At 49.2% G+C, this 113,391-nt stretch overlaps 2 protein-coding genes and 2 pseudogenes across 7 annotated transcripts; 2 read left to right on the top strand and 2 right to left on the bottom strand.

Moving 5' to 3' along the window:
• Window positions 1-1,734: 1,734 nt before the first annotated feature.
• LOC102507027 lies at window positions 1,735-2,700 on the bottom strand (annotated as a pseudogene).
• A 6,640-nt stretch (window positions 2,701-9,340) lies between these two features.
• On the bottom strand, window positions 9,341-10,308 carry LOC102507279 (annotated as a pseudogene).
• Window positions 10,309-29,317: 19,009 nt separating this feature from the next.
• Window positions 29,318-78,269, top strand: SLCO2B1 (solute carrier organic anion transporter family member 2B1). Of its 6 annotated transcripts, none has more exons than XM_014556581.2 (14): window positions 29,318-29,642; window positions 41,987-42,117; window positions 43,241-43,378; window positions 44,692-44,854; window positions 47,361-47,594; window positions 47,846-47,944; window positions 50,270-50,460; window positions 63,719-63,818; window positions 65,947-66,304; window positions 68,536-68,698; window positions 73,023-73,186; window positions 74,586-74,650; window positions 74,994-75,114; window positions 76,199-78,269. In XM_014556581.2, exons 1-14 carry the CDS (start codon window positions 29,627-29,629, stop codon window positions 76,377-76,379), a joined length of 2,124 nt encoding a protein of 707 aa, XP_014412067.1. In that variant the 5' UTR covers window positions 29,318-29,626; the 3' UTR covers window positions 76,380-78,269. The 6 variants fall into 6 exon arrangements, with proteins under 6 accessions (XP_014412067.1, XP_014412074.1, XP_032345270.1 ...); XM_032489379.1 differs by lacking the exon at window positions 29,318-29,642 and adding an exon at window positions 37,291-37,552; XM_032489380.1 differs by lacking the exon at window positions 29,318-29,642 and adding an exon at window positions 37,291-37,543.
• Window positions 78,270-105,458: 27,189 nt separating this feature from the next.
• On the top strand, window positions 105,459-109,796 carry TPBGL (trophoblast glycoprotein like). The gene has a single exon (XM_032489382.1). The coding sequence runs from the start codon at window positions 106,578-106,580 to the stop codon at window positions 108,243-108,245; it is 1,668 nt and encodes a 555-aa protein (XP_032345273.1). The 5' UTR covers window positions 105,459-106,577; the 3' UTR covers window positions 108,246-109,796.
• The last annotated feature ends 3,595 nt before the right edge of the window (window positions 109,797-113,391 follow it).

Genomic DNA, 113,391 nt, shown 5'->3' on the forward strand with positions numbered 1-113,391 from the left:
TCCCAAGTGCTCAGTAAAGACTTAAATGAATGAACAAATGGAGAAAATTATATTCAGCAGCTTGATGCTTACTGTGGATGTGAAAACCACCACAATCCATTGTACCTGTGGGAAGACTTGGACCAAACATTGAGAACTAGTATTGCATCTTCTGCCCAATGGAATGATGCTTTACTAGAGTTTATTATGAAATACAAAACTCATATAGAGCAAAACTGTATAAAGCCTAAAATACACAGTTTATTTGTAAAGAGAGCACCATGTCACCATTATTCAGGGGAGAATGAAACATTGACAACACCTCATAAGCCCCTTGGTAGCCCTCTCTGATAATAAACCTCTCTCTCTCCTGCGGAATAATCATGATTCTGATTTTTATAATAAATATGCCTTCTCTTTTCTTCATAGCTAGTGATATCTGTATGCATTCATAAAAAAAAACGTGGTTTAGGGTTGCCTGTCTTTAAATTTTATACAGCTGGAATCATATCACATGTATCCTCTTGAGTTGTGATTCTTTCCCTCCATATTATGTGGGATTCCTCTATGTCGTTGCATATATATATAATTCCTTCATAGGTTATTGGCATAGAGCGTTATATTTTACGAACATTTCACAAATTGGAGAAATGCTGTTGTGCTAGATTATAGAGTATGTGTGTCTTCAACATTATAAGACAGTGAGTGATAGTGTTTTCCAAAGTAGCTGTACCAATTAACATTCCCACTTTCAATGCATGAGGGCTCCATCAACCCACATCCTTGCCAGCCTGGGTTATCATCAGACTTTGACATTTTAGCCAGTCTGGTTGTCTTCTAGTGGTGACTATCTGCTATTGTAATTTGTACTTCTATTACTGAAGAAGTTGTGCACATTTTCTAATATTTATTGGACATTTGTTTATTTCCTCTTGTGAAGTATTTTGCGCATTTTTCCAATGGTTTGACTACCTTTTTTAAAATTAATTTGGAGTGATTCTCTATATATCCTGGCTATGAATCCTGAGTCTTTTAGTTGGTTATATGCATTGCAAATAACTTCTTTTGTCCTATAGCTTGGCTTTTCACTTTCTTTTTAGTGTCTTTTGATGAACAGCAGTTTTTAAGGCAGTCAAATTTATACTTCTTTTCTCTAGGTTTAGACCTTTCAAAAAATCTTATTTAAGAAAATATTTCCCCATCCCAAGACCAGGACTGTAGTCTCCTATACAGTTTTATAGTTTTGCCCTTCATATTAAGATTAAGATTGATTTTTGTGTTTGAGGTGAGATACAAATTTCATTTTTTGACATATGGATATCTGAAAGTACTAATATCCTTTACTATATGTCCATCTTTGACACTGATCTGCAGTGTCATTTATATATCCATTACCCGTATATTCAAGGGTATGCTTCTAGGCACTCAATTCTGTTTCATTGATCTATATGTCTATCTATGTCGTAATGACTAACCTCTTTGCATTCCCATCTTTATTACTATCTTAGCCTTATTATATTAAAAATCTATTTGATATTCTTAAGAAGATACTTTTTGTATTTTATCTGATATTTTTATTTCTTTCCACAGAAGGATTGAGTTCATTACCTAGCTTATCATTAATGGAAAGGAAAGTCCCAATGATATATTTCTGGCCCTGATATAAGTCATTCTTTCCTTCAAAAAATTTTTTGATGACATTCTCTCTTCTTAGCACACTGGTATCCTGGGAGCAGAATTAACTACATCTAAGGATTAAGGGTCTCCAGAATGCCCTGGGTCCTGGGGACATGCCATTTTGGTGATGGCTGCTTTCACATCCTTGTTCCTCAGTGTGTAGATGAGGGGGTTGAGGACTGGTGTGAGAATGGCAAACACCACGTTGCCCATGACGTGGAAGTCAAGGGGCAGGTCTGCCCTATAGGCCACATAGGCTATGGCAATGGAGGAGTAGTAGGTGCCAACCACCAGCCGGTGGGAGCTGCACGTGGAGAAGGCTTTTGAGCGTCCTTCTCAGGAGCTGATGCAAAGCACCGAGGCCAGGATGTGGGCATAGGAGAGAAGCACCAGGAGAAGGGGCAGGAAGGACACCACCATGGCGATGCAGAAGCCCATGAAGGCCTGGGGTGTGGTGTCAGAACAGGAGGCCTGGACCACAGCCAGGTGGTCACAGAAGCAACAGTAGATGTGAGCAGTGCTGTCAAAAGCCATGTGGGAGGTCTGCACCACTGCTGGGATGGGCAGGAGGAGGGCAGTGAGCCAGGCACTGGCTGCCAGTGCAGCATTGATCTGTGGGGTCATGAGGACAGGGTAGTGCAGTGGGCGGCAGATAGCCACATAGCGGTCATAGGCCATGACCACCAGGATGAAGGCTTCAGAGCAGGAGAAGCTGTGGAAGAGGTACATCTGCAGGAAGCAGGCAGGGAAGCTGAGGCAGCAGCCCCCAAGTAAGAGTAGGGACAGCATCTTGGAGACAGTGGATGTGGTGAAAAGAATGTCCAGGGCAGAGAGGTTGATCAGGAAGAAGTACATGGGCTTGTGGAGTCTGGGGTCTATCACCACGGCCACCAGGATCAGGGTGTTACCAATCAGGATGAGCAAGTAGAAGAAAAGGAAGATGAAGAAGGCAGGGAGGAAAAGGAACTCCTGTAGAGAGGGGATGCCCACCAACTAGAAGACAGGTAAAGAGTCTTCTGATCCATTACAGGCTGTGGCATCCATGGTGGGACAGAGCTACATGTCAGGGTGACAGGCAGCAGGAACATCTGGAAACTGAATGACACAGGAGTTTGGAATAAGAATTCTACACATTTCTCTCTGTTATTATTGCAATCCAAATCATTTATGACCAGGTTTAGAGGACTGGTGGTACAATCCAATATTAATTCTTTCATCTTAACCCACAATTTACTCCTTCCTTCTTCCATTAAGTCTTTAGTAAGTAACTACAATGTTACAAAGCTGTGAGCAGGTAAACAAGGCACACAAGGCCCCTGCCTTCACAGGACTTAAATTCTACTAGAAGAATATATTTAAAAGCCAATCACACAGTTAATTATCTAGTGACAACTGAAAATGCATTGAAATAGCTTCTGTCCCTTTTCTACTCCATGTCCCACACTATATTTTGGGTATCAGATTGTTACCCAACCAAACTTGGGTCCTCTGCCCTGCATGCAATAAAGCCAATCTACTGACACTGGGTTGTGGTGAAGGAAAGTACAGGGTTTACTGCATGGTGGCAAGCAAGGAATCCAGGAAGCTAGTGCTTAAGAGACCTGAAGTCTCTGACGGCTTCCAGGGAAAGGTTTTTAAAGACAGGATGAAGGAAGGGGGTTGTGGGGTACGTGATCAGCTCATGGACATTCTTCTGATCAGTTGGTAGTAAGGTAATCAGGAGTCAAAATCATCAATCTTCTGGTTCCAACCAGTTGGGGTCTATGTGCTTGTGGGCAGCATATAGTTAACTTCTACCTGGTAGGGGTTTCAGTATCTTCAAAACAGCTCAAAGGACATGATTCAGAATATTATCTATAGCCCTTGAGGAGGAAATAAACGTCCTTGACTTTGTTTAATGGCTAAACTATTATTATTTTGTCTTGGTTGACTGTTTCCCTTTGTTTCTGCATTTTCTCACTTCTCTGATTAAATTTATTCTTTGAACTGCAGGGAAGGCTTAGGAGGCTACAGTTTTTCTACAGGAGGAAAGGCCCTATAGGGTCCTGCTCAGTTATAGGATCTTAGATGAGCTCTTAGATTCCTTCATTATGGTGTCTCCTTTTGCTCTCATATAAAGTTCTATTAAGTAATGTCACTATCACCCCATCATTAGGAAGGGCTAATTTTTCCAAGGTTCTCAGGCTGCCTGCTCAGTCCATTCATTACCAAGGGAGTGGCTTTCCTCTCATTTTCCAGGTGCAGCAGCTCTGCCTGCCTCTCTCCCCGCTGAGTTCTCTGGGAGCTCTCCCACTCACATTTCAGTGACAGGAAGGACAAATGACTGCGGAAGGACAGCTCTCTTCCTGATGGAGCCCAAGCTGATGGTGACCACTCAGGGCATGTCCTGGATTTATCATATTCCTTCCTCCTGGCTGCCACAGCACAGCAGCAGGTGTTGTGTTTGGTTATTTGATGTCCACTGTGCTGGGTATTGGCTCCTCCAATACCAACTCAGAAGAAGCCACAATGAGCTGTCATGAGAGCCATTGTTGCTAGAAAGGACAGAGAAATGAAAGCTGCCCAAAGACAAAAAGCCCTATATCAGAGATTGTTCACTAAATGTGTGCTTGGGTCAAAGGGGTAGTGGGGGGTGGGGTGGGGACTGCTGAGTTTGAGCTGAAGCAATTTTGGTTTTGATGAGCGATCCAGGCAGCTTCATGTTTAAATCTGCATCACTGCTGTTTGAACCCTAGTGATTTCACAGTTTCCTTTTGAATTCCTAGGAATGACAGCTACTTTCTTTCTTTCCGAAAACAAATGCAAAACAAACTAGCTAAAAACACCTCTCATGTCCTAGAATCATAGAATGTCAGACTAGAAAAAAAGGTTTTTTTAATCTCCAGTTCCAATCCAACTCCCCTTCCCCCACACTTCCTCACCACCTTTTAAAAATTTACTAGTTTGCTCTGTGATTGATTTAGATCGTGCAGCCTGGCTTCTAGATTTGGAAGTGGTAACCGTCAAATGCTTTGTCTAAAATGAGCATGGGAGAGACAACCATCCTGTGTGTGCGATCCTTGAAGGAGAACCTCAGAGGTCACCCACAGGATCCGGCAGGAGAGTGACCTAATTGTCTCCATTTTAAAGAGTTAACCCTCAGTTAACCAGAACCCCATTCCAAAAAGTATGGTCACCAGGTTTTTCTTATATCTGAAGGAATGCAAACTGCGCTGCCCTGGACATTCTGCTCTCAGATAGGCAGTTGTGGCTGCCAGTCACGAGTGAGGCAGAGCAGGGTATTTCAGAGGCAGAAACACAGAGGGCCAAGGCCAGAGGGCCCCTAAGGGAGCCATCAAGTCAGCTGCCCCTCTCCTCCCTCCCGTGTCCCACTGCTTTGCAGATGAAGGTAGGGATGCTGAGACTTTGATAGAGAGATGGCACATGGCTTTTCACTGCCAGGCAGTGCTGGCCCAGACAACAGGTAGACCAGGCGTGTGCTGGGTCACCAGCCAAGCAGGAGCACCAAAAATACTTTCTGAAAGAGTTTAACATTTGATCTTCCAAAGCACCATTCAACCAGCCCATGACAGGAAATATCCTGGATATTGACTGATCTTTCTTACACTTATTTTACAGGTTAGGGTTCTTGTTTTGCTTTCACACTATATCTGAGTGATGAACCCCATGCTTAGGACCTAAAGGGTCCTGTTTCCCAGGGTGCAGAACTTTCCTCAGTAGGTTCTCCCTGTCAGAATTGTCTGTGAGCTAATTACAGTGCAGGTAGGGACCAGGAAGTACAGAAAAACCAATCACCAGCTGTCCGACCCGATGCTGCATTCTACATACATCATCTCCTCCCATCACCCAATCCTGCCAGAGAGTGGTTATGCTTGTTAAACAAATGAGAAACTGAGGGTTAGAGGACAGACCCTTGTTCAAGGCCAAGACTGGTGAAGAGTGAGAACAGAAGTCACTCTGGAGCCAGCCTGCTGTAAAGGAACCCCGCCTGGCAACCAAAAGTCCTGGCTTCTGGACCAGTTCTGCCATTCACTTTCTGTGCTTTTGGTGTATGGTTGTTGGCATAACTGATACCATCTTGCACCCTTTCAGTGTCTCCTGTCCTCCTGCTGACCCTAGCCAGGCTTTTACTGTGCAGTAAACCACTTCTCTGTCATCAAGGGCTTTGTAGTTAATAGATATTGTCCAGTAATCATTAGAACCCTGTGGCCTGTGTTAGTCCCCAGACAATGCTGACTTCACTGATATATATTTGGCGCCCACAAGACTAGTCACTCATTTATAAATCTTGACTTAGGAATGCACGTTCTGTCTCCAAGCACCTACCCCCAAATCTTAGGTTAGCTGTAAAACTGTCCAAGTGGCCCCTCAGTGGGGCCTAGCACAGTTGTGAATGCTTCTGGATCTTTGTCCACCCGATCCCGATCCTACCCTGCAAATAAGTTACCCTATAATAAACTGATTCATTGATTATATGGAGCTGCCTGCCTCATTTTTGGGTCTCAAGATGCCCCCTCAATTTGGTGGGTACTTTTTGTTCTCTCTGTCTTCCAACACTTGGTTTTCTCATTTGTGCAGTGAGGGGTTTGGAGGAAAAGACCTCTGAGGAGTTTCCAATTCAATGAGCCCTTTTCTGAGTGTCCCCTCTATGTCCAGCAGAGTGGATATCACAGGGTCCATGCCCCAAAGGAGAGGGCGAGGGCTCTTCCACATAGTGAGCTCCTGCTGCCAGCCAAGTGCTTTACCTTCATCCTGTCCTGTGGGTCTTGGTGGTCAAGGATGTGCACTTGTGAGTCATAAAGGACTGGATTCCAGTCCCAGCTCCTACCTGCAGCTGTGTCACCTTGGGCAAGTCACATTCCCCTCTCTGAGCTTGTTTCCCTCAGCTGTGACCCTCTGGGGTTGTTGTGAGTCCTCATGGAGAGAATCCTTAGGCAATGCTACATAAGAGCCTGGAACAGGTAAGCACTCAAAGTTCACGAGGGTTTCCAGTGGTTACTGCTGTGATCAGCCTGGATTCCTGTGGGAAAGCCGTGGCCAAAATGATTTAAATCCCACCTCTGAGCACATGGACCTGCCAGGATATGTGGTCCAAGATTTCACAGTCCACATATGCAGAACCAACCTGGATCCTGGGCGCCTGCCTCTTATGCACATCCAATCAGTCTTCCTGATCCCTAGCCCTGGTTCTACATTCCCCTCACTCAGGTCTTTGCTGAGCTTTGATACTTCATTCCCCGCCCACTCACCTGCCAAGCCCTGCCTACCTTGGTGTCTCTCGTAGTGTCCCCTTTGTATCTTCCAACCTTGCTTGGCAGGGAAGAGCCAGGTATGTGCTAAGCTGTGGCTTATTAAACCCCCTAACCCCTCCTTTCAGCCAGGCCTGCTGAGGTCCTCTCCCTCAAGATGGGACTCCTTTGGGGCATTGTGCCTTTTCCACCAGTCACCCAGAATCAACTTCTTGGTGCCTCCTAGAGCGTGTGTTGGGAGGGGACTTGCTTCTGGGATTTGCTGGTAATGAGAACAACATTGTTAACAGCCCTCACGGGTTTCAGAGCTTTACAAACAATGGGGCAGCTTTTATTAACATTATTCCATCTAGTCCTCAGGACAGCCAGAGGAGACAGGCAGCCCAAGAGGAGGAAACTGAGGTCCAGAGAAGTGAAATGACTTTCCAGTGCTTACACTGATGTTTAGCATCAGAGCTGCCAGGCAGACCCAGGACTTCATTCCCAGGCCTGTGCTCTGCATGTTCCATTGTGAGTAAGGGCATCAGGTCTAAAATGAGAAGTCCTGTGTTTGAATACCAGTTCTAATATATTTTAGCTATGTCACCTTAGGCAATAACTTAACCTCTCTGAGTCTGAGTTACTCCATCTGTAAAATGGTACATAACAGTATTACCTATCTCGTAGTTTTTGAGAGGATTCAATGAGGTAAGGGACACAGGGTGCTTGGAGTGAAACATGATTATTTGAAAATTACTCCAAAAGGTTTGTTTGTGGTACCTGGCAATAGCCAGGGCAGAGGCTGCCTGCATAGTTTCCCAGAAGACTGGTCATGTTCATCTCCTGCAGAAGAAACTGCAACTTTCATGGGCTCTTAGGGTCTCTAGATGCCAAACAGCTGGCTTTACCAGGTACTGCAGTCTACAGCTGGCACCTAAGCTTAGACTGCTTAGCATCCAGTAGTCAGTTTGTTCTGCTTGTAAAGCTCCTCTCTTGCTCCCTTTCCCCCCAAAAAGAAAAGCAATAAGGGTCAGGGCCATTATGCCTCTATCTTAGGATGTACATGTACGAGCTGTTAGCAGCCAACACTCATCTGCTAGAGGGCAGGCCACCAACTGTATCTACTATAGTATATCCCTTGAAACTCTCAGATTCATTCACTTATCACAAGTGGTTCACTCCACTTGGACATAGGGTTTCCAGCATTCTGATTAGTCACAATTTGGGGGGAAATTTCTAAGAGAAAGATTAACTACTGTTCCTGCTGCTGAAGTCAGTCTCAGCATTGCAAGTGATATTTATAATCTCTCTCCTCTGCCACCCATTCTAGAGTCCCTTCTCCTTTACCTTCACATTCAGTCACTTCATTTGATCTAAATGTATTCCCTTCTAGCATGGCTCCTCCCTGACAGTTCTGAGCCCCTGGTTACTATACCTCATCAAACTATGGTTGCTTTCATTGCCCATTTACATTAAAGTGGTAAGAAACAAGAAAAGCTCCCTCCCCTGGGTGCCAACCTCCCAGCCCCCATTCATGTAAGAGCAGTCTTACTTCCTCCTGAAGATCAGAGTCGATTGCCCTTCTAAGTATGGTAATTCCTTTTTTTGAGTCCTGGTCTACTTGCCCAGTGGGCTTAAAATGACCAGTCAGAAGTTGTGGCTTTAAATTTAATGAGATTTACTGTGTCTCCTCTGGAATCAGGACTGCTTAATCCACAGAGGTGAAAATCATCAGGACCAGAAGGACAAATTCCCCCAAAATGGGTCACTGAGGGTAATGGTGAGTGGAACCATTCTAACTTCCACTTACTGGTTCTTGGCAGGAAGCATCAATTTTTAATGGGCATCCAAGCTGAAAATGGTTCCTTTCCACTGGACAGGAACATGGACCCTATTACCACTCCCTGATAGAAGCAGCTAGTGGTTTTCTAATGCAATTATTTCAAGCCTCCCACTCACCCCTGACTATATTGCTGATACATGAGGACTTGCTAACAAACAAGTGATACCAATGCCCAAAATACAAGAACTTACAGGAGAAAATGTTAACATTGAATTAAATGCTAACTTTTTGGCTCCCACAGCATCTCTCTGTCCTATCACCTGATATTATTTCTCTGGGTCTGACTTCCCAACTAGACTATGGATACCCTGAGGACAGCAACTATGTCTGGTTCATTTCTGCCTCTAGCACCTAGTAAATGAATAATTTCTATGAATAATTAGATGATCAAATTTTATTCATCACATTAGTGACTGATGAAAATTGTGAAAACTATAATTACTCTATAGTACTATTGGGAACCCTTCTTAATCTGTATTTGAGGACCAGGTTTTGGCTGTCTGTTCAACTGAATGAAGTCAACTTGGGCTGCTACAATTCATTTAAAAATATTTATTGTGTTATTGTGTGTTGGGCACTGTCATTGGTGTCCAGGGAGTTGAATTAGTTGCATCTAAGGATCAAGGGCTCCAGAATGCCCTGGGTCCTGGGGACATGCCATTTTGGTGATAGCTGCTTTCACATCCTTATTTCTCAGAGTGTAGATGAGGGGGTTGAGGACTGGTGTGAGAATGGCAAACACCACGTTGCCCATGACGTGGAAGTCAAGGGGCAGGTCTGCCCTATAGACCACGTAGGCTATGGCATTGGAGGAGTAGTAGGTGCCAACCACCAGCAGGTGGGAGCTGCACGTGGAGAAGGCTTTTGAGCGTCCTTCTCAGGAGCTGATGCAAAGCACCGAGGCCAGGATGTGGGCATAGGAGAGAAGCACCAGGAGAAGGGGCAGGAAGGACACCACCATGGCGATGCAGAAGCCCATGAAGGCCTGGGGTGTGGTGTCAGAACAGGAGGCCTGGACCACAGCCAGGTGGTCACAGAAGCAACAGTAGATGTGAGCAGTGCTGTCAAAAGCCATGTGGGAGGTCTGCACCACTGCTGGGATGGGCAGGAGGAGGGCAGTGAGCCAGGCACTGGCTGCCAGTGCAGCATTGATCTGTGGGGTCATGAGGACAGGGTAGTGCAGTGGGCGGCAGATAGCCACATAGCGGTCATAAGCCATGACCACCAATTGAAGGCTTCAGAGCAGGAGAAGCTATGGAAGAGGTACATTTGCAGGAAACAGGCAGAGAAGCTGAGGTAGCGGTCCCCAAGTACAAGTAGGGACAGCATCTTGGGGATGGTGGTTGTGGTGGAGAGGATGTCCAGGGCTGAGAGGTTGATCAGGAAGAAGTACATGGGTTTGTGGAGGCTGGGCTCTGCCAGCACAGCCACCAGGATCAGGGCGTTACCCATCAGGATGAGAAGGTATATTAAGAGGAAAATCAAGAAGACAGGGAAGAAGAGGGATTCAGGCAGAGAGGGAATGCCCACCAGACAGAAGATGGGTAAGGAGTCCTTTGATCTGTTACAGGTGACTTACATAGTGGGTCAGGGCTGGATGTCTGCAGATACCGGAAACATCAGCACATATCTGGAAACCGGGATAATCAGGGAAACATTAACCAGAACATGTATCTTTTTCTTTTCGACCATAGATCTCAATCTCAACCACTGCTTTGTGCAGGAATTTCGTTGCACAACTAAGATTCCCAGGATGGTGAGGTGTCTAACGACTAATGGTTGAAAAGCTGGTCCTAACTGCTGGGGAAGAGAGACGGACACAAATATCTGAAAAGCTGTCCAAGAGCAGGAATAAAGAATTGAGGCTACTATTATCAGCTCCAGGGACCCAGAGTTCAGCCCCACATATGGAATAAGTTTTTTACAGTTAAAACTATCCCATACAGCAAAAGACTGGCTTGAAAATGTATAAATTCCCTATAACTAGAGGTATGTAAAGCTGCGATCTTTTTTGCCTGAAATGCTGCAGGGGAGGTTTAATATTTGGATAGGAGCTAGATTGAAAACCTTGAAGCAATTCCTGACCCTAGATCCATTAATTCTTAAGAAAAAATAAAGTAACATAAGGGAACCACATCAATCAGATGGCGGGGTTTGAGGGGCAGATTTATTCCATCTGAGGGAAAAGGTCTTGAGAAGTATCCATTTATGTTCAAATGTCAATTAAAAAATCAAGTAGCTTCTGTATTAGTTCCACTAGTTCCTTTAAGGATATCTGATATGGTAGCTTAGTTCCTGATACCACAGGTAAAGGAACACCCTGGATATGGAACTGTTGATAAACTACTTACCAGATTTTGACTACTGTCAGCATCAGAATCATGACTACAGCCATTTGGCACAAGCCCATCCAGTCCAGATATCTCTACAAAGCAGGTCCTGAATGGGGTTCTTTTACCTGAGACCTCGTGAAGACAACAGGATCAGTGGTTGAGAGTGATGAAGCTAAACCCTGGAGTGAAAACACTATGTACTTCACTAAGGTTCCCTTGACTTATGTGCCTCTGAGCCTAGAGGCTTGTCAATGGCCTCTGATAAAGACTCCCAACTCTTGAGATCTGGTGGGAACTGGTGGGACTCCTTCCTCAGGGTTGGCTGAAAGAACCATTTCTGTACAGCTCTGGACTCAATTCCTCTTCTATGCCCTGCTCCATTCTCATCTTACTCCGCCTAGGCTGGGACATTGTGACTCTGGAATCACTGTTCTTTGTGTCTACATTTCCTTTTGCTTGAGGATTCCCTTTCTATGATATCTTATTGACAGGTAGAGCAGCTTCCCCCAAGGGCTGCTACAGAATGCCGTCTTTACCTGAGAATGGCTTCTCTTTCTGTGCTGCTGCTGCTGGGGCTCTCTGTCTGTCTCAGTCTAACCTGGGTGCCCTAGGACTTGCCTTTGTATCCTGTCTCGTGGTTGTATCCAGGGACAAACCATTCTGATTTGCCCACAACTGCCTGGTTTTAGCACTGCAAATCCCATGTCCCAGGAAATCCTAGTCCCTGGCAAGCCTTGGAGACTGGTCACCCTATGAGAGTCTTTGGTAGGAGTCATTTCCCGAATGGAATCCAGGTTGAAGATGGATTCTCCCCCTAATGGGAAAAAACAGACTCCAAGGTGCTCCCCGGGTTACTGAGCAATCTTCCCCTTCTCCACTGGTGCAGCTCACAGGTATCACTGTTTAGCCATTTCGTGCCCACTGCCCTGACCCCCAGTTCAAAGGACACCCTAGAAAGCTGAAAAGTCTCAGAACCAGTCAGGAGAGAAAACCAAGCCCTCTGCAGAGAGTAACTCCACTCCTTGGAGGCCACTGAAGAAGGTTACTGTGTATCCACGGCAGCCCAAGACCACCCCCCCCCCCCGCCAAATGACACTTTCCAACCCCCAGAACTGAGATGAGGGAAGTGTTGACTCGCCCTTCACCTTGACTAAGCGATCCAGGGTTGGGCTATGTTGACGTTCAGATTGTTGCTTCTCTGCCCCAATGACCCCTGGAATAGAACCACTTGGTTTTCCAAAACCATGTCCAGCTTCTTCTTCTAATGAAAACTGTCTTATGTCACAGAATATGTAAGTGTGGAAATGGCCCTGCAGATAGTTGAGTCCCTGATCCTTTCCTCACAAATAAAGAGTCAAGTTGGGGTGGGGATGGGGAGCAGCCCGAGGTCAACAACAGGTCAGTACCAGACTTAGTCCTTAAACCAGGCCCCTCGCTCTGACCTTGGACTCTTTCCACAAAGACGGGCCTCCTGGAGAATTTGGAAGCTCTGGTTTCCACCTGAGGAAAAGTTAGACCAAAGGTTTTATTTTCCTCTCTCTATTTCTGAGGCTGATGTCAGAGGCAGTTATGAATTTGTTTTGTTCTGAGGGCATTTTCAAACAGTTTCATATGGACTGGTTACTAAATAGAGGTTAATAAATACTAAATAAACATGCTAGAAAAGTGCTTTTTTTAAAAAATGGCTTAAGGAAGAGGTGGACTAGGCACATCTGCATGGAAAGAAGTCACAACAGCCAGGCCCCATGTCCTGGGCAGAACTGTTGTACACCCAAGTGCCTGTTAGAAGCTGGGTTATTATAAACCTTCAATAAATATTTTCTAATAAATGAATTAATGAATGAAGGGTTAACCTAAGTTAAACTGAACTTCTTCCCATTATGGACTAGTCAGGGGGGATTTTTTTTCCCTTTTATTTTAGCATCTAAATTGATACAAACCACATTTCCTTGAAAGATGCTGCAGTTCTAAGTTGTTCTCTCTACTGACTGGGCTCATGTAAGCAGGTTGTGCAAGGTTAACAGGGCAATCATGGAGCATCAGAGTCAGAAGACTCTTTAAAAGCAGGCAATGAAGTCCCATCCCCATTGCCCTCCCCCCATTTTTCAAATTAAAAAACTTAGAGAACGGAACAACTTGCTCAAGTCACACAGGGAGCTTGTGGCAGAGCAACATTGGAAGCCAGACTCCTGGCTCCCTGCCCAGGGCTCCCAAGGGTCCACCACGGGAGAGTCACTGAAGCTTCCCTGTCTGGCAGTACAGATCATTCTGGGTGTCATCATCCATGTTTCCCTCACTGACCTGGGGGTTCCATGAGCCTGGAGGTTGGCTCTGACTCTTTCCCTATAAAACCAGCATTTCAGAGGGGCCCAGTACCTGGCTTCTTGGTGTTTCCACAGGCACAGACTGGAGCACAGCTGTCCTGACCACCTCAGGGCTTTCCCTCTATCATCCCTGCAGAATCAAACACTTGATTCTGTGGGGAACTTCTGGTTCTGCTCCATTATTGTTGCTGATAGGGAGGGGAAGGCCCAGAGAGAGGCTATGCCTGGCCAAAGTCACACAATTAGTAAATCAATAACAGAGCCAGCCAGCCTGGAATGCTGTAAATTGGGGCAGAAAATTTTTAGCTCATTTCCCTTCTCTTAGAGCCCTTCTCATTGTGGGGTGAATGTCCCTAACTGCCTGTCCCCCTAAACTGTGCCCTTCCATAACCTTGTCCCTCCCTGGGCTCTGACAGGCTCTGGACACTTCCTTTGTAGCTCTTATATCTACATGAGGGTGGGTTGGCTCACCAGCAACCTGGGCCACTCCAGCTGCCCTGCTTCCAAGCCAGCACTGCCTCAGTGGGGAGAACCAGGTAGGGGCTGAGACTGGTTCCATTAAACCTCCCTAGCCTGCTAGGATCCTGCCCACTGTGGTCCCTTCTAATAGGGTCCTGTGTAGCATTTTTCTGGGGACTCCCAAGTGGCTGGTTAGCAGCTACTACTGGGCTTTGTTGATATTAGAACAACAAAATTAATGGTCCTCTCTGGGGCATAGAACTCTGTGGGCTATGGAGGCTCTCCCACTTATTGAGCAATAATTCATATCCCCATGTGACAGATGAGGAAACGGATACTCAGAGGTGAAAGAAATTGCCCAAGTCACACAGCAGGCCAAGGACAAGGCAGGACCAAAGTCTCAGGTTTGGTAACCCAGTCTAGCCTCTGAGCCAACCAGTTACACAAACAAGAAAAAGTTTGTGAAAAAAATATCTTTGTAAATGTAAAGTGCTGTTCTATTGGCCAGGGGATGGGGATACCCTTTGAGTGTTTTGAAGCTAGAGGAACAAGTATGACAGAGCAGAGAACCACTCAGTTTCCCAAATCATCTCTCTCTCTCACTCACTTGGCCTCTCTTACTCACTCTCACTCTTAGACTCCTTATAACTCTAAGCCCAATCCCCCTCCATGGAGTCTTCTGTGACTTCATCTTCTTCTAGCCCCCAGGGCTCTTGCTATCCTCTGGATTAACCAGGCTGGCTGCCTATGCCACCCATTTTAAACATTAGGAGAACTGAGGTTCATCATTCATTCCACATTGAATGAAGCTGGCTTTATGCTGTGTTCCTGATTACAGGGAATTGGCAGAGTCTAGCAGGGGCAGCCAGTGGAAAAAACTGACTGCCAATCATATCCAATGCGATCTGTGCTACGATAGAGTTGAAGGGCTCAGAGGAAGGAACAAAGCAGGTTTGCACCATGAAAGACAGCCTTCAGGTGAGTTGTGAACTGTAAGCAGATGAGGAGAGCTCTCCAGGCCAATAAGGCAGGGGCAAAGTCAGGAAGGGGTGGAAAGGTAGGAGTTAGAGGGGCAGACAGAAGTTTGTTTGGGATGCAGTATCGAGGGAAACTGGGAGTCTCAAAAGACGAGGCTAAAGAGGTCAGCAGGGCCAGAACCAGAAGGGTTTCAAATTCCAGGCCAAGGAATAAGAACTCAGCTTGAGGACATTGGAGAACCAGGGCCAGCCTTCCTGCAGGGGACTAACAGATGCATGTTTCAGAAAGATCACACCCACTGTCACATGGAGAATGGATTTAAATGGGAGAGGCTAGAGGCAGGGAGGCCAGTCAGTGAGCTAGACAGTGACAAGATAAATAGAGTGAAGGAAAAATGACAACAATGACAGAAACCACTGCCATTTACTGAGTGCTCATTTGTGCCAATGACTGTGCCCAGGTGGTCATGGTCATCGCTTAGTCCATCTGAGGAGTGGTTTTTATTATTCAACCATCTCCAAGGCCACACTTTTTAACTATCAAGAATCAGAGACTTTTACTTCAATTAAAAATAAAAATAAAATAATAATAATAAAGAATCAGAGAAATCCTCAAGAGGCAGGAGAGCCAGAATTTGATAACTGTGTATGAAAGAGTCCAAGACTCTTGGCATTCTAGCTCGGGTGACAAGGCAGATGGTGGTAATGTTGTCTGAATTTGAAGACCATGGTGGTGGGTGGTGGGTGGTGAGCAGTGTAGGTGGGAAGAACTTTTTGGAGGAAGGTGATGAGTTCCCTTTTGGACATGTTGCATTAGAGGAGCCCATGAGACATCCAAGTGGGGATGTCCAGCAGATATGGGAGGGTTTAAGTTTAGAGCTCAGGAGAGAAAGCTGAGTTGCTGACAGACTTGGGAAGGCTATGCTTTATGGAGCTAGGGAGAGAGTGTAGACTTAGAAGGAAAGAAATTTGGAGGAAACCAGCATGAGACTGAGGCAGAACAAGAAGGGCCTGCAAAAGATGCTGGGGAAAAAAATGGCTAGAGAGAGTGAAGCAAAGCCAGGGAGTATGCTATCGCAGAGGCACTCCAAATGCCATGTTTGGCCAGCAGCAGTAAAAGCTGCTGATGAGGGGAGAGTATAGTGCAGTGGTAGAATGCCTGCCTAGCGTGCATGAGGTCCTAGGTTCATTTCCCAGTATTTCCATTTATAAATAAATAAACCTAATTACCTCCCTCATTAAAAAAAAAAACAAACAAACAACAACTTAAGAGCTGCTGATGGGACTAGAAGAATGTGAAGTGAAGAGTGTGCAGGGGACCCAACAAGGAGGCGGTCACTGGTGACCTCAGGGTGAACAGGTCCACTGGAATGGTGGGAGTGGAAGTTTGGGGGTGGGGTGTGGATGTTTGAGGGTAAGTGGAAAAAGTGGATAACATTTTCAAGGTGTTTGGCTGTGTCAGGGGAGGGATAAATTAGAAGTTTGGGATTACCAGATACACACTACTATAGATAAAATAAATATTAAAGGCCTACTGAATAGCATGGGGAACTATATTCAATTTCTTGTAATAACATATAAGGGAAAAGAATCTGAAAAGAAAAAATATATATGTATGTATATATATAACTGAATCACTTTGCTATACACCTGAAACTAACACTGTAAATCAACTACACTTCAATAAAAAATTAAAAAAAAAAGATGTTTGGCTATGAAGAGACATGGATGGTTGGAGGGCAATGAGGGGTCAGGGAGGATTTTGTTATATTTTTCACTTGGAGGTGTTTGAGCACATTTCCCACCACTTGCTGGTGGAAATTAGCCAGTAGAGAAGAAGAGGAAGAAGAAATGGGAGAGGAAGGGATGGTCAGCAGAGGCAGAGAAGAAGAGCTTCTGAGCTGAGTATTTGGACTCCTGGTGAATCAGGTAGGGGAGAAGGAGGTTTTTTAAAAGAGAGAGAGACAGAGAAGGTGGGATAAACGTAAGATTACAGATTTAGTGGCACAGGTAGGGGGACAAGACTCACTGAAGATAAGAGTGGCAGGAGAATTTTGTGAAGATGCTGAGACTGCAGAGGAGAGTTTGTTCTGCATCGAATGGGTCTGGGGAGGCAGTATAGTGGATACATGCCCAGATCTTGATGCCAGACCAATTTGGATTCAAGCCCAGAGCTCTCTGAGCCTCTCTTTCCTCTTCTGGAGAATGGGGTTTGTTCAGTGTGGTGGTATGGTGCTGGTTGAGAAGAGGTGAAGGGTACCTGCAGGTGTCATAAGCATTTCCACCCAGGTAACACCAGCCCTGTCCCTCTCTCCTGGGTCCCATAACATTCTCAGCCCAGGTCTCTCCGTCCTGAGAAAGTGGGGAGGCCCAGAAATGTCCCCAGGAGGAGCCCATGTACCTCAGGAACATTTTTGAGTTCAAAACAGAGGACAGCCCGGTCCTCCGAAGTTCCTCCCAAGCAGAGGCCACCTGCCTGTGCCCTAGAAAGTCGTCAGTGACGCTCCGTCTCTCTCTGTCTCGCCCCTACAGTTCTTCACCTTCACCGGCATCAGGTTCTAACAGACGCGAGAGACTGGAAAGGGAGGGTGCTGAGGAAAGGGAAGTTATAAATATGTCCAGGGAGAGACTGGGCTGCCTCCCAGCATGGGTAGGAGGCTCCTGGAGCTCTGGGGAGGAGAGTCCAGAATCTGGGACCTCTGCTGGGGCCTCCAGCACTCTCATCACTGTGACTATCCTTCTCGCCACCAGGAGACAGTGTGGCATAAGCTTCGTGGGCCAAACATGCTTGGGTTCAAATCCTAGCTCATTCACTTGCCAGCTCTACTTGGGCAATGACTTCACTTCTCTCTGCCTCTGTCTCCTCTTTGTGAACCAGGGTAATACCACCAGCAATATTGGCTGGAGTGAAAGTTTAGTGAGGCACTCTAGGTAAGAGTTCTTTGCAAACTGTGAAGTGCTATGAAGAGTTTTCTCTGCCATCACCACCATAGCCACTGAGAGGCCACCCCCTGGATGTCTTCCTCTCTGAGGTTTTTCACCCTGGAAGGCTGGAGGCAGAGAAGCTGGCTGATGAAAGTTCTCTGAGGGTATGACCAGCCTCTTCAATGCTCACTGACTAAGGTCATGTAGAGGACAAGGATATTATCCTGACCATATCCATGTTCTTTCTGGAACCCAGTCAAAGGTGCTACCCTCAATACTCTACTCTACATTCAACCCTTGGCTTAAGAACTGACGGACAGATGATTGAGTCCTTAAACTAACCCTTTGGGACAGTTAAGTGCCATGGTGAGGGACATGAACTCTGGGGCCAGTGTACATTAAATTCTGGTCTGCCTCTTACCAATTGTGTAAGCCTGGGCAACTCTCCCAACCTCTCTGTGCTTCAGCTTTCTCCTCAAGTGAGGGGGCAAGTGGTGAGGGGACAGGTCTGAGGTATACATGCACTGCTATGACAGCCACTTCAGGTGAGGAGACTTGTAGTGAGTGGTAAGGTCTGAGGTACACGAGCACTGCTGTCTCAGCCTTCTCAGGTGACAGGACATGTTGTCAGTGGTCAGGTCTGAGGTACAAATGCACCCCTCCTCAGGTAAGGGGACATCAGTGAGTGGTCATGTGTGGACTCCAGGTGCACTGCCGTCACAGCCTCCTCAGGTGAAAAGGCGTGTGGTGTTGGTCACGTCTGAGGTCCACGTGCACTGCTGTCTCAGCCTTCTCAGGTGAGGGGACATGTGGCCAGTGGTCAGGTCTGAGGTCCACGTCCACTAGGTGATAGCTTCTTCAGGTGAGGGAGCGTTTGATATTGGTCACCTCTGAGGTACACGAGCACTGCTGTTACAGTCTTTTCAGGCGAGGGGACATGTGGTGAGCGTTCATATCTGAGGTATGTGTGTTCGGCCCTGACAGCCTCCTCAGGTGAGGGAACATTTGGCCAGTGGTCAGATCTGCAGCATAAGTGCACTGCTGTCACGGCTCCACTAGGGAGGTAACCTGTGGTCAGTGGTCACGTGTGAGGTCCACGTGCACTCCTGTTACAGCCTCCTCAGGTGAGGGAACTTGTGGTAAGTGGTCAGGTCTGAGGTACACTAGTGTTACCGGAGAGTAGGTTCTTATCACAGGAAGAATTCAGAGATGAAATAAGGAAATCAAGAAAGCTAAGCAAGGATTTATCATTAGCGGATAATATGCTCTCAAGAGGAGTGAGCAGACTCAAGTGAGTAGCTGTGCTGAGGTTCTTTGGCGAGCTGGTTATATGGGGTGTGAAAATGAGTGGGCGGAATATTCATTGTGGAGGGAGGGGCTATGGGTCATATTTCCTGATTTTCATCCCAGCTCCACCTTCCCGAGGGGAGGAGGGATTTTCGTCCTTAGTCTGGATTGGAAGTGTCACGGTGTCGGTGCATGATGGGTACTTCTTATCTGCAAGTCTAATTTTATTGTAATGAGGGCATAATGAGCAAAAAGTTATATTCAGACCCTGGAGATTCCTGCCTTATCCCACCTTTCTTTGTCTGCCTCCAGGACACTTTCCAACCCCCAATATGTGGTTACTTATCAGTCTGAAGGTTCCAGCTTTTCTTTGTCTGCCCCGCTATTCACGAGGGGTATGATTTCCTGCCATTTGGCCCGTGCCTCCCTTTCTTTGCTCATATCTAGCAAAGATGTGAGCAATTCAGAGATGCTCTAACATGAGCACTGCTGTCACAGCCTCCTCAGGTGAGGAGAACAGCCTTGGTAACCAGGACCCTGCCCCAAGCCTGCACTATTGTTTCTTGATTGTTTCTCACTTGTTTCTGCGTTCCCTCACTTCCCTGATTAGCAAATGTTTGAATCTGCCCTTTGGAGCTCACGGAAGTTCAAGGAAGCTGAATGAAGCTTATTTCCTACAAACAAGAAATAAATTTGTACCAGGGAGGAACCAATGGGGTCCTGCTCAGTATCACCCTCACCTAAGGTAATGCCCATGTACCTCAGTCCTGACTGTTCACCACAGCAGGAGGCTGTGACAGCAGTGCACTTGTACCTCAGACCTGACCACTAACGACTTGTCCCTTCGTCTGAGGAGGCTGGAATAGCAGTGCACGTGTACCTCAGACCTGACTGCTGACCACTTGTCCCCTCACGTGAGGAGGCTGTCAAGGCAGTGCATGTATTAAATGAATACAAGTTCATGTGCCCAACACACAGTGAGGCCAAACAATACCTAAATGTCAGAATTTGGAATACAGGAAAGTTTATTGCAGGACTGAGCAAGAAGTGATGGCTCATGCCCCTCAAACCCCAAACTCCTCGAAGGATTTCAGCAAAACATTTTTAAAGGCAAGGTGAGGGAGAAGCGTCTCAGGGTATGTGATCACCTTGTGCACAATTCTCTGGTTGATGCTGAGGTAATAGGGCAGTTAATGTTATCAATCCTTAGGTGCTAAGAGGTCAGGGGGCTAGGAGCTCATGATCAACAAGTAGTTAATTTCTTCGATTTGGTGGTGGTTTTCAGCATCTAAAAAACTCAGGAAATATGCATCAGATATTATTATCTAGGTACTTCAGAGAGGAGCCACAGCAGGGGTATGGAGGAAGTGACCTGTGCTAGGAAGTTCCCATAGGGTCCTGCTCGGTTACACAAATGTACCTCAGACCTGACCGCTCACCACAAGTTCCCTCACCTGAGGAGGCTGTAACAGGCTTGAACATGTACCTCAGATGTGACCACTGATCACAGGCTACCTCCCTAGTGGAGCTGTGACAGTAGTGCGCTTATACAGCAGACCTGACCACTGGCCACATGTCTCCTCACCTGAGGAAGCTGTCACAGTAGTGCACATGGACCTCAGACCTGACCACTGGCCACATGTCCCCTCACCTGAGAAGGCTGAGACAGCAGTGCACGTGTACCTCAGATGCGACCAACACCACACGCCTTCTCACCTGAGGAGGCTGTGACGGCAGTGCACCTGGAGTCCACACATGACCACTCACTGATGTCCCCTTACCTGAGGAGGGGTGCATTTGTACCTCAGACCTGACCACTGGCCAGCATGGTCCCTCACCTGAGAAGGCTGAGACAGCAGTGCACATGTACCTCAGATGCGACACACCATCAAGCGCCTTTTCACCTGAAGGAGGCTGTGACGGCAGTGCACCTGGAGTCCACACATGACCACTCACTGATGTCCCCTTACCTGAGGAGGGGTGCAATTGGGTACCTCAGACCTGACGCACTGACAAACATGTCCGTCACCTGAGAAGGCTGAGACAGCAGTGCTCATGTACCTCAGACCTTACTACTTACCACAAGTCCCCTCACCTGAAAGGGCTGTGATGGCAGAACTCATGGACTTCACACATGACTGCTCACCACACACCCCCTGACCTGAGGAGGTTGTCACAGGTGTACCTCAGACCTGACCACTTACCACAAGTCCCCTCACCTGAGGAGGCTGTGACAGCAGTGCTCATGTTAGAGCATCTCTGAATTGCTCACATCTTTGCTAGATATGAGCAAAGAAAGGGAGGCACGGGCCAAATGGCAGGAAATCATACCCCTCGTGAATAGCGGGGCAGACAAAGAAAAGCTGGAACCTTCAGACTGATAAGTAACCACATATTGGGGGTTGGAAAGTGTCCTGGAGGCAGACAAAGAAAGGTGGGATAAGGCAGGAATCTCCAGGGTCTGAATATAACTTTTTGCTCATTATGCCCTCATTACAATAAAATTAGACTTGCAGATAAGAAGTACCCATCATGCACCGACACCGTGACACTTCCAATCCAGACTAAGGACGAAAATCCCTCCTCCCCTCGGGAAGGTGGAGCTGGGATGAAAATCAGGAAATATGACCCATAGCCCCTCCCTCCACAATGAATATTCCGCCCACTCATTTTCACACCCCATATAACCAGCTCGCCAAAGAACCTCAGCACAGCTACTCACTTGAGTCTGCTCACTCCTCTTGAGAGCATATTATCCGCTAATGATAAATCCTTGCTTAGCTTTCTTGATTTCCTTATTTCATCTCTGAATTCTTCCTGTGATAAGAACCTACTCTCCGGTAACACTAGTGTACCTCAGACCTGACCACTTACCACAAGTTCCCTCACCTGAGGAGGCTGTAACAGGAGTGCACGTGGACCTCACACGTGACCACTGACCACAGGTTACCTCCCTAGTGGAGCCGTGACAGCAGTGCACTTATGCTGCAGATCTGACCACTGGCCAAATGTTCCCTCACCTGAGGAGGCTGTCAGGGCCGAACACACATACCTCAGATATGAACGCTCACCACATGTCCCCTCGCCTGAAAAGACTGTAACAGCAGTGCTCGTGTACCTCAGAGGTGACCAATATCAAACGCTCCCTCACCTGAAGAAGCTATCACCTAGTGGACGTGGACCTCAGACCTGACCACTGGCCACATGTCCCCTCACCTGAGAAGGCTGAGACAGCAGTGCACGTGGACCTCAGACGTGACCAACACCACACGCCTTTTCACCTGAGGAGGCTGTGACGGCAGTGCACCTGGAGTCCACACATGACCACTCACTGATGTCCCCTTACCTGAGGAGGGGTGCATTTGTACCTCAGACCTGACCACTGACAACATGTCCTGTCACCTGAGAAGGCTGAGACAGCAGTGCTCGTGTACCTCAGACCTTACCACTCACTACAAGTCTCCTCACCTGAGTGGTTGTCATAGCAGTGTACGTGTACACCCCTTAGTGGAGACAAGCCTGCAGCCCAGTCTATAGCCACTCACAAAGGTGCATTCTGAGGGGACACAGAATCAGAAAGGACAAGATACTGGCCCTAGGTGCTTGTCAAAGGAATGAATTCAATGAGCCCAAATGTTTGATTCCTCCTGTATATAGAAAAGCGCTAAATTCTTTATCTTGAGATCTCTGGTTTTCTTAAGTTAACAAGTAATCTTTTAATGTTCTGACTACCTGGTCTTTGTTGTAAAACTCCTATATATCCTAGCTCCTTCCCTACCTCTTCGGAGCAGTCCCTCAGAGCAATCTGAGAGGCTGTCATCCCAGGCTCGAGTTCTCAGAATTGTCCACTGAATAAAACATAGCTCTCAACTTTTAGGTTGTGCATTTACTTCAGTCGACACCTGTGACTTTACTGCATGTGTGTCAGACCTGACCCCTTATCCCACAACACTGAGCTGTACAGGGTTATATAAGATTAACATAGGTAGTTGGGAACATTAACTGAGTTAATACAAGTAAAGTACTTAGAACAGTGCTTGGCATGTAAAGAATGTCGGTCATAATTATCACATTCCTTTTATAGTTGAGGAAACTGAGCCTTAGAAAAATGAAGTAACTGTCCAATGCCACACAACGAGTTGCTTGCAGAGCTCAGGCCTAAGGGACTCCAAAGAGTGAATTGGTTTGCTTATGCTGAACTGCCTTCCTTTGTGGCTATTTCTGGAAGATGACTGATATTTTTCATTCAAGAGACGGGAGCCCCCAACAAAGGATACTTGGGGGGAGATTCTGTGGCCCTCTAGGCTCCCTTTCTGGGCCCAGCTCTGATTCAGACACCACCATAAAAACTGCTTGCTGGGGAGAGCCACCCCTGCCCTGGCCAGAGAGCAGGCCTGCTCCATTTGGGACACCTCAGGTCAGGTCTCTCCCCACAACTTCCTGGGGGAAAAAAAAAAAAGAGGAGGCAGACATTTAAATAAGGACAGCATCACTTCAATGGTGAGAGAATTTTAGACATGAGAGCCAGTAACATTTGGAACAAGTGAATGTAGGAAACGTGTGTGGAGTCAAGGGAGTGGGTGTGCTTCGGGTGGAACACGAGAAGGAGAGAACCAAGCAAAATGCAAACCGACAATGCTCTGAATAAACAGTGCTGATGAAAACAGGTTAGCCTGTTCTAGCACCACCTGAGAGAGTTAGAACAGAGGCAAGTTCAGGGTCCCACCCTGGGCCCTACTGCCAGTCAGAATCTTTCTTGCCTGTGCGGTTGTCACTGGAGTATCTGCAGAAGGCCAGCCTGGTTAGGAAGCAGCTGCCCGTGCTCACTCTGCTTCCTGCCTTCCCCATCTCCAGCTCATAACTCCATCAAGAGAGGAAGTGACTAATCTTCCTAGATGAAGCATGAGGCATGCTTCCCCAGCAGCTGTCATAAACTCCGCCTGAGTCACAGAGATGAATCCTAGGCAGTGACGGCCCTGGATTTCTGTAGCTAACCCCTGCAGTGCTACTCTGCTCCAGAGAATAAAATAGTAGTAATGTTTGCTGCGTACCTATTATCTACCTACCAGCCACTGTGCAAAGCACATCCACTTATTAGCCCCATCCTGCAGATGAGAAAACTGAGGCATAAAGAATTAAGTAACACATGGGTACTGAGTTTTGGTTTGAGAAGATTAAGAAGTTCTGGAGATGGATGGTGGTGATGGTTCCACAACAATGTAAATGTAGTTAATGCCACTGAACTCTACGCTTACAATGGTTAAAATGTTAAATTTTATGTTTTGGATATTTTACCACACATACACACCAAAAAACCCTACAAACAAGCAAAGAATTGAGTAACACAGCTATCAAGTAGAGAAGCCAGTAGTCCTGCCCCAAAGCCTTGTTCTTGACCATCCACTATTTTCTATCAGTTGCAAGTGGAGACTCTGATCTGGCAGGAGACAGAGAGGTAGGGGGCACTCCATATCAGGCTGAGAAAGATGGGTTTATCCTAAGGGTGCTGAGGGGATGGGGTGGGCGGGCAGGGTTTTAAGTACGGAAGGCCATGGTCAGATTTAAAAGCAGGAAAGTTCCCTCTGGCTCATAGGAAGATGGAGACTGGAGGTGGGGAGGAGGCTGAAACACAGCCCAGGCAGGAGCTGCTAGTGGCCAGGTCCAGAGCTGTGACAGCAGGATGGGAAGAAGTGGGCCAATTTGAGAAGCAGGTGTTAGGGGAGAGGGAGAGGCGGAGGCAGGCAGTGACTGCTCTCCCTGGCTCATTCTACCCTGTGCATATCAGCCTCCTCTGACAGTTGTCCTTCTGGCCCCCTCCTCCCGAACTGGGGTCCTGAAGGAAGATCCAGGGGCACAGATCTCCTTTCTGGCCACCAGGAGGCAATGTTACAAAGTCTGCAGGGAGTTAAGGCCCTTGCAGCCAGGGGCAGATACTTGCTCCCCTCTGTCTCCTCTCCCAGACTCTGCTGTACCCCCCTCCCCCATGTCCTCTCTCTCAGGAGCCAAATTGTTAATACCACAATCTTTCTTGTCCCACACGACACTTTACAAAAGCAGTTACATCTATTAGCTCATGTGCTCCCTCCCCAAAGACAGGGACAGAATAGAATGAGACCTACTACCACCACTTCATAATAAGGAAACTGAAGATCAAGCAGGAAATGGGACCTGACCAATGCCAGCCTCGTTGAGAAGCAGCTGCCCGTGCTCATTCTGCTTCTTGCCTTCCCCATCTGGTGGCAGAGCCAGGAGGGGCCAGGGGCCACAGGCCACCCACTGCCCAGTCTGGACACTGTGAGAGGGCACAGCCTACAGCTTCCACAGAATAGCTGTTAACAGTAGCCACCTCATCAGCCTGTGGACCCCAATTTCATCCTTGAGTGCCTTCCCACCTCAGAGGGCCTTCCCACCTCAGAGGGCCTTCCCAGTGATTGATTCCCATGGGGTTGTCAATGAGGTCAGACTGACCTGGCATGCACCTGATTTACTTCTTCCTCATCCTCTGCTTCCAGAATTACAAGAGTCATCACCATTACCTTCATCACCATTTTAATAAAGGTTTGCATCTGCTCAGCTCTCAGACTTAGCAAGCACTCATCCATCAACTCATCTAAATCTTAGGACAGCCCTGGGGAGGTATTTCATAGACAAGCACACTGAGGATCAGAGCTAGAACGTAGCCAGACTCAGGTCACTCAGCTAGGCCTCCAGGGAGTTTGCAATCTCTTGGGAAAGCTATGCCCATACAGAGTTGAAGATAGGGTGAGGTGATTGGGTTTAGTGCAGCCCTGCCAAGGGGTTTCCAGTCATCTCTACAGATGAGGAAATTGAGTCTCAGAGACTAACTGGGTCAGAATTGAATTATCTGATGCCCAAGCTCATGCTCTGTATGGGGCACAGGGCTGCGACTTTCAGGGAGGGGTGCCGAATTTCTAGCAGAGTACATATTCTCTACAGACTAGAGGGAGAGACTAGTGGGAGGTGGAGGCAGTTGGACCCAGAGGAACTGCTGTTAGGGCAGAAAGGCTTCTCCAGGAAGAAACTGCAGGAGAGCACAGCATGGGCTGTGCAAAGCTGGGTGGGCTGGAGGAGACAGTGGCTGTGCTGAACCAAGGTGGGTAGGGCTGGATGGCCAAGCTAGACACCCACCTGCCTACAGATCTATGCTTCTCCTCACACAGCTGGGGAATTTTCTGGGTTCTGAATCAGAAGCCATGCCAACAAAGACGGGAAAGTCCTGAACCCTTGGCACGACATGGTCTGTTTCTCATCTACCAGAGGGAGAAACTGAAGCCTAGGGAGAGACTGTGACTTCTCTGTGGTCAGAACACAGCAGAGCCTGCCCTTCTCCAGGCCTCAGTCTCCCAATGTGAAAAAGGGAGGGGTTGAATTACATGAGCTCCAAGTTTCTTCCCATTCTGACCTTCTGAGTACCATGTATCCATCCTTGCTGTCCTTGGCTCAGATCCCAGCCCCTGATATATCCTCCACATGTATCCCAGAGCAAGTCACATAGCCTCTCTGAGTGTCAGAGTCCTCATGGGTGAAATAAATATGACATTGTCTTCCTTGAGCAGATCTAATGAGCCATGAATGGCAGCATGTCAGCATAGCTTGAGGTCTGACTCCCAGGCAGCATCTGGGGGTGGGGAAGACTGAGACTCTGAATGAGGCTGTTACTTGTCTGCCTGGCCAAGGGCTCATTTATAGATATCCGCTCCTTGGCTGCCAGGCCAGAGGGAAGTGGGAGCAAAGGTGCTGAAGTGACAGTTTGGAGCCTTTTTCAAGAAGGAGTCTCTGGCTACTTTTTCCCTTCCCCCACCTGCCCCGCCCTCCTTCTTCTGGGCATCCTCACAACAGTCTTGAGGGTAGGCGCTTTGATGTCACCATCTCCACTGAACAGATAAGAAGACTGAGGCTCAGAGAAGAGACAGGACCCACAGCAAGGTAGTGACAGAGCTGGGACCAGAATAGAGTTCTCTCCCCTTGTACTCAGATTCAGATTGTTCTACAAAATGAAGTCTCCTATTTTGCTTGGTTTGCGAAAAGACATTTCCCTATGTGGGTTGACTTAAAGAGGGGAAGGGCTTGGGTTCTGCAAATGTTCTGGGTTTCACAAGCAGCATCAGACTCAGTGTAATGCATGGGACTATGCAAACATCACGGGGCCCTGGAAGCTGCAGGGCTCTGCAAACTGTGCCAGGCTTTGCCAACAGCAGGGGACTCTAAAAAGGCATTAAGCTTTGCAAACTGTGGGAATCCGTAGATGGTGTGATCCACACACATCATGAGGCTCTGTAAAACATCCAGGGCTCAGCAAACACTACACTGGCAAGTGGCAAAGACAGGTTGCAAACCAGATTGGCTGAACCTCAAGCCTGGGCCACCCTGAGTGGGACCTCATTGCAGGATTAGTCCAAAAGCTGTCTGAGGGCCTGTTAGCCTAACTCCCAGAAGGTCTCTGGGACTGGGCTCTTGCTCCAATTCCACAGCTGAGTTCAGGAATATTCTTGGATATTGTGATAGGTTATAAATGAAGGCCGCTCATGCCTGAGGTTGCTGTATGTTCTGTGCCCTGAGGAGTGCTGTGCATTGTTTTACTCAAAGTTTGATGAAATGAACTTAGCCAGTAAGCTGGTCCCAGCACGTAACCAGGCCATTCCATGTGCAGAATTTCTGCAGCCTCCTGGGCCAAGATGGGGGGCACATGAGCCTCCAGAAAGTCTAAAGGGACCTTATCTCTCTCAACAAAGCACCTGCAATTTGGAGTCTGTCTGGAAGGCTGCACCTCTGCTAGTCTCTGTGAAGACTTGCAGTGCCAACTTTGGTTTGAAGGATTTAGAGAGAGAGAGCCAATTTGGTTTTCCCAAGCAGGACCAGGGACCCAGCCACCTCTTGACTTTTCTCCAGGCAACAGTCCTACATTTTCATTTCTGGTTTCTCAGCGATTCGTTCACACTATGAGTATCCATTGAGGGCCTACCTACTATGTGCCAGGCCAATCTGTGATGATTTCAGATACTCCCCACATCCTTCTAGCATCCCAGAAAGCCACGAGGGCTGATGTATGTCTATCACTGCACCCCCAAAAAGCAGGACTCCAATCCCACATCCTTCTTTCATGCAAGGACTCTATTCTTGGAACTGGGTCAGGTTCACTTCTGTATCTTGGATTTGGGGAAACCCAGAAGTCTTCCTCAGAAAATGCAGCCTGGGTAGAGGAAAAGATCTGGTTCTGGCATCAGAGGTTCACGGCATGACCCCACCACCTACTAGCTTAGTGGCCTCTGGGCAGTTACTGAGACTCAATGCCTCCTCTGTAAAATGGGGGAATAGTAACAGGCCCACAAGTTCACTGCGAGGACACAACAAGGCCTCCTGTGAAAGTGCTGAGCAAGCCTAAAGAGGTAAACCAGCTCACTTTCCTTTTCACTGCCTTGTTCTGAGTCCTGCCTCTGCCACTCCCTTCTCTGGTCTCTAGACCTCAGGCTTGGCTTCTTTCTCACACACTGAAGTTGGACAGCAGCCCTTTGAGTGAGAACTATTCTCCCTTCATTATAGATGAGGCAGCTGAGGCACTAAGAGTTTCAGGGACTTGCCTAAGGCCACGTGATCAGCAAATGACAAGGCTGAAATGGGACTCAGGTAGGTCCGTCTGGCTCCAAGACCTCCATCCTCAGTCTTTAGTCCAGAAAACTCTGAGACACTCCTATTTGCCTTTCTGCTGTCCACGCTCCTCCACTGAGATGGCCTTATTTTATGGAGGTGTTACCGTGAGTCCCTGTCCCCCAACAGATGGTTGTGGCCTGTGGCCGTTGAGTCCTAGTAGGTAGGGTCCCTCCTTGCTCTGGATGCATTGAATTCAGAGAGGAGATGGGCATTCAGTGAGAGGGGATGAGAGCTTGAAGGGGACAGAGGCTCAGTGAAGGAGATCATTGGGGAAAAAGGCTTTGCATGGGGCTCATGGAGGGTGAAAAATACCTGTGACTGGGACAAGAGTTTGGTGGGGGAGGAGGCTCAGAGCAAGAATGAGGGTGCAGAAAACAGACTGGAAAATCAGGAATGAATGACTCCAGGGCTGGGAGGGGCTGGCGTGTCAACATTCCCTCTGCCCGCCCCCCCCCCCCCCACCTCTTCACTGCTGGGAAGAGAAAATATCCAAGGGAAATGCCAAACAAAGAGGCTGGGAAGGAGCAGGCTGAGGGGAGGCTAGTCAGCAGCCTCCTCCCATCAGTGGGGCTGGATCTAAACAAACCCAGCCTCCTCCACAAGTCTGGCCCTGGGCTGCCCCAGCCAGACATCAGAGGAATTCAGAGAGAGAGGAAACAAGTGACTAAGGGAGCTAGGCACTTGGAGAGTGGGATCAAGATTGAGCAGGACTTCTTAATTCATACCTGGAAGAGGTGGCTACTGTCCAGTGTGGCCCAAGAAGCATCGATCAACTCAGTGCGTGGAGTCCCCACGTTGGAGCATCCCTGCTTGGAAACCAGCTGCTGTCTCCAAGAGCCCCCAATAAGTTCTCACTCCTTCTCCCCTGCTCAACTCTAGTCCTGAGGTTGAAATAGGGGCTGAAACTCACTGCATCCCAGAAGTCATGGGACCCAGGATAGGTAAGTCACCACAAAGTCAGGAAGGGACATTGGGAGGGAGTCTGGGGGCCACATTGCCAGTGCAAAAGGTGAAGCTGCAGAGCTAACATGTGTGTGCTGGGATGGGCGGGGAATGGGGGAAATGGCTTGCAGTTTTCTACACAGAGCCAGGCATATGGCCGGACCTAGTGAGGGTGTGTGGAATGAATGAGTGAATAAGCAGAGGGTCAGGAAGGGACACTGTTTACTCAGCTGGAGGCAGAGAACCCAGCCTAACCTCCCTGGTGAAACAGAGAAACTGAAAGGGTAACGGAAAGGGGCCCCCCGACTGCTCACAGAGCCCTGTTCACCCTCTGAAGCAGGCAAAGATAGAGACAGAAAAGAAGACAAAAACAGAGATACGGAGCAGTGAAATCAGAAACAGAGCAAGTCCAGAGACACAGAGTCAGACAAAGGCTGAGACAGAAGGCCAGAGAGAGACAGCGGGAGACAAAGATCAACAGGTGTCAGCTGGAGTGTGCAGGGGCAGGGGCCACCAGCCTGGGAGAGGGCTGCAGAGGAGACCCAGAGAAACAGAGAAGTGGAGACACACACACACACACACACACAAACACAGAGAGAGAGAGAGAAAGAGAGAGAGAAAGAGAGAGAGAGAGAGAATCAGACAGAGACAGATACAGGGGAAAGACAGGCCTGCAGACAGAGAATCAGAAAGATCAACACAGAAAAGAAGTGGATTCAGAGAGATACCTGCAGAGACCTACATGTGCTTGTTGGCGGTGGGGTGGGAGGAGGCGGGAGCGGAGTTGTCTTGAAGCCTTGAGAAGCCAAGCTGGAGTGTGACCCAAGCACCATGTGGGGACGGCAGCCATTCTGGGAACAGAGCGCCCAGCTGAGCATTTCTTGGGCAGGAGGAGGGAGGTGGAGAAAACAAAGGGTCTTCAGATAGAGTGGCCCTCAAGCTGGAAGCCCTGTGGGGATCACCTCTGGCCTCCCTCCAGCTATCTGTGTGCCTCACTCCCACTCAGGCAAGGCCAGACTCGCATCTGGAGCTGCAGTGTGTGGGTTTCCTGGGCTGAGCAGGCAGACATGGCTGTGCTGCAGTCATGGCTTGAGGACCATTGTATGGAAGGAAGGGTGGGATGGATGCTTCCTCTGGGGGCCTCACAGGAGAGATGACAATGAGGTAAGATATGGGTGGGTTGGTTTGAAGATGGGCAACTGATAAACCAAACTCCCAATCAGCCTTAGTGTGCTATGGGATTGGAGGGTTGGTGATCCTACAGGAATGGGAAGAAACTAATGACTCTGGCTATACTGTGCCTGTCCCCCAGCTGTGATTCTCATCCCTGCACGGCTCAGCTCTGGAATATTCTCTAGCTGCTCCTCCACCTCCTACACATACAGCAGGAGGCTGACCCCAGCATCTGCTCAATGAGCCACCAGAAGCCACCTGTGACCTCCCTTCCTGAGCCTCAGTCTGAGCTGTGGCCAGGATTTCCCACCACACCCCATGCTCTCTTTCTGGTCTGAGGGATGTTGGGGTAAGATGAGGCAGGATATAGAGCCTGGAGCCTGGGAAAAGACCAATGCCTGAGGAAGAGGGGCCAGCTGTCCTAGCCAGGGACCCACATCAGAAAGAGAGAGGAGTCAGGGTCAGATCTAGCCTTCAGCCATGCCCCACCACCAACTCACCACATGCCTTTAAGCAACAAGCAGAGCTTCCCTGTCTGTGAGGGCGGGGCTTGAGAAAATGATCTCCCCAGGCCATTCCCATTTTGAGATTCCCAGTAGCCCTTTCCCTACCTCTGCACCTTTACTCAGCTTTATCTTCACCAAGAAGGCACCTACCCACATCCCATTCTGATGACATTTGTCCTGTTTTCTAACTCTTTCAAACACCAACTCTTCTAGGGAGCCTTTCAGACTGATTCTCCCAGCTGGAAATAACCGCTCTCATATGTTGTTGACCTTCTCTTTGTTCATCCTTCCTTGTTCCTGGTGTATCTACTGCTCACTCCAGTCCTAGGGTCAAATTTGGGCCAACCCAGGGCAGGGAGGTGGGGCAAGGGAAAGAACCAGCAGCCCTAGGTTTAAATTGCAGCACTGCATCACTAGTTTTATAAGAATGCAGTGACATGCCCTCACTCTTTAATACATGAGGAAACAGATGCTCAGAGAGGGCAAGTGACTCGTCCAAGGTCACCCAGCAATCAAGCAACAGAGTGGAGGCAAGAACCCAGGTCTGTCTGATGCCAAAGCCCTTTCCTGTCTGTGCCATTAACCTTGGGGCTTCCTCTTCCCTCTCAAACACCCCATGCCGGTGAGCCTCCACCCACTTTGGGTACTTCTCCACTGATTTCAGACAAAGTAAGTTTTTCTCCGGGAGCTAATGACTAGCGAGTGGGCAGGAGATGAGAGCTATTTCCTCCCAGGCTGGGCCTTACCCGCTGAGCCAGATCTCAGGCTGCTGGGAACCAGATGGCAAGCTTGCCTAGACTCCACAACTGGGTGCCAGATATCCAGTGCCCAGTCTGCTTCAGTCCCTTTCCAGGACTCACTTTCTCCATCTGGGCAGTAGATGGTGGGAGTCTGCTGAGGTGGTCACTTGGACCCTTCCTGTGCTGAGAAGCTCAGTTTTCTGTCTCTGGAGGGAGCAATGGAGCAGCAGTTTCTCTGTAGGGACAGGCTTGCTACCCTGGATGTGGAGAGGAGGTAAATTTGGTTTCTGTTACCTATCCTGGGCTGCAGCCCAGAGCCCTAAGCACTAATGCTTGAAGTGATGGAGAACAATGCCCGCCTTACCAGACTGGGAGCTCCCTGGGGATGGGGTCCAATCTGATCCATTCCTGAGGCCCCAGATCTTGGCAGAAGCTGGGCAGAGTCAGGATATTGGGGAAGTATCAGTACAGAAGCTGCCCTCCTTCCTCCCCCTCCCTCCCCATGACATTCCTTCCCTCCCTCCAACCTGCTTTGAAATCCTACTCTTATTGAAAACTGGAGACTCAGGATAAGGAGTGAGGTGGGATACAGTGGGGCCCTTGGGGAGTAAATGTAAGCACAGAAAGAAATAAACTGGGGCTAGTGGTTGGGGGAGGCAGTGTGGTGGGGGCCAATAGTCGTATTATCTCTGAACCTCAGGCTGTGTTTTGGGCCCGAGGAGGCTGGCTTGAATTCCCTGTGGGCTCAGGGCTCACCCTTCACCACTATTTTTAGAGTCATCTTGGGTCTAGATGGGGTAGTCAGGGCCAGAATTGGGAATAGAAAGCCCCAGTGCAGGGTCCTTGACCCAGCTTGGAAACCACCAGAGAGCAACAGCTGGAGGCCTGCAACAACTGGACCTCAAGCATGTTACTGTCCTCTCAACAGACCACCCAAGGGTTCTGCTGGGAGGAATTTCCCAAAGATGACAGCCAAGCCCAAAGCCCAAGACCTCCCCACATTCCTGCCTTTGACTCTTCCCCTTCCAGAAGCCCCACAGGGTCACACTGGGAACTGGAGCCCCCAGGGCCCTCACATGGCCCCCATCCAACCAGGACCATGCTGCAGCCTCTGCTTCTCCAGACCCCCACACTCTGGCTTTCTCTTCTCCCTCATTCAGTTTAACAGAATTCAACAATCATGTCCTTAAGCTGGGCCAGGACTTGAAAGATGAGAAGTAGTTTTCTGGGAAGATCGGACATTCCAGGCTGAGGGTACAGCGTGTGCAAAGGCTAAGAGGTGGAAAAGGACAGATGGATTTGGGGAATGGCAAGCATCTACTGGGGCCGGGGAATAATGTTCATTAGGGTGGCCTTGACCTCTTGGAGGCTGAGGTGCCTGTACCCATGTGCTGCAGATGGGGTGAGGAGGGAGGAAGGGGCTCACCGTTGTTGAGGACCGTGGTGTACCTGGCAGCGCATTTTCCTTTACTCCTACCAAAAATGCTATATGAGACTATAAGGGTCTCAGAGAAGGAAGCTGAGGCTTAGAGAGGTTAAATAAACTGCCCAAGGTCACAACCACAATGTGCCAAAACAAATATTTGAATTCAAAGTCTTCTGGCCCAGAGGGTTTCAACAGGGAACTGATGGGGGGGGGGGGGTCCATCAGGACCCAGGAGAGAACAGCCTCTGCCCGGGGAAGTCCACTGGCTAATCAGGCAGATAAGATGGGAACATACATAATGCAGGAGAGTGACCAGCCTCGCATCCCAGAGAAAGGGCTGAGGGAACTGGACCAGGAGGGGCAGGGGAGGTTTATGGAGGGGGAGACAGCTGGCGTGGGCTGCAGGAGCTAGGCAGGGGAGCCGGCAGGCTGAGGGAGCCCAGGGCAATCTAGGAGGTAGGAAGGGCTGGAGGCAGGGGTGGGTCATGACGCTGGCTGCCTCCCACCCCAACACCTCCAGAGAGAAATATCTGCCATCATTGTGACAGATGGATTGCCCAAGGTCTGCTGCTGGGAATATTTCCCTTCCTAGTTTCGGGCTGCAGGTGTGTGAGTACTGGAGGTTGGTAGGTTTTCCAGAAACATCTTGGCTCCTTTGTGACACTGCACTGCCCCCTCAACCTTGGTACCTGAACATAGTTCTAGGATGGGTTCCTTCTTTTGTTCTGTTCTCCTCAGTAAGGGCATATGGTAATGGTGTCTCACTCTCAAAAGGAAGTTTGCCCTTCTCACCACACATGCTTTCCAGACTGAAAGCCAGAGGTCTGGCTTTAGCCCATATCCTCTCCTGGGCTCTCCTGGAGTCCGTGGCCTCCTAGGTGTCTCCTTCTGGGAAACCCCCTGCCAGCCCAAACTCACCACATCCAAGACTGAGCTCACCATCACCCTATAATCCTGCCCTCAACGGTGGTCACCCAGAGCAAAAGCTGCACCTCTCCCCACTCCCTACCCACCAGGACGCCTTGGCTTCCTGTGCTCCCCACCCACCTGATTGTCCACCAAGTCCTGTCCATCCCACCTCCCCAAGTGGTGCATCAGCTCATTACATCGCCACTGCCACTACCTGGCCCAGGTCCCATTATCACTTGCTCCTCTGGACCCCACTCCTGCCTTCTCCCTGGCCCCTAAATTCTCCACTCTCCCCACACAGGCACAGAGGTCTTCCTAGGACGCCAAGTCAGATCTCATCACTGGGCTCAGGAAAAAGCCCAACCCTCCAGCTTGGCGTTCAAAGGTGGTCATAGCCTGGCTCCTCCAACCACAGCAGCCTCATCTCCCCATCTTGACTCCAGTGCTTTAGTCTTGCCAGACTATTTGTTCCCTGAGCAGTCTTCGCACTTTCATACTTCTGCCCTTTACTCTGATGTTTCTTCCTCCAGAAAGACTTCCAGAACATTCCAACGTAGACTAGGGCCTCTCTGCTATGTTTCTGTAGTCTTGGAACTCATGTCACACAGTGAACATATGTCATTGTGATTCAGTGCTAGATACACCCCCCATACACACCCCCCTTAGGAGCTCCCTGAAAGTGGAGACCTAGGCTGCTTGCTTCCGGGCCCCCAGCCACCACCTCCCAGAGCTGTTAATATGTATGGAAACAATCTTCAGTCTAACTCCTAGAACCAGCAGAAATCAGCTCTGTCCCCGCCATGGTGACCCTGGGTGAGTCATCATGGACCCTTTCTGGCCTAGTTGCCTCACCCATCAGAGGGTTAATCCAGCCCTGTCTTCCTGTCCAGCAGATTCCTCAGGCCCAGGGTTGCTGTGGGTCATAGATGGGAAAGCCCACAGGCAGGTGAGAAGTGTCCTGGAGCCAGCCAGGTGGGCCCAAAGAGGCTCCAACAGGGCAAACTGCCACATGCAGGCGCAGCATTTTGGACCAGCTGAATGTTTCCATATGGGAATGTGGGCCCAGTGTTGCCAGATCTGCTAATCCTTCAAGAAAAAAACAAAAATCAGGAGTTTTGTGTGAAATTTCCTGATTTTTGAATGCTGGCAACTAACTTAAAAACACTTGGCTAGCCAGCATTGTGCAAGCCCCTCAAAATGTCTAGGAGCCAGATGTGCCCCCAGGCAGGACTGCCATGCCCTGAACAACTCCAAAGGGCGCCATTCACCTCATGGCACACAGCTCACACAGCTGCACATGGGGCCTTTGGCCAGGGCCCCACAGTTGTAATCTCTGCCTTGTAGTCTCTCTCTGCCGGAATGCCAGGATGCCAGGATGGCCTTGGCAAAGCACATGTGAGTAGCAGGTGTAAGGGAGAGGCCTTTCCTTCTCTCACACAGGGGAATTATTAAAAAAGAACCAAAAAGTTCTTAGAATGCAGCTGGTGGGGACGGGATGGGGAGCAAGAACAAGGAGACAGCAAAGGGAAGCTTCCAGAAGGGTCTGTGCCTCTTCAGAGATCAAGAGGAGATGAGAGAGTAATGCTAGGGCTGAGTCTCCCACAGGAGGACTGGTGACCAGGCCTGGAACTAGACTCCCTGGTGAGTCTGGGACAAACTTGACAGAGGATGTTATCCCAAGTGACCCTCGTGCAGGCTTGAGAGGAGAGGCTCATTATTCCTATTTTGCAGAGGCTCAGAGAGGTCTAATTGCTGGCCCAAGGCCACATTGGGTCTAAATGATCCCAGATCTTGCTCTCTCTGCTGAGGGTCCTGGAGAGAATGTGCAATTTTCTTGTTCTTCCTTGGTCAAGCCCTCCTCCTCCAGCCTCAGGTTGTGAGAACTTGCCCAGGATCCCTGGGGATTTCTTAACACATGTCTCCTAAAAGTTCATATCTGGGCCTTGGTTATGAGTCCTGAACTTGTACCTTACTCGAGTCCCTCTCACTGGGGGCCACATGTCCTTCTCACCACGTTTCTCCATCCAGCCTTGCTCTGACAGTGTTCTCTTGAGAACCTCAAACTGACTGACTGACTTACCAGCTACAAAATCAGCTGGTAGAATGGCTGACTGTTCACATACAACCACCTTTGACAATTCACTGGAGGGAAGCCAGGCCAGAAAAAGAAATAGCTTACATGGAGATTATTTTCCACTTGTTCTGAGGCCATTTTTGGCAGCCACCATCTTGTAGTTACTGTTGGGGGCCCAGGAGTCAGGCAGATCTGAGTTCTGGTCCAAGCTCTGCCACTTAGAAGCCCCAGCACCGGGATAAGTCCCTTCCCCTCTCTGTGCTTCAGTTTCATCATCTGTGTCATGGAGTCACAGCAGTTACCTCAACAGTTTGCTAGGAGGATGGGTGAGTGTGCCCAGCTCAGTCCAGCACACAATGTTGCTCTGTCTGTCTGTCTATCCATCTGTGGTAGCCCCAGGACAAACTTCTCCATTGGGCCAGCTTTCTGACTGCCTCCCCAGATCTCCATGGTTGAACTTCTTCTAGTTCTCAGGTTCTAGATGCAGCAATGTTCCCTGCTGTCCCAAAGCAAGTGTGGAGGCAGGCAGGGTGTTTGTAGCAGGACAGACAACTGACAGAGGGACTACCTGATAGGGAAGAAAACAACGTTCACTGTACACCTAGTATGCATCGTGTCAGTGCGGGCTCCCCACACATCACTGAGACAACTTGTTGATAAGACAAAGTCTATTATTTATGGTGACAAGGGACAACACCACTTCTCAAAGCTTTGGTTATGTGTCAGAGTTGGGAGGAAAGGTCAATATTTGTTGAGCATTTGAAAGTTTGTTTTAAGGCCAGTTCGTCAGTGCAGGGAGGGAGGTGAGTGAGGGAGGCTTGACCGGGATTGGGTAAAAATCGTGATAAAACAATCCAGCGTTTGGTGGTAGAAACAGCAAGATGAGGACTTGAAGGGGAGAGATAAGAAGAATCTGAGGTGCACACTCTGTTGCCGGTTTCCCTTGAAAAGTTGCTCAGTCCTTCCAGAATTTCCTGAAATGAACAATCAAGGGATTTGCTGGGGCTAGTCTGTCTAAGAAGAGTAAGAAGGAAAATGAAGACAGCGGAGTAGCAAAGCCAAGTTTCAAGTGGTTGGTAAGGTGTGGTTTGGGGTTTTTAGTGTCCAGGCTGAATGTGGGTGAAAGGTTCTGGTTCTCAGTGAGTGCTTTGTGCAGTGGGATGTAGAGATTACCATTCCTGCAATAAGGATGAGAAAGCCAGAGGGCTGCTGATCTAAGGCCACATAGATGGATTGCAGCCGAGGGATTCAAACCTGGGCACTTACCTCTAACAGCTAGTGAGGGTACAGGGGAAGGGGTCCAGGTCCTCAGATCTGTAGATGACTGGGGCTTACATAAGACAGGGAGAAATAATCCAGAGACAGAATGATGATGTTGTCAGAGGGAGGTGTTTAACGTGGAGGAGCCAGGTGTGCATGGAAGGAAATGGATTCATTTGGACCTCGTGACCTCAGAGGTGCTTGAAGATTATCCGGAAAGGGGATGGCAGTGGCCCTCAGGGGGCCTCCTGTGTGCTAGGCCTGAACCAGGTGCTTGAGATGGCTTACTTCTTTGAGGTAAATGCTGTATCTGCACTTTACAGAGGAAACAGGCTCAGAAAGATAAAGGGGCACATCCAGGCTCACACAGGGACCAGTGAGCAGGCTGGGGTTCAGACCCAGGTCTGAGGGCTCTTAAACCTACACCCAGCCCCATATCTGCCCATATTTGCTGCTTATAGCTGGGAGGTGGCTGGAGGAGGCAGGCCTCTGAGCCTTGACAGGAAAGAACAGGCAAAGAAAAGCAGCCCTCCCTGTCAGGCTGCTCTCTGAATCTTGCCCCTTACCCTCCGCACTCAGATTCCTGGCCATGGAGGGGTTAGCTAGAGGGAGACCTGCCTTGCAGACCTCTGGAGTCTGAAATAAAGTCCCTGGCTGACAGACTTTCAGGTTACTTTTCTTTTTTTTAATTTATTTTTTATTTGTGATTTACTTATTTGAGGGGGTATAATTAGGTTTATTTATTTATTTATTTTTAGTAGAGGTACTGGGGATTGAACCCAGGACCTCATGCATGCTAAGCAAACACTGTACCACTGAGCACACACTCTCAGGGCGACTTTCTGACTGGCTTGCTGAGCAGCTGCAGGACAGGTGGCCAACTGATAGCCCAAATAGACAGCCCCCTTAAAGGACAGTGAACTAGTGGACCAGTGACTTACCAGTTGATGGACATGAGTGTGCCTGTGTGCATGACCAGCCACGTGACCCACCAACAGGCACACAGACCACCTGCCTGCCAGCTCTGGGGCTATTGGCTGCCAGCCCTTGGAACCATCTGGCTTACGTGGAACCCCAAAGCCTGGGTGTCCACCTGGGGGAGAAAGGGGCTGGAAATTTTTCCTGAGGCCTGGCTTCCAGCCTCTCCCCTCATTCCTACATGACACCCTGGCCTAGCCCAGGTTTAGTCCCACAGCTGCCCTCTCTCCTGTCAGGGCTAGCCCTTAAAAAAGCCTTCACAGGACAGGAACGGCCTCAGAGATGACACATGAAGTGGACACACAACCTTGGACTCAGGACCCTCCTTCTAGGGGGAGTTCTATCCCTTATCAGGGAGTCAGACTGCCTATTGCCAGCCCCTCTGTAGAGGCCTCTAGCCCAAGGAAGGGCTCAAAGGGGACTGACAACCTGTCTGACCAGCCCTTTTCAGTGAGCAACTGGCCACCCAACACACTGGTGGCTGCTCTCAGAACCCAGGAGGACGGGCACAGGGCTTCCCTCCTCCACCCAGAGGCTCACGCTATATACTGGTCCAAGGGAAGGCAGGAGGTTCTGAGCTAGTCCATTGACCTTTTCCCCTGGCTTAACCATCCCCCTGGTTTCTTTCAGAGCAGAGGATCCAGGTCGGTGATTTCTTTCCTCTCAGCCTCAGCTCCAGCCTCATCATCTGGTTGGCCTGGCCCCTGGTGGGGGCACTGCTGACTTCCAGGTGGCCTGGCTAGGTTTGGTTGGGCTGAGACAGAGAAGAGTGTTATGCTTCTTCCCCGCATCAAATCTGCACAAGGAGTGCAGAGTGATATTGAGGTCAACTCCTGGGCTTGAGTCCCTGCACCAGTGTGAGCCAGTGGAGCTGGTGACCTTCGAGCCTCTGTTCCTTGGCAACAGTATAGAGATCAGGAAAGCACCAAAGGCACAGTTGTGGAGAGGCGTCACCAGCAAGCAGAATGTGCATGTAAGCCTTTACATACATGAAAAGCATGTAGCACAGCTTCTGCACTATAGTAAGTGACTGGTCTCTAGTGGTGAGAGAAACTGGGGTTTCGAAATGGTTCAGTTTCCTCTGGGCGAGTTTGCTTAGAACCCTCCACCCCCTCTTCTTCAAAGTGACCTCCACAGAGCCTCACCCCCACTTCCCTTTCCTAGGCAAGCCCCTTCCTTATCAACTCCCTGTCAGGGGTCACTTTTATTTCAATATCTCCTTGTTTCCTCTTGAGTGTTCATGCCCCACAAAAGGGACTCCTCCCCAGCCACACACACTTCCATTTCTTCAGCCAAATTCCTCGAGACATTTTCCCAAAGAAGATATGGCCAATAAGCAAAGAAAAGATTCTCACCATCATTAGTCATTAGGGAAATGCAAATCAAAACCACATAAGATATAATTTCACACCCATGAGGATGTTTATAATCAAAAAGACAGACAATAATAAGTATTAGCAAGAATGTGGAGAAACTGGAACCATCATCCATTACTAGCAGGAGTGTAAAATGGCGTTGGAAAATAGTTTGACAGTTCCTCAAAAAGTTAAACATAGGGTTACTATATGACCCAGAAATTTGACTTCTGGCTACATACCAAAGAGAATTGAGAACCTATGTCTACACAGAAATTTATGTATGAATGTTCACCATACTTAAAATAACCCAAATGTCCATCAACAGGTAAATGGATAAACAAAATGTGATTGATATACACTGGAATGTTATTCAGCCATAAAAGGGAATGAAGTACTGATCCACGCTACATGGATGAACCTTGAAATGTTATGTTAAAGAGAAAGAAGTCAGTCACAAAACACCATATACTGTATGATTTAATTTATATGTATGTGTCTGAAATATTCAGAATAGGCAAATCCAGAGAGCCAGAAAATAGATTAGTGGTTGTCAGGAGTGGTGGGGGGGAGGGAGGAATGGGAGAGACTGCTAATAGTTATGGGATTTCTTACTGGGGTGATGAAAATGTTCTGGAATTAGATAGTGGTGGTCTATATAACTTTTTGAATATACTCAAACTACTGAATTGTATACTCTGAAAGGGTAGATTTTATGGTATGTGAATCAGGCTTCTAGGCACCTTGGGTAAGGAACACAAAACCCTCACTGGTGGTGGATGCAGGCCTCTAAAGCCCCTTCCCAGGGTTTGCCTCCCAGGTCTGGAGATGGAGTGAGAGTCCCCATACCCCTTCCTTGGGTCAGAGGTGTCCTCAGGGCAGTTTTCAGGCTCCAGAAGGAACTTGTTGAATGAAGGGGAAACTCCTGCCAGGTTGAGAGGCATCTGAGACAATGGAGAGGCTTCCGCAGGACGTGGGGCCCCAGGAGGGGAGGTAGGTCAATGAGGCCTTTCTTGGGCTGCTAGGAGGTGCAGGTGTTTTTCATCTAAATGGAGGAGTGGAGTTTCCCAAGGCAAGACTTCCAGGCTCCTTGCTGAGATTAAACGTTGAGACCCTGGAGATTCCTCTGAAGGGGCTCAGCTTTCCTCTCATTGCAGTGAGTGGGAGACTGACATGATTAACATGGTTGCCATAGGAGGAAAACCAGACATGCATAATGGGGCCAAGGATCCAGATTCTAACCCAGCTCTGCCTCCTGAGTCGTCGTCACACTTAGGGCCTCAGTTTGTCCGGTGTAGGTGGGCAGAGGGTTAAATGGGATGATCTCTGAGGGCCCTTTCTGCACAGACCAGCAACATGGTTCATGTATGATTTGGGCGTTGGGCTGGTTAGCTCTGTGGTTACACAAGGTGGTGCCCTGTGGAGGTGCTAGTATCTGTTCCAAACTATCCCCAGGTAAAGCCTTTATGCCTTGACTTTGGACCAAGCCTTGACCCTGCACCTGGCCCTAGGCCTCTGAACCTAAACTGAGCCAAACAGACCCAGAGCAGACTCAGCCTCCAGGAGCATCAGATGTCTCACAGCTATAGGCCCTAGGGAGGGCTCAGGCTGTGTATTTCTGCACCGGGGCCTCCACTTGAAGGTTATGTGGCAGCATCAGCAGCTTCTCCCTAGAAGGAAGCTTTATGCTGGGAATGGAATGAAGGTGTGAAATAGGTGGTCCCAGTGGGATCTGGCCGGCAAGAGCACATGGAGCACACACCCACCCTTAAGAAGAGCCCTGCCAGCACCTGGGATGCAGGAAAGCTGACAGTGCTTTGACTCAGGTTCTCACCAACCCCTGAAACACCTTGGGCTGCCTGGGTCAGGGCTGTTCTATGGGATTGCATCTCCACTCTTACCCCCTTGCTGTCTGTCCACAGGGCCAGTGGGTAAGGAGCTCCAGATGCCCAACAAACACATGAAGGCCATGGTGGACACAGAAGATGCACCTGGAGGCAAATGTAGCCCAAATCCTCAGGACTTGCGGCCAAGTGTGTTCCACAGCATCAAGGTACCTCTCAAGGACTGGCAGGAGCAGGACCATCTGAGCCCAGCAGAGCAGGCTTTGCCACCTACTGGCTGTGAAATGCCAAGCAAGTTGCTGCCTTTCTCTGAGCCTCAGTTTTCTCATCTGTAAATGGATGGCTATGAGGATTAAAGGGATGATCTATAAAAGCACTTCACTTGGCTTCAGGCACATGCTATCTCTTTCCAGAGGGGCTGCTCTGTGGGCAATGGGGGACGAGTCTTCTTGCCTCCTGTTTTTCTAGTGGGAAAGAGAAGGACCCCAGGGATCTTGAACCTCTCTGAATACTGGGAGCTCTGGCTCCACCAAGGGCAGCTCTAAATGTCCAAGCATCCACCAGCACCTACAGGGTGCCAGGAGCCATTCCCACTTGGTCTTACTTAGTTCTCACAATAACCCAGGGAGGTAGGGATGTCATCCTTGTCCCACAGATGAAGAAACTGAGACGCAGAAGAACAAACACTCTATTTTTTAAGCTCTGGCATAAACACCCTATTTTTAATTTTTTGAAACAAGTTTTTCTTCTCTTAGGCATTCTGCCAGTTTTTCAGGAGGGCTAAAGACAGGTGGGGTGTTTGAGTGAGGCTGGGTGGGGTGGGGTTGGGCAGCTTGGGGGTTTGCTGTGTGCAGGTGGTCTCCCAGGGGAGTTCCAGGGGAGGACTGGATGGGGTGGGGAGGGGTGGGGATCTGGGAAGCTTCCTGGGGAGAGGGCAGAGTGGTGGAATAGGACGGGGGTCCAGTCCAGCCTGCAGGAGCTCTGAGGGTCAGAGAGTCTCCCATCATTCTCGGCCTCATAAAGACCCTGCTCTCAGTCATGCGGCTCCTGGGTCACCCCCAGACCCCCGGGGTACCCAGGACAGCTTTTCTAGTTTTTAAGCCTGTGTAGAAAACCATGCACTACACCAATAATTCTTTCTCTCTCCTCTTGCTCCGGACTCTCCCTTACTCTTTCTCCTCCTGTGTGTCTGTCTCCTCTGGCTCTGTTTCTCTGTTTTGCTATCTTCTGCCTCGCTTTCCCTCCCTTTCTCCAACTCTGTCTCTGCCTTTCTACCTGCCAACCCCATTTGTCTTCCCACCTGTCTCCTGCCCCTCTGCCCGCTGCCCATAGTTCTTCATCCTGTGCCACAGCTTCCTGCAGCTGGCGCAGCTCATGATCTCCGGCTACCTCAAGAGCTCCATCTCCACAGTGGAGAAGCGCTTTGGCCTCTCCAGTCAGACTTCGGGGCTGCTGGCTGCCTTCAACGAGGTACTGGTCCTGGCACAGCTGCAGGGGTGGACACTGAGGGAGACTCACACCCCCATTCTCCCCACCATCTCCCTCACTACCCCAACGTAAACTGTTACCCCAAGGGCCACATGCAATCCCATCACAGCTCTCTTCTATTGATCCCACCCTTGGAGACATGAGGGATTTTAGAGACAGCCAGGGTCCCTGTATCCACCCAATCTCCCTTTGGTTCCTTGACGTTTTCAGATGCCCAGCTATTGCCTGGGAAGGAATCATAGGAAGTCACCTCAACAGTAATGGAGAGGTTTAAATTAGATCAAAGGCAGAACTTTGAGACCTTGGGGTGGTGGGGGGAGGGGATGATACCACAGCATGGAATTGCCCCAGGATCCACAGGCCTCTGCCTCTGGGCCGACAGCCAAGCAGCAAGGAGTGGACAGGCTGCTTTGTGTGGATTTGGAGATCAGAGTCCAGCTGTGTCCAGCCCCTCCCCCACCAGACATTTTCACCCTCGGAGAAGGCCACTGTCCAGAAAACACTCTTTCTCTGCCACTTCCAGGAGATTTCTGTGAAATTCTCTCCCCCTAGTGTGATGTGTCACATTTCTCTCAACCCAAGGCCTGCAGTCTACACCACATCCCCAGTGTTCCTTAGCACCCCACCTCCAGATCTCAGAGGTGGGAAGGAAACATCAGTACTAGCTCTGGGGCCTTGGGCAAGTCATTCCCAACTCTAGACCTCAGTGTCCCATCTATGTATTGGAGAGACTGTCCTTTCCAGGGTCAGTCCTCTCACTGACCCTCTGCTGATAAGGGTCTGCTGCTAAGGGGGTGAGTACCTCACCTGCGGTCACCAGCCAGTAAGCAGCAGAGTGCACACCCCAGATTCTGACAGCAGAGCCTGCCTCTTCCCTGCAAGCTCTCAAATCCCCTCCAGCACCCACATCCAAGGATTTTGATTCTAAGGCTGGAAAGTCTAAGCCTTAGTCCTCTGGCTTTAGACTTTCTTTATTTGTTTCTCATTCATGACATCCCAGAAGCTCAAACCCCTTTCCCCGAATGCCCTATCACCCCATGTTCTAACATGGGGTCCAACCCACATTCTAGAATGAAATTAAACTTCTTACCTTGTCTACTCTGCTCTTATTTCTCTCCCCTAATAGGGCAGTGGGGCCTTTCCTAGAAGGACCCAGAATCTGTGTTTTTAAGGGGGACCCAAATGATTCTTACTCAGCCAGCTAGTCCATTATACAGATGGGAACACTGAGATTGGTGATAGTGACAAGGACAGCCCTCTGCAACACTTTAATGGGTCCCCTCATCCCTTTGCAGGTGGGGAACACAGCCCTGATTGTGTTTGTGAGCTATTTTGGCAGCCGGGTACATAGGCCCCGACTGATTGGCTATGGGGCTATCCTTGTGACCCTGGCAGGCGTGCTCATGACTGTCCCGCACTTCATCTCAGAGCCGTACCGCTATGACCACACCAGCTCTGGTAAGAACAGGAGGGGCTGGGCTGGAGGTAGACATGAGCTGCCACATTATCGTGTACCAGGGTCCATTCCCAGGCCTCCATCAGTCAGGATGGGTCCAGCTTCCCGGAACACCTGCTAGTCCTCTGCACCCCACCCCACTGCCTCCCTCGGTGTCAGCCCGGGCAGATCCCTCTGGCAGTCCTGGGCAGTGGGATAGGTTGTAGTCCTGGGGCAGAAAGATGAGGCCCTCTGGGCCTCTCTTGGTGATGTCTTGTTTGTATGTCAGTGCTTTTTTTTTTTTTGAGGTGCGGGGGAATTTACAACACAGCCTACTTTAGGGCCTGGCATGTGTAGGTCCTCAGGAAATGTTTGTTGGAGTAATAACAGTATCACACACCACTTACTATGCACCACTGTTCTAAACATTCTATGTGTATTGATGCATTTAATCCTCAGAAGCCAAGACGTTGATGAAAGAATGAATGAGTGAATGAACAAATTTAAAAAAATGAGTTTTATTCTATTTTATTTTATTTTTTTAAATGTAAGAGTTTTAGACAAGAATAGTGAAATCTCTGTTCCGCCCAGTGGGGTTTTGTTGAGAGCCAGTTGGACAGATGGATGCCTGTCTCTTGCAGAATGACCCAAGCAGCCTCCCCCCTCCCATCCACTTATCCACCCATTTACCCATCCATCCACCCATCCAGATATGACCAACCCTGAGAAGCTCTAAGGGGAGCGTGGGTTAGCATGAGCACTGGCAGCTCTGCTGCAGGGTAGAGATTCCAGCACCCTGGGAGCCAGTAGAGCCCCAAATAGGGGAAGGACATGAGGCTGGGTGATGGGGAGGAGCTGCAATGTGGGAGAAGGTGGGCATTTCAGGTGGAGAGAGCCACATGGGCAATGGCTGGGAAGTGGGACAATCCAGGAAGAAAGCAGAGTGGTCATCTAGGCCTGAGTGGAGAGCTGTCAAGGGGCCTGATTGGGATACCGAAAAATTACACTTCCTCACATTTCCCTGTCCAGAATTTTCACTGCAGCAGAGATTTTCCTTTGCGGGGTCACACATGGTCTTCTTCATCCTCACTGCAACACCCTTCTGCTCCCTATGAAACCCCAAGCAAAACCCTTCTGTCTGAGCTTCAGTCTCCACATCTGTTCAATGGGTGGACCAGACTCATTGGCTTCCAAGCACCCATCCGGCTCTGACATTCAAGGCTATTACATTCACTCATTCCTCACTCAATATTAATTAAGTATTTATCATTAATATTTATGTGCCAGGCCCTCTGCTCGGCATGGAGACTCAGGGGTGGAAAAAGAAGACAGACCCCTATGATAATCCTCATATCTGATATCTAGTAAGCACTGAGCATAGGCACCACTCACCACTCTTAATGCTTACAGCCCTTGGAGGGGTGTTATCATTATCCTATTTTAAAGGGGGGAAAATGAGACTTGGAGAGGGAAGGACTTCATGGCCCATGGCTAGTGGAGCCTGCCTGGGTAGCCTACTCTCAACTACTAGATTATTCTGCATCTGAGTTCTGTATTTCTGTAGAACTTCCATTCTAGGAGGCTTATTAGAGAGATGAGGAAACCGAGGCCCAGAGGTGCTGAGGGCCTTTTGAAGTTTTACTGTCTTCAACCCAGGCAGCCTTGGTGAGGGTCCAGTTCCTCCTTGACCTAGGTTCACATTGCTTTTTTCAGCCCTAGAGAGTAGCTCTCTGGGCAAGGTTGACATGGCTCAGGGCCCTGGCTCCCAGGAAGGGCAAGGCCAGCCACAGAGACAAGGCCACTTTTACACCCACATTTGGGATAAAAATAGCATGAGAGTCTCTTTAAGTTTTCTCACTAAATATTGGTGAGCTACAAGGAAACAAATGTCTGGTACTAATTTAAGAAATTTCCCTTTACTGCACCCTGCGTCTGTGTCCCGAGCTGACACCAAGCCCTCCCCAAAATGAAGGCCAAGGCCACTAGAGCCCTCCACAATCCAGACCCAGCATCCACCCCTTGCCTGGCCCTACATTTAGCCCTGTCCTTGACCCTCACACTCTGTAAGCCAGACGTACTGAACTTCTCAAGCCCCCGGTTTTGCATGTGCTGTGGCCTCTTCCTGAACACTCCTCCCTGCCTTCTCTTCTGGAAAATCTTGTTTGTTCTTCTCCACCCAGTTCAAACTATACCTCCTTTAACCACCCCACCCCACCCCCACCCAAGAGCCACCGTTGCCATGGCACTTCCACATACCTCTCTGCTCAGAGAGGTGGCATAAGGTGGTTTAAGAGCATAGACGGGAAGCTGGACTGCTTGGGTTCCAATCCTGTCTCTACCCCTTGTTAGTTGCTGCCTGAGCATCAGTTTTCTTATCTGTGAAATGGGAGTAATGATAGCATTCCCTCCCCTGGGTTTGTTGTGGGGCTAAGATGATTTATATACACGACATTTAGAATAGTACCTTGCATCATTAAGCCCTATGTAAGTCTTAGCTATTGTCCTAATATTTTTTTTATCATCTCTCAGTGGACATGCCACAGGACTTGGAGGCTTCCCTGTGCCTGCCTGCCACCGACACCCCCACCTCAGCCCCATCCAACAGCAGCTGCTCAGGCTACACGGAGGTCCAGCATCTGACCATGGTGGGGATAATGTTCATGGCCCAGACCCTGCTTGGTGTGGGCAGTGTGCCCATTCAGCCCTTTGGCATCTCCTACATTGATGACTTTGCCCACAACAGCAACTCGCCCCTCTACCTTGGTGAGGACTCATCCCCACCTTGGGCTCTGAGGGAGGGCCAGGTTCACATAGGAGGACAAGAGGCCCAAGTCGAGCTGAGCTGAGACCCTGACCTCTGCACCATGTGATCAATAAGGTCTGGAGAAGCCCTGGAAAACTACTTGGGCCTGGCCAGGGGAGATGGTCTGCTCTTGCCCACTGGAGACTGGGCAGACAGTGACCTGTGGAGGGAAGTTGGGTCAGAGGGGCCTAACCCAGGCTTCCTATTGCAGGGATCCTGTTTGCAGTGACCACGATGGGGCCAGGCATGGCCTATGGGCTGGGCAGCCTCATGCTGCGCCTTTACGTGGACATTGACCGAATGCCAGAAGGTGAGCCTCAGAGCACACAGCTGTCTCCAGGGGCACGCAGACACAGCTGACTGACCATTGGTCTCATAGGAGATACTGAGCCAGGGTCCCAGGTTCAAACCCCAACAATCCCACTGACCTTGGACATGATGACTCTTAACCTCTCTGAGCCTCAGCTTTCTCATCTTTGAGATACTCTCTGTCCTGACCCCATCCAAAAGCTGCAGTCAGAATGCAGTGAGATGGTAGAGATAAGCTATAAGGTGTCATTGGATGGGGAGTTGTGGTTGTTGCCTCTATTGTTACGAATTTTCACCTAGTTCCACCTCTGAGCTCCCTTAGCCCCAGCTTAGATACACTGTGGGGCAGACAAAGCCACTACTCTCTTGTCCTGTAGGGCACCCCCATCTTTATAGGCAACAAGCCCCAGGTGAAACAGGGAGGACACTGGCATGCTGAACAGAACTTCAGAGTAGGACTCAGCTACCCTGGGCCCATCTCGGTTGGGAAATCTACTGGGTGACCTCTGAAGACCCGTCTAGTTCTGACCATCTCATAGCCTGGCAACCTGTGCCAAGGGCACCATTTGGGGAACAGAAATCTCTGGTCCAGGTAGTGGTGAGGGTGGGCCAAGGAGTGGGACCAAAGTTTGGTCTGAAGGCAGCCAGGAGGGAGGAGTGTTGGAGGTCCCTGAGCTCTGGCGCCTGGTGGGAGTGGGAGTGGATTCTTTTTAGACCAGGTCACTGTGGCATCTCATCTGCCCACCAAGCAGCCTGAGCCTCCAGTTCTGCCCTCTGTCTCCTGCTGCTCAGATGTCCAATCCTTCACCGGGAGATTTTCCAGCAAGCCCTAGAAGCCTCCGGTGACACATGTATGGAGAGATGGACATGCAGACAGTATTTCTTGTTCTTTGGCTTTTGCCCAAGAGTACCTCTAGTCAAGACAAGTCTAGGCAGCTCTGAACAAGAGTCACTAGGGATAGCCCTACCCTACCTCCCTTCCTTCTAGAAAGCTGGGCTCAGGAGCCAAATGTGGGCTCTGGTTGCAACTCCTGTCTCCCTTGATGGAATAGTCCTGAAGAGTCAGGGAGTCAGTTTCCCACACACACTCCAGCTCAGGAGAAAGGAGTATGCTTCTGGCTCTGTTGACATCATCCTGGCAGCTGTGGCACCTCCACAGGCAGATGTGGCATTCCTGTGGTCCAATGTGCCACCTCCAGGATCCTTCTTTCTCACTGGGGGATTTCATGGGTTGGGCAGATCATGTCCACCACAGGCACAGACTGGTATGTGAGAAGCAGAGGATTTGAGGAGACACATGGCTCCATCCTGAGGCTCCAGCCTCTCTCCAGCCTGGCACAGAAGCCAGGGGAATAATAAGTGGAGGAGGGAATCAGTTCAACAGCCAACTCCACCCCCAGCTTTACAGATACATTTGTTGAGTGCTGAGTGCGTACTCTGGCCCTTGTCCAGGAGGAGCTCAGAATTAAGCACCTGAGAACCAGCTCCATTCAGGTTGGTGTCATTACTGATTTGTATTGTTATAAAGTACTTGCAGATGCTTTGGCAATTGAAGGAGGAGGCACCCAACTCAGTCCTGGGGTCAAGAGATTTGATGGGAGATGTGGGTCCTCCAGGCAGGAGGTGGTACATATGGGATAATCTTCTCCTAATTACACCTGGAGGGGAATCAAGATCACCTAGGGAACTTGTAAAAGGTACAGATTCCTTGGCCACCTTCCCATCCCATCCTGTGGAAGTTCGAAGTTGGTGTTGAGTAAGGCCAGCTATTTTGACAAGCACCCCTAGTGATTTTAATCATTACACAGGTCTGAGAACCACAAGTGTCGTCCTAAGCATTAGTTTAATGATAATAATAACTGCAATAGTAACAGTAAACAAAAAGAAAACACTTATACAGACATTCTGTGTTCCAGCACTATTCTAAGTACTTTACATGTATTAGCTTCTATGAGTCTCACAACAACCCTATCATGTAGGTTACCGCTAATTTCAGTATTTTACAGAGGAAGAAACTGAGGCACAAAGAAGTTAAGTATCTTGCCCAAGGTTATGTTAGTAATGGAATTCAGCCCCAGGAGTGCAGTTCCAAAGTCCATGACCTTGACCATGACACACATTGTCTTAGTAGTTGAAAAAGTTGAGGCCCAGAAAGGGTCAGGGACTTGCTCAGTGTCACATACATAACTGGCAGGGCCACAACTGGAACTTAGGTCCCCTGTCTTCCAGCCCAGGTCACCTCCTGTCTCAGAGGTCAGTCCCAGGGTGGTGGCCAAGAAGTGACAGCCCATCCTGACCCTAACATCACCATGGTCTTCTCTTCCAGGTGGCATCAGCCTGACCTCAAAGGACCCCCGATGGGTGGGTGCCTGGTGGCTGGGCTTCCTCATCTCTGCTGGTGCAGTGGCCCTGGCTGCCATCCCCTACTTCTTCTTTCCCAAGGAGATGCCCAAGGAGGGGCATGAGCTTCACTTCTGGCGAAAGGGCTTGGCAGTTTCAGAAGCACCTGTCAACAAAGTAAGCCCCCTCCACACCACATCCTAGTCTAGGCTTCAGCCCTCATCCACATGTCCTCCTTTATAGCATTAAACTTCATCCCTCTGGGCACTGGACTTCACAGCTTACAAAGCCATTCCTGTCCTGGCTCCATCACATACCCCACAACGTCCTTGCACAGTGAATATTTCCTGCCCCTTTCCATGGCTGAGGAGATCAAGGGGCAGAGATGGAAGTGACCTGCCCAAGATCACAAGGCCAGCACAGACAGTGCTGGGACCAGAACCCAAGCCTGTCTGAGCCCATGCCCCTTGCTCTAATCATCACCCTCCTGTCTCATGCTTGTCACTTAAAGTGCTTGGTAGATTCTGAACGTGCTATGAAAATGTTGAGAACTGGGAGGCGGTGGAGGGTGTGCAAGAGGGTCTGGGAAGACTTCTCTGAAGAGAAGGGAGCTGGGCTTTGAAGGACATGTAGAAGCTCAGAAAGGACAGGGAGGGGCCTTCTAGTGTGGAAACAGCCTGGGCAAAGGATTTGGCTGTAGAAATTAACCTGGTCTTTCCAGGGACAGTGAGGGGACATACATGTATTGAGTGCCTCCTGGGGCCAGGCATCAGGCTAGACACGGGCTCAACACGTGGTCTTCACCCTTAAAACAGGCATACCCTGGTCAGGACAGAGACTCTTTGACAAGTAACAACTGGCCAGGTACTTCAGGGGGGTCTCGCTGAATCCCTCTGCTCGGCTCATGGGGCAAGTGGTCTTCCCTCAGAAGAGGACACTGAGGCCCAGAAGTTGCAAGGATGCCCCCAAGGTCACAGCTGGTAGAAGAAGGCGGGACCATGTGAACCACTGGGCAGGAGAGATGATTTCAGGCCAAGGGCCTCTAAGTTTTCCAGGGACCCATAAAAACATGAAGCCTGAAAAACAGTAAATTGGGTCTAAAATACAAAAGAAAATGACAAAATAGAAATGTCTTATTAATGTCAGCTTCAGTAATTTTTTGTATATTTTTTGAAGTATATATATTTTTATTGAAGTATAGTCAATTTACAATATTGTGTCATTTCTGGTGTACAGCATAATGCTTCAGTCATACATGAACATACATATATTCATTTTCATATTCTTTTTCACCATAGGTTACTACAAGACATTGAATATAGTCCCCTGTGCTATACAGTATGAACTTGTTGTTAGCTTCATTAATTTTTCTTTAATAATTAACACACATTTCATCACATTCTGGTATTTGTACCTTAGATTTTCTTTTTCCCCATACATGGGAGTGTAAAGGAAAAAAACTCCTGTATTTCTCCTTTACCCACACACACAATACTTCTGTGACCAGATGTGTGAGGTTATTCCCACACTGGTCAATCCTCTGTGACATCTACTGGGTGTCCTACAACTTGACTCCGTCTTGACACTATCTACCTGGAGACAGCATCAGATCCCACAGGTTAAGGGCTCAGTCCCACAAGACTGCTCCCATTGCAGATCCAAGTCACAAGTAGGAGGTCCAAGGTAACCCACAATTTCTGTCTGACTTGACCACAAATTGGAGATTCCCACAACCCCCTCCTTGGATCTGACTATTTGCTAGAATGGCTCACAGAACTTGGAGAAACACTTACTTACGTTTACCAGTTTACTACACAATGAAGGGTACAATAAAGGATACAGATGAACAGCCGGATGAAGAGATGCATAAGGCAAGGTCTGGAGGGTGCAGAGCACAGGAACTTCTGTTCCTGTGGAGCTGGGGTGCATCACCCACCCAGCACATGGATGTGTTCACCAACCTGGAAGCTCCCCAAACCTCATACTATTGGGAGTTTTATGGAGGCCTCATCCTGCAGGCATGTTTGATTATTAACTCCATTTTTGGCCCCTCTCCCCTCTCTGTAGAATTGGGGGCAGGGGGATAAAAGTTCCAAGCTTCCAATCATGGCTTGGGCTTTCTGGTGACCAGCCTCATCTAGGAGCCTACCAGAGTTACCTCATTAAAACAAAAGATGTCCTTATCACTCAGGAAATTCCAAGGGATTTAGGTGCTTAGTGTCAGATGCTCTTACCACTCAGGAAATTACAAAGATTTCAAGAGCCCTGTGTCAGGAACGGGAGTCAAAAACTAAATATTAGAACAAAAGATTCTCCTACCACCGTTATTTACAAGAGTTTTAGAAGCTCTGTGCCAGGAATCAGAATATATATATATATATATTCTTATTATTCTACAGGGAGGTAATTGTTGAGAAATTATAAACAATTATAAATTAAGGAACTTGGTTGTTGTTAAGTTGCTAATTCTAATTTCAAAGGGACAATTTATATATTGTCAAATATTTTGTAGCAAGAATAATTCTATTTAATGTGGCAGTTTGGTTCATTTGAATATGTTTGCCACAATGTGAGATAGGGCCTCATTATAGCAAGAAAGTTTGGGCCTAAGAGGAAGAACTGAAAATGTCTCTGCCTAGAAAAGCTGGGACTTGAACCTGAGTCTGTCTGACCCAGCTGCCCTGCAAACCTACCACTCCATCCCCCACCCCCTGATGCAACAGAGGTTGTATACATGGGGCCAAGGAGACCAAAAAATGATGTTGGGATAGCCAGCTGGGGCCAGAACATGAAAAGCCTTGCCTGCCAAGTTCAAGAGCAGTGGGTAGCCCTGGAAGGAGGGTAAGTAGGGAGTCCTGTGGCTTTATCACCAGGTGGTAGGCACAGAAAGGATTGCAAGGGACAGGAGAGTGCAAAGAGCAGCTGGGAACAGGGTGATTGATGTGACAGCTGTGGCATTGGTTAGTGCACTGACAGTCAGGCAGGGTATGGGAGTAGGTCCAAGAACCATACAAGAGGGGACCTGCACAGAACCGGGTCTTGCTCTGCTGTGGGATGGGCATCCCAGAGACAGTGAAGGGCTGGGCTGTTGCTGCCTCAGAGGCAGGGGAGGGACCAGTTTCAGGGGAAGAAGACTGCTTGGAACCACAGATGGTCCTTCCCAATTCTGCCTAGCTCAGGCCAAGTTATGAATGAGAGGGAATTCCTGGAACTTGAGGAAGAGTTCTTAGAAGTGGGGGTGATCATAGAGGGAGGGAAGAAACTAGATTGCTAGTTACGGGTAATCTTTAAGTTGGTTCCTAAATTTGAACAGAGAAGGGCTCAGTCCCATACTTGGGCTATGGGGTGGAATAGGTAGAGGAAACAAGGGTGAGGGTTCAATCCCCAGTACCTCCACTAAAAATAAACAAATAAATAGATAGATAGATAAATAAATAGGTAGATAGATAGATAGATAGATAGATAGATAGATAGATAGATAGATAAATAAATAAATAAATAAATAAATAAATAAATAAATAAATAAATAAATAAATAAAATTACCTTCCCCACACACACACAAAAAGGAAAAAAAGCAAAAGAAAGAAACAAGGGTGAGACTTGGCTATTGCTGGACTCAGTCACATGTCAGTCATATGACCTTGAGCAAGTCACTTCCCCACTCTGTTGTGTTGTGTAAGATGCTGGGGTTAGATTCCTGGAGCAATATTCTCTGTGCCTCAGATTCTGAGAATGCACGATTCCTTGAGTCTAAGCTGCTGTGATGCAGAGATTCAGATTTTAAGAGCTGTGTCTCTGTGATGCCTTGAAACCCTGGCTCCCCAGCTGTGAACCTGTCTGGCTGTCTGGATTCATTCTGTCAGTGCATCAGGGATGGGGGGAGTGGGGAGGGAAGGGGGTGAGAGGTTCTTAAAAAAGAATCCAAGGCTGGGAACATGATGATCTGCTTCCAGCAGCTCTCAGGCAATAAATATTGATGTGGGAAGAACTGTTCCCCTGCCTCCTGAGGCTGCCTTGGCTGGGTCTGTTTGCAGTTGCTTGGGCTGACCCAGCCCACTCAGGCCACTGATGGAGAGGTGGATGGACCAGGTGGAAGAGCCCAATTAGGCAAAATCAGCAACCAGAAAGTCCAGGTCCTCAAACATGGGATATGTATCTTCTGGAGGGACTGGGACTAGGCAGAGGAAGAAAGAGAAGGGGGGACTATTTCTGAAGTCCCTTCAAGCTCCCCTCCCAGGCTCAGGGGTCTGCTAAATACCCTCCTAGAATTAAATGCAGCTTTTACTGGTATCCAGGAGAAGTTCTCTGGCCTCAGTCTCTCTGTCTGTACAATGGGTAGAGGATTAGACAAGGTCTCCCAGCTCTGACAGGTTCAATGATGCCTCCTCTAAATGGCTCCCTGTCTCTGGAGCAATACATGAGCACTTTCATAGGGGCACAGAGGGGTGCATCCCACAGCCCCTACCCCAAGGAGCTCTCAGGTAGTGAAGGAAGGCCAGACAGACTGAGAATGGCTGAACGACAGCTCACTTTTCCCCCCTGGCCAGTGCTTTTTCTCTACCTGGGTGGAGGGGAGCATTAACAGTCTCTACAGATAAGACTATGAGATGGGGGATGGGGGAGGCCATACCAGGCCTGGGAGGGGCAGGAGCTCTGCTTCCCTGCCTTTAGCTCTGTCCATGTATCTGTAACATCAGAGCTCAGGTGGCCATCCTGACATCTTTCTAGAAGTGAATCAGGGTGGGCCTCATCTCTGTCTAGGCCTCAGTCTCCCACAATCAGCCAGTTTTTAAGGTCCTATCAAGTCCTAGGACTCCTGTCAGATGGCTCTGCGGACTGCAGAGCCCAGGGAATAAAGATGGTCTCCTAAGGGCTGCCTCGCAGGTCATCGGGCCCAACTTATCCTTGTGGCTGTAAGATCCCATTCAGCCAGCAGCCTTCCTGTGTTCCCTGAGCCCTAAGGTCCTTCTGAGCTGCTGCCCTCGGGGCTGGGCCAGGGGCTGAGAAGGGCCTTGTCCATGGAGATCCCTTGTCCCTGCCCAGCCTCTGAGCACCACTGGCCTCTCGTATTTCCCAGGAGCCTCCACATTTGTTGTTCTGGGGCATTTCCCAGAGTCTGGGATTCTAAGATTACATGGTTTTAAAGTTCTGTGTGTCTAGTAGTTAAAGATTCTCAAGTATTTGTGTTCTTTCATTCTTAAGATTCTATGCCTCAAATGCCTCTGTCTCCCAAAATTCATGTTTTTTTTAAAATAATATCACTTTATTTTTATTTTATATATTTATTTTGGTAGGGGAGAGGTAATTAGGTTTTTTTTTTTTAATGGAGGTTCTAGGGATTGAACCCAGGATCTTATGCATGCCAGGCACGCACCCTACCACTAAGCCATACTTCCCCGGCAAAATTCATGTTTCTAAATGGCTACAATTTTGACCCAAGAGTCTAAGAGTTTATGAAATCCATTGTCTCCCAGTCATTAACCTCAGTGTGCTACTGTAGTGGGGCAGGGGGGTGATGTTCAGGGATGGAGACAGGAGTCAGCAATGGCAATGGCCCTTAAAACCCAGGACTTAGGGCCAGACCATTGGGGTCTGCCCAGCCAGGAGGCTCCTGCTCCCCTGGGATTCTGTGTTTCCACTGCAGCCTTGCGAGGTCTGAGGTGACTTGGATCTTCCTTGTGCCTGGTGTCTCTCCCTTGCTGGCACTGTCTCCAGACCCTTCCTGGCCGGCTTGGGAACCCTCTTGTGTCCTTCCCCATCCCTGGTGACCCAGGCTTTGTGACTCCGTCCTCACACCACTTTAGCTCTTTAAGGTAGGAGGACTTGTGTGATCATCCAGTTCAACCCCCACTCCAACTTACAGAGGGACTGAAGCCCAGAGAGGATCAAGGCTGTACTCAGAGTTTGGCCAGCACCAGCTCCCCCTGCGCCAGTCTGTACCAGGCCAGGTCTTGGCCCTAAAGGGCTGGAAAGAGCCTTCCTCTCCCTGGCCTGGTACAAATCAGAGCCCCTTCAACACTGTGGCTATAGGGCATTTTGGGGTGATCTGCTCAAGTGATTTTCAAACTGCACCCCATAGAACCCCAAGGATGCCACCACAGGGAGATTGAGGAGAGGTGTCCCCCAGCAGGACACCCTCCCCTGCCCCCACACATTTCAAACAGATCAGTTCTACTTTAAGTGTTTTTATACCAGTCTTTTGAGTAAAATTTCAATTAGGAAAAGGGTTCTGTTGCTAAAAACAGTTTTGGCTTTTGTTTTTTGTTTTCTTTTTTATTGAAATATAGTTGATTTACAATGTGTTTCTGGTGTATAGCAAAGTGATTCAGTTATACATATATACACTCTTTTTCAGATTCTTTTCCATTATAAGTTATTATAAAGTATTGAATATAGTTCCCTGCACTATACAGTAGGACTTTTTTGTTTGTTTTTCATTTTTTAATTTTTATTGAAGTGCAGTTGATTTACAATGTTAGTTTCAGGTGTACAGCAAAGTGATTTAGTATACATATACATATATTTTCCAGATTCTTTTCCATTACAGCTTAATACAGTAGGTCCTTGTTGTTTATTTTATATATAGTAGAGTGTATCTGATAATCCCAAACTGCTAATCTATCTCTCCCCCGCCTTTCCCCTTTGGTAACCCTAAATTTGTTTTCTATGTCTGTGAGTCTATTTCTGTTTTGTAAATAAGTTCATTTGTATCATTTTTTTAGAGTCCACATATAAGTGATATTGTGTAATATTTGTCTTTCTCTGACTTCCTTCACTTAGTATGATAATCTCTAGGTCCATCCATGTTGCTGCAAATGGCATTATTTCATTCTTTTTTTATGGTTGAGTAACATTCTATTTTATATATATATATATATATATATATATATATATATATAATATATAATATAATATATTATATATATATATATATATATATATATATATATATTCCACAACTTCTTTATTCAGTCATCTGTTAATGGACATTTAGGTGGCTTCCATATCTTAGCTATTATAAATACTGCTGCTGTGAGCATTGGGGTGCATGTATCTTTTCGAGTTAGAGTTTTTGTCTTTTCCAGATATATGCCCAGGAGTAGGATTGCTGGATCATACAGTTTTTTAAGGAACCTCCATACTGTTCTCCATAGTGGCTATACCAATTTACAGTCCCACCAACAGTGTAGGAGGGTTTCCTTAAAAGTCAGTTTTAAAAACACTGATCTAGTTCAACACCATCATTTGACAGAGGAGGAGACTGAGGCTAAAGAAGAGAAGTGATCATGCAAGCATTTCCTCAGTGTCTGAGGCATCCCTCAGTGGCAGGGAGGAAGGCCAATAGCATGCTGGCCCAGGTGTGACTCCTGACTTTGCCACTTACTAAGTCTCAAATCCGTAAAATGGGTATAACCCTACCATCTACATCTTGGGGATTTTGTAAGAAAGAAATGAGCTGAAGTGGTGAGGTGGGTGGTTCAATACCTGACATGCAGGCTCATTAACCAGAAGAGCTTGTTCTTAGCACGGATCAAGCTTAAGAGGAAAAATAATGGGAACCTTACCTTTTTTCTTTTTAGGTGCTTTTTTATATCCTGCTTCCACTATATTCTATAAAAGTTTTGAGGTAGCTCACACCGAACATATTCAGTACTACTAAGACAGTGGGAAATTAGGCCAACATGTATTACTCTAAGCTGTTTGTATTAATTTGTTCATTTAATCCCCACAACCCACCTATGAAATAAGTTCAGTTATTACCACCGTTTTACACCCGAGGGACCGAGTTACAGAGAGATTAAAAAACCTGGTAGAATGACTAGTGAATGGTGGAGCTGGGATTCAGGCCTAGGAAGAGCCATTGTAGGGCCTGTGCTGAGTCACTCAATCCAGACCCAGAAACAGGAAGATAGAAATAACAGCAAAAGGTTATCAGAACGAGAGAGAGAACAGAGATAAACTCCTTATTTGGTCCTCAGCTTTCTGGTAGCCAAACGGAACAGAGGCATGGCCCCTTGCAAGAGTCCCATTGTAAGAGAGCCAAAAGCACATCGCATCCCTCACAGAAGCTCAGAAGTCCAGGAACTCTGCTAGAAAACACGCTCTCCCTGCAGTAGGGGATAGGAAGTTAAGCAGATAATCCCATCCCTCTGGCTGCCTCCTGTGGCCATATATGATGGAAGCTGAGGGCTGGCAGAGAGTTCCACGTTACCCACCAGCGGCAGTGCTGGCTCTGTGGGGCTGAGGTCACACACAGCCTTTGCCCAGAGCTTCGAGGAACTCAGCTTCCTCTGAGGACAGATCCCGGATCCCTGGAGGTCTGGCAGGCAGTGGGGCCTTCTGTGGACCACACACAGCATCTTGGGTCCTGAAGGCTGCAGCAGTCAGCACACAGCCCCAAAGGGGAAGTTTTAACCAGCTTCCTCAGCCCAGACCTGCTGACCTGGGCAAACCACAGCCCAGATGGTTTGAACTCTGAGGCAAAGTCTGAGCAGAAGCACTATGTTTCCTGTTTCTGGAGCCTGCTATTAGTCAGGAGTCCTCAAAACAGATGTGAGGGGAGAGGCGGAAACTGCTGGAGAACACAGAGACAAAGGTTAGAGAAAGTCAGTTCTCCCAGCACCCACAGGAGAAAGCCCAAGGCCCTCAGTCCGGCCCTCCTGACTGCCCGGTTCCTGCCCTGAGAGGCTCTTGGCTGTAGTCAGGTTGGTTCCTACCCAACCCCCTGCACCCAACACGCCTCTTCCCGCCATCACTCTTCTGCTGGTACTATGCCCCTGCTTCAAATAACCTCTCCCTTTCTGTCTATCCAACCCCAAAATCCTAAACTTCACTTCTCCCTGGTTGTCCTCCTGACGCCTGCCCCTGAAAGTCTGTCCCTCTCTTCCCATCACCAAACCCCAGAGGGCAAGGTGGGCGCAGGGGAGTGATAATAGAGCCTGCTCTGCCAGTTACTCCCTGGGTAACACTTCCCCTTTGGGGACCTCAGTTTCCTCCACTGTGAAATAGGTGCAATAATAATCCCCACACCAGACTGTTGTGGAAATTAATTGACAGGGTGGATGAGAAAGTGCAGTGTAGACCACATAGGGTTATAACATGTGGCAGCAGATGACATTGTGGTTGTTTTTATTGTTTACTTGAGGACAAGGAACCCCAGGCAAGGAACTCATAAGATGTTGCCTATCTGAAGGGTGAGCCTGCCACTCCCTGATAAGAAACCTGGGAAGTTGTTAATCTATCCTCGCCCTTCCTACTTTCGTTCCTGGGACAGCAACCCTCTCCACTGGGGACCCAGCACCTTCCCACATGGCCCTCCCACCGCTTGGCTAGGACTGAGAATGGAGTAAGGAGATTCTTTAATTCTCCTTAAGGCAGCATATCCAAAAGAAATTTCATGTGAGTCACAAATGTCATTCTAAATGGTCTAGTAGCCACATTCAGAAGTAAAAGAAATTAATTTTAATAATATATTTTCTTTAACCCACACATTTAAAATATCCTCATTTTGGTATATTGTAAATATAAAAAACTAATCATGAGATGTTTTCTGTTCTTTTTTTCCCCCACACTAAATCCTTGAAACACAATGTGTATTTTACACTTACGGCACATCTCAGTTAGGACCAGCCGTAGTTCAGTGCTCCGTGGCCACATATGGCTGGTGGCTGCTGTATCAGACAGCACAGCTCTAAGATATAAATGAGTAATAGACCCACGGCACCTCACCCAGAGAAATAAGACTCAGATTTCAGGTCCCTTCACATCACACCACTAAAGTGCCTCCTAATTCTGCCAGTCCTGCACCTCTGACTCACAGGGTTTAGTGGATAAAGCATGAGTTTTCTCCTTGGGTAGGCTTGAGCTCAGATCTTAGTTCTGCCTCTTTCTAGTTGTGTGATATTGAGTAAGTTTCCTAACCTCGCAACTTATTTGCTCCCACATGGTGTGTAAGCCTCCTTTGTTTGCAGGTCTCCAGTGAGGATGGAGCTGGAGCCACCAGCCCACATTTCAGGAGGCTCAGCACTCCTGTAGTCTCCACTCTGAGGTCCCTGGGGACCACTCAGTGTGGACTCTTTGCCCTCCTTGAACCGGCAGCTGTCTCAGAGCTTGCTGCCAGCACAATAGCATCTCCTGTTGATGTTCTCATTTCTCTTCCAAGAGCCTGGAATTGCCTGCAGCCACTGCCTGTTGGAACTGTCTCTCGCACTCCTTTTTTTCATAGATATTTATCAGACATCCAGTTTTGCTCCAGGCCCTGTGCTGGGCACCAAAGTTTTGACAGAGAACAAGGTAAGCATGGCCCCTGCTTTTGCAGAACTCAGCGTTCAGCAGGGGAGAGACCATGAACAAGATTTGACTCAGACCTAAGTGTGTGTAAGATAGTTAGTTCTTCATTTTCTCTGAAAGTTAATTTAACTTCTACTCTGAATGCCCATTCTGCTGGATCAGCAAGAAATTTAACTTCAGCCTTTCTCAGGGATCCCCCACCAAAGTGAAGCAAAGGTCCTAAGGTCTTACACACTGCCTAGAATCAAGGGAGGTCCCACCCCACCCCCACCCCCACTCCGCAATCAGCAGGCATCAGCCTCACTCCAGCCTGACCCTCATGGTCCCCCTTAACATACTTAAAGCTGAGGACCTCGGTGTGACTGAGAAATGGGAGCCCAGCCTCCCTAGGTCCCTAGGCTCCCTAGGTCAGCCTGCAGCCTGCCCCTCAGAGATGAAGCTGCTTCCTTGGGTTCTATCTCAGAGGCTTATGTGGCTCCCTGCTGCTCACAGAATCTACAGACTGCTGAGGGGGAGCCTACCCCCAAACTGGTCTCTGTTTTCAGTTGTAGGAGAATCCATTTCTCTTCTCATTCTCAGAGATCTCTCTCTCTCCTCATACCTCCCACAACACCCAATATAATCTCTCAATTAAGTCAGGCCTTGGAAACAAAAGCTAGGAAGGAAATTCTTGCAACTGTTGGGGTTGGAGAGGTTCCTGTCTTGTCGCAGAAAGAATTCAGAGACAAGACATGGAGGTTAAGAAAGCAAAGCAAGGATTTATTAAGGGATAGGTAGTACGCTCTCAAGGGAAGAGCGGGCAGACCCAGGCGGGTGGCTGCCCCAAGTTTCCTTGGCAAGCTCCTTATATAAGTGTAGAATATTCATTGGTGGGGAGGGGTTTGGGGTCCTCTTTCCTGATCCTCATCCCTGCTCCACCTTCCCAGGTGGGGAGGAGGGATTATTCATGCTTATTTAGTCTTTATCGGGAAGTTAGATGAGGTCATAATGATCAAAAGGTTACATTCAGATGGTTGGGATTCCTGTCCTGTCCCACCCTTCTGCCTCCAGGACACTTATCAACCCAGAAGGTATGGTTTTTCAATCAGTCCAGAGGATCCTGTTTTTCTTGGTCTGTCCCAGGACCCCCGCTATTTATAGGATGTATGGTTTTCTGCCATTTGCCCATGTCCTCTTTTCTCTGCTCATATCTAGCTACCTGCCAGCTCTAACACAACCATGACTATTTTCTGCCCATACAAACCTCCTCTGAGACCAGGAAACCCAAGAACCCATTACCTGCTGGAATAAACGTAGAGAGGAGGAGGGGAGAAGCCCTCGGGGGACAAACACACTTGAACTGATGTTTGAATGAATTTCTCTGCTGAATTCCCAGTCTTGAGCCAGCCCACTGGGAGCGAGGTGGAGGAAGCTTGGAACAGGGCACTCCCAGGGGTAGGGGCTGGCATGGAGTCTCTGAAATGTGAGGAAATTCAGTATTTGCTCCCTTAACATTTTTTTTTTAAAAGACGGGAGAGGAAAGAGAAGGTATCAGACACTGACCAGAGAGTGAAGTCTGTAGGGGCCTCACAGAGGCTCCATGGGAGAGAAGAGGCAGAACCAGAGACCCCAGATGAGTTCTCCAGCTCAACTCACCCTTCCCCAGGGCATCTAGCACCCAGACTAGGGGGAAGCTAGCCTGCGCTTGCATGCTTCTAGATATGAGGAACTCACTTCTTCCCAGGGCAGCCTCGTCCAAACTGCTTATCACACTGGGCCTCAGTCTTCCTCCATGAAACTTGCTGCTTCTAATCCTGGTCTCAGGCTCCACAGGAAAATGTAGTAAAATCAGACCCTATTTGATCACTTTTGTTCAAATGACCCTGTACCAGCAGCAACTTCTCTAAGACATAGTTCCTCATCTAAAAAATGTGCACATTAGTAGTACTGCCTAAAAACACTGTTGTGTCAGAGCAAGGCATGTAGAATGCCCAGCACTCCGTGGCTTTGGTTCCCCCTTCCCTTAGGGTGAACCAGCCAAGCGTACACAGGCCCTGGACTCAAGCTGTCTGGGTTCAAACCTAGCCAGATCACTCACTAGTTGTATGACAAGGCAAATTACTTCATCTCTCTGTGTCTCAGTTTTATCCCCTGAAAAATAGGGATTATAATGGTACTGACTTTAGAAGGTTGCTGTGAGATTTCAATGAGTTAATGGATTTGTCATTAAAATAGCACTGGGCTGGTAGTAAGTGCTTAGTAACTATTAATCATTATTTATCATTATTTCCTTTCCTCGATGATACAATCAGAAGACCGTGATTGTGTCATCCCAAGTCTTCTCACACAGGCCATCCTCACCCAGGTGGAGGGACACACTCCAGAGTGGTCATGAGCTTCCTCATGGTGTGGGCACAGAGCTGAACAATACTCTCTGGGTGTGGCCTGATTCAGCCAAAGGAGGAAGGGGCTGTTGCCTCTTGCCTCCCCTGACCTAGTCCCATTCCTGTCACAGTGGACAGTATAGAACAGGATGGATGCTGGAGGCCCCTGCTTTTGGTGACTCTCCAGGTGATGACAGCCATGAGTGATGTAATAACTGAAGATACTGGTGTGGCAATAACTTCAGCTAGAGATTGGTGATGCTGATGGTGGTGGAGACAGTGGTAGGGATAATGATGTCAGAGGCTTTGATAATGATATTAGTGATCCTGATAGTGATGTTGTTGCTGGTGATTCTGAAGGGTCAAGTGACAGTGATGATGATGATTGTGCCGGTATTTAGAGACAACAATATTAGTGAGGACAATATTAGTTGTTTATGCATGATGATATTGGTGACGTAAATGAGGGTGGTATCTAAGGTGATAGGAATGATGATGATGGCGGTTGTGGTGGGAATTTTCATGGTAATGTTGGTGATTATTACAATGTTAATAATGCTGATGACGAAGTTCAATCATGGAATTTCATCCAGTCTTTCAAAACCACTTATTAATACCTACAGGGCCAAGAACAAATAGGACACAGCTGGCCCCTATTGTTCCTGAAGAGGTGACAGACCCCCACCCTCTCCTCTCCCAGAGTTCCCTTCTCCAGCTCACAGCATCTCTGAGCAGAAAGCCTGGCATCCAGCTGACTGCCCCTGGCTGTGTGTCTTCCCAGGGTGAAGACTCCTCCTCTGAGCAGAACTCTGGGGAGAACCCAGAGAAGGATGGCCTGGCCCAGATTGCCCCAGACCTGACTGTGACCCAGTTCATTAAAGGTAGGTGAGCTCAGGCCAGAGGTGAGGCCAGAGGGACATTTGAGAATGTCTGTGGGAGAAACCTTGTGCTGAGCTAAGGGAAGCTCCTGTCTAATGGAGAAGACCTCCTCTGAGCTAGAGACAGCCCTGGAGTTTCTCTTCAGGCATCCCTATCTAAGCGAAAGGCATAGCCCTGCCCTCCAGGAATTTTCCATCTGTTCTAGGGACAGGTTGCAGATGCTGAAAAGATAAAGAATGGGGACAAAATGCACTGCAGTGATTAGCACAAGAGAATGGGAAGGAAACAGTCCATGATATGGAGCCTTCTGGAGTCAGGCAGCCAGAGGCACAGGAATGCAGGGTGGGGTGAGGAGTGGGGTGAATAGAAGAGGGAATGGCCTTTACACCAGAAGTCAGGAAAACCCCCAACAACTCCTGGCCTGGCCCCGACCTCCCTGGATGAACTTGGGCAAGTCCCTGCCCCTCTCTTGGCCTCACCTGTACAATAAGGACACCTGCACAGCTTGAACCAAGCCCAGGCTACTCCTGGCCAGGACAGCTCACGGAGGGAGAGAAGCTGGAGCAGCTTCCTGGGGTGAAGGTTTGGCGTCCGTCACACCTCTCCACTCCCAGTGTCAGCTGAATGCACTGCGTGAAGCAAGGGACTAGGGTCAGGAGACAGTTTTGGGACGTGAAGAAGGGGGAATTCCACAGCCCCAGCTCCAAGCCACCCTGCCTGGACTCTTTGTTTTTATTTCCTGGCTCCCAAGGAAACCAGTTCTTGGCCAGGACCAGGGAGCTAGGGAACCAGCTGGCTTGGCTCTGGCCCTGTTCTGAGGACAGAGAGAAATCTTCTGTGACAGAGGCCCAGGTCCTGCTGCTGCAGGAACAGAAGGGATCTGCCCCCCACCACTCAGCCTAGAGGACCCCAGGGCCGTCTCTCCCCACCAGCCCAGCCTGGCAGTGGTTTGCTTCTCTGATGCCCCGTCTTAGAAAGGCCTTTGCTCCTCTCTCCCTAACACCTTAGGTCTAACTTCCATCTCACCTCCTCAGAGCAGAAACATGTCTTTCTCTTGTCGTTAGCGAGGAGAGAATCGCACATGTCAGAACAAAGCCTTCTTGGCCATTACCTTGGCTGCCCCTGCTGATGAAGGCCCTGAAGCCCAGAGTTCAGGACTTATCCAATGTCATGTGCCTTTCAGTTTAGCAGACTTGCAACAAGGGAGACCTGTACACAGCAGGATAGGCGACGGCTTCAAAGCTAGAGCCATCACTTCTATTTCTGTCTCCTTGCTTTTGCCTCGGCTCTGTCTCTACTAGGAATTCCTTCTCTTCCACCTCTCCAGATCCTCCCATTCTTCAGGCCCTACCTCTGTCCTACCTCCAGGAAGCTGCCCAGCACCAGGCCTCCTCAGGTTTCACCTTCTCTGGAGGCTTTAGATTCTGCCCCAACACTTTGCTGTTTCATCATCTATTAGTCTGTATGTCCATTCATTCGTTCTCTCATTCACTGCATAAATATTTATTGAGTGCCTGCTATACCCTGGACTCTGGAGATTCAGCAATTAACATAAGAGACAAAAACCCCTTCTCTAAATGGAGCTTACATCCTGGTGGGGTGACAATAAAATGGCTAAATGTGTAAAATGCATGGTATGTTAGGTAAAGTGCTATGGAGAAACATAAACTAGGAATGGGGAGATCCGGGAGTGGTTGATGTCCCATATTAGGGGCACAGAAGGGAAGACAAAGGGCTGGGTTGGCTTGGGAAGAGCTACGGCAAGACAGGATGGAAAGGGCTGAGTGGGGAAAAAAATGAAATGGTAAGTAGAAGAAATGAAAAGAGATAGGATGGGATGAATGGAATAGAATCAAATATAATGGTATGGAATCGCATTTTGAATAGAATTGAATGGAAAGAAAAGCAATTGAATAAAATGCAATCCAACTCAATGGAATGAAATGCAACCAAATTTCAAAAATGGAATAGAATTCAATGGAAAGGAGTCAAAAGTAATGGGATGGACCTAATGGAATGAGATGGGATGGAAGGAACGAAACAGTTTAAACTGAACGGAGCAGGATGGGACGGAAACACATGGCATGGCCAGCCTGCCCACTCTGACCTTCTCCCCACTCACCCCAACAGTTTTCCCCAGAGTGCTGCTGCGGACCCTGCGTCACCCTATCTTCCTACTGGTGGTCCTGTCCCAGGTGTGCATGTCATCCATGGTGGCAGGCATGGCCACTTTTCTGCCCAAGTTCCTGGAGCGCCAGTTCTCCATCACAGCATCATATGCCAACCTGCTCATAGGCTGCCTCACCATCCCACTGGCCATCGTGGGCATTGTGGTGGGGGGCATCCTGGTCAAGCGCCTCCGCTTGGGCCCCATGCGCTGTGGCACCCTTTGCCTGCTGGGGACGCTGTCCGGCCTACTTTTCAGCCTGCCCCTCTTCTTCATGGGCTGCTCTACCCACCAGATTGCAGGCATCTACCACCAGCCTGAGTGAGTATGTGTGAGAGTATACCAGCATAAGCACGGGGGAGGGTGGGACACGGAGGTGTGGTCCAGTAAGGCCAGGTCAGTGGGGCACCCTCGACCTCAGATCTCCCCTCCCCTCCTCTCCCCGACTGGCTCAGTTGTGAGCAGTGGAACTTCTCTCTTGAAGGCTCCAGTGAAGGTGTCAGGCACCCCTAGAAGGGGTAGCGATGGAACTTCACAGGCATGATAGCTCAGGCCTGGGGAGGGGTAGAGGCTGAGGCAGGGCAAGGCCACTTGTGTGGATGGCATCTCCAGAGTGGTCAGGCCCTGTGGGCCTAGAGCAGATGGGGCAGGGGTTTTGTCCCCAGGCAGAGGAAAGGCCTGCCCAGGAGGGAGCAAGCTATCCGTCCCTGGGGGGTGAGGGTGAGAGAAGGGGCGAACAGGGTCCAGAAGGAATGCTGCACAGGGGACTTACGTCCTGGAAGGGGTTGGCCTTGAGACCTCGGAGATTCTTTGTCCTTAGAGCCTGGGAGCTAAAATTCTGTTCTACGACCCTAAAATTCTAGAGTTCTTTTTCTACGTCTGTGGGGCAGCACCTGCCTACACCTTCCAGGAGGAAAGCCTCTGATGCCTATCTCCCTTTTCCTTCTTTCCCCCCAACCCCCCACAGACATAGACCTTCTCCCCTTGGGAGCCGTTCTGGAGAGAATGTTGCAAGTTCTATTGCTGCCTCTTCTCCAGAATGATTTCATTTTTCCTAGGAACTTCTCCAGGCTTAGGCTGGCCCAACACACAGCTAGAATCCTCCAACTTTCTCTTCCTTCCTCTCCCTCAGTATCTCGTCCCTCCACCCAGGTGCCAACTTTCCACACCTGGGTCTCCTTCTGTTTGACTACGGAGGGCCTCAGTCCAGAAATGTTCAGCCCTTGCCCACTGTGTCCCAGGTCCCACCTCACTGACCTCTCCCCCATCTCCCTTCCCTCTTCCCTCCTCCCTTGTCCCTTCTCTTTTTCCCAAAGGTCTAGGGCAGGGCCATCTGTCTGAAGAGCCCCTCTCTAGGCACAGAGGTGGGGCTTCAGCCAGGCCCTCATGAAGCCCCTGGTCTCAGGAGGGAAAAAGGGCCTTCAGGTGATTTGGAGAGTAAAAAGTAAATGAATATTTTACCAAAATTTTTAAAGAAGGTAAATGGGAAAAAGTCAGTCTACTTCACATGCCCCATTTCTCTATTCTGCCTCTCACCTTGACCCTGACATCTCATATCACCCATGTTCTCAACTATATTCTTGCGATTTATTCACTGAGCTTTGGGTTCTAATTCACTGAAGAAGCCTTTGGGGGCCAGCTGAGCAAATTCAGGAGAACTTCTCATACTCCAGCACAACTAGTGGTGTGGACAGCTGCCAAGGACCGAAGGTCTCCCACACACCCGCTCCTCTCGTATTGCGTTTCACTGAACCCTTGCAGGATCTTGGGGATGGGTCCTACCATTATCCCCACTTCACAGATGAGGAGAGCAAGGCTCAGAGAGGTGAAGTTGCCTCTCTTCTGATCTCCTGCCCCTGTGCACCCCATCTTGCCCTGGCCAACTAGAAGGGGCACTCCTGGGACCGGGGGGCAGGCCCTTGGGAGGGAGTTGGGTGGGACTAAAATGTGCCCTGGACAGTGAACAGGGTAGCGAGAGTGAGAGAGAGGTCATGAGACTACAGGATGGTGATGGCAAGGGGGACCGGCCTAGCTGACAGATGGAGAAACTGAGAGGGGCAGAGAGGGGCAGGATCAGGTTGGAGATCCCACAGCTATTCAGGTACCCTGACTGGGTCCCACACATATAGCTCGAATTTTCTAAGAAAAAGAAGCAATCCAGCTAATTGAGAAAAAAGCACTTTTCATCTGAGACTAAATTTGGGGAAGAATTTATCTTATGTTCCCTAAAAAAAGGAGCAAAGATGTTTGCAGAAGCAGCTTAAAGACTTGTAGGCTTTTGGGGCTGGAAGAGCCTCTGGTCCAGACTCGACTCCCCACCTCTCCCATTGGAGGCCTCCTGCAGCTTCTAGCCCATCTCCCTGTTCCATTGGAAAGGGCTCACCACTGCATGTCATGGAGCAGCTCTGACAGTGAAAAACCTCTGTGTGGAGCTGAAATCTCTGGCTATTGCTCTCGGGGGTGGGGAGATGGGCTGCAGGGCTGAGGTGGCCCCAGCTTGTGGCCTGAGGGAGGGAGAGCCAGGCCAACCCTGCTGGCCTTCTTTCCCATAGTGCCCAGCCTGGGCTGGAGCTATTTCCAGGCTGCATGGAGCCCTGTTCCTGCCCATCAGATGACTTTAACCCTGTCTGCGACACCAGCACCGGTGTGGAGTACCTCACACCCTGCCACGCTGGCTGCACAAGGGTAGTCCAGGAGGCTCCGGACAAACGCCAGGTGGGTCAGGCCTCTGGCTGCTCCCTCTGCCTCCCATGGGCTCTGCACTGTCCATCTCTGTGTGCCTGTCACACTCTCCACCTCTGAATGTTCTCACTCTCTGGCTCTTCTCTCTGTTGTCTGTCTTCTTCTGTTTGCAGATGTAGGATGTTATTCTTTCAATAAGCTTTCATTTCCAGCCTGGGTCCAGCCATGTGCCAGGTCTCAGAGCACAGAGGTGAGCCAGATCTGGCTTGAGCTGTCTGTGCAGGGGAGATGCAAAAGTAAATAACTCAGGAATTCCAGGGGCAGGAGAAGTATAGACAAGGATGGAAGGAGATACAGCCCATCTGGGAGGGTCCCAGAAGTCTTCTCAGGACGTGGCATTTGTGCTAGATCTTCAAGGATGATCAGGGAAACTAAGGAAGGGTTTCCAGGCAATGGGGGCTGGGGGTGGGGGTAGGGAAACAGAAGCAGAGATTCCGGAAGCAAGCACATCACATGGCATGCACACACATGCACACACACACACACACACGTAAGTACAGTGTTTCAAGAAACTGCAAAGAACTTATTGGAGCAGAAAAAAAGTTTCATGGAGAGTAAGCAAGGCCCAGACAGGGAAGGGCCTTGAATGCTAGGCTGTGAGTGGGGACTTCATCCAAGGAGTAATGGGGAGACTTGGGTGGGTTTTAAGCAGGGGAGTGACTAGGTCAGATCTGTGTTTGATCACATTTGAGGCCACAGTGTGGAGGAAAGTGAACAGAACACAGTCCAGGAGACAAGAAAACCAGTGGGGAGGCTGATGCAATGAACCCATTCAGACAGTCAATCAGTCAGTCAATAAACCTTCATGGTGCCCCTCCTTTGTGCCAGGGCCTGTGCTAGGGGCTGAGGACAAACCCAGAGCCAAGGGGCCTTGCCCTCAGGGAACTCACAGGTGGAGAAAGAGGGCAGCAGCAGTGTGTTCTATGTGTATCTTAGAAAGGCCACCAAGACCAGCTGACTCCCCCTCCCCTCTCTCCGCATTGACCCCAAAGGACAAGTGGGGACAGGACTCACCTTCCTTAGGCCCCAAGGCTGGAGTAAAGCATATGTGTGAGGGTGTGGTGTCAGGTTAGTAGTTATGACGCCTCCTTCTCTCCAGAGTCTCGCACCCCATCACACGGAACCCCTGCTGTTGTGTCCTGCTGGGCATCAGCATCTAAGCCCAAGACTCCTGCATGGAGAGACCTGGGCCCCAGTGGCTGGCACAGAGTAAAGCACCTGGTTGATGGTGCTTCAGAAGCCAGCCAGGTGCCACCTGAGCTGTGTAAACTGTTTGCATTTGGAATAATTGTAATCCTGGGTTTTCCGGCCTCCTAGTACTCACTGTTCTGACCTGGTTTGAGTTCCCTGAGACCCTGGCAGCTGGGGAAGGATCCCCAAGAGGACAGTGAACTCTTGCTGATATAGGTCCCTGAGCGCTGAGGCCAGGCCACCTGGTTCAAATCCCTATTCAGCCTCTAACTGACTCTGTTACTTTAGGTAAAATATTTCATCTGTGTCTCCGTTTCCTGGTCTGTGAAATGGAGGTGATGGTATTGAGTACCTACTATATACCAGGCACTGTGCTAAATGCTTTACCTAGATAAATTCATTAAATAGTAAGTGAAGATCCACATGACAAAATTCACGAAAAGCACTTAGCACGTGCCTGGGAAATATTAAGCATGGATTAATACACACTCCTATTATGCCCATTATACAGATGGGAAATGGAGGCCCAGGAGAGGACCAAGCATTGTACAAAGTCTTAATGCCAGAGCTAGAACTAGAACCCAGTGCTCTGGCCTCCAAGCCTGGTCCCTTCTCCAGAGCATCCTCAGAGGTTGTGTTGGGTATCGTGTTTGAAGGAGGGTGCAGCTGAGTCCTGGTCAGCACTCAGGAACTGTCACCTTGGCCTGGAATTGTTTCTTGGCTAGCCTGCCTCCTCAGGCCAGCTGCAAGCTCCTCAGCCCAGGGCTGGGTCATCAGTGTCCAGCACAGCTGTGCTCAGTAACTGTTTATGAAGTAAAGGACCAGGGGAAAGATGGGGAGAGGTGGACGGCTGCTGGCATCTAGAGCTCAGGGGGTAGGAATGAGTCCCCATAGAGAGTAAGAATCAGAGGCAGCTGGACAGATTGAAGGCATTCGTAAGAAGAACTTCCTGCCATGGAATTAGATAAATATGAATGAAGGGCTGGGAAAACTTCAAGAGAAAGGCCTCTAGTTTTGTGTCCCTCCCAGCAACCTTCTGCCTCTCAGAAAAAGAACAGGATATTTCTCTTCCAGTCACCTTGCCTTGGCATATTTCTCCACATACCTGTCCCTCTATTGTATCTCCAGCCCAGTGGGTTGCTCAGCCTGGAGTGAAGGTCCACATGGTGTGTGCTCAGGAGGGCATGCACATATGACAGCATAACCTTGTCATGCAGTGAACGGAGCATCCAGGCACCCAAGCTGGAATTCTAGGCCTCCAGTCTCTGTCTCTCTCTCTCTCTATCTCTCTTCCTCTCTGTCTCTCTCTCTCTCACCTTGTCCCAATTCTACCTTCTAAATATCTCTCAAATCAAAACCCTCCCTGACTCCCTACCTCTTAATGGACCTCCCCCATGAGATCCATCCTCTTGTAGCAGCCAGAGTAGCATTTGTACTATCAGGTCTTGTCTCTCCCAAGCTTACAATCTTTCTGAGGCTCCTGGCATCTGCCTCAGGGTTTACCAGCGCTTCTCACATTGGAAAGAGTCTGAGGCCATCAGGGCTGGAGGTTAAAGGCCCAGAGGGTTCCAGCTGCCTGGAGCCAGCCAGGTGACGGCTAAGAGCTGATGCGATCCCTGCACAGGTGGTCTCCCAGCTGAGGCCAGGGGCCCCTAGGGCACGCTGGTTGGGAAACTGATCTATGGGGCAGAAAAGAAAAGCCAGGGCTTCCTTCCTGTCAGTCGCCTCAGGGCACTGTTGGTCCAAACCAATTCTGACAGAATCTGGAGGTTTTCCAGGCCACCTGGGGGGAGTGGGAATTCAGGCTGCAATCAAATACACCCCTACACCAGCCTGGGGACATTCCCTTGCTGTTTGGAAAGGGGTTAGCTTTTCCTCATACTTCATTCAGGCTTTGGAAGGGTCCCAGTTTTCTGGGGGTCTCCCATCAGACCTTCCATCAGGCAGAAGGGAGGGCTAGGACACTTCCTCAGGCCCCGTAGCCCCCCAAACCTCAGAAAGCTGTGTTCCATCGTACAAAATTCTGCAAACACCTTGTGGCCAAAGCCTGTTTCAGGACTCTGCTCTCCTCTGAGTTTACCTCACTTACTACTGAACCTGAGTATTTTTTCCCTTTCTGCCAGCTCGTGGACATTCAGGACAATGTTTTCAATACTTTATTCAGCATTTTAAATTGTCAGCAGGATGATTGGCAGGGTACCCAGTCCACTGTTTTTCTGGAAACAGCAGTCCAGATTCTCTTGTGTCCAAGGCTCTTCACGTGTTGCCCCAGCGTACCTCCCAAAGGCCTCCCCTCTGTCCTTTCATGCTTGCATGCACTCTGCTCCCAGCAGGAGGAAAGGTTGACTGGGGTCTTATATGCCACTGTGATTTTACATTTGACTCTCCCACTACTCATTCTGATTTTCCTCTTGGTGAACTCCTATGCATTCCTCAAGACCCAAATCCAACACCCCTTCTTTGGTGAAGCCTTCCTTGGCCCTCACCTGCTGAACCAGGACTCCCACTGTACTGTCTCTGTCCATCTTGTGCTTGAATCTCTCCCTGAGAATCTGCTCTGGAAACTAGTGCCCTGGAACACCTCAGTAAAGCAGGAAGAGGAGACACTAAACTGAAAAGTCTGAATTCCTTCCCCCAAAACACTCTTTGCTGCTTTGAGTCCTTGCATAGACAGCCAGGAATTTGGAACATTCTGACATCACCAGGTGAAAGAATGAGTATATGCGGTATGTGAGTTCGTATATGTAGTGAGTGATATGTGTGTGTGTGAGAGTGTGTGGGGGTCTATGTGTGGTGTGTTGGGGGTGACTTTCTTCTAGTTGCCTCTCCTTTTTCTCTTCTCCATGTCCTCTTCTCCCCACAGCCTCATCCCAGGCTCAGCCCATTTATGTGCAGATGTGCAGATAGCCTGTGTCCAGGTACCTGTCTGGCTGCTCAAGGCATCCTGACTCAGCCAAAGGGTCAGAAATCCCAGTGTCCAGCCAGCTCTGCCCCAGTGTTTTTGTGTCCATGGGTCTCTCATAAGCCTCCTGGGGCCTCAGGCCCTTGACCAGCTGCTTGTCCTTGGAGGTTCCTGAAGCCTCTTTTTCCCCCCTCCCTACTGTAGGTCTTCTACGCCAACTGCAGCTGCGTGGCAGGGGGTGGCCCTGTGCCAGCGGGTTCCTGTGACTCAACCTGCAGCCACCTGGTGCTGCCCTTCATGATCCTGGTCAGCCTGGGTGCAGCACTGGCCAGTGTCACCCACACACCCTCCTTCATGCTCATCCTAAGGTGAAAGCAGGGTAGGCCAGAACTAGTGGATACCAAGAGATCCTTAACCATAGGCAGGACAAGGAATCCTGAGGGAAACCTTCAAAGAAGAAGGTGTCCTGGGCCCCCACAGCAGACCAGGCTCTCACTGTCCTGTTTTCATCCTCATGGCAAACTGCTGAGATGAAGTTTTCTCCTCATCTTACAGAAAAGAACACTGAGGTGCAGAGAAATTCAGGAGCTAGCCCCAGGTCATGTAGCAAGGAAGAGTACTGGGGCCAGGACCCCCAGCTCAGGCCCTGACTTGCTCCAGAGGAGGGAAGGCCATACCTAAGGCCATGCCCTGGCCTCTAGTCACAATGAGGAGGAAGTGGAGGAGCATCACCTGACTCCTCACCCCAACCTACCAGCAGTGAACCGGCCACAGATGGTGCATCTAGAAATCCAGACCCCATTAATGTGGTCCATGACTCTGAATGCCACTTCAATAAGCACTTATTAAGTGTCCACTGTGGACCCAGTCCGTGCTGAGTACTACCTCTTGGTCAAAGATCTTTCTGGCTGTTGTCCTGCTGGGACCGACAAATTGTCATCTGAGGCCAAAGTCAGCATATCCTGGGGTGGGTGGGGACTGTAATAAGAGGACCTCAAAGCAGAGTAATTCCAAATTTTCATTATGCTGAGGTTATTTTATTCTCTATCTGTTTTCTAGAAAATTAGAAGGGGGATGGAGCACCTTACAATATAAGAAGGCACATAGAACTATAAAGAAGGCTGGCTGTAAGAACAAAAGTAGAGGAATAAGATGTCCCAGCAGGCAGTCTGATTAAAAGGAGTTAATACAGGCAGTGTGCTACACAAATTCTGACCCCTTACATCTATCGACTGTGGGGTCTTGGCCAAGTCACTTAACCCATCTAAATATCCTGTCTCCTTATCTGTAAAATGGGTCTAATGTTTTACCCACCATATGGGGGTGATATGGGGGATACAGCACAGAATGACTGAGCTGTAGAAAGTACTCCACAAATGCCAGCCCCTGTGATTACTTAGAAGAAACCGATGGTTGCCAGGGCACCCTAGGCTGAGGCATTACAGATCGGGGGAGCTAGAGGGCGTGTCTGGCTACCCAGCTCCAGGTTTTGCCAAGTGTAGGGTGAAGGGGAGAATTTGGTAGGACCAGAGGGTGGGGAGAGAGGAGATGTATCTGTGACCAGGAACACAAGGAGGGTAGCCCAGGGCCCTGATGGTCAGTGGTTGTGCCTAGCACATGGGGACCTGGCTCGGCAGGTTGAAGGGAAACAGAGTATGGAGACTGAGGGCAGGCTGGGGCTGGGCAGTGGGAGAGAGGTGGATGGTGAGAGCCCCTTGAGGGCTGAAATCCTCTCAATCCTCATATCGCTGTATCCCTGCTTGTTAGGGGAGTGAAGAAAGAAGACAAGACTCTGGCTGTGGGGATCCAGTTTATGCTCCAGAGAGTTTTGGGTAAAGAACCTGCTGGGGACCATTAGTCCAGATACCCGCTGTGTGCTGGGCCGGAGGGGTACAGGGATGAGTGGGACCCAGTCCCTGACCTTAGGGTTCACTGGCCCACAGGGTCACAGATCCAACCTAGGTACCCTGGAGGTGGGTGTGCAAGCAGCTAAACAGCCCATCAGGGAGACATACCTGGGTAAATACCAGGGTAAAGGGTGGGCTTGAGGGCTGAAGAGTTAATGAGCCAAGAGGCCCCCAGTGGCTCAAATTCCCTGAAGGGGTTATATATGCCAGGGAGTGGCAAGGGGGTGGGTGCAGGTTCCACTTGTTCCCTGAGCACCTCCTCCTCCAGCCTGGATGCCCAGCCCTGTGATCCATGGCAGTGCGATTGACACCACCTGTGTGTACTGGGCCCAGAGCTGTGGGCGTCGGGCCGTCTGCCGCTACTATGACCACAACCTGCTTCGAAACCGGTGAGACTGGGGTTGGGGCTCCCAGGAGGCTGTGGGAAAGTTTCTGGAAATACCCTCAGGGTTCCAGGCAGAACACCAGCAGGGAGGGAAGGTCCACTGACATCCACCTGTAAGGTGACAGGTGCTCTATCCAGTGCTGAGCTCACCAGTCCCACAAGCTATATACCCTATCTCCCCCTTTGATGGATGAGTAAAGTAAGATTTAAGTAAGTGGCCCAAGGCCACACAGCTGGTAACTGGCAAAGCTGGACCTGACTGAAGTCTGTGCTGGCTGAGTGTGGGAAGAATCAGGGGAGCAGCCCAGCTATAAGAAAGACAGGGAGTTAGGGTAGGGTAGGAAGATGGCTCTACTGAGGACACAGAAAGCCTTGGATCCAGGCCCAGCTCTGTCTCCCTCATTGTGAGACCTGCCTTTTCTGGGACTCAATCTTTCCATCTGTACAATGGGGAGCCCAAAGATACCTGAAGGCAGAGAGGCTGTTGGCCCTGGGATGGATGGGCAGTTGGGGAGAGGGACTTACTAGCAGGGCTGGGAGCAGGGAGCTTGTCACTTCCAGCTCTGAAAAGCACATGGTTCCTGTGGACTGAGATTGTCCAGGAGGGCTTCCTAGAGGAGGAAAAGTCAAACAAGAGCCTTGGTGAATTAGACAAATAGGGGAGAGGGCATCCTCCTTTTCTTGCGGCAGATGAAGGTGATCCAAAGTTGCAACTGTCAGGTCCCTTGAGCCCTTAGGAAGACCCAGAGAGAGGCAGGGCTGGCCCAGGCCATGAGGCAATCAGGACAGGGCAGGGAGGATGCCTAGGCTTCTGCCCCCCCCCCCCCCAGGGCTCCTTTTTCAGAGTCTTTAACCCCTTTCAGGGAAGGGCTCCCACAGGGGCCAACTCCAGGGGTTCCCTCATTTCCCTAACCAAGGCCATGGTGACAAGGTCCATTGCCATAAAGCTGGAGGCCTCTCCCCTACAAGGTCTCAATGTCTCCAACTGTACAATGGGTGATGATTGCTGACCCTACTCTGCTCCAGCCCAAGAATATCCAAGCCCTGAATGCGGAGGTCCTGAGTTCAAGGTCCCTTGTTTCTCTCAGGTTCCTCGGCCTCCAGTTCTTCTTCAAGACAGGTTCACTGGCCTGCTTCACCTTGATTTTGGCCATCCTAAGGCAGCAGAACAAAGAGGAGGGGACCAAGGAGACCATACCCAGCCCTGGCCTACAGCAGCAGCTGTTAGATTCAGGGCCAAAGAAGGAGCCTGAGGAATCCAGAGTGTGAGCTGTCCCAGGGCCCCACCCTGGCGAAGAGTGGCAGCTATGGCGAGTACCTCCTCTAAGCCCTTTGCCCGAGATTGGGTGTTGGGAGCTCTGTTTTCCAATTTTGAGTCCTTCATTAACTTGCTGTGTGGCTTTGGGCAAGCCACTGACCCTCTCTGGGCCTTTGCTCATCTGAACCAAAGAGTTTGGGGGTTTGCTGTGTTGGCCACTTCTGACACATGAGGGTTTTCTCCCTTTCCTTCCAGCCAGACAGGCTGACCTGAAACTAGGCTTTCCTGGGTGGAAGGACTGCATATCTTTCTCCCAGGGCCCTAGGATAGAGAAGTGGACAATAGCAGGCCAGGCTGCCCCACACACTGGGTCCTGGCCCTGCTCTGCTGCTCATCTGGAGCACCCTCTCTGAGCCTCACCTTCCATCTCTGTCAGATGGAGACGAAGTTGTCGGCTTTCAGGCCCCTTCCAGCCGTGACCATCTGTGTGACCAGGGTGGACTCAGATCTCTTCCCCACCCCTACTCAGCCTGGAGGTGGGGCCAGGACAGCCTCAGTTAAGAAGCATCCACTTGGCGCCCCCTAGAGGCAGAGCCTTGAGCTCTGGGGAGACCCACTGGGGAAGGAACTGGGTCTACCCAGGACTTTCAGGCTGGGTGAGGCCTTCAGGAAACCTGGTGTGAGAGACTCACTCTCTAGACACAGGAAGCCCCAGCCCTTGCCCTCAGGGAGCCATTGTCTGGGTGAGGCCTATTCTCTGCCTTAAGGGCTCTGGTGGAGAGGGAGACACACTTACGAATTTTCTAACTTCAAAGACCAAACACACTTAGCACTAGCTGTTACCCATGCATTGCCAAGATTTCACCCATTTGAACTGAGCCTACCAAAGTAACTGTGACTTTTGTGACTAGAATCCTAATTTCACCATTTCCTCCTGGATTTCTGATTCTGTGTCACCTGGGACTGTGTAAATAATGTCTGGTTCTGTAACACCAGTGTTTTAGGGTAAATTTGATGTCGGGGTTGGTATAAGAACCTGTTCTTTGTAATGCCCACATCTGTAATGCTGGGAGCAGTAATGCCTAGCTCTGTGTGATGAGTGGGTCTATGGGATGCTTAGGTATGAACAAACTGGTCCTTGTTTGTATCAGGCCTTGTCTTGCCTTGTCTTGTTTTATAGCCAGTCTCATCTGACCTGGTTATCTCCCTGGGATGGGGAGAGTTTTCTGATCTGTTCCCAACCCATTCTGTTGCCACACATACCCGACCCGGCTGGGACTCGCTGCTTGGGAGGCAGGAGGCAGGGAGTTGTCAGCAGGGGCTTCCAAAACCCTGTATCCATCCCTGTGCTGGGGGTTAGGGGAGAAGCTGGGGGGCTGATTCTAGCCCTCTGCACAGCTCTCAGCTCTCAGTGGCAGGGCTTTGAGGCTATCCCACATCAAAGAAGATGGAGGTTCAGAAGTTCTAATTCCCATTTTTATTGGGAATTTTACTGGTTGATACAAATATCTGAGCCTATATTTATCAATACTAAGAATTTCAAAGTCTCTTCCAACAAGATGAGGCTGTTGGTATGTTCATATTCCTTCTCCTTCCCTCCTATTTCCCAGGTTCTGCAGAAATAATCTGGAATTACAGATATAACTTATTATTATATTTGTTCTTGCACAGTGTCTCTTCTATTACAAAGATCCTTTCTTACAAACTGCATTACAGTCTGCAACCACCATATTATTTCTAGTTATGTAGATTTAAGTTTTACTGCATTCATTGCTCACCATTATTTCTTGTATATTACATCTTTCCCTATCTGTATATTGTGGTCTAATTTTCTTTTGTGTTGGGTACTTCCTCCAGTAATGGTTTCAGAAATGGAATAAAGTCACGAGACTTTCTGAGTCCTCACCTGTCCAAATTGTCATTCACGTTTTACAGAAGAGGAAACAGTTCAGAAAGGATAAGCAACTTGCCCAAGATTGCACAAAATAAATGGTGGAGCCAGGGCTAGATCTAGATTTTGTGGGAACTGAAGCTTATACAATCTGGAGAGATCTCTTTAAGAAAAAGAACACAAAATTAGGTAAGAAGGTGAGTATTTACTTAGAATGAAAAAAGAAGTCAAAACAAATATATCATACAATTCAGGAAAATAGCATAAGATTTTTCACTAACTGCTGTGCACATTGCCAGAAATCTTCCCCGTAATGATTGGAAGTTTTTTTGCACAGACTAGCTTCTGGTTGTACATTGCAAACCTGTTTCTCCTCTATTGTTCATACACTTCCAAGGCCAGGCAGCAGAAGGCACATTCATGTCACAAAATGACCTCTGGATATGATACCTTGATGTCACAATGCCAAATGAGTTGGATTGTGGGTAGGAAGATTCCTAGAAGCCGTTCTCTATACAGAGGTGGCTAACAATGATTTATCCATACACAGAGGTAACTGAGAACCACATAAATATATCCCAATGATTCCAAATTAAATTAATCCCCAACTCTACTCTCCCTTAGCCAAACCCCAGAAATGCCCATGTCAGCCACCTCATGTAAAGGGAAACTGGGACACAAGGGAAGTTGGAGTGAAAAGAACTAGCAATCTAAACCGATTGTAGTGAATGTATCTTACCTTTGCAAATTTCCCAAGAAAATGACAACATGAACATATTGCAGAGGCTTCTCCCTGGGCCTGCGAAGAGGCTCTGATGTTCAAGCAGCATTAGCTTCACACTGAGTCCACCTCTGCATTGAGCCAAGATTCAAAGAAGATGAGATGCTTGTGCTTAAAATCATCCAGACTGGCTAGAGTGAGGAGATTCCAGGAGTAATCATAAGGGAGACGTGGGCTGAGAGCCAGAAGTGGAAAAGGTAAGGGTCAGATGTCTTCCCAGGGACTGTAGGGGCCCAGGGAGCAGCCCTCTTCCCTGATATGGCCTCTGGCCAATGAGGAGCTGCAATTAGTTGTGTCTGTGAGCTCAGTGTCTTCTCACCCTGTCCCCAGGAACTGGAGGAGAAGGTGTTAAGTCCCCCTGCTAGATTCTATGGTGGTAAAAATCCAGCAGAGAACAGGATTAGACCAGAATTGACATCCTGATGCTTGTCCTGGAGACTCATGCAGGGAAATTGCAGGGCAGACAGATGCCCATCAGGAGCTGGGAGCCAAGAGCCATGATTGGAGCACAAATAAGTGAGCAAAACCCCACAGCACCCTCACCATTCTTTGGACATGTTGAATTCTTACCCCCTAACACACCCCTACATGAGCTCTTCCCTCTGCCCAGCTGGCTTTCATCCCCACCCCACTGCTTGCCTCTCCATCCCACTTAATGAAGCCCTGCCCAATCTTCCAGACACAGCTCAAAGGCCACCATCTCCAGGTAGGCAGCATGCTATAAGCAATGAGGAGGTGGGGAACAACCACTTTAGAAAATCCGATAAAAGGTACAGACTCTCCATTAAAAATGCACACACACTTATACATAATTGTGCATCTGATTTCAGAGGTTGGGAACCATCTGAAGCCTGGCTGTAGACCTTCAGTGGAGTGGCGTAAAAACAGAATTTTAGAGTCGGTCAGATTTGAGTTCAAATCTGGACTCTGCCACTGACTCACAGTGTGACCCTGAACAGGTGATTTAACTTCTCTGCCTCTCCATTTCTTCACCTGTAAAGGCAGTTGATCATTCCTATCTCCTGTCTCCCAAAAGTTGTGAAGACCAAATAATGATGGCATACGCAGTCATAGGCAGTGCACCTGATGATCAGTGTTTGTAAGTTGCCTTTCCCTGCTCCCGTCCCTGAAAGAATTTAAGAGGCACATACAGCATGGGGGTAGGAGCAGGTGGTGAAGACTGAGGACGCATCACTGAGGGGAAACACACTCCCTTTGCCCTGCCCTGGCTGCAGCTCTGCTTGTCCCCTAATCTCTCTTCCACTGTCAGCCAGCACTCAGCCAGCCCAGTCTTATCTCTCCCCACAGCCAGCCTGGGACAGCTTTCCTCAACCAGATTTACATTTTTATTGATTTTCTTTCTCCCTTCCAGAGCAGTCTCTTCCTTCTGCTTCCCCTTTTGCTATAAAATGGGCTTACCCTTGGAAATAGCTTTTCTTGGGCTAGCCAGAAAATGATGGTTCAGGGGTTAATTCATTCACCATTCATTCATTCATTTATTCAACCAACCAACAAATCCTGCATGTCTGCTCTATGCCCCTGTGCTGGCACTGCTGGGGACACAGCCATGTGTCCAGTACAGGAAACTCCCAGTGTAAGCAGACAAGCTGGTAAATAGTAGCAAAAGTGAGTAGTCATATAGGAGAGGGAAGAAGAGGAAATCACAGACTCTTCCTGGGGCCACCATGGAAGGCTTCCCGGAAGAGATTAAATCAGAGCCGGCCTTAAAGATTAGGCAGGAAGTCCTCATAACTGAGCATGAGAAACAATGGGATGAGCAAAGATAGGAAGGCACGAGAGAGCAAGATATGGTACAAGAGTGATGTGATTGGGGTGTACTGCTCATGCAGGGCTATCAGGAGAGGGGAGAGCTGAGGCTAGAGATACCAGTGGGGATGAACAGTTGAGTTCCAGCTGAAGGCTTTGGATGTCTTCCTGAGGGCAAGGAGAAGCCCTTGAAGCATTGATTGATGGATCATTCCACTGACCAGTTATTTTAAGCAGGGAGTGACATGACAAGATTTGTGTTTTAGAAAGGCTGCAAGCTGCACCATGGGGGCTTTGAGTGGAAAAGGGAAGCTGGAGGCCAAGAGCTCAAGCAGGATACTGATGCACTAATCAAGAGGAGAAGTAACAGGCCTTGAACCAGGTCAAGAGAAGCATCCTAGAAGTGGGGACATCTAAGATGAGTCCTGAAAGATGAGCAGGAATACATCAGATGGAGAAGTTGGGAATGGTATCCAGGGAGAAGAAATGACACAGGTAAAATCTCAGCATATAGAGAGCTCCTGGCAGGCTTGGGAAATTTCTACTAGTTCAGCAGGGCTACAGTGTGGTCTAAGAGAGAGTTCATGAAGAGGGATGAAGCTGAAGAAGGGGGTCGGGGCCCTCAGTTTCTCTCAGTATTGTCTCCTGAACCTAGACTCAGGTGAGAGAAGAGGAGCACTGGCCACTTGTACAGAGGTGACTGTGTGGGGCTGCCTTCCCTGCAGACTGTGAGAGCCCTGGGTCAGGGGCACTCCTTACTCAAAGCAAACCTTTACATGATCACAACACTTCACATTTTACAAAGTCCCTTCACACTTGATCCTCATGGCTTCCTGGTGAGGAATGTGGAACAGGGATTATTGTCCTCATATAGTGGATAAAGAAACTGAGGCCTAGAAAAGTTCAGGAATTTATCCAAGGTTGCTTAAAAGCCCAGGCATCCCACTCTTAAAACTCTGATGTTTTTTCTAATAAACATACTTGTCCCTGAATCACACATGCACAATAGATATAGTAGCTGCTAACTAATGTGATTGCAATAGGAAAAAAGAAAACAGATCCGAGAAAGATTTTCTCCTCCTGTCCCCAGTTCCTCAGCCTTAACCCTGGAGCTGGAGACATTCCAGCTGAGAAACAGAACCAGGTTGCAGCCAATTGTCAGCCTGGGCTGCAGTCATCAGAAGGTTTGACTGGGGCTGGAGGATCCACTTCCAAGCTTATCTGTGGTTGTCGTCAGGTCTCCATTCTTTGCTGGCAGTTGGTCAAAGGTTTCAGTTCCTTTTTACACAAGCCTCTCCATGAGACTACTAATGACATGGTGACTAACTTCCCCTAAGTGAATGATCCAAGAAAGAAAATCCATCAAGATGGAAGCCATGGTGTGTTTTACAATCTAATCTTGGAAGTGACATACCATTGTTTTTACCATATTCTTTTTGTTACACAGACTAAACTTGGTACAGTATGGGAGGGGAACACAAAAGAGTATAAATGCCAGGAGGTGTGGATCTTTGGGAACCATTTGGAAGCTGGTTGCCACAAGTGCCCAAAACAGTACCTGGTACTCAATAGGTACTTATTCATTAGTGGCTGCTATTAGTCTCTCAATGGTCACAGACTAGCTGGGAAGACAAGATTTGATGTGAAAATATGAGACAGCTTGGCAAAGTAGACTGTGACTTCAACTGGGCAATGCTCAATTACATGGTAGAAGAGGGTCTGTGGGACAAAGAGGTGGAAATCAGGGAAGACCCCCCTGGCAGAGGTGGAACTGAGAGAGGATGCCAACCCAGAGAGGAGACAGAGGGCAAATATGGAAGGCACTATTGGTTGCCTTCCCACAGCCAATCCCCTTTTCCTCTTTCCAGGAGCAAGGTGCCCAGCCACAAGGATGGTCCAAGCCATTCATGGAAATGCCTTCTTCTTTGCCAGTGAGTGGTCTAAGAGTGGACATGTGACCTCATTTTGATCAGTGAAATATAAAGAGATGGTCTTGGAAAACTCCCCTCTTAGATAAGAGAGAGGCATGAGAGAAGATACTTTTTGCTCCCATGCCTTTTCTTCCCACTTGGGAGGACATGATACTTGGTGTCACATCAGTCATTTTGTGATCACAGGCAGAGTCTCTCAAGGCTTGGAGTGGGAAAAGCCTGGGTCATCAGACATGGTTGAATCACCAGACCAAACCTGGATAAACCTTCTTCTGTCTTCCTTGTTAAGGAAAGAAAAGGTTTAGGCCACTCTAAACCAGGTTTTCTCTTACTTGCATTCTAACTGATTTGGTGAGCAAAGTATTCCAGTTCCCTCTGTTTTTCTTTTTCTTTTTTTTTTTTTTTCCCCTCTTCTCCAGAGGGCAGTGTGAAAATGTGGAATAGGAAAGGGTCCTGGGCTGGGATACAGTAGTCCTTGGTCTAACCCCAGCTCTGCTGCTGAGTTGCTCTGTAATCTTGAGCAAGTCCCTGCCCCTCTGGGCCTCCAATAATTATAGCTAATATTTATTGACTGTTTGCTGTGTGCCAGGGACTCTGCTAAGAGCTTCCCTTACATTACCTCATTCAATCCGCATATCAACTCTGCTATGTCAATATTATTATCCTCCTTATTTTATAGATAAGGAGACCAAGGCCCAGAGATATTAGGTAATTTGCTCAAGGTTACACAGCAAGTGTAACCTTGGCTCTTTGGATTCTGAATTCAGGCTCATCTCTCTCTAAAGCCCAAGCTCCTGGCCATAATGCTATGCTTCTTCGTGGTAAAAGGAAGTCTCTGGACAAGATGACCTCTAAGGGGCTTTCCAGCTCAAATATTCTTTGATTTGCTGTCCCATTTCTAGCTACATGATGAACAAACCAGCTTATCCTAGAGAAGAAACAAATAAGGACTGTCTTTAGCCATCTGAAAAGCTGTCATGTGAGTGGGAGATTAGACTTATTCAGTGTAGCTCAGAGGACATGAACTGGATGAGTGTGGGGACACTACAGGGAGATAGAATGTAGCTTATATAAGACAGAACTTTCTAGCTTCCATTCAGCAGGGGGTAGATGTATGCGCAGAGGCAATGACTCCCCTGTCATGAAATTTCTACAAGCCTGTGTTTGATAAACGTTTGTCAGAAGTACTGTATTGAGTAGAGGTGGGATTGAATGGTTTAAAATTTGTGGTGGGAATTAAATGGGATAATATAATCTAGTATATTTTAATACTCTCAGCACCCCAACTGATACAAATAGAGGGAGTCAAAAAACTGTTGTTTCTTTCCCTTTTTGACCCTGAGATTCTTAAGATTCTCTAATATAGATTTTTGGTTCTTTGGCTCTAATATTCCACAGTTCTGTAATTTCAACACATTGTGATTCTGCCCTGCTAAGACTCTATGATTTTAATATTCCAACTTTCCATGATTGTGTGGTTCTAGAAGCTGAGCAGTCTATGATTTTGTAATTTAATACTCTCTAGCTTTAACAATCCAAGATTCAATTAAGTGTCTCTCACCAGCTCCAAAAACATGAGGGAGTTGCTCCATATGCTGTGCTTCAATGGCCTGGACACACACTGGGCTTCTCCCTCTGCTCATGTTATCATTCCACTGCCTTCCCCGATCCCAGCCTCAGTATCTTCCTTCAGATCAACCCTCCTCCCTAACTGATACCTCCATCTTTACTCTGCTGCCTCCCAACCCACCAAGAAGGTATGTTCACTCTCTACCTGCTGGTGTTTTTTCATTGAACAAGAAACTTCTCTATGCCCAGGCTTGTGCTTATTCCAAAAGAGACAATAGAATAAGAAGGCATGGTTGTGATTCTCAGGGGTCCTAAGATCTAGGGGCTCAAGTTTCTTTTAAGTTCAACTCAAACTCACCTCTACCAGGAAGCCTTCCTTGATTGACACTAAATATGTAGCACCAATATTCTTAGTCATAACTGTGAAGATATGAGCACTTTGGTTGACTATAGGGCACATTTTAACTTATCTGTTCATCTTGTCTCCCGGATTATAATTGAGATTATCCCCTAAATTAAGAGCATGTCTCATCAACGAGAGTGAGAGTTTTCTAGAGGAAGATCATATCTTCCCCATCAGACATGGTCCATGCCTCTCTTATATCATACTTGAGTTAGAGTTAAAGGCAAAGTAATGTTTCTCCACCAGATTAATAAATTCCCAAAGGCAAGTTCATGTCTCTCCCATGGGACTGAGGATTTTATAAAAGCAGATGCTACATCTCCCCTTAATATGGGGAAGTCCTGAAACCAAGGACTGAACTTCCACTCTCATGCTGGGGGCATCTCTCTGAGATCAAAGGGTCTAAGGCTCTGCCCTCTCTTTCTGTTTCTTTAATCCCAGTCCAGGACGTTAGTCTTAAGAAGGGATATTTTCTCTAAAGCAGATAGATGAATAGAAGAGGGAATACTAGGAACTCAAGCCTCTCCCCAACATGTCCAGACCTTTTTGTGTCCTATCTTGGGCCATCTCCTAAAAGCTCCATTCCTCTACGCAGACTGGGTCCCTCCTGGCTCCTCCCAGCAACTCAGAGCTATAAGTGAAGATGTCAGCACCTTGGACAGCGCCCAACCCATTACAGGACTCTGAGCCAGCGGAAGCTAAGCTCTCCGACTCCCTTAGCCTCTGGGTGATGGATTTCCTCGTTTCTCAATTTGATTAAAGCCCAGTAGATAACCAGAGCGCCTTGTTCCTTTCTCTTCTCTCTTCCTGATGAACATAATTAACTCCGTCAGGCTGAGAATACTTGCTCTTAAATACTGCCTGCCCAGCCCCGACCTAGGCATGAATCAGGAACACATAGCCGGAACACTTTGACAACGCACACTTTTTACCCCTTGGAGAGTGGAGGTGGGAGAGAAAGCTCTCCCTGAGATATACAGGGGCTATGAATGGAGATGAAATGTGGTGATTGGGTAAAGAAAACCCTGAACAGAAAGTCAGGAAATTTGAAGTTTAGTTCTGGCTTTGTCACTAATCTAGATAAGATCTAGAGCAAGTGATGTGCCCTTTATGAGCCTGTTTTTCCATTTGTAAGATGAGGATGTTGGATGAAACAACCTCAAATATTGCATTCAGTGCTAAAATTCTCTAGGGGAAAACTTTTAAAACAGAGAGGGAAAGAGATTTGCCTAAGGTCATATAGCAAGCTCATGGCAAAGGTGGGTTTGAACTCATGGCTCCTGGCTTCTATTTCAGGGCTATTTCCCTTGTACAGAACTCCCCCCTTCATCCACTTTGCAGATTTTTTGCCTGAGGGTGGGGCTGAGGAAGTGAAGACAGGTGGGATTGAGTTTGTTGGTGCCAACAAAAGAAAATAAAATTTAAGATATGTGAAAATGCTGATCTCTTTGCAGAAAGCAGAGAGCATAGTAGAAATAAAGATTATCTGGGAAGGACCACCTGATAGAGACAGAAATTCAATCTTAAACTCAGAGAAACCTAGAAGGGTTTTGTAACTTGCCCAAGGCCATCCAGCAAGGCAATTGTAGAATCCTCTTAAAGAGAAAGAATGAGCCTGATCAAGTGTTGGGGAGGGGGTGGCTCTACAGAGAAGAGAAGAGAAAATATCAATCAGAAGGTACGCATTAGGTTGCTAAAGTGTGCTCAGATCTGTACTAGGCACTTTTAGCAGGAATGTACAAAATAAGACATGAATTCTGCTTTCTATATCTTTGATGTGCTGCTTCTTCTACTTGGAATTACTTCCAGTGAGTCTATGTATGTCCAAATACTGCTGTTCTATTAAGGCTCAAAAGTCCCTCCTGGTGGGAAGGCATCCATAACCTAATCCAGATATTCCTTTCTCCTCTGAATCCCCAAAGCATTTTATTTGTTCCTGTTTTATAGTACTCAGCATCATCTGCCTTATCTGCTCCCATCCCCTCCCCTAAGAAGAGTGAAGAGAGAGAGAACTTGTATTTTATTCAGCTTTGAACTGCTCAGAATACTCAATACAAGATTTGAAATGTAATAGAATCTCAGTAAGTATTGGATAGATGAATGAATAGTTGGATGGACAATAAATATAGATGTATAAGTGAATGAGAGAGAGTAGAAGAAGGGATGGGTGTGTGGATGGGTGAGTAGGTATTTGGGTAGATGGTGGGTCAATGGATGGATGGATAGATAAGTACATGAGTAACTGAGCTAGTTGGTAGGTGGGTAGATGGACAGGTGAATGAGTACATGGGTAAATCTATGACAACTGAATGGAAGGATATGTAGGTGGATAGTGTGTTTGGTGAATTGATGGATTAATATAAAGTTAGTTGTGTGGATAAATGGATGAATGTGTAATTACATGAATACATGATTACATGATTATATGTAAAGATAAATGTCAGGGTATATAGAGAGAAGAATTATGGGAAACATGGAGATAGTCCTGATATCACAAAGATCATTTTCATGGAGGTTTTCCATTGCTAATGTCAGAAAAATGACTATGGGGGTAAGCTGACTCTGTGCTTAAGCCGAGTCAAAATATGCTAAGGCCCCCCAAAATCTCAACCTAGTATCAATGGAAGTCTAATATCAAGATCAAAAAAGATGGTGGTTCTGCCTTGATCTGAGACACTGCCCTGAAGTCTGTGTTCTGCCCTGTAGATCTGAAGAAATGATGACATCCATGGCTTGTCCACATAAAAGATACAGTGAGGAATAATCTGTAGAGTCTACCAAATGAAGAACTGGTGAAAAAAACAGGGGTGTTCAATGTAGAAAAGAGAAAAGTCAGGGGTGACTATCACCAGGTCTCAGGATTTGGCTAGCTGTCCTGGGGCATGCCCAGTGGCCCCAGAGGCAAAGCTGGCTGCAAGAGGAAATCACAATGCTGAGGCCTCAGCCCAACATGAGAAAGGCCATTATACAAGGGAAGGGCTTTCTTAGGGAAGTGAGCTCCCCATGGCTGGAGCTGCACAAATAGGATCTGGATATAATCTATCAGAGAAGTTACAAAGTGGAGACTTGCTTGGTGTGGAAAGTAAATAAAGGCAACTCTAAAGTCTCTTCCCACATGAAAATTAAATCATCTGTTCACCTCTTCAACTCTCAACAATTAGGTTTAGCTGTGACCTGTGTTCAGATTGGAATGCAAGGAGTTTCTGTCCAGAGCTGAGGGTCTGAGGAGATTTGAGAGACAGATAGGGTCTAATGGGACCCTCAACTTTCTCTCCAAGTAGAACCGGGGTTTGAGGAATAAGAAGGAGCTGAAAATGTCCTTTCAGAGGCCCAAATGATGGAGGAGGGGGAGAATCAGAGCCACTCAGAGTCAATCCATGACCTAGATTCCCTATAATTAATGAGCCTACGTCACTGATGTGTTGGCTTCTGATCAGTGCTGTCTTCCCAACCCTGCCCAGCTCCCTGGTATGAGAAGATTAAATCAATTAGGAGGAGGAGGAGATCTGGCTGGCACTGGTTAGGAACAGTGGATAATTCACTTACATAACAGGGGATTGAGGTTTTGACTTGGCACTTGGGGTGGGGGTAGATCCCAGACCCCAGGCTTTTGGGGAGAGACTTCAGGAGTTGTGAGTAAAGGCAGAGGGGAAAGGGAGTGCAGGGGAGGGGGAAGCTGTGACCCTCAGGTGGAGGCCCAACTTCCATCTTCCTGTGAGAACTAACTCCCTGTTCTCTGGGCTGGGATAGGAACAAATTGTAAAATCACTCTTCTTTCCCCCAAATAAGGGGGTCCCAGTCATCAGGTTTATTCAAAAATGAAAATCTGACCAAGCGTCTCTCCTTAGCCTGACATTCAAGATCCTGCAACCTCTCCAGCAGCATCTCCTGCATCCAAGAGATGGGGGTGGGTAGTGAAGCAACTAGCACTTCCTGGTTTTCCCTCTGTGCCAGGTCCTGGCTAGGCACTGAAAGTACAGAGAGAAACAGATCCAGTTCCCTCAGAAGTGTTGCCTAGTTGGGGGGATACATACCTGCAACGCTCTGTGCCAAGTGGTAAAACAGAGGACTGCATGGGCAGGGCCCAGAGCAAACATAAGGGAGGCCTCCTGGGGTCAGTTCCAGAAGGCTCCCCAGGGGAGGAAGTAATTGCACTTACTGAGCCTTAGAGGAAGGATGGATTAATGGGAGTTCACTGGGCTGACCTGGTTGAGGGAGGGCCTTGGGTGGAGGGAACAGCATGTACAAAGGCATGGCAGTGAAACAGCCTGGCACACGTTCAGGGAAATAGTTGGTGTAGCTGGAGCATAGAGCATGAGGTAGAAATGAGGGAGATGAGGCAGGAGAGGTAGTTGGTTCAGGACTTGCTTCTGATGGCATGCCAAGAAAGGACTGAGGCAATGATGCCAAAGTCTCTGATCAATCCATGCTTCCTGAGCACTTGACAGTGTGCCAGGCCCTGTGCTGGAACTGGGAGTGGGTGCGAGTGGGAGATAGGGAGATGAACAAAACTCAGGCCCTGTCCTCCAGGAGTTCTAGGGGAACGCAAATATTACCCCTTACCAAGCTGATAGTCCCAGCTTAGCTCCAGGTGGGATTCAGGCCTGGCTGGTGTCTCTGGAGCTCTGCTGATTGGCTGGGTCTGCCTGCAGCCCCTTGCCTAAGGACTGAGATACCCAGGCAAGCAGTCTTGCTGTTCAAAAGTGAGCTGGCCTCTGAGGACCTGCTCCTGATACCTAACTCCTGAAGACTGGTCCTATGGCGAGCAAGGTCCCCATAAGCAAGTTCTAGGTGGAGAGAGTGATGGGCTGAGTTGGTATCCTGGGGAGGGAAGCAAAACACGGGTGGAGAAAACATTTTGGAGTTGGACAGGAAGGGTCTTGGGAGACCCAGGGTTTTTATCTTGGGTCATGCCATCCTATGGGAAACACAGGAGAATGTAAGGTCAGGAGGGGAAGAAGATGAGTTGCAACAAATTTCATCAGGTGGAGGCCCACAGAAACTTAGGAATTCCAGTGAACCACAAAAAAGCTGCCTGTAGGCATGTGGAAATTCCTCTCTTGCCTATTCTCTCCCTTCCTTCATTCTTTCCTACAGAAACTCTGAGTACCTCCTCTCTCCAAACAGGCATGGGGCTGAGCAGCGAAGCACAAATCTAGGGTCACCCAGTTCTTTGTCCAAAAGATCAGCATGAAACAACATTCTAGCACATCTAGGACTTGTCTGCATTAAAACTTTGGCTAGGAATTGAAGCTAGTGCCTGAAATTTATTTTACTGTTGAAAAGATTTAGGAAGTAACCTTTGTGATTGCAAGCAACAGAAACTGACTCAGACTAAGCAAAACAGAAAAAAATTAGCACTTCCACCGGGCAGCTTAGAATGCATGACGAATCTGGAGACCCAAATGAGCAGGCAGCTGGACTCATAGCCAAGGTCATACCACAGGAACACCTGGCCTCAACGCCTCCACAGCATGACCTTTAAACATCTCCACCACACTGCACCCCTAGTTGTGGCTCTGCTTACATGACATAAGCACAAATGAATTCTAACAAGTCTCCTTCTCAGCCTCACTAGTTGTCACATTCAAAGTCCTGAGCCAGGTACATCTTTTCAAATTGCAGGGGGTGTCAGTGGGAACGTATCTTGCTCCTTTTGGCTTTGAAGTGAAAGATGTGGTCCTAGTTTCCATAAAGATTCACCTAGTGGGAGATTCACTCAAAAGACAAAGCCATGAATTAGTCTTAGGCAGCAAAAAATGTCCATTACACATTTATTGAGAAGTCACTAAATGCTAGATGCACTGCCAGGAGTTTTATATAAACAAATCTGCAAAGCAACTCTCTAACTGGATAATGGTTTCTCCCATTTTATAGCTGAGGAAATTGAGGTTTTAGAGGTGAAGCAATTTTCCCAAGGTCACTCAGCTAGTAAGTGATGGAGCCAGGATTCAAATACAGGTGGGTGGTTTTGTTGTTGTAAATACATTATGCTCTCTCCCAAACACAGAGAATTTGTACTTATGATTCCCAACATTTTTTTTTAAAGTGTGAGGCACAGAAAAATGACTAGAGGTGACTATTCCAATATCTTCACATAATGATTGATGGGATAATAGGATTATGAGTAATCTTTCCACTTTCTAATGTTTTTCTATACTTTCCTTAAAAAAAAAAGAGCATGCTTTGCCTTAATAATCAAAAGAAAAAATAAAAACAGAAAGATTACAGTACTGTTAACACAATCATGGAGAAAATATGCATAGAAAAAAGACTGGAAGGAAATTTGTCCCAAAAGTCTCTGGATAGTACGATTATGGATCTGTTTATTTTTTTTTCAACTTCTATTTTTCAAAATTTCTATAGTGAGCATGCTCTGAATCAAACAGTAAAATAAGTTTTATTTTAAAATATAGCATAAAAATGATATTAATGGGGAGAGGGTATAGTGCAAGTTATAGAGCATATGCTTAGCATACACAAGGTCCTGGGTTCAATCCCCAGTACCTCCTCTAAAAATAACCTAATTACTCCCACCAAAATTTTTTTTAATTTTAAAAAATGTTTAAAAAGAAAATATTAACAGATTGTACAGCCGTGTCTTGGTCTTTTTAAGTTTCCGTAGTGGTTTGGAAGCCAAGGTAGTTCTGGGTTTTCTGGGGCAGCCTGGCAGTGCCTGGCAGTGTTTGCTACCAGAGCTGACATTGTTAACAAGAAGTGGGAATGCTGTGTTATTCCCACCCTGGCTCGGAGTGTTCCACCTGAGATAACTGTTGCTTGTGCTCTGTGCATCCTCTGGCAAATCACACACACCACCACCCCGATCCCCCTGACCACCCCCCTTCTCCCTTCCTGCTCCTCAGGTTCTCCTTGGGCAAGGTGAGGGAGCTAGATTACCTCGCAGGTCCTCCAACTCAGTGGGGACATTCTGTGTCTCGTTGCCCCTTCCCAGCCCCCTCCCCTTCCCAGCTTCTTCACCAATCTGCTCCCTCTCTTCCTCCTTCCATGTACACTCCCTTCCTACCAAGTCCCCAGAGTCTCCAGGTAGAGGCTCACTTTGGCTCCTGCAGTGGCTAAGCTGCTGCAGTAAGGGATGCAGTGGGGTAGATTAGAGGCAGCTGGGGAGGGAGGAGGGTCCAGGCCAAGGCTCAGGTCGAAGAGCCTGGGCAGGGCAGGCAGCCAGCCCCAGCAGCCCAGGCCAAAGCTACCTCAGCAGCTTCTGCTAAACTCTAGCAAGGCATCTACGCTTGGGTGGCAGCACCAGAGCTGAGAGGTTCGTAGGGGAGGGGAGCATCTGCTGAGGTCAGCACAGCCTCCAGAAACCTCTCCAGAGGAGGAGGAGGCCACAGAGAGTCCTGGCCCAAACTTTGGACTCAGAAATAAGAGGAAATGACATTTCATCCTCCCTAGGGAATGTGACTCAGGTCCTAGAAAGCTAGAATCCAGGGCTGAGAGGGTCCTCAGAGGATACCTGATGGAGATAAGAATCTTTACTACTCCCAGATGGACTGTAGGGCTTCCTTGCCTTCTGGGATGGAAACTCATTCCCTTCTACAGCAGCCCACTCCACTGAGAGGTGGTTCATGCCTCAGTTATCAAACTGCCACCAGTGTCATCTCTGCGCCAGGGCTTGGGCTGGGCCCTGGGGATGCAGAGATGAATGTGGTCTCTGCCCTCAAGGAGGTCACCATGTAAGGGTGGAGGCAGACACTGACCACACACTGTGGTGGAAAAGCTGCGGGAGCCCAGAGGCAGTCTGGAGCCAGCCTTGGGGTAGGGTGGGGCTCAAGAACTGCTTCCCAGGGCAGGCAGTGGACCCAAGGAGGGTCTGAATAAACAGGTGCTTCAGTTACCACCTAAACGCTGACAACTCCCAGCTTTGCAGCTCCAGCCCTTACATGGCTCCTGAACTCCAAACTTAAATATCCAACTGCCCATTCGGCACCTCCACTTGGATGTCTTGGCATCTGTAACTCATCAGGACCAAGGCTGAGTTCACCCTCTCAGCCCACTCCAGACCTGGTCTTCCCTCTCTTGGTGGATGGGTCCCATCATCCACAAACCAGACACCCTGGAGTCATCCTTCCCCCGGCCTCCATATCCAGTCTGTCACCAGGCCCTATGTTCTCCCCACCCGCACGCCACTACCCAGCCTAAGCACCATCACCTTCCACCTGTGCTCTTCAAAGCATCTCCTCAGTTGTCTTCTTGCACTCAGCCCTCTTCAATCATGCAGTGACAGTGATCTCTCCAAAAAGCAAATAAAATTGTCACCTCTTTGCTTAAAAGCCTTCAGTGGCTTCTCCTTGCCTTTGGAGTAAAGGTTAAAATCCTGAACAAGGCCTGCAAGGCCCACATGGCCTGGCCTTTGCAGGCCTCACCAACTGTATCTCAGCAATCCCCTCCTCCCTCTCTTGACGTCTCATCTCCCACCCACCTAGCCTAGTTGCCCACCACAGAGACCTTTGTACATGTTATTCACACTGTCTCCCATATGGGCACAAAGACATGGTCTGCCCTCCTTTCCTCTTCCAAATGACTTCCAGGACATCTGTTCTTTGCATGTTCACTGCCCCTGAACACCAGTTTCTGGGCCTTCTCAGTTGAAGAAAACAGGACATAGCCAACAGTTACAAAGTAACCATCATTTCTGGAGCCCAAGGTCCCAGAACCTCCCAGCATTCCCAGAGGCACATCCCTCACTCTGGCTCCCAGATGCCTTCCAGAACTTCCGTTCTCCTTCTGCTCTCTTACTCCATTTCTGGGCTGGGGGCTGGGAGTGGAGGGCTGGTAAACCTCCCCATCCCCTCAGCCTAGACCCTTTCTGGGCCTTAGTGAGCTCAGAGCCCTGAGAAGAAGAAACAAAGTGCCCAGGCTGGTGCTCCGCCTGGACCTGCAACCCACGTGCTCCCTGACAGGACAGCCATCCTCAGGCCCCAGGCCAGGCATTGCCTCCTCTGTGCAGTTTGGCAAGACCAACCCCTAAGGCAGGAGGCCCTTTTCCCTGGGCTCTCACAGCACTCAGTGAGCCCAGGACTGTCAATTCACCTGCTGTTGTATACATAGGTTTCTCTGACCAGATCAGGAGCTCAGCTGCTCAAGGGCTGGTTGTTTTAATCTCTGAACCCAAGCCTGGCTCCAGGGTGGTCTCAAAAGTGAGGCTCAGAAAAGGCTTGGCATTAGAATTCAAGACTAACATCACATAAATGTGTGTTTTTTGTCTTCTTGTCACATAAACCACTGTTAAGCTCTCTGACATCCAAAACATTTTGTGAGAAGGGGGACTAGGAGTCTGACCAGCCTCAGTTGTGATCTCAGCTCCACCTGTTTCTAACTGTGACCTAGGGCAAATGCTTAGCCTCTCAGGACCTCAGTTGCTTCCCCTATAAAATGAGAGCAAAGTTCCCCTCAAGGATTTTCATAATTAAGTAAGCAATCTTATGCAAAGGGTATGGCAGACAGTGTGTGCTCAATAATTCTCCACCCCTCACCCCCTGCCCCCACCCAATCTTTGAGCCCAGATAGGGACTTGGTATTTACCTGGATGAACTTGAACCTATGGTTGTCACCTATAGGTCAAGTTAATTCAGATCATTTTGAAACCAACATCGGCCATCTGACACAGATTAGTTACACATTTTATTTGACCTCATCCAAGTCCTTCAAAAATACATCAGACCCACAAGTCAGCATGGAGGACAAAGCCTGAGCCGGGATCTAGTTTGCCCTCCAGGCTGCCATTGATCCACTAATCAATTCTCCTCCATCAACTCTCCAGGCAGCTAGGGATTCCCCTAGAGTATCACTATTTGGTCCTGCCCCTAATCTTGCCATAAAAATGCCTTGGGAGATGTTCCAAATGCCTTTTTGAAATCAAGATTGTCAGAACTCTGACAGACCCTATCACTCGGGTTCTCGCAAAGGAGGAGACAGGAAGTCATATTGACTTCCTTCAAGTAAACCTATGCTGGGTCTTGATGGCCACTGCACTTTCTTCTTTATTTTTTAACGATATAAGGCATTCTTTTTCTGCTGTCTTTGTTAGTTTTGTTAAATCGGAAGAATTTTCAGTTCTCAGTGAAAAGTCTCACTTAGAAATGATCAAATTAACCCAGGCTACTTGCCTACAACAGTTGGCTGTTGGCTGAAAACAGCTCAAAACACATAAATGAGAACCTCTCTCTATCACAGGAAATTTGCTTTCTGGATGAATGAAGGTTTTCTATCAGAAGGTAAATTTCCATCCTGCTCTTCTGGCTCATAAATGTGGAATAGTGGGACTGAAATAATTGCTGTCTTCTTGTAATATTGAGTCAAACATTCACTTGTTAAAAATATAACAACACTGTGCCTTAATAAAAGCTTAGCTGTATATTTTAAGACCTAGAAAATAAGCTTAGCCGACTATGATTTTCAAAGTTTTGTAAAATTATTGAGAACACAAAAAGCCAGTACAAGAAGGAGCATAATGAAATCCAGCAGGAATAATTTGTAATTAGAAAACCCCACGCAATTCTTCAGCCAAGGATAATGGTGATCCATCTTAAAAACACATGTGTCCCATGCTGGGCACTGATGAGGCTAATCAGACACACTCCACTGATATTTTTCACAGTACTGAGGGGCCCCTAATTGCTGGTAGGTGCAAACAAGCAAGCTCCTTGCTGCTCCTCTTAGGAGATCATGATGATTAAGAGCAGGCCTGGAGCCAAAGAGCCTGGGGTGGAATCCCAGACCTTCTCTTACTCACTCTGTGACCTTAGGTAAGTTACTTACTTTCTCTTTGCCTCAGTTTCCTCATCTTTAAAATCAGGATTGAGAATCACCAACTTTCAGGGTGGTGGTTGTGAACACGGGACGAGCTGCTATGTGAAGTTGGCCCGCCCCAAAATGTATCTTTCTGACTCCCCAGTTGCTACTGGAGTGTTCATAGGCAGGGCCAAAGGAGGGTCTCCATTCCCTTCCCCATCCTGCCACCTGTCCCTGTGTTAGGGGCACTCGGCTCCTGCCAGAAGATGTAGCCTGTGTGGAGGGGCACCATGCCCACAGTGGCACTGCTCTGAGGCCTCGTGTTCCTCTCCTCCTCAATGCTGCCCACCCTACTCTTGACCACAGCCTGGCCCTGGCCCAGCTGGAATTCTGGTGATCTGCCCAAGCTAAGCAGGGGTGGCTTGGCTCCAGCAAGGGCTAAAGGTTCTTCATTTTGTTTTCTGCTTCAGCTTAACCACATGGGGTGGGTTGAGGGGGAGGGGAAGTGGCAAAGTGGGGAGAAGAAATGCACTGTGCCCACACTTCTTCCTACTCTGTCTCCCCCATGGCTGGGCACAGGCTGTGTACAGTCCAGCACTGTCCTCAGCCCCAGGAAAGTCTCCCACCCCAAGGGTCCCCTGCATGGTATCCCAGGGCATGGGAGTGAACTGCCTCTCTGTCTCTGCAGCACCTCCACCATTCCTCCAACTGTCCCCCTGCTTTTTATGTCCTTCCCTGGTTTAGCCTGTCCTGCCTGTTGAGTTCAATAGCTCTTCTCAGCACTTGCCACTTGCCTGTCCCTTCCCACGCTGGGTGCTGGGGGCACAGAGATGACTCAGGCCAGGGCTCTGCCCTCTGAGCGCTCATTTTATAGCACCAAGAGTACAGGCTGAACAGCACACAGCCCGAGCTGGACTCTCCACTCGGCCCCTTTTAAGCCATGTGATCTTGGGTCAACTACTTAACCTGAGTGTCCACTTCTTTATTTAAAAATTGGGGCCAAAGTACCTCCATTTAAAGGCCACTGTAAAAATGAACACAACCATGTATGTAAAGCTCTCAACTCAGGCACTGAGTGCACCGGGTGCTCAGTCTAGTCAGCCTGCCTTCCATTCCTCCATCCGTCCTTCTACCCATCCTCCCACATCCCTCCCTCCCTCCTTCCCTAGAGCCAGCTGCCTCTTCAGAGGAGAGGAGCAGGAAGAGATGGGTCTGCAGGTAGATGTGGAGCCCTCCCCAAGTTGGGGGCCCTAAGAGTCAGATGGGTCTGTGCAGGGCCCAACCCTGTGCTGGGTGGTGTGGATCGCAGACCAGCCATGGCTCTGCCTGCCAGGTGCTTTCTTTCAGAAGTAGATTGAGTCCTCTGACCTCCTTTTCCCTCTCCCCGTGGCTAATTAGGGCCGATTGTGGGCTCCTTTTTAGCTTTTCTTTTTCTGAACTTCCAACTGGCTTCTTTTTTCCTTCTCCAGGGCAGGGCTGGGGACACACTGGCAGGGCCAAGCTGAAGCCCCTGCCACCGCCAGGCCCTGTGCTAAGGAGGGGGAGAGCTGTCTATTGTGGATATGCCACGAGGGCTGCCGAGGCATGGAATGTGGAGTTGCCTCAACAAGGAACTGCTTCTTGATTGTTTAGGCTGCTGTCTATTGTCCTAAGTCCAAAAATATGTGGGGCAGCCAATAATCAATGTTCTGGCAAGCCTTCAAGAAAGTGATGAGCTCACAGAGATCCCAGGGAAATCAGAACTTTATTAGGGGTGGGAGATGCTACCCCAACCATACCTGAGGCTGAATGTTTTCTCTGCCATTTTGGAAAACAGTTGGGGAAATCTAGGGACCTAGATTGTGACCCACTGAGGGAAATCAGCACTATGTCCTCCTGGTAAATGGGCAACGAGAGGTTGGAGAGGAAGCGGGAAACCTCTAATTCTTGAGACCTAGGCTAGTGTAGCAAGAGATGGTCTGTCTGCAAAAAGCGGGGTTTTCTAGGGGTTCCTTCATGAGCTGGGAGCTCCAGCACTTCAGTGGTGGGAAATGAGTCCATTGTGAGTCCCAGGGCCAAGGATTAGCAACAAAGAGGGCTGAGACCCAAGGTGGGATTGAAACATCTTAAATCATTAAGAAAGGACTGAAACTGCAGTGCAATAAAGCTGCTCCAGCTGGGCAGAGAGAAGGGTGGTAGCAGCTGAAGCCAGGCAGGGCTGTCACTTACCGAGAAGCACAGATCAATGGAAAGGGTAGGCATGTCAGGGCGATGTCATATTGGAGCTCTGAGCAGAGCAGAGAAAGAGACAGGGGTAGGGTGATGGAGGCGGGGGGTGGGGCGCAGTGGTGCGGGAAGCAGAGGAGTCATCAGGAAGGCTTCCTGGAAGAAGAGTGTCACTATGAAGGTCAAGAAGTCTGCTGTCAAAAAGGTTCGGGAGGTAAACTGGAATTGGGCTCACCAACCATCTTGAGTGCCAGGTCCTGCGCTGTGGTTACCTCTGCATTCTAGGTGGGTGCTGAGGGTGTGATGCTGAACTACTCAGGCCAAGGTGTCCTCCATGCTCCAGCTCCAGCTCCAGCGGGTGGGAGGCTGCCACATGTTCTCATCACGCCTTCTCACCTGGAGCCGGAGCCTGCTGTCTGATGGTTCCTTTGCTAATGGCTTCCAGGTGTGTCCTTGCGCCCCTGGAGGGAGACATCCTGGAGGACACCCCCCCTACCCAGTTCCCACCCCTGTGGTCACCTTCAGCCACAGAACCTGAGCTGGCCTTGGGCAGGCCATTGTGTACTGGTGCAATCTCACTCCAGGTGGGAGGGGTATCAAAGGTCAGACTGCCTCCTTCTCTGATTGGCTGCTGATCTCTGAGCCCCGCTTCATTGTCATTTCTGGATCCTTGGTGCCTTTAGTGCATGGAACCCGGGGTAACATGAAAGTTGCCTGTGGAATAAGATAGTTGGATGGCCTGCATCTCTTTGGGGAGAGGGGTTGGCCTGTTTCCTCTTTGTGAGACTAACAGTGTCTGTGCCTATGGGTCTCCATGACTTTGGGCCTGTTTCTGCATATCTGTAACTCTCTGCGTGTCTGTCTTTGCAACTATTTGTCTCTATGTCTGAGACTATGGGTCTATGTGTTTCTCTGTGTATTTCACAACAAAGATTTCCTTGACAGTAACAACAAATTCCATCAGCATTTATTGTTTAATAAATGGAAGTCCAATATTGCCTTTTCTGCTTCACCTCCCTAAGGCCTTAAATTTTCATTCCAAAGTTATTTCCAGCCTAAATGGGTTGGGGGTGGGGATCTGATTAATGCTCTTCCGGGGGTGACTTGGACTCAGGAAGGAGAGAGGCTCATGGCTGATGAACTGCAAAGCAGCAGGGGTACCAGAAATCACTTCCCTGTGACTTGGAACAGTCCCCAAGCTCCAGACACCTTATAGTCCCTGGGTCTATCTTCTGGTACTCTCCTGGTCCAGGCTGGTCCAGGCTGACAATTGACCAGATGCTTGTGCTCCTGGACCAGAGCTTATATTGACCACCAGCTTTATCATCACCATCCTCACCATTACCTCTTCATCTCTACATCACTTCACTGCTACTATCACCACCATTACCATTATCACTCCTCCTACCAACATCACCACCACCACCATTATTACCATTGTGTCAGCATCAACATAACTGGTATACCTCAGTCATTGTCTCCATCAACACCACTACTCCATTACTAATGTTAGAGAGTTCAGGTTACTTTTCAATAGCTATTTTTTCTTCCTCTTCAGTAATAAGGACCACGACTTCTTGCTGGGAAAATTGCCCCCTTCCCAGTTAAAGGACTATAGTTTCCAGGCCCTTTGAAGCTATTTAGATGTGTCCATGCAATTGAAACTGCTGAGTGAAATTATGGGAAATGCCCATAAAGGGAAGGGACACCCTTATTTATCTTTTGCCTCCATCTGCTACTTGATGGCTGGTGCTCTAGCAGCCACTTTATACCACAAGAATGAGGAATATGCCTAGGAAAGGCAGACTAGGAGGCTGTAAGGAATACTGGTTTCTCAATGGAGAAACCATTCAGACCCTGGACTGCTATATATGGACTTTCTCTGATGAGAGAGTAAAAAATGAACTCCTATTTCCATATCACTGAAGAGATTGTTGTTTTGGGCATTCTGATGCATACAGCTAAACCTAATCCTAATTAGTATACATTATCTCATATTACTTTGCATTAAATAGTTCAGGCCAATGATCTGTATATGAAGGTGAGGGAGATAGGACATGAGGGGATGGGGTGAAGGGTGAGAGGCAGAAAGGAAGTGGGGGTGGGAGAGAAAGAGGCAGGGGGTGGGGAGAGAAACTGACTGAATTCCAGGACAGGGGAGCAATTCCTACCCTTGGGAAGTAGCCATTTTGAAACAGACAGTAGCAAGGACAGGCATTCAGCACCATGGACAGATCCTGGGAGGCAGTAATGAGGGAACAGGGCAGGAAAAGATGAGAAGTGTTTTGTGGTGGTGGTGATGGTTGTTTTCCCTCAAGGAATGTTCATTAACCCCCACTCTGTACCAGGCACTATGCCAGTATCTTGGATAAATACCAGGGCAAATTTCCACCACGTCCACATTGCTCCCAAGACCGGAGCAAGGAGATCAACATGCAAAGGCTCCCTAAAGAAGAAGGAAGGAACTGAAAAACCAATTGTGGGGTAGAACAAGAAGAATGCATGACAGGATAGACAGACAGTGAAGAATCGAGGACTCTGGGCTCCAGGCTAGAAGAGACTGAGTGGGTCAATTGGTCTGTGAATTAAAGGAGAGTGCAGCACTGGGTGAGAGTTAAAAGAAGTCAGTTCTCAGGCCCTTCTATTCCCCAGATACTACACCAAAGATTCCAATTTCTGGTCATAGGAATCTATGATACTGTGATTGTAGGAGTATGTGGAATCTGTGACTAAGATTCTACAATTCTAATTTAAGGCTTTGAATCAGTTATCTACTGCTGTGTAACAAACCACCCCCCAAAGATTAATGGCTTAAAACAGCAACCATTTTATTTGTTCACAATTCTGAGTCAGCAATTTGGGCTTGAGCCAGCAAGGTAGCTCTTCTGGTCTTATCTGGGGTCACCCAGGGAGGCAGAGTCAGCTGGAAGGTCATCTGGGAGCTGGTTGGTCTAGAACTTCAGCAGGATGGTTCCTTTCTGGTCTCTACCTCTAAGAGGCTTGCTTGGGTTTCCACACGTGGAGGTCTAAGGGGAGCAAAAAGGGGGGGTGCTCAGACACAAGCACTTTTTAATCCTCTGCTTGTATCACATTTGCTGATGTCTCAGTAGCCAAAGGAATTCACATGGCCAAACTGAAGTCAGTGTGGGAAGGGACAGCGTAAAAGACTGGATACTGATAGGTTTCATTGGGGAATATTAATATAACAACCTACCACATGGTCTAAGTGTTTCACCACCATTCATATTACCAACACCGTAAGAGTCTTATGTTCTGATTCCAACAGACTATGGTTCTCTGGCTCTCTGAGTCTTGTGGTTCTTAGAATTCAATGTTTTGATTCCAAGATTTTGTAATTTTAGAAGTAGAAGGCTTGGTACAGCTGAGGAGGACAGTGAGGACCCAAGCGGATGCAGGGGAAGTCAAGTAAAGTAAGGTCACTCCCAGATCTAAGTGGGAACCCACCTGTCTCTTTCATTCCCATCCCTAGAGCAGAGCAGTGGCATGAGCTGAGAATCAGAAAATCTAGATTATAGGCCCTGTTCCATCATTAGTCTGGGGTGACCCCAAGCACAGCATGTAACCTCCCAGTGTTCTCATATAACCAACAGAGATATCAATCCCTGTCTTCCAAATGACACAGAACAGTGGTGAAGCCAGGAGAACTGGGCCCACTAACTGCTATTATCAGGAGTCTGACCATGACACAGCTAGGAAGAGGGTTTTGCTCCCCTCTTCTCAAACTGCATCTATAGCTGCTGAGACCATGAGTTTTAAGGAAGCCAAGATTTAAATATGTTATTGCCCTTGGTCTGTCCTGACCTCTACCTGCAAAAGAAAGGAAGGAAGGGAAGGAGGAGAGGGGTTAGAGAGGGAAGGAATCCAACTCTGCTCCTTCTCCTTCCCCCTCCAGCCCCTGACTTACACTGGAATCCTGGGGCCAGACCCTGCCTGGCCTTGAGACTTAGTCTGCTCTGCTCTTTATTTCCCCAAGAAGAGGAGTATGGAGGCAAAAAGTAGCTCCATGAGAAGAGACTTAAACCAGGGCAGCAACTCATGAAATTTAACAGCTAGAGGGACCAATGGCAACACACAGGCTAAACCACCTTGTAGCACAGGTGAGGAAATAGAAGCCCAGAGAGGGACAGGGGCCGTTCACAGTCACATGGCTAGCCAGCAGCAGATCAAGACCAAAAGCCAGATGGGGACAGTCTCCTTTTCTAAATTTCAGTTTCCAATTCTAAACTGGGGCTAACAAGCCCAGCCTGGGGCACCACTTAGAAACTATAAAGCACAGTGCAGAGGTAGCAAGGAATCGGGCTTTTCCTGATGGCCTGAGCATCTGGGTGGAGGAGGGTGAGTAGAGGTGAGGGCAGGAGCACTTAAGACTTTCAGAGGACTCATCCAACTCATTTATTCTAGTCTTTCCCCAGAGGCCCAGGCCGCAGAGTAGAGGCGGGTATTAAATACCAGAAAGTTATTTAAAAGCCAGTTGCCTGCCCCACAAAAGCAGAGCTTGGCCTCTGCTGACTCAATGGAGAAAATGAATCTTGGGCCTATGGATTTTCCCGTGTCTTATGGCAATGGGGGGAGGCGGGAATGAGAAATGGGAACGGCAAAGCCTGCATTGGAGTTTTCCTCTCCCTGCCATGGCAGAAGCTATACAAGAGGAGAGAACCTGGGGCCTCCCCCACTACCTAATGACTGAGCTTCATCATGTCAGCCTACCGGGCTGCTCCTCCACCTACCTCAGGAAAGGGAGGCCAACATGAGGGCCACCAGGATAAAGGGATTGCAGGCTGCTACAGCGTAGGACTTAGGAGGACTCCAAACCATACTACTACTGCTTTATAGTTGAGGTGGGGCCAAGTTCAAGGTCACATATTGAGAAGGTGGGGCACCAACTTGGGCAAATCACAATATTACCTTCCCCTCCATGACCCCCATCCCTAAAAGGCCAAGAAGCAAAGGACTCACAAGCCCTCCAAGATCATGCTGCACACACACAGGCACACACAGCTTTGTAGACAGGGGAACAGAGCTGGAAAGGCAGACGTGCCCACAGGCTCTAGTAACTGAGTTGCCCCTGATTGACAAAGTGGAGCTGGAGGCAGATGGGGAAGGGCTACCTGCTGGGTGACCTCAGGGAAGTTGTAAAAACTCTCCAGGCTCCCTACCAAGGCTTAGTGGAGCTTACAGAGGGCAGGGCCTTTGCAGGGAGAAAAGGGGTCAAGTGTAGAAACTGGAGTTTGGGAGAGGGGACAACACCGTGGAAGGCTGAGAGGGGCTCTGAGGCCTGGTGGGATAATAAACTCAAGAATTGGGGTCCAGTGTGGCTGACGTGGGGAATTCTCAACATGGCACTGGGCAGAGGATCACTCTACCTGGGTGGGGCTGGAGTGCCTCACTGAGTCCTAAGGAAACCCTGAGGGCCTGAACTCTTTGTCCACAGGCTCCCTTGGGATCTGACCCAGTCACTCCCTAGAGAACCTAGGATGGGGAGGGCTGTGGCACAAGAGATAAGCAGGAAAACCGAGCTGCTGTCAGGCTCTGGTCCCAGTCGGCTGTGAAACCTTGGGGAAAGCATTTAACCTTTCTGGGCAGCTGTCTCCTGGTATAAAGTGTAGATGGGGGATCCTCACCTAGCCAGCTTCACAGGGATGGGTGGATGGAGCCAAAGATTTTTAAATCATTATTTCATTTAGTAAATGTTCCCTGGTGCCTTCTCCAAGCTGAGCTCTGAGCTGTGTGCTAACAACACAAGAAATCAGATGGGTCCTGAGCCACAGCTGCTGACAGTCAGGGAGCTCAGGGAAGCTCTGCCCTCTCTGATCACTAAGTGAAGTTCAAAGGAGAGCAAAGGAAGTCATGAAGGCTTCCTGGAGGGGACAAAACTCGTGCTGAGCCCTGAGAGACAGAGGGCTGGGCTGGAGAAACAGTCAAAGGGAGAGAGCACCCCATGTGGGGCAAACAGTGAGCAATCCCCTGGGTGCATCAGAGAATAAACACACAGTCTCAGATGCAATTGGAAACACATTTATTGAACACCTACTACATGCTGAACACTGACAACCCCAAGGTGGAGAGGGCTGTTCCTTCGGAGAACAGAGGCCCCCACATGGCTCACAGACTTGGTTCAGGGGAACTTGGACAGAGAAAGGGGACACTTGTACAAAGAGGGGAGGGCAGGGAGAAGGCAGAGTAGAAGCATACACAAAGGCAGCAACTGGAGACTCATTCTTTTTACAAACTACCATGAACTTGCAGTGTTGGGGGAGGAAGGAAGAAAACAGCAAAAAGACATGGAAGCTAATTAGTCCCAGAAAAGGGCAATGCCTTGTCCAGAGTCACATGGCAAAAGCATGGCATGAACCTAAGTAATATGGCTTTTCTTGATTCAAAACATTTTCCCTTCACATTATCACAACAGCTCTGAAAGGAACAGGAACGACAGGAACTCAGAAGCCCATCTACTTTGCAGAAGTAGAAGCTGACAGCCCAGAGGTAGAGAGAGGTTCAAGGTCACACCAGACCCACCCTGGCATCTGTTCTTGGCCTCAGCTTCCTGGGAGCAGGATGGGATTTCCCTGTGATGCTGGCCCCTCTCAGACACAGCTGCTACCTTGGATAAGGCCCTGAGTAAGGATCCTGGGGTCAGGTTTCCAAAGTCCTGAGAACTATAGGCTTTGGGGCAAGTCCCTGGCCCTGTGGTCTCAGATTCCCCATTTACGGAACACAGTCATTGCCTTGTTCTCTGGCACCTGATGGTCCTAGGTTCTCTGTGGATCTCCTTTCCCAAACTGAGGTATCTAGCACTGCCCTCCTCCTCACCCTCAAACAAAAGCTGCCTGCTAACCCTGCAGCTGTTTCCCAGGAGGGCCATCAGTCAATCAGGAACCAGCCACCATGGGGCCTGGGGAGGGGGTATCTGGCTTTAGCAGTTGGTCTGTCATTTCTTAAAGACTGGAGGCAGAGGGGCTCTATGCAGCAGGATAGTGAAGCAAAGATCTTTTCATTCATTCATTCATTCATTCATTCATTCATTCATTCATCTAAAAACATTTACTGCACAATCTCTTGTGCTAGTCCTTGTACTGGAAACAACAGTGAAGAGAACTCATGCCTCCCACTGGGGGAGATGTCAGAGCTGGGGCTTGGAGCTAGGGCTGGACGAGTACAAGAGCTGAGGGCCCAGCCCCAATGGCACCTGTTTGAGCTCTTAGGCCCATATGAGAAGACACCACACCCTGTTAATGTCACAGACCAAGGACATGGTGGAGGGCAGGAATGGGCTCAGAGTGTGTTCACCAACCTCTGGATGTATGTCCTTGCATGCATAGGTCTGTAGGCTTGCCCCTCAGAGAACACACCCAAAAATCTGCATGGTCCCAGAAGTATGAATGTTCAAATATGTATGTGCTTATGAATCTATGGACACATGAGGATGCACTCAAATCTATGCTCACATGTATGAACATATGCATGAATGAGCCTGCATGTAACTGCAAGAGGCAAATCTGAGCCTGCCTGGAACTATGCACAAGCTTCTGCAAGCCTTCTTCTGCATGTGTATGCACATCCAAGTGAGCTTGAGTGTTGATGTCCTCACATGTGGACACAGCTAGGTCTGTTCATGTGTTAAGCATGCATCTAAGAGTACACGTGCATGTACATCTGTACAGACATGTTCAATATGCATGTGCAAGTTACTTTTCTCATCTACCAATACCTGGGAGTGATGATAGGGACAGGGGAGAGAGAGGGAAGGGGAAGGGCAGGTGCCCCCACCCTCAGCATCAACATCCCTGGTCCTTAACACTGGCTCTTGCCTGAGACCCACGCCACCACAGGGTCTACTTCTTCTCCTTAAGTGGTATTGATCGGTTGGTCGTCAGTTAATTATAACTTCAGGGAAGAAGTCAACCCAACAACCATTCCTAATTCAAGAGAAAGAAACTGACTGATTCTTAGGTCGGGGGAGCCTCTATCTCAACCAGCTCTGCTGATACCAGAATGGCCCACAGATCAAGTGTCAGTCTCTCCAGCCTGAATAATTAATGCCAAGGCCAGAAGTGCTGCCTTCTCAGGAGCCTGTCTCTTTAAATCAGGTCTGGCGCTCTTAAGTTCTGGGGGGGGGGGAAGAATCCAGAACAACCCAAACCTATGAACAGCTCAGCACTGGCTCCCTCTGAGACCCCCGATTCCATGCTGCAAAATCTGCTCCTGTTCTCACAACCTCTGGAGCCCCAAACTCTCCTACCCGTCCACCATTTATAGGTGGGGTACCCTACAGGGGAGGAGGGGCAGTTGGTGGCATCCAACAACCCTAAGGTCCTGAGACCAGAACAACCTAGCAGGGTGCCCAGGTGCTAGGGCAGTGAGGGTCAGTAAAGAGCTGAATCACCAGACCCACAGAGTCCCAGAGCCTAGGAGAGTGAGTGGGGGTGGAGTCCAGCCTGGTGGAGGAAATACGATGGAAGAACTCCAGGCAGAGCAGCCAGTGAGTTGTGGGGGTGAGGGGAAGGAAGGAGGAGGGGATGTCACTGACTTCCTCAGGGGGGATGGGTTGAGGGTGGAGAAAACAGTGGTCTCAAAGAACTTGCAGGGGTTTTGACCCAGTCAGGCGTAAAGTAACGGGTCACAGAGGAGGGAACCGAGGCTGGGAATTTTCCAGTCTCTCCTAGCACAGCCCACTCCTTGATCATTGGGATTAGGAAGAGGCTGAAAAATGAGTAACTTTCTCATCCCACCCCTCATCCCTGCCTGCGCTTGTAGGAGAAACTAAAATTTAGTCTTTCCTCTAAATTCTCGCTCAGTGCTGCTGACCCACCTGCCGGCTCTCCCCGGCCCGGCCCTGCCCCGCCCCACACGTGCCAGAGAGGGAGGAGGAAGGAACCAGCTTAAACGCGGGGGATGGGGAGAGATGAGGAGGCAGCAAGTCAGAACCTCGGAAAGCCAAACTTCTCAGCAGTCCGGGAGCCGAGAAGGGGGAAGAGCAGCCAAAAGCAGCAGCCAAAAGCCCTGGTTTTTCGGGAGCCTCCCACTCCGCCTCTCCGCGAGGAGGGCGCGGAGACACCGCTGGGGGCGGAGGAGGAGGCCGGGAGGCGGGGAGGGGGGAGGCAAACCCTGCCCACTCGGCTCCGAGCCCTGAACGGCTGCAGAAGTCGGAGGCCGGTGCGCAGGGAGAGGAGGGCACCCGGGGCGGGGGGCTCGGCTCCCCGCCGGACCCCTCTAGCCCCAGCCAGGAAAGTGAAGGCTCTTCGGACTGTAAAGACAGCGGACGAGCCGACCGCGACCGCCAGACGCTGCGGGTCAAGGACTTGCCCCACCCGCCCCTCTCCCCGCCCCCAAGGCGCTCCGAACTCACTGGTGAGCGCGGCGGAACGGGCGCTGGATGCGGGGGCAGCCGCGATGGCCCCGCGCGTGGGACAGCCGGAGCACAGGTGCCCGCTGCTGCCTGGGCTGCTGCTCGTGGCAGCGGCGCTGAGCCGGCCCGCCGCACCCTGTCCCTTCCAGTGCTACTGCTTTGGCGGCCCCAAGCTGCTGTTGCGCTGCGCGTCCGGCGCGGAGCTCCGGCAGCCGCCGCGGGATGTGCCGCCGGACGCGCGCAACCTCACCATAGTGGGCGCCAACCTGACGGTGCTGCGCGCGGCCGCCTTCGCCGGCGGGGACGCGGACGGGGAGGAGGCGGCGGCGGGCGGCGTGCGCCTGCCTCTCCTGACGGCGCTGCGCCTCACGCACAACAGCATCGAGGTTGTGGAGGAAGGCGCATTCGACGGGCTGCCCAGTCTGGCGGCGCTCGACCTGAGCCACAACCCACTGCGAGCCCTGGGCGTCGGCGCCTTCCGCGGGCTGCCCGGGCTGCGCTCGCTGCAGCTCAACCATGCGCTGGCGCGGGGCGGCCCCGCGCTGCTGGCCTCGCTGGACGCGGCGCTCGCCCAGCTGGACGAGCTGCGCCTCCTCGGCCTGGCGGGCAATGCACTGAACCGCCTGCCGCCCGCCGCGCTGCGCCGGCCGCGCCTCGAGCAGCTGGACGCGAGCCTCAACTCTCTTACCGGCCTGGGCCCCGACGAGCTGCACGCGCTAGAGCGCGATGGCGGCCTTCCCGCGCCGCGCCTGCTGCTCGCGGACAATCCCCTGCGCTGCGGCTGCGCCGCGCGCCCCCTGCTGGCCTGGCTGCGCAACGCCACGGAGCGCGTACCCGACGCCCGGCGCCTGCGCTGCGCCGCCCCGCGGGCGCTGCACGATCGGCCTTTCCTGGAACTGGACGAGGCGCGGCTGCGCTGCGCCGACGGCGACACCGACGGTCGCGGGGAAGAAGTAGAACTCGCCAGTCCGGAGCTGGAAGCCTCCTACGTCTTCTTTGGGCTGGTTCTGGCGCTCATCGGCCTCATTTTCCTAATGGTGCTCTACCTAAACCGCCGCGGCATCCAGCGCTGGATGCGCAACTTGCGCGAGGCCTGCCGGGACCAGATGGAGGGCTACCACTACCGCTACGAGCAGGACGCCGACCCGCGCCGCGCTTCCGCCCCGGCCGTCCCAACAGGCTCTCGCGCCACTTCTCCGGGCTCTGGCCTCTGAACTTCTCCTGTTGAGACTTGGGGGCCGCCCCTGCCAGCTGACGACCTTACTGGGGCAGCCTGCCCCAAAGCCATGGTTGTCAGATACCCGCGAGCTTGGGGCTTTGAGATCTGCCCCTGACCGACCTGAGACCTTTGGATTATGGCATCTCGCCCACCCGGAGGCCCCAAGCTGTATTCCCTCTCCCCCAGCCTCTGAGACCTGTCACCATCAAAGACGCAGACACCCTCTTCTGATTCCAGAAATTCCATCCACCCATCCCAGGCTCTGACATCCCTCCTGAACCACCCAAAGCGCCTCCTTTTCAGGACTCACCCAGAGACCCTGTCCTTCAATCCCCAAACCCTGAGACTGCTTCCCTACCCTGTGCTTTAAGCCCAGACCTCTCAGGACTGAACATCCCCTAGACTACACTCCAGCTTAGAGCCCTCAGCTCCCTTCCAGAGCTCAGGGACCCTCACATCCCATTCTGGTCTCAGAAGCAGAGCATCCCCACCAGAAGGTTTTTGTGGAGTTTGAGCCTTTTTTTTCTCATCCCAGAGCTCTACCCTCTATCCTGCGTAGAGATCTGTATCCCGGAGCTCTGAGGGTTGGGCACTCTCCCCCAATCTGAGGATGTATTTCATACCTCCTACCACCCCAGCTTTGGCCCAGGCCCCTTTCTTCCTTGGCCCAGGCTTGAGGCTCAGTTCCTGTCTCTCCCATCCCAGGAACAGGCACACCCCGTTATAGCCTTAGTGTCTGGCCGATCCTCAGCCTTTCCCACTTTTGGCTCTGAGCCCCCAATACTCAATTCTTGTCTCCAATCTCAAACTCTCACCTCTTTGCTTGGATCTGAGTTTCATCCCCTACCCAAGTCTTAGGCTCTCAATTCCCCCCACACCTATTGCTTGCACTCAGTACCCACGCCTACCACTCCCTATGTCTGGGTCCAGTGAGGAATCCATCCCTGTGATATGCCCATCCCCCTTTCCTCCTAGGATGAGCTCTCCAGCCCTGCAAAACAGGCGCAGGTGCCAAGCACCCCCTCCAACCATATCAGCAGATCCCCATGGGGATCCTGGAGGAGAGAGTCCTGAGGGTGCAAAGTAGATGGTCTGGCCTCAGAACCAGGGTCACCTGACCATCTTGCTGAAGAGAAGGGTAGGGGAGGTCACCCCCACGGGCTGGGAGCTGCTGCCCACATGCTCTTTCCACCCATGTGACTCTTCTCCCCTGGGGAGTCCTTGCTGCCACCCCCCCCAACCCTGCCCCTGAATGCCTTCTGGAAGAGGAAGGAGGTCTCTTCTGTCTCAGGCACAACCTCTCCTGTCCAGGGTCAGAGCCTCAGCGCCCTGCCTTCTGCATGATCCCAAAGCACAATCGGTGAGTGGGGAGGGGGCTGCCTCTCCCTGACTCCCACCCCCTAGGTCAGGCAGAATGGCTGGCCTGTGCTGTCTCTGCACACAGGAAGTCACCCTTCTTCAATATACTGGCTTGAGGTCTGCATTCCCACCTCAACCTGAGAAATCTGGATCTCCCCTGGGCAGTTTTCTATAAAGTCTGCAATAATATCAGATACTCTGCTCTTTTAAGTGGTGCTATGTCATGGAAGTGTTGACCTTGGATTGTTGAAGGGGGTCAGAGGACACCAAGGAGAGCATTTTGGACCTTCTTGAGGTGAAGCAATGACCCTCGGTGTCTTCTCTCAGACTATAGGAGAAGAAATGGGCTCTGACTATATGTAGTAGGACTGAGGCTAGACACATGGAGGGACTTCCCATTGGGATAGCATTGCTCTCTAAGCCAGTTTGCTTTTTATCCTGAGATAGGCTTATCCACAGCCAGGGTAGGATCTTGTGCTTCCTCTGCATCCTCTTACCCACTGGTTCCATTACCGAGGTGGAGTTGGGAGTTATGGGGGAGATACAGCTGGACTGACAAACTAGCATCAGATGATACTATCAGGGAGAAAATTCAGGTACAGAGAATCAGAGGCAGTTAATTCAGACAGTAAAGAGGAGGGATCATATAACTTTGGCATCATCTCAGATGAATTACCTGATACTCAATTACGTACTGTGTCACACCATGCTCTCCTGGCTAGAAGGGTAAGAACTGCAGGAGTATATGAGAGGCTAGGGGGAGAGGCAGCCTAGTTGAGGGCGTTGGGGAGTGGTGGGTAAAATAACCCCCTGAGATATGCGGAGCAAGGAGGCAGATGAGTTGTGGGCCATTAGGACCAGGATAAGAGGCTATCTTCTGCCTCAAGGTCTCCAGGCTGGGTTATTTTACATCTAGGGTCTCAGAGCCCTAGAACCACATGGCAGAAGTCTAGAATTCTGGCATTTTAGAATCTTAGGGCTGTGTAGTTCTAGAATTTGTGTCTTCTAAACATTGATAGGGACCTCAGAAGTAATGTGGGAAGCCTCATAAGCTGTCAACAAAGAGCACCCTCTCTTGATGAGGAGCTCACTCCCTGTCCTGGGAGCATCCCTCTCAGTGCTAGAGAAATCTGCCTGGGACTCCTTGACACTCCCAGTTTGCCTTGAGGCAAGGAGCACACCTCACCCCAGGACAGCTCTTCACAGAGTGGTTGGTCCTGCGTCAGTGTCCATATCTTCTCCCAGCAAATTCCTTACCCCTTCTTCCAGTCATCTCTCATGAAAAGGGGTTAAATTCTCTTGAAGCATTTCCATCCATCCATGACCTTCAAAGGGTGCTCTGCGCATCCTGCAGGACAAAATAGTGATGGTCTCCCTAATACAGGTTAGAGAACTGTGTCTCTAAAAGGTCACCTCCCCAGTTCCAAAGACATGTCCTCTGATAATGTAGCCTAATACTGCAGTAAGTCCTAGCAAATGAAACATGCTACTAGCTGTGGGTTCATTGTCAGCAACAATCTTTGAGGGTTAAATACCAAATCAATAGTTGTCAAAAAATCAATAATTGAAGCCTAATGTATGCCAACTGACATTTAACCTTAGTACCATTCACTGATTCTCATCAAATGTCTCTGAGCTGCTACCCTTCTTGCAGCCTGTCAGTGGCCTTTGGCTTTATGAGACTCTCAGCAGGTTCCCAGGGCCCCCAGCCTTGCCTCCTCTGCAAATCCAGCCATTCACTTAGTCTCTATTGAATACAACTTTGCCAGTCCTAGAAAAGCTAATGACCTTGGGAGAAATTATATTCATTCAAGTTCTAGAGAAAAGAGGTGCCAGGAAACCATGAGAGCTCAGAGTAAGGGCTCTCAACCAAGCTTAGGGAAGCTTCTTAAAGTCACATTTGAGCAGGGTTTTGAAGGATGAGCAGGAGTTTGAAGAACAGAGAAAGATCAGAAGTATCAGCTTGTGCAAAGTCCTGGAGGCAGGAAGATCCTGTTAGTCTGAGAATTTGAGAAGACCATTAATGGTTGGGGGTAGATGGGACAGTGTGTGTGGGTAAGGTGATTCTGTGTTCCCTTCATTCTCCCCTGGGAGGCACTCAAGGGACTTCCACCTTCAGAAAAGAAGACAGGGAAGTGGGAAGGTGTGATATGTGGACCAGGAGAACTGCATGGTGCCTCTTACTTGTGCCTTCCTTCTGCCCATCCTTTTTGTGCCAGGCCTCATGCCAAGCAATGAAGACAGAGAGAGGAGTCAGAGCTAAGACCACGGGAGGCCAGATGAACTAGGGGGTAAGGGAAGGGGCCACGGAGAGGCCTTGCAGGAAAAGGTGAGATGGAGGAGTCTGACTGGCCCTCCCCTTACACCCTGATGTCACCCACCCACTCCAGACCCTCTCTCAGCAGTGCCAGGGACCGGCTAAATGTCTAGTCTCCCCCCAATCAGATGTTATGAATGCTGCTGAAGTTGTGGGTGGGCAGGGGACTGCAAGGGCAAAGCTGGGGCGGGGTGGGGTATGGAACCCCGTCTAGGATGTGCCCTTAAAGAGCAGGTACGATGGAGAGCAGGGAAAGGGGGAGAGAAAAGTTGTGTGACTGTCAGAAATGTGATAGACATGAAAGCAGTTCTGCTCCAAGAAACATGTCCGACTTCCTGGAGTTCTGTGAACCTGTGAAAACTGAAATTTCCTCTCAAAAACAAAGAGATACCATGATCACCATCTCCTTGAGAAGACTTTTACTTCTGCGACCCTTTTCCTACTCACGCTCCTCAAGTCTGAGTGGGAGCCAGTGAGGGCCCAGCTGGAGTCCAGAGGACTGAGTTTCAGTCTGAGCTCAGCATGACTTGCCGTGTCATCTGGTCCCTAATCAGTTGGAAACATTGGTTAGGCCCTACACTGTGCTGGGTGCTGGGGATTCAGCCGTGAACACGGCAGAGCCGGCGCCTGCCTTCCTGGCCCAGTCTGACCCTGACTGTGGACATCCCCCGCCCCTCTCTGGCTCCAGGTTCCTTCTGTCCAGGCTGGGGCTGGACTTGTGACCTCCAGAGGCACTGCCGGCTCTCACTGAGGTCCATCTCCTTCTTCATTAAAGTCTCTGCCCGGCAGACTCACGGCCCTAATTTATGGGCATGGCCTTTCCTGGACTGGGAGAAGTGATGGGGGCAGTTAATATTCCTGTGGTAATGGTTTGGCTGCCTTCAGAGTCCCCTCCTCCACCCCTCACCCCTCCCTCACTGCCCCCACCCTCTTCCCTCAGCACTGCCCCAGGGCAGTTTGCCTGGTACCATGCATAGCACCTCAACTAACCCTTCAGTGTCCTGGTGGGGAAGTTGAGGCCCAGAGAGTGCAGGAAGCCCATCCAGGTCACACATCATGTCTGGAGCAGAGCAGATCCAGAGTTCAGGATGCCCCCTGCAGACATCTCTACCCTGCTCTGGGTCTGAGTGTCTGACAGGGCTGCCCCACTTCCTGACTCTGTGTCTGTACACCCGTGATCATTGCCTCCTGCGGCCAGGCCTGTGGTGGCCTCAAGATAGGAAAAAGAAAGCCAACAAGGAAGGAGTGGGGAGTTCTCTTCAGCTCTCTTCATCAACAGCTTCCAGCAGGTCCCAGAAACCTGCTCTAGCCCCTTGCAGGCAGAAATCCTGATGAGGGATCCTTCTTGAAGGGAGGGGTGTCTCTACCTGTCTCTGAGAGGAGAAAGGGGTTTGTTCTGGACCCCTAAGCTCTGAGGTTCCCCTGCATGAAACTCATACTTCCTGAGCCCCTCCTCTCTGCTGAG

This window comes from Camelus ferus, chromosome 10, assembly GCF_009834535.1.
Source record: "Camelus ferus isolate YT-003-E chromosome 10, BCGSAC_Cfer_1.0, whole genome shotgun sequence".
Taxonomy (NCBI): domain Eukaryota; kingdom Metazoa; phylum Chordata; class Mammalia; order Artiodactyla; family Camelidae; genus Camelus; species Camelus ferus.

Coding starts and splice junctions, on each gene's coding strand:
- SLCO2B1 (XM_014556581.2), top strand. Junction 43,379..44,691: donor TGCTGGCTGCCTTCAACGAG/GTACTGGTCCTG, acceptor ATCCCTTTGCAG/GTGGGGAACACAGCCCTGAT. Junction 47,945..50,269: donor CATTGACCGAATGCCAGAAG/GTGAGCCTCAGA, acceptor CTTCTCTTCCAG/GTGGCATCAGCCTGACCTCA.
- TPBGL (XM_032489382.1), top strand. CDS start 106,578: ATGGGGAGAGATGAGGAGGCAGCAAGTCAGAACCTCGGAAAGCCAAAC.